Source organism: Eretmochelys imbricata, chromosome 7 (assembly GCF_965152235.1).
Source record: "Eretmochelys imbricata isolate rEreImb1 chromosome 7, rEreImb1.hap1, whole genome shotgun sequence".
Lineage (NCBI taxonomy): Eukaryota > Metazoa > Chordata > Testudines > Cheloniidae > Eretmochelys > Eretmochelys imbricata.
In genome coordinates, this window is record NC_135578.1 from 58,224,846 (window position 1) to 58,346,741 (window position 121,896).

The 121,896-nt window shown below is 45.7% G+C and overlaps 2 protein-coding genes across 2 annotated transcripts; both read right to left on the reverse strand.

Annotated features, from left to right (window-relative positions):
• Window positions 1-19,402: 19,402 nt before the first annotated feature.
• PTPN20 (protein tyrosine phosphatase non-receptor type 20) lies at window positions 19,403-27,783 on the reverse strand. The gene is made up of 7 exons (XM_077822826.1): window positions 27,771-27,783; window positions 27,148-27,296; window positions 24,956-25,046; window positions 23,488-23,822; window positions 20,428-20,643; window positions 20,114-20,176; window positions 19,403-19,483 (listed from the first exon to the last, which is right to left on the reverse strand). Exons 1-7 carry the CDS (start codon window positions 27,781-27,783, stop codon window positions 19,403-19,405), a joined length of 948 nt encoding a protein of 315 aa, XP_077678952.1.
• Window positions 27,784-33,535: 5,752 nt separating this feature from the next.
• Window positions 33,536-120,082, reverse strand: FRMPD2 (FERM and PDZ domain containing 2). The gene is made up of 31 exons (XM_077822827.1): window positions 119,959-120,082; window positions 117,436-117,593; window positions 114,603-114,668; window positions 112,056-112,241; window positions 110,162-110,329; window positions 99,958-100,029; window positions 99,084-99,258; window positions 98,226-98,376; window positions 97,989-98,127; window positions 96,419-96,571; window positions 92,652-92,837; window positions 91,192-91,348; window positions 87,433-87,643; window positions 82,846-82,961; window positions 80,554-80,661; window positions 80,316-80,432; window positions 78,662-78,681; window positions 76,714-76,818; window positions 75,006-75,099; window positions 74,438-74,523; window positions 74,120-74,267; window positions 71,190-71,404; window positions 67,579-67,677; window positions 65,505-65,869; window positions 60,997-61,282; window positions 60,550-60,708; window positions 59,576-59,750; window positions 58,501-58,667; window positions 37,610-37,669; window positions 35,746-35,914; window positions 33,536-33,648 (listed from the first exon to the last, which is right to left on the reverse strand). Exons 1-31 carry the CDS (start codon window positions 120,080-120,082, stop codon window positions 33,536-33,538), a joined length of 4,548 nt encoding a protein of 1,515 aa, XP_077678953.1.
• Between the last annotated feature and the right edge of the window lie 1,814 nt (window positions 120,083-121,896).

Sequence of the window (121,896 nt, forward strand, 5' to 3'; positions counted from 1 at the left end):
CTCTGGGGTGCTCTCTCCGCACTGGGTGCTTCCCTGACCCATTGATCATTACATACGGTTCAAAACAAATTCAATTTATTTAAACAGCAATCCATTTTTTAAAAAATAAGGAAAAAATGGGAAAGGTTAAAGGAAAACACATCACCCCGCTCTGTGGCAGGGAACATCACAAACAGTGTCTCTGGAATGTCAGGGAAGTTCAGACTGTTCCTCCCAAGTCCCAGGCCCCTTCTCAGGCCTTGGCTGTGCTGCAGGGATGCTGCAGATCAGACACTTTCTCTGGCGGTGGCCACATGCCTTCAGGCTCTAAGTGGCAGGACTTTTCATCCCAGTTTTAACCCCTCCCCCCCTCGGGGTTACGGTCCCCCTCCAAGTCTGGCCTGCAAGGCCTCTTGGCTGGGGGCGTCTCCCTGCACTGGGCCCGCTGCCCAGGGTCCCCCTCGCTCTCCCCAGCTGCTCACCACACCTGGCTCCAGACTGCTCCAGCTCCAGCTCCACTAAGCCTCAGCACAACTGCTGCTGCTCTGCCTCCAGCTCCCTGGGCTGCTTCTCTGGCCCCTCTGGCTCTTGTTGCTGCAGCTCTGCTCCCAGGACAGGTCTGCTCTGTGGTTCTCTCTGGCTGGCACGGCTCTGCTCCCTAGCTCCAGCCCCTGCTCTCTCCTTAGCTCAGCCCCACTCTGTCTGGCCCAGGCAATTCCAGCTCACAGGGAGGACAGAACACCTCCCCGCCCGCTCCCGGCCTCCTGACTCCGTCATTAGCCTGCCCGCCCTGTCAATCAGGTGGACCTGGAGCATTGGCCTCTCCCCATTGTCTCTGGGGACTGTCAGTCTCAGGGTCCTGATTTCCCATCGACGCATCCCCTTTCTTTTGGTACTGGGAGCTAGCCAACCAAAAAAAACCCCACTGGGTTTCAGTAAGGGGCCGACAGTGTCCTTACACTGGGGTAACTCCACAGGCGAAATGCAATGAAAGCTCAGCCCTCACAGTCCCATTCAGCAGTGTCTTCTCCAAACAAGTTACATGCTGGGTCAACCTGGTCAGAATGCCAGTAGAAGTGCCCAGGGGACGCAGGCCGACATGATACTGTGTATTCAACCCCCGCACAAGCAGCAGCTGCCTCTGAAATTGATCTGGAAGCAGACACTGGTGGGGAACCCAGCAGCCCACTCATTCGAAATCACTTTTGGATGCGTGACTCCAACATTTAGCTCAGAGATGCACCTGAAAATGATCCTGAAAAGACGGTGAGCACTAGAGAAGCGCACGGAACCTCGCCTTGGGTTTATGCCAGTCTGGGGGGGAGGAGCGGGGAAGTGCTGCTGTGTCCCTCGGTGTTAAAGGTGAGTGATCCAGTTGGGTTTGTGCCCTTTGATACAGGAAGGAGGATGTGAGAGTTTTCCCATTCCCGCCTTTTTTTCCCTTTATGCCTAGAACGCTGAGGACTCACCACTGCCCTTCGCTTTATAGCGCCTTCTCACAGTGTCATGGAAGGGACAGATGAGTCTTTAATAAAGACAACGCACCCAGTGTCTGTCAGGCGGCAGCAGGCTGGAGGCTGTTTCACCAGCCCAAAAGGAACCAGTTCCCCAGCCAAGTCTATACCCGGTCCGTACCTCCAGGGACAACTGATTGGCCAGATACAACGCTCACAATTAACATCAAGAAAGAAAGGCCATTCCCTGGGCCAATGCATGCCTCAGTCTCCAGCAGCTTCTCCCTGACTGGCCTCCCGCAGGTCTGCTCTCCCTGACATCTTCCCCTGCCCTCCTCCTCTCTGATCACAGGCTGCTCTTCTATCCCATCAGGCCTAGGTTTGGGGTACGTGCTCCCCATCCTGTGACCCTTTCTTCCCCTGGAGAGGCCTGACCCAAGCGCAGCACGGAGGACCCAACCTCCTTAAAGGGCCAGCTCACTCTGCAGCAGTGCCCACAAATAAAACAAAAGGCCTTCTTGTCTTCCCTAAGGGCTTTGAGACCCTGGCATGAAAGGCAGAATAGTCAGAAATATTATCGACCATCATCATCCTCTTCTTTACCAATGTCTGCTAGGGTCCCTAATAGGAGGAGAAATAAGGGGCGGGCGAAAAAAATAGAGGAAACTAACAAAATGATTGGCTGAGCTTTTCAAAGGGGATTGTCAGGGCTGAGCCAGCGTCCCTCTGCAAGGCCCGATTTCCAAAGGGGGGTGCTCAGCACTTTCTGAAAATTAGGCCCCTTTCAGGAGTCTCACATCCCATCACCCCTCCCCCCATCACTAGTCCCTTTTGAAAGTAATTGGCCGTTGTTTTGGTCCACTCGCTATTTTGTATTTCAGCAAGGCAGGGCTGGAGGCAAGGGCAAAAGCAGGGGTTCAGGGTGAAACTTAGTGACTGGGACGGGGGCAATCGGGCCTAATGGGTAGAGCAAGCATTAGGCCTAGTGGTGAGAGCAAGGGTTGGCACCAAGGGTCAGAACCAGAGTCAGGTGCCAGAGCCGAACGTCCCAGCCAGAATCAGGAGTTGGAGCCCAGGGTCAGAGCTTGGTTAGCTGGAGTGAGGTGAGGCAGGAGCAGGGCAGGCCCAAGGTTGGGAACAAGGCAGGTGTAGAAGCTATCACAGTCCTGGGCAAATGCTTTGAACAGCTGTTGGGTTTAAGAGCTGCTCTGTGGACTCTTCCCTCCAATCAGACAGTGCAGCCAATCAAGCAACCTGCTAAGGGCCAGCTAACTCCCAGCCCCTACAAGGTAATCGGATTTCACCCAGGCTGAAGGTTCCCTGTCCCACAGGGGTCTGTCTCTCTGCGCTCCAGCCCCAATCTGCACTAGTGCCGCGACAAGGAACACCTTTGCTGTTAACCTTAACACCAGTGCCAGCCCTCCCGTGTAGCCCAGCTGCCCACCTTCCCAGGGTGGGCTTGGCCTGCCACTGTTATGTGCCACCATGGCCCTATTGTTAGCGCGAGGTGCTCTCATTCATTCCAGTGGGCCCAAAACACACATCCTGCATGTGGCAAGGTCCCCTCTGACAGGTCCTGTTACCAGGGGCCATCACTGATAAAGTTTGCAGATGACACAAAAATTAGAGGAGTGGTAAAAAATGAAGAGGACAGTCACTGACTCAGAGCGATCTGGGTCACTGGGTGAGCTGGGCACAAGCAAACTATGTTTTTAATATGGCTAAAAGTAAATGTAGACATCTGGGATCAAAGGATTTAGGCCTTACGTAAAGGTTGGGGGCACTATCCTGGGAAGCAGAGATGCTGATAAAGATTTGGGGGTCATGGTGGATAATCAGCTTAACACGAGCTCCCAGCGTGACACTCTAGCCAAAGTAGCCAATGTGATCCTGGGATGCATAAACAGGGGAATCTCGAGTAGGAGCAGAGAGGTTGTTTTACCTCTGTATCTTGATTCCAGCAGTGGTCACACTAGTGCCCAGTGTCCAGTTCTGGTGCCTCCAATTCAGGAAGGATGTTGACAAATTGGAGAGGGGTCAGAAAAGAGCCATGAGAATGATCAAAGGATTAGAAAAGCTGCTTTATAGAGATAGACTTAAGGAGCTCAAGCTATTTAGCTTAACAAAGAAGGTTAAGAGGTGACTTGATCACAGTCTATAAGTACCTACATAGGGAACAAATATTTAACAATGGGCTTTTCAGCCTAGCAGAGAAAGGTCTAACATGATCCAATGGCTGGAAGTTGAAGCTAGACAAATTCAGACTGGAAACAAACAATAAGAGTAATTAACCATGGGAACAATTTACCAAGGGTCATGGTGGATTCTCCATCACTGACAGTTTCTAAAACAAGACTGAATATGTTTCTAAAAAATCTGCCCTAGGAATTATTGTGGGGCAGTTCTCTGGCCTGTGCTGGCGTGGAACACTCTGCAATGAGAAGCTTCTATGCCCGATTAGACCTGTTGGCAAGAACAGCATCGCTCTTCAGAGATTGGGGCCCAGAACCTCAAAGGGAGTTAGGCGCCTACACAGATCGGTGTCTGAGCATCTCCATCGGCTGGTGACAAGGGCCTCACCACCCTTGGTGTCGTTGTGCTCCCCCTACCACTGGCTTTGTCTGGCCTAAGGTCAAAGGGCCGGTGCTAGATGGTGTCACCTGGCTTGGTCTAAAACTGTAATAAAAGCAAAACTAATGATACTTTAGCCCATGCTAACCAGGTTGAGTTAAACTCCAGGTGGAATCTAGGCTGTACGGCTTAGTCCTGCTCCACACACACACACTGCAGTGGCAGAATCCTGCTTTTCCCAATGCAGACAGAGGTGGGTCTGTACTCACCTGCTGATATAACCAGCAGCTGTTGTGAAATAGTTAATCCCCTTTTTGGAGCAGCACAAGCCCCCTGCTGGCAGAGTTATAGCACCACAGCGGCCGGGTGGATGCACATTACACAGGTATAGCTATAGCAGTAAAAGTAACTAGGAAGTGCTAATGTGCAGGATATTTTGCACGGTATCTTTCTCTAAGGCTCTTTCAGCATGTTGCAAACATTTACTAAGCCTCGTATGCCCCCTGTGAGGTGAGCGAGCATTATCCCCATTTGACAGATGGGGAAACTGAGGCACGGTGAGGTAAAGGGCTCACCTCCCAGCAAGTTGGATTCTGTATCACAAAGCAATTTTTAAATCAAGACTGGATGCTTTTGGAAAAGATCTGCTCTAATTCAAACAGGAATTAAGTCAGGGGAGTCCCTGGCCTGTGTTATGATCAACAAGGTCCCTTCTGGCTTTCAAACCGAGGAGTTCTGAGCGCAGTGAGGGAGAGAACCCAGGAGTCCTGGACAGAGATGTGCAACACTAAGCGGTGTCATTTAGTGACACAGTTTCTTCCCCTTTGCTCCAAGGGGGATACACATTTCCCAGCGCTCACCCTGAGTTTTGGGTTCAAACCAACCAAAGAGCCAAAACCAAAAGTCAGTTAAAACCACTGAGCTTCCCCTAGCTCCTTGTAAAATGCACAGGTGCAAGTTTCAGCTGGTTTCCATGACCAAAAGGATGCAGCTTGGGCTGGTAGTTAAGCATTGGCGAGAGCTGGGTTTGGTTCTTGGCTCTGCTGTGAACTCCCTGTATGACCAAAGGCAAGTCTGTTGTTCTGTTAATGCCCCATTTATAGACTGGGAATGATGCTGATACATAAGAACCTAAGAATGACCATACTGGGTCAGACCAAAGGTTCATGTAGCCCAGTGTCCTGTCTTCCGACCGTGGCCAATGCTTGGTTCCCCAGAGGGAATGAACAGAACAGGTAATACCTCCTCTGCCTCTCTAGTTTGGGAGCCCTTAAGGGAAGGGCTATGTCGTGCTGGGTGTTTGTATGGCGCCTGGCACAGTAGAACCCTTCCATGCCCTGTCATGTGATTATTAATAGTAACAGGTTCCTCTGCTCACCCCAGGCTGAGTTGGTGATGAAATCCAAGGCCTGGTGAGCGTGCTTTAAAATCTCATTGCAAACATTTTGCAGTTTTGGACCCAGCTCCTAGCCAATCAGAAATGCCTGCCCCTGTTTGAGTTAGCAGCGAAAGAAAGAAGAGTTAAAGTAAATATAGGTGTGAAGGGCAATTATAGGAATTCAAAGAAATTTGGACCCTGTTTCTTGATACATTTGGAAAAAGAATCCTGAGATAGTGCAAATAATACCAGACTTCCATTCCACCTGACCTCTCTGCTTTTGCCCTCCCTCTTCCAGCCACCCCCCCATTCCCTCCTTCACATTTTTTTTTTTTGCGCTAATTTGTGTAATTTTTTGTTTGTTTCTTCCCACCTTACCACGTTCTATCTATATCCAGTATTGCTGGTTTTGCATTGTCTGGTCTTACAGCTTTGGCTAGTAGCATAATTGCGCAATTTAATCGGTGACACTGTGGAATGTGCAGCCCCTGGTAGATACGGAAACTGTCGGTCAGTTTACCTTGTTGTATTTCTTATTGTTTCTTTATGACTATTAATAAAAAACGACTCCCAGAAAAGAAGGGCCTGCACCAAGGTGGAGCAGCCTTTGGCGTGCATTGCGCAGGTGTTCTGGGTGGCGCACGAACGCCAGCCAGGCCCACTCAGTTGTCAAGCTATGGACCTTGTTTCCTGCCTTGATCAATGCTTTCCATAGAACAGCAGCCGCCTCCCTTACAGCGGCGTGTTTCCAGCATGAACTGTTCCCTGATTCTTGGTGTCTGACAGATGGTGTTCATCCGAGGACATTGGCACCACCCAAGCTTACAGCAAGTAATTACAGCAACTACTGATAGAGCGACTAGATGGGCAGTGAAGAGCTCACTGCAGTTGGAGTTTGGCCGGGAGGAAATCTGCCCCAGCTAGGAAGGAGGAGGAGAAGGGGATGACTAGGGGCCTGCAGGATGGGAAAGGGGATGCTCCAAATCAAAGGGCTCATTTCCAAGGGGGCTGAACTAGGAGGAGAAGGAGGAACCATGGAGCGAGCAACTGAAACAAGGAGGGACCCTGGGCAATGCTGGTTTGTGCTAATGAGCTAGGGGCCCTGGACAGGAAGTGTATAGTTCCCATTGTGCCTGTCGCTGGGTCAGGGCTATACAGCCCTGGGGTATCTTTGTCTTATTTTACATCAGATGGTTTAATTAGCAAGCTAAGTAGCTGCAATATTCAGAGCAGGATCTCAAAGAGCTCCCAGGCCCCAAGCTGCATTGACTGGTTTGGTGCATGACACACAGAGCAGCAAGTTCTGTGCTGGCCACCTACCTCCTCTGAAAGTGCAGGGTACCGCTTGTACTGCTGGGTCAGGAATGAGACATGAGATCCAACCACAGGCAACGCGCAGCCTGGACATCAGCAGGTCTCTCACACCTCTGAGATGCACCTCGGGAGCCTGCCACTTTTGTAACCTCTGCCAACCCTTGTCAGACCATCTCGTCCCATTGAACTGAAGTGAATCAATCTCTGCCTTTGATTCAGTCTCCACACATCAGCGCCAACACTACACACAACTTTGAAGGTGTCCACCCTAATGTGGACTCCGCAATTGATCAGAATAAGCTATATAAACATTTTTATAGCTCTACTTCTGCCCTAGGGGCAATGCTAATATAACTAGATCAGTTCCCAAACCTACCTAATTCAATTGGTGCAAAAGTTGTAATAAGGGCTGGTTTATGCACAAGTGCATTTATAAGGCACTTGCCAATCACAAAAGCCTCTAGGCAATTAAAAGAACAAATTAGTAACTGATTCCCAGTCCTGTGCTTTGTCTGTTTCAAGTGCGAGTGCTAATGATGGGTATATCTACACTGCAATCCTAGGGTGTGATTGCAGCTCGTGTAAAAGTAGCTGATCTAGTTTTTAATCTAGCTAGCTCGTGTACTGGAGCTGGCTTCAGCACGGGCTGTACAAGCTTGCCAGAAACTCTGGGTAATTACTAATGGGGCTAGTTCGCACTGAGGCACATGCTGCCAGGGCTTCCCTGCTCTGCGATCTGAGCTAGCTCAATTACAGCTTTCTCAGTCTACGTGGGCTGCAGTCACACTCTGTGCCTGCAATGTAGACATACTGTAGATGTTTCTAGTGAAGAGACCTTAGCAGGGGTGTCTAAATGCCAGTTTACACGTTTGAGAGCTTGCACTAAAAATGCCTCAGCCCAAGGCAGAGCTTTAGCATCAGGCTTGTGAATGGTTCAGCTAAAAACACCCATCAGGAGGAAGTAAACGAGAGCTTCATAAAACCAGCCTGTGAAACGCCCAATAGGAATTTTCCATTTGTAATGTCTGATCATTTCTAAACAAGACTGAAGCGGGGGAAAAATCCTCTCAATTCCAAAAGCTGCCAATGCTCAGTGTCTAGGTACTGAATATGACCACAGTTAATGGTGTAGTGTTTGTTATGGGCCAATAGGTGGCAGTGTTTACTAGCTGTTATAATCTGGCAACACTGGTAGCATTTACATTTATTTACTAATTGTTCTGCCATGGGAGACAATCATCATTAAATCAGGCCACGCCCCCAAGCTAGAAGACACTTAGGGAAAAGGGGCTGAACATTGCCCCCTGGGTTTTTACATAAGTTCTCAGGTAGCTTATTCAAGGTGTCACTGCAGGTGGCCCAGGTGTCTAACATGCCAAACCCAATATTACCCACTGCACACACTATCTTTTAGGGGGACTAAGCCAGTCTGGGTTATCCTTTCTCAAGAGGATAAAATTGCCACCTTCTCTCAGAGGCAGAGATAAAATCCAGGGTTGCTGAACACCAGTATTCTACTGGTGCTTGGTGAATAGTTGGGTAACCCACTGGGAAAATGTGTCCAGTAGCTGGGCTACAGAAGGGTCAGTAATTACTCCTGTAGCTTAAACAGTAGGGTCAAAGTTAGGACTCTGAAAATCAGTGGGCTCGAATCATAGAATATCAAGGTTGGAAGGGACGTTAGGGCGTCATCTAGTCCAACTCCCTGCTCAAAGCAGGACCAATCCCCAACTAAATCATCCCAGCCAGGGCTTTGTCAAGCAGGACCTGAAAAACTTCTAAGGAAGGAGATTCCACCACCTCCCTAGGTAACCCATTCCAGTGCTTCACCACTCTCCTAGTGAAAAAGTTTTTCCTAATATCCAACCTAAACCTCCCCCACTGCAACTTGAGACCATTACTCCTTGTTCTGTCATCCACTACCACTGAGAACAGTCTAGATCCATCCTCTTTGAACCCCCTTTCAGGTAGTTGAAAGCAGCTATCAAATCCCCCCTCATTCTTCTCTTCCGCAGACTAAACAATCCCAGTTCCCTCAGCCTCTCCTCATAAGTCATGTGCTCCAGCCCCCTCACCATTTTTGTTGCCCTCCGCTGGACTCTTTCCAATTTTTCCACATTCTTCTTGCAGTGTGGGGCCTAAAACTGGACACAGTACTCCAGATGAGGCCTCACCAATGTCGAATAGAGGGGAACGATCATGTCCCTCGATCTGCTGGCAATGCCCCTACTTATACAGCCCAAAATGCCATTGGTCTTCTTGGCAACAAGGGTACACTGTTGACTCATATCCAGCCTCTCGTCCGCTGTAACCCCTAGGTCCTTTTCTGCAGAACTGCTGCCGAGCCATTCACTTCCTAGTTTGTAGCAGTGCATGGGATTCTTTTGTCCTAAGTGCAGGACTCTGCACTTGTCCTTGTTGAACCTCATCAGATTTCTTTTGGCCCAATCCTCTAATTTGTCTAGGTCCCTCTGTATCCTATCCCTACCCTCCAGCATATCTACCTCTCCTCCCAGTTTAGTGTCAAACTTGCTGAGGGTGCAATCCACACCATCCTCCAGATTATTAAGATATTGAACAAAACTGGCCCCAGGACCGACCTTTGGGGCACTCCGCTTGATACTGGCTGTCAACTAGACATGGAGCCATTGATCACTACCCATTGAGCCCGACAATCTAGCCAGCTTTCTATCCACCTTATAGTCCACTCATCCAGCCCATACTTCTTTAACTTGCTGGCAAGAATACTGTGGGAGACCGTATCAAAAGCTTTGCTAAAGTCAATGAATAACACGTCCACTGCTTTCCTCTCATCTACAGAGCCTGTTATCTCGTCATAGAAGGCAATTAGATTAGTCAGGCATGACTTGCCCTTGGTGAATCCATGCTGACTGTTCCTGATCACTTTATTCTCCTCTAAGTGCTTCAGAATTGATTCCTTGAGGACCTGCTCCATGATTTTTCCAGGGACTGAGGTGAGGCTGACTGGCCTGTAGTTCCCCCAATCCTCCTCCTTCCCTTTTTGAAAGATGGGCACTACATTAGCCTTTTTCCAGTCATCCAGGACCTTCCCCGATCACCATGAGTTTTCAAAGATAATGGCCAATGGCTCTGCAATCACATCTGCCAGATCCTTTTGCACCCTCGGATGCAGCACATCTGGGTCCATGGACTTGTGCTCATCCAGCTTTTCTAAATAGTCCTGAATCACTTCTTTCTCCACAGAGGGTTGGTCACCTCCTCCCCATGCTGTGCTGCCCAGTGCAGCAGTCTGGTAGCTGACCTTGTTCGTGAAGACAGAGGCAAAAAAAGCATTGAGTAAAGTAGCTTTTTCCACATCCTCTGTCACTAGGTTGCCTCCCTCATTCAGTAAGGGGCCCACACTTTCCTTGACTTTCTTCTTGTTGCTAACATACCTGAAGAAACCCTTCTCGTTACTCTTAACATCTCTTGCTAGCTGCAACTCCACGTGTGATTTGGCCTTCCTGATTTCACTCCTACATGCCTGAGCAATATTTTTATACTCCTCCCTGGTCATTTGTCCAATCTTCCACTTCTTGTAAGCTTCTTTTTTGTGTTTAAGATCAGCAAGGATTTCACTGTTAAGCAAAGGTGGTCGCCTGCCATATTTACTCTTCTTTCTACACATCGGGATGGTTTGCTCCTGCAGCCTCAATAAGGATTCTTTAAAATACAGCCAGCTCTCCTGCGGTGCTCTCTGTGGGGGATGGCATTGTTGCATGGATTCACACAGCAAGACCTCTTCACATCAGGTTACTCTGACCAGCAGTACATCAAGGTGTAAGTCCCCCAAACAATGCGTGTTTTGCACTTCCAGCATTTGTTGTATGATGCTAGTGTAACCCTGCTGTGAGGCGTTTTTGTGAACAAAAACAGCTGGGTTTCAATGAGCTAAAAGTTCCTGCTGAAAACGTAAACACCGCTGGCTTGAGCTGCCCTGCAGAAACCTGGGGAAATTAAATTACCTCCCTGAGCACCCTTGATAAGCAATGCTTTCCCCTTGCAAACACTGAGCTTAGAGATTTCAAACAAAGAGGACTTTACTGGGGGAGAAGGTAGAAAGGGGGACACAGAATAAACTTGGGAAAGCCAGCAATTAATAAGTCAGCAATATCTACGAGGTCAGACTCCCACCACCCAGCGTGTCCAGACAATAGCCTTAGCCTCAGTCCTCCTCTGCTGATTGTGACAACTACCGAGGCAATGCCTTCTACCAGTAGGCACTCCCTTCCTCCACTTATCATGTGTTATCCAGAGTCCAAAACTCAGGCAGGTCCACCTCCAGGCACTCCATCATCTATGCCAGCTGTAGCAATTGCAGTTTTGATGCTAGGTATGGAGGCGCACGCTAGAGTCCCTCAAACCGGCAGCTGCTCTCTGCCAGGTCAGCCCAAACCACCATCACTCACCTTGAAACTGCCTTGAAGCTATCTGCAAAGCCCCTTCCTACGCAGGAAGCTGTCTTTATGCTATTAAGCTACTTCTACAACATCTCTCTCTCTCTCTCTCTTTTTTTTTTTTTAAGTCTTCAGAAGAGTTCAGTGGCATATAAGACTCTGAATAAAATCCTTACCCTTAGGAATACACTTACACCAGAGAGTAACAAAAACTTTCCAGTCTTTGTTGGCTTTGTCCAGACTCTGTCACCCAACCATAACAGATTGTCCCTTTGGTTAGAGTGACCACTCACCTCACTCACATTTGGTGCAGTCAAGTGTTCCTTTAGTTTCCTGATAGGCATAATAAGGGTGTATTACCCCAGATGTAAAACTTACCTGAATTTTGACAAAAACGCCCCCAAACTGTCACATAACGGAAATGCAAATGAGGCCTGACCAACTCAGTCATTTCCTCTTGCTCACCAACTGATGGAAGCAGAGAACTCCCTTCCTTAGGAAACTTGTCCCCTTGGTGTTCTCAAGCAGCTCTGAGCTGCTCCTCTCCCTATTCACCAACAGGTGTCAGTAGCAAGCTCATGACTCTTCCCAGCTTCCAGCCACAGGGCTTAAGCTAGCCTAACCCCGCTGGTCACTGTGTGTGTTATATGTTCCCCTCTCTGCCTAATCTATAGAGGATGTGAGGCCATGACAGCTCTGAGTTTGAGGACCTGGCCCTTCAGCACAAATTGTAAAGACTCCTAGTTCTGGAGGTCATTGCCCAGCCCATAGTGTTGGCCAAGAGAGCAGCCAGCCACCATCTTTTTAGGTGTCCCACACTGGTGGGTTTGTACATAGTGATGAGTAAGGCTGCATGTCTGTCACGGAAGTCATGGATTCCATGACCTTCCATGACCACCATGACTTCTGCAATGCCCGAGCCGGGCAGTCCCTGGGCCAGCAGCAGCAGTTTGGGTGTGTGGGAGGGGGCTCAGGGCTGCAGGTTGAGGTGTAGGGTGGCGCTTACCTCTGGGAGGCTCCTCAGCTCCCACCGGCATGTCCCTGCAGCTCCTAGACGGAGGGACCAAGGGGCTCCGTGCGGTTCCCAGCCAATGGGAGCTGTGGAGCCGGCGCTTGTGGCAAGAGCAGCACATGGAGCACCCCTGGCTGCCCCTCCCACTAGGAGCTGCAGGGACATGCCGGTCGGAGCTGGGTAGGGATCCTGTCATCCCCACCAAACCCTGCCACCTGCCCCACCCCACAGCACCAGCGGGGGTCCCTGCTTGCCCCCCCAGCACCCCGGTGCCCCTGGACCGCCCCCCCAGAGCACCTACAGCCCCCCAGCCCAAGTTTTAGCTAGACATACAAAGTAAAAGTCATGGACAGGTCAGGGGCTGTGAATTTTTGTTTACTACGCATGACCTGTCCATGACTTTTACTAAAAATACCCATGACTAAAATGTAACCTTAGTGATGCGGTATCCCTCAGACTGGCTGGGATTGGGGCGTGCAGTGGGCAGACTTGCTGGGTGGCTGGCTCCTGGCAGTATCCAACTTCCAGAAGGCCACGAGAGGCTGTGGAAAGTTTTAGGAAGTGAGCCCCAGATCCTCAAAGGTAGAAAGACACCTAACACCCATTTATTCACCTAGACGTAAGGTGGCAACATACCTCTGTGGAACTGGGCCTGAGCAATGACCCAGGCTCCTTCACACTTGTTCCCGCCAGCTGACAGAGATGCTGCCACGGCTTACCACAGAGGGCTGCTCTGGCTGTACTTACTTTCAGTAACTTGTAAGCAGGGATCAGACGTTACAGCCACCAAGAATTGACTGAGGCCTGTCACAGCTTCTCACACCTTCATGAGGGTCGGCACAGCCAGAAGCAGCTTCAGCAGCATAGCTTCTCCCTCTTATTCCCAGGCAGGAGCAGCCCACCCCCTTCTCCCTGACTCTGGGGTCACCAAAGCTGGAGAAGAATTAAGCAGACAACAACTCTGTTTAATGGCAGTTACTGTGGTCCAGGACATGGCCCTTGCTCCCAAACATTAAAATCGGGAAAATCAGAAGTTAAGAGGAAAGACTTGTGCATTCATGTCCACCTCTGTTTTGCCTGCAACTCTATTGACATAAACCCCAAAGCTGAATGCAGTAGGAACCTTCTCCTCTCCCCCTCCCCCAGTTTGGGGATGGGCAGGGTGTGCATTCAGGGCTAAAGAACAACAGCACAGCAATCCCTAGAGGAGCAGGACTCCTTAGCCAGAGCTGCATTATGGCAACCATCACTATTCATGGCTCTATACGTCTCACCATCCATGTACCAACCAGCCATCTGTGTTACTGGGAATGGCCTGGGTACAGAACATATGCTTCTCTGTCTGGCCACTACCATTCACCAGTCAGACACTTGCTATTCCCTAACTCAAGGCCCCAGATCAGTTTGTCCATGGCAGATGCTCGGGCTGGGCCACAGGTGCCCGCTCAGCACTGGTTCCCTCTTACTGCACCAGCTGCAGCACCAGGAGCTTCCAACAGCCTGTGAGCAGCCATCAGTTCATCGCTCTGGCCAGCTCCTTCCATTTTCAGTGCCTGCCACAGGCATGTTTATTTAAATACCCTAAAACACCTAAAATACCCCCCAAGGCACCGTATTGCGTGAACAATAATACACTCTAACAGCAGATCCTGCAGCGAGACTTCCCCACTTCCCATCCACTAAACCTAGCCCTGTTCCCCCACATATCGCTATAGGTAGAAGGGGGTGCAAAATGGGGGTGCTAAATGGTCATGGATATACCGACCCACCCGGGGAGCGCTGTGAGCAGTCACAGAGGGACCGGATGGTCCTGAATGGTCTCAGGGAAGCAGTGCCACAAACCACTACCTTACCGCTGACCACAGACTGAGTCTCAGGAGAGCAAGCAAGGACACCCCAGCTGAGCTCAGTTGCCTCATGGGACATAAGGAGAAAGATGGTCCTGCAGGTGCCTTGCTCTCACATGATTATGGGGGACACTGGCTCCCTTCTGCCTCTAGCCAAGTGGCAGACCTATGCCTACCGTGATGACAGAGGAAGTCTGGACTTAAGGTTAAGGCATTGAACAGGAAGGCTGGAGATCATCTCGGTTCTGCCACAGACTCTCTGTATGACTGCAGGCAAGTCATCTAACCTCTCAGTGCCTCAGTTCCCCACGTGTAATAAATCTTCCTTCCCATGTGCTGCTGTCTTGACTCCTTAGGCTGTGAGCACTTAAGGGCCGGGACTGTCCCTTGCTACATGTAAGTGCAGCACCGAGCATGATGGGGCCTTGATCTCTGCTGGGGCTTCTCGATGCTACTGGAATATAAATAACATTAAGTCAATGGGTGTTTTGCCTAAGCAAAGACTGCAGGACTGGACCCATCATGTGTGTTTGATTAAGTTCAGCTTTGGGAAAAGAGTGCAATCCATGAGGTTCTTGGCTAGCATGGCTGTGTGTGGTGTAAGGGTCATGGTAACTCAGCTCTGAGCCAGAAGATTCACATGGCAAATGAGGAGCCTAGTTACAAAACTAACAGAGCAGGAATGCGATTGATTTAGAAAACAGGGAAACTACAAAGCGGGAATACAGCCAACATATTTCACCCCAAAGTAGGTGGAGAATGACAGGCTGGTTGTAAATTACAGCTCTCATTTAGGGACTCTTCTCAAGGATTATTAGAACTAAAATCAGTGCGTTGTTTCTTATTGCAAAGAAATATTGACTACTGAATTAGCAGGGGGTGGAAGCATGAGCTGTTGTATTTCTTTCTGATAAACACAGCGGAACACCAAAGTAATCATTTCTCTGCTTTGCACTGCTGAGCAGCATTTTTGAAAGGGCAATTTGCACAGAACTACCACCAAGGCTATGCATCCAAGAGCATTTCTCACAGGCCAGCTGCAAATTCCCATTTAGAATATGATGTACACTGGAGACTCAAGTCCCTTCTTACAGCCATGAGTACCTCTCTCAGCGAGCTATGAAAGGGCAGTGAATGTTCCCCCCAGGACTCACAGGGGGAGGGTGAGCTGCAACAGAGGGCCACTGTGGTTTCAGATGTGTATTATTTTGTATGAGCTCTACTCTGATGAGCTTTACAGGACTAAGGATAAAGAGCAGAAAGATGGTAGACTGTGCAAAGCGTGCGTACGTTGACTGAGTCATAGCTACCTTGTGAGAGTTAAACAATAAGCCATACGCTTCCCACCTTGGGGGGAGCTCTGGGAGAGGGCTGGGGTTAAGTAGGCGATCACTGGTGCAGGTGAACTGAGGCACCCTGTTTCTGAGGAGGGGGTAACACACAGAGTCAGAGCCCAAGAAATGCGCCAGAGAGGAACCAGTGCTTCAGTCTACTGAGGCTCCAGGAGCTTGAAACGTCCCAGGGGACGCAGAGCACATATTCCCCTCCCAGGGGTCCTCGTGCATAGCTGGAAGGGGGCGCTCACTAGGGTGTGTGACACAAGGTCTCACAGGACAGCTGTGGCAAAGCAGGGAATTGAATCTAGGCCACCTGAGCCCGGTGGCTAGTCACTGAATCACTGGACCATCCATCCTCTCTTGAGCTTGGCTTTTAGCCATGTTGAAGGAGGAAGCTGAGGAGAGGCTGTGCGTCAATGCACTTAGGAGCATGGGGGAAAGTACGCAACAGCAGCCTCTGCTACACCCTTTACGAGGGTGCAATGTGTACTCCTCCAACCACCAGGGCTACTCCTCCTCAGGCCTCCCCTCTCTGGCACCTAGCGGGTGTCGGGGGCTGCTGTGAGCACTGGAGTCCTCCGCTCCCTGAACACCATGAGCAGCAAACGTGAACAGGTTGCGCCTGTTCCTTTGCATTCTCTGCCTCCAACTGATTGCACGCACAACCTGTTCCTGGCCATTGGCACCTTGCTCAACATGTGCCCACATGATCCCTTTCTTGCTCCCTGGCAGGTGCCCACTCTGCAGCATCGACCCTGTGCCAACACCTCTGCTGATGTCCCATCAAATGGAGGTGCAGTCCAGGCCCTAGGCCAGCTGTGCACAGTTGTCATAAACATACAGCTAAGGATAACATAAAATCCCTCCTTTACCTGTAAAGGGTTAAGAAGCTCAAATAACCTGGTTGGCACCCGACCAAAAGGATCAATAAGGGAAGAAGAGACTTTCAAATCTGTGGGGGAAGGGTTTTTTTTTGTGTGCTCTCTTTGTGTTCTCTCCGGACAGAGACGGACCAGGGCAGGAAAAATACATCCCCTAACGCCATATCTGAAATAAGCATCTAATATTACAAATTGTAAGTAATAGCAAGGAAATGTGTTAGGTTATCTTTTGTTTTAGCTTGTGAATTTTCCCTATGCTAAGAGGGAGGTTTATTCCTGTTTTTTGTAACTTTAAGGTTTTGCCTAGAGGGGAATCCTCTGTGTTTTAAATCTTATTACCCTGTAACATTACCTTCCATCCTGATTTTACAGAAGTGATTCTTTTACTTTTTTTTTATAATAAAGTTCTGTTTTTAAGAATCTGATTGGTTTTTAGTGTCCTAAAAACCCAAAGGTCTGGTCTGTGCTCACCTTGTTTACCTATTTGGTTGGTATATGATTCTCAAGCCTCCCCAGGAAAGGGGGTGAAGGGGCTTGGGGGAATATTTTTGGGGAAACAGAAACTCCAAGTGGTCCTTTTCCTGAATCTTTGTCTAACTCACTTGGTGGTGGTAGCGATACCATCCAAGGACAAGGAAGAATTTGTGCCTTGGGGAAGTTTTTAACCTAAGCTGGTAGAAATAAGCTTAGGGGGTCTTTCATGCGGGTCCCCACATCTGTACCCTAGCGTTCAGAGTGGGGAGGGAACCCTGACAACAGTATTAACTGAAGTGGCTTTAGATCTCTTGATGAACAAGGCTCTATTTTCCATTCTAGTTCTGATGACCATTTGTTGTACCTCAGACTGTACTTTCGGGAGGGATAGCTCTCTCCCACTATGCTGTCCATGCTAACCATCCCAGAGGATAGGAAGTCTGACTCTGTAGAACAGTGTAGCCCTAACACTAAAGTATGTTTTGCCTGAGTACGGATGGCAGGTTTGGACCCATTACTACAGCACTTGTCGCAGAGGTTGAGACGTTGAGGAATCAATCTTTGACAATGTAGGAACATGGTGATTGCCAGAATAGATTAGACCCACATCCATCTAGTCCAGCATCCTGTCTCAGACTGTGGCCAGTAGCAGCTGCTTCTGAGGAAGGTACAAGAAATGCCATAGTGGGCAGAGGTGGGACAGTATGCCCCCAGGGAATCACAGAAATGTAGGGCTCAAAGAGACATCAAGAGGTCATTAGTCCATCCCCCACGCTAAGGCAGGATTAGGTATCCCTGGGCCCATCCCTGACAGGTGTTTTTCCAACCTGTTCTTAAAAACTTTCAGTAGTGGGGATTCCACAACCTCCATAGGTCACCTGTTCCACTGCTTGACTATCCTCAGAGCTAGAATGTTTCCTTCTAACCCCCAGGATTTAGAAGTTGTTTTATGCCCCAAGGCATGAGGGCTTATATCACTCTCAACCTCTTGTTGTTAGTTTAAACTCTACTATTATTATATCTATTTCATAGCAAGAGACTGAAATGAAATGCAAGCCAGTTTTGTCAAACATCTCTTACTTTAATATCCCTGTAAAACAGGAAACATTTATATGTTCAAACAGCTGCAAAGATGATGCACATGTAAAAAGTGGAGCAACACAGGGTACCACCAGGATTGTCTTTACAAATCCAATAGGTTTGTTCACAGCCATCTTTGTACAAAGTCCAGAATGTTTCCATTGCAAAACTGGTTTAAATCAGTTTAGTACAAAAAGTGAATTGTGCATTAGGTTGTGCAATTTTATCTTACAAAGCAATAACATGTACAGTGCAGTAAATAAAACCAAAGTGAAAGGCCAAAACTCAATAGAGGTAACAGATTTATGAACATTTGGCTAATGATGCTTGACAAATCTGTGCAAATAACGGCTACTCTAGATGCAGCATGCAGAGAGTAAAACAAATTCATAATGCTTTCTAGAAGGCTAAAACTCAGCTAATTCAAGATAGAACACCAGGTTTACAGCCGTGTAAATCTGGAGTTGCTCCAATGACTTAAGAGGAGTTCTGGATTTCTATCACTGTGACTGAATCAGCATCTGGCTTACACTGTAAATTCTATTCCCAGTTACTCTTGGTTTAGCCCAGTTTAGCTGGGGGCAGAAAGCAGAAATTGACCTGGAATCTTAGAATAACTTTATAAGGATGCATTTTTCGGAAAGTCAGGCTTTTAAGTTGTATTTAATGCCATATTCCTCTTCCGCCATAAATCTATCACTCTGATCCATAATAAAATGAAACAAGAATATTTATTATTATCTTGTAGCTTGCAGAGTGCCTTTGTATGCAAATACCTCTTAATATTACTACTGTCTTGAAATCAAGGAAGCAGTTTTTATACACATATTGCTGTTAATGTATTTCACCACTGTGTTGCCTATTTTTAACCGAAGGTAATCTTCTGTTGCATAGCTAATAATTCTACTTCCATAAATATAACCCTCTAGGCAAAGGAGTTACAATAATATCATAGCAGTAGTTTGCAATTTACAAACATGAACAAATGAACCCCCACAATGCCCCAGGCTGTGAGGTAGGTAAGATATCCCAGAGAGTTTTCCAGTTTAATGCAGATTTCAGTCTCATGGGATGAACTGGAGGGGAGGAAAGGGGAGAACAGGAGAGATTTACTCAAACTGGAACTCTCAGAAATTCAACCAGCTTTCACAAAAAAGATTATAGTACAACAGAGCTATTTAATGTTGCTTAAGGACCAAATTCAACCCTCCTGCCCCCGAAATCAATGGAGCTTTCCATCAACTTGAATTGGAGCTGGATCAGGCCCTCAATAAGGGACTATTAGGTAGTAAATCAATGGGAAGGGAAGAATTGCATGTTTACTGTGACAATTATATATACACAGACTCACAGAGCTGGTTTAGTAATACTTTCCCTTTGACATGGGCACAGAATAAAAGGAGCCAATGATATCTAAACAGCTGATATTGCCAGTGATGCTGATCAATTCTTAAGTCAGTGAGCCAGCGTATCAATAATTTACCAACCTACTTTATGCTGATTTAGAAATGCTTTAGAAATCAGCATTTCCTAACACAGCGTGACAAGCAAGATAGTGCATGCAGTACAGCACCTGTCCGTGCTGGTCTGGCTGCCCGTTAGAATAAGTCTCCAGTAGCCGGGGGCTCTCCAAGATGAGTGGCAATAGCAGAGGTTCTTATTGGAGGAGACGGGATTCCATGGCTTCAATGTTCTGCAGCACCTGCAGCACTACTTCGTAGCAGAACAGGTACTGGTCCTGGACATGTGGAGAAACCAGCATGGAGTCACCCAGTGACATTCCATAGACACATACATAGGACGGCCTGACTTGGGAGCACGTCTGTAACGTGAATATAATCTAGGGCTGCAGGAAACTTGGGGAGATTCTCCTTCCCCTCCAACACCCACTCTCTTGTTTTCTGTCCTCCCTAGCCTTAAGGCCAGTGCTTAATTTCTAAGGAAAGAGGTACTAGGGCTCAAGCAATTTTTTTACATTCATAACTAATGCAGCAAGCCCAGAGGGGCCGGGGCTCTGAGCTGCCAGGCCCAGAGGGGCCGGGGCTCTGAGCTGCCAGGCCCTGAGGGGCCGGGGCTCTGAGCTGCCAGGCCCAGAGGGGCCGGGGCTCTGAGCTGCCAGGCCCAGAGGGGCCGGGGCTCTGAGCTGCCAGGCCCAGAGGTGTCGGGGCTCTGAGCTGCCAGGCCCAGAGGTGCCGGGGCTCAGCCCTCACAAGCCCTGGCACAAATTAAGCACCACTTATGGCCCCGATTCAGCAGAGCACTTGAGTACATATTTAAGTCTCTTGAACTTCAATGGAAGTGAAGCCTATGCCTTGCTGAATCAGGGACATTAGACAAAGTTAGCCTGGTCTCAAGGTGGAGACCTTACCTTGGTTTGAATCATGCCAAATCGCTGAAGCCTCAGCTCTCTCACTATCTGCTTGATATTGAACTGTCAGGAGAGAATGGTGTTATTTCATTGCAGGCCAAGTTATTAAAAAGAACATGCTCGATGGGGAAATGTAAGATTGTTCCTTCGCTGCTTTACTATTAATTATTGTCCCGACACTCAACAGAAATCAGAACTTACTACCATTTCCTTTTGAAAACTGACTTGAGTTGATTTACACCAGGGCGAATTGGTGTCCCTCCACAAGTAAGCCCTTGGTAATATTTATAATGATTTGGTTTAGATATACTCACACATAGACCTTTTTCAACGCAGCTCAGCAAAATATCAATACAAAGCAGAACCCCGCTCCTTCCAATCCCAGCGCTGCAGTGGGCGGTTATGGGGCCCGTCTGGTGAACTTTTCTCATGTAGCGAATGAATTTTACGAGATGCTCTATCAGTCTGGGAGTACCATGATCTGGCCAAGTGGTAAACTGCAGGTGTTTTACGAAGCGTTTCTCTCCTGTCTGGAAGAGAGCGATCACCAATGTGAATTTCATTGGAGGAGTTACTCTTGTAAAGTCAACCAGAAAACTAAGGACTGTGGCTACTCACATGGAATAAGCAATAAAGAGAGACCCTGCTTTCAAGACAGATAGTGAGGGATTAGGACTAACCATTCTAAACATTCACAGAGACATTGTGGCACTTTAATATTTTTAAGTGCTCTGAGATCCTCAGATAGAAAGGACTATGAAAGTGTTACAAGTTATAACAAGCCATATCCTGAAGCTTTGTAAGGACTTGTGTTCTCATGTTTTTAATAATTTTTCTTCCTGCACAACAGGCATTTAACATCTGATGTGGACTTTGATTTCCTCAGCAGTAATTCATTGTTGCACCTGTATAAGTACCCTTGGGCTCTTGGAGGTTTCACACAGGCATTAAAGAAGAATAAATAGGCTTCCATGGGTCAGTGTCTGATCTTCTTTATGCCAGTGTAAATGAGATCAGCCTCTTTGGCACAATCTACTTCTCTTCCTGGTTTGAGCATTGGGCATCTGCACTGACTTTGTAAATCTGGCCCACAGTTCACAGGTACTGAGCTGAACATTTTCCCAAAGTGTACAAACAACTGCCAGGTAGGGATCTCTACTGCAGTGTTTTCCATAGTGCCTATCACTGTTAGCAGCCATAATGGGCATCTTGGGATACTGAAGGAGTGGATGATGGGGATACTGCTTTAGACAAAAGACCTTCACCAGAACCTTCACCCAAAACTCAAAATGAACCTTTTGAGCTCAAAACTTTTCCATTAACTTTTGTCTATCCCATGGGATCCCTGCATCTCATAGTTCTGGTTAGGGCTGACAGTGAAATGTACTGGTGTCATAAATATAAAGGGAAGGCTAACCACCTTTAAATCCCTCCTGGCCAGAAGAAAAAACCCTTTCATCTGTAAAGGGTTAAGAAGCTAAAGATAACCTCGCTGGTACCTGACCAAAATGACCAATGAGGAGACAAGATACTTTCAAAGCTGGAGGGGGGAGGGAAACAAAGGGTTCTCTCTGTCTGTGTGTTTCTTCTTTTGCTGGGACCAGAGCAGGAATGCAGGTCAGAACTCCTGTAAAGGGTTAATAAGCAATCTAGTTAGATATGTGTTAGATTCTGTTTTGTTTAAATGGCTGATAAAGTAAGTTGTGCAGAATGGAATGTATATTCCGGGTTTTGTGTCTTTTTGTAACTTAAGGTTTTGCCTCGAGGGATTCTCTATGTTTTGAATCCGATCACCCTGTAAGGTATTTACCATCCTGATTTTACAGAGGTGATTCTTTTATTTTTTTCTTCAATTAAAATTCTTCTTTTAAGAACCTGATTGCTTTTTCCTTGTTCTTAAGATCCAAGGGTTTGGGTCTGTGTTCACCTGTGCAGATTGGTGAGGATTTTTACCAAGCCTTCCCCAGGAAAGGGGGGGTAGGGCTTGGGGGGATTTTGGGGGGAAAGACATTTCCAAGCGGGCTCTTTCCCTGTTATATTTGTTAGACGCTTGGTGGTGGCAGCAATAAAGTCCAGGGACAAAAGGTAAAATAGTTTGTACCTTGGGGAAGTTTTAACCTAAGCTGGTAAAAATAAGCTTAGGGGGGTTTTCATGAAGGTCCCCACATCTGTACCCTAGAGTTCAGAGTGGGGAAGGAACTTTAACAACTGGAAAGACCAGCCTAACTGTATGTCTATGCGAACTGGAAGCAGGAAGGACTGGACATCTTGCCCAAGAGCCTGTTCTCATCCAGCAGATTCAGGAATCTCCGAATGTTTGGACATCACTAATTTACCAAATTCAGGGTCCATTTTGGTCAATTTCATGGTCATAGGATTTTAAAAATAATAAATTTCATGATTGAAATCTGAAATTTCACAGTGTTGTAATTGTAGCGGTCTCAACTCAAAAAGGAGTTGTGGGGGATTGCAAAGTTATTGTGGGGGGTTTGCAGTACTGCTACCCTTACTTCTGTGCTGCTCCTGATGGTGGCACTGCCTTCAGAGCTGGGCAGCTGGAGAGTGGCGGCTGCATGCCGGAAGCCCAGCTGTGAAGGCAGAGCCCCCACCAGCAGCAGCACAGAAGTAAGGATGGCCTGGTATGGTATTGCCAACCTTACTTCTGCTCTGCTGCTGGTGGGGGCTGCCTTCAGAGCTGGGCCCTCAGTCAGCAACTGCCACTGTCAGGCCACCCTGTGCTGAAGGCAGTGCAGAAGTATGGGTGGCAATATTGCAACCCCCCTAAAATAACCTTGCAACCCCCCTGCGGCTCCCTTTTGGCTCAAGACCCCCAATTTGAGAAACGCTGGTCTCCTCTGTGAAATCTGTATAGTACAGGGTAAAAGCACACAAAAGACCAGATTTCATGGCAAGAGACCAGATTTCATGGTCTGTGACCCGTTTTTCATGGCCATGAATTTGGTAGGGCCTTAGACATCACATGTGGCTGCTTCTCTGAACTGAGTGCGGATTGCCCATCAGTGCAGCCAAAGAACCCCCCACCCCCACACAGTCATCCTTACTGAGGACAGAGATTTATAAAGGTCCTAATCTGAGCACATCGTGCAAGTGCCCTCAACACCCACTGCAGTTAAAGGCCTTCAGTTCCTGTTCTGAAAACTGCAGGGCCAGATCCACGTTTCTGCACGGAGCTAAGGAAAAATCACCCACTCTATGTGCACTCCTATAATTCAGGTTTTCATAAAGGTGAAAAATAATCAGAAAATCCTACAGAAGAAACTTACTCAACACTGCTCTAAATACTGCCAGAGAGATACAATACATAGTGTCGAAGTCCCCCTCTTCAGGCATACAATAAAATATATTTAATTTACCTGCTTGTTAATTATTTCTATTATTCGGATGATAAAATATTCCAAGATCTGGTAGTTGTCCAGCCTCAGATGGAATTCACTGAGGTCTAGAGAGTCCTGTGGAGGTTCAGGCCAGTATCTGTGACACTTGACTTTTCCAAGCTCCACTTCTTTCGTCATCATGGCAATCACATCTGACTCATTCTCCCAAATCATTTGCCAGAAATCAGCCACAGTGCAAGGCAGAGGCCCCTGTGCTGAAATATAGAAATGTTCCTTTTCTCCAATATGCGCTCGGATGTAACTTGCATTAATATAGCCCTTGGTTGCTCCAAGAGGAACCCGTGTTGCATCATCTGGACAGAAAGAAAAAGTCCTCTGAAGTTTTGCTATTTCAGCTGAAGATCCAAATTCATGTCTCTGTCTAGGCTCTAAGGGGAGCTTGAACATCAGGCAGTTGAGTGCTGTCTCAGTGATATTCATGGTGCATTTGGCTGGCCAAGCAACATTAATATCCCTGCTAACAGGCAATTTCTACAATCATATTATATGATTCATCTCTTCCTGCTAAAAACTATATTGTTTCTTTAAGGCACTTCTGTCACAATCTGACAGGTCTTATAACAGGGTCCTATGGTAATAGTCCAAAACACTGCAGTTCACCCTACTGTTACCTGAACCAGTACCATATGATACTGTAAAGTTTCTGTAACACAGGGAACTTTAAAAACTTGTAATATTTCTCCAATATTACACAACACTGCAATGCTCCCATTGTTGCAGATTACAAAGAGGTCTGTGTGTAAATGAAAATGGCATACTGCTCTCTCTGTGGCAATCAAATCTTAATTCCAGAAGCCAGCTCCAATTGGTAGTGAAACTTTTGTGCCTTGCTTGAATTGATCAATGGGGATTTGGGGTCTGTGGGTTGGATCAGAAAATATTTATGTTCTCAGATGCTTTGGAACATAGGAAAGAATTTTACCCCTTTTCGGGGGCCTCAATCATGCTGGGACAGAATTCCACTGTATCACAGTCATTTGACTGGCTTTAAAGCACAGCCATTACAGTTAGGGTTAAATCTTCCTGTGCAAAATTTAGGAAGAGGTTCTCTGGAGACAGAGAAGGGACTAAACCCCCCATTTCACCTCCCACCTCTCCTGCACCCCTGGGGACAATGTCTGGGGAATCTAGACAGCAGCAAATTCATTAGCCTTACCCTTGCCCTACTCCCAGAAACCCACTGCAGAGGGGAAGAGCAGGAACCCCTCGTGGAGCTGGGCTCTGTATCACTGAAGGGGTCCAAATCTCCTGCATGAACCCCACCAATTCTACCCACTGCCCATGTACCAGATTCCACTGTTTCTGGAGCCCCCGACGACAAGAGGAGGGGCTAGATTTGCCTGCTATAACTCAGCCTACCAGCTGTTTTCCTTGGCTCCCATGTATTCCTCAAGTGTTTTTAAGTCCCTTTAGTGTACTTGCTTACATGGAAGGATATCTCGGTATCTGTTTTTCTCCCGGTTTTCTGGCGCTTTCCCAACTTGGCAGCCATCGAGCGGTTTCATGTGTTCTAAAGCCTAGATCAAAGGTAGATAGTCAAGACACTTCATTTCCTGCCTCCAAAGAGAAGCTGCAGGGTTAGCATTAGGACTCGCCATCAATGTATGTGACCTATGACTAGGAAACCGAGTTTCGTTTGGAATACACTCAATACGCTCTACTCTATATTTTCAGGTAACACAGAGGCCCAAAAGCAAGGCACTTTCATTTCCCACCTTCTAAATACTTTGAGAGACCAGTGACATTCTTCAACCCTCATGAGTGAGTATTTCCAGGGATTTCCCACGAGATTTCAAACCAAGGTCTGAGCACATCATTGAAGATCCCATGGCATATTCATTAGTGAAGGGCGTGTTCATTCTGGTGTCTTGGCCACATTCCAGCATGGGTAATGAACAAGCTGCTGCCCTAAAAAACGCTTGTAATTGCTAGCACAGAGCAGATGTCGCATTTCCACCCCAGTGGTGGCTGCATTTCAGTGATTGGGGGAAGTGATATGTATAGGGCACAATTCAAAGGTAGGTAGTGTAAGTTACGTGATCATAAGTGTTTGTACGTAGGTATAAGGTTTAACTTGATATAACAAACACATCAAAGAACAGGAAGGTGTCAGTTAAAGTAGTTTCATTGACACCTTTTTGCACTTTCTTGTAAGTTGCTTTTCCTGTTCCTCGTTTTTATCGCCCTGGGGTGAGTTACACCAACTTACACTCTCCAATACCTACTTCCACCCTATTATCGACGTATATGCTACACTAGGGGTTATCAAATTTCTTTGCACCGCAACCCCCTTCTGACAATAAAAATTATTACATGACCCCAGGAGAGGAGACTGAAGCTTGAGCCTGCCTGAGCCCCGCCACCCTGGGTTGGGGGCCAAAGCCCAAGAGATTCAGCCCTGGGCAGGGGGCCTGTAACCTGAGCCTTGCCACCCAGGGCCAAAGTCAAAGTCTGAGCCCTGCTGCCTATGGCTGAAGCCCTTGGGCTTTAGCTTCAGACCCATGCCCCAGCAAGTCTAACGCCAGCCCTGGCAACCCCATTATAACGGGGTCACAACTCACTTTCGGGTTCTGACCCACAGTTTGAGAACCGCTGTGCTACATACTTTTGAATTTGGCCCACGATCTGTAAAGCACTTGGCAATTCCTCAGTGTGAAAGGAGCTCTGGACTAGTAAGGGTACCATGGGCCCAGACCTCATTCAGAGAAAGTGCAAACTGGTTTTGAATGACGGATCAGGTACAAAGAATGGCCTTAAAAAGGGACTACATCTTGTGTGACCAGACCCACAGGACTCAGCTGATAGCTGCTGTAGGACAACGTAGCCAAGAGTGACCTAGGGCACCCTCCTGCCTGAGTCACTGATAGATAGGAACTTTAGAGGCTGTTAGGCTTGTGGGATGGTTAGCAAACACTACACACTTCTGTCAAACACCCTTGTGTTGGGGGGATTTTGTTACCGGACGGCAAGAGCTGGACAGGAGGTAAAAGGAACAAAGGAAAATATAAAATAGGAATTACCATGGAGACCAGGGACAATTACCAGATTCTTCAGAGGAAGGTCCAACCTTGTAACAGACAATTATAGAATAACTTGTCCTTAAGGGAAGTTTAAGGCTAGCCCCCATCAGTCAATGGTTGGCTTATGCTCTGAAGCAGAAGAGTTTATAACTTTTATCATTTTTATCCCAGCTATTGTAACTTCACATGTTCTCATTATCCATAGAAGTGTCTAATCCTCTTTTGAATTCACAGAATCATAGAACTGGAAGGGACCCTGAGAGGTCATCTAGTCCAGTCCCCTGCACTCATGGCAGGACTAAGTATTATTTAGACCAGTGGTTCCCAAACTTGTTCTGCCGCTTGTGCAGGGAAAGCCCCTGGCAGGTGGGGCCCGTTTGTTTGCCTGCCGCGTCCGCAGGTTCGGCCGATCGCGACTCCCAGTGTCCACAGTTCGCTGCTCCAGGCCAATGGGAGCCGCTGGAAGTGGCGCGGGCCGCGGGACATACTGGCCGGGGGACATGCTAATCTTTGAGAGATTCGTTTTTTTTCACACATAACTCACTTTCCCAGCAGTGCCAAACACTTAGGCCTACAAAAGCAAAGCAACACATCTCACCACAAACTCTTTCAGGATCTCTTGTTCTTCAATCTGCCTCCGAAGGCTCTGGATCAGAACTCTGAGACGAGACCTCAGATCTTCCCCAGTCAGTGATGGCATAATGTGAGTTAGCTGAGTCAGCTCGTCTTCAGAAACAAGTTTTCTGCCTACGCGTTGACAACAAAGAGAGGATGAGTTTAATCTTTGTAGTGCAATGCGCACACACTGCTGGCTTTGAAAAGGAGGGGATTGCTAATCTTCAGTTTCTTTTGCCACCTACTTTTTGGAAGCAGAATCCAGAAACAGTTTCTCAACCTCGTTTATGTTTCCAGCTGACACAAGCATAAGTCAAAACCCTGGATCTAAACACCCCCAAATTTCATGGAAGATGGATTCTGAGCCAAACACTGAAGCTCATGGCCATGTGCATTTGCTAAACACAGCCTAGACTAAACACAATGTTACTGCAGAACTGTATACTTCAATGCCTGCTTACACTGGTGCAAAAGACTCCACCCACATCTTCACTGTAGATCCTCTACTTCCTACAAATTAGTGCGGCCACTTTCCTGGTGCTAGGAATAATTACTGTACGTTAACTTTCCCCCCAAGTCAGGAAATATATCATGTTCTGTTTTTACCTCTTCCTCCCATTCCGGCCCAGGACTTACAATTTTTCAGCATGTTGGCTGCACCAAAGCGAAGATTAATTTTTATTGGTTGTAGCCCTACCTGAGGTAGGTGTCCCAATTTGAAACTGTGGTCTACTGAGCACATGGGTAAATGGTTAAGAAACCTGCATAAATGTCAAATATTCATACATGAAACACTGCTAGGTCAACGGAATCTGAAGACTCACATTTGGTCTATCTGAATTCTCGTGGGACAATACAGTGAGTCTATGTTCAGACTGCTGGTGACACTGGAACCAGAGATACTGGGGTGAGTTACTCTGTAGTGCTAACAGCAAATGGAGATTCCTCGTTAGCTCAAGTTACAAGGGCCTGTAATGCTGGAGCAGGACAATCTAAGCTCTATTCCTGCCGTTGCCATGAAGTTCCAATGGCCACAGCATGCAGCATAATGATGAAAGTTGTGTTCCAAGAAGCCACAGGTGGGATAGACAGAAAGAGCCTCAGCTGGTGTCCTATTACTATTTATATCAGTGTAGCACCTAGAAGCCCTACTTACAGACCAATAGTGTTAAGGTGCTGTACAAACACAGAACAGACAATCCCAGAATGGGCCTAATTCTGTTGAGCTCATTAAAACTACACTGGGGATCTGGGCTAATATGTTAAAGAAAAGAGAGAGCCTTTCACACATTTACCCCTGGATAGAACAGAAATCCTCCGGGCCACATCATCTTCCTCACTTATCCAGCTGTCAGTCTCAGACTCCTGACTGTCTGTTCTAAAGCTGCTTTCACACGTGTAGTATTTCTGTGATCTGTAAAGCAATGCTCAGTTAACATTCTAGTTGGGAGTGGGAGCCACCATTACAATGAAGGCTGCATAAGCGTTTGAGTTCTAAGCTCCGTTTTAAACCACTCAGCACTTTCATGAACTTTCTATTTTCAGACACTGGCATGGGTTCTGGATGACAGAAGTCCCCCACAGCAAACGTTCCCTTTGTCTGTAGCAGTGTCTGTAAATACAGCAGCTAATGGTATCCGCTGCTAACTTTATGGAGCTTAATTTTAAAAGGTTGAGGAGACCTTATATGTAAATCCAAACAACTCTTTAACAACAGTTTAAGCGTGGTAAAGTTATGAGCAACTGAAAATAGGGTCTTATAATAGAAGAAGTGCTAACCTACCTTAGCTAATAGGCAGAGCTGGTAGGGCCTCCTAAAATAAATATCCCCCCAGAGTGTTTTACAGCATGGAAAAGAGATAGCCCTGAATCGAAAGTCCCAATCCAAACACCACTTCACTTTGGAAAGTCTGGATCTGAATCCAAACTTTGAGGCTACTTTTAACGATTCAATGGGCCAAACCAAAACCCCAGATCTAAATCACACTAAACTTTGGGAAAAAACTTTTGGATCCAGATCCACACTTTTAGCTGGGACCCATTTCCAGTGTAAATGGTGTATTCTCTATAAGTTGAAATATTTAAATCATGCTGTGAGGACTTCAGTAACCCAGCCAAAGGTTATGGGTCTATTTCAGGAGCATAAGAGGGTCTATGGCCTGCAATGTGCAGGTGGTCAGACTAGATGATCATGATGGTCCCTTCTGGCCTTAAAGTCTATGAGTCTAGTATAGAACTAAACATAAGAAACATTAGCTCATCTTGAACTGCAACAGTCCACAATGAAACTGCACTAGCAGGTCACAAGAGAGTCACATTCTCACCTCTTAACTACACAACGACCAATGCCAGATACAAATATTTGTCTTTTTTATCATAGTTGTTAATTTCACACAGAAAAAAAAAATTCCTGTGCCTTTAAGTCCAAGAAAATCACACACAATTTCTTTCTCCGCTTGTATGAGGGATTCATAGATATTAAGGTCAGAAGGGATCGTTATGATCATCTAGTCTGACCTCCTGCACAACACAGGCCACAGAATCTCACCCACCCACTCCTGCGAAAAACCTCTCACCTATGTCTGAGCTATTGAAGTCCTCAAATCATGGTTTAAAGACTTCAAGGAGCAGAGAATCCTCCAGCAAGTGACCCATGCCCCATGCTACAGAGGAAGGCGAAAAACCTCCAGGGGCTCTTCAAATCTGCCCTGGAGGAAAATTCCTTCCCAACCCCAAATATGGCGATCAGCTAAACCCTCAGCACATGGGCAAGATTCACCAGCCAGATACCCAGGAAAGAATTTTCTGTAGTAACTCAGATCCCACCCCATCTAGCATCCCATCACAGGCCATTGGGCCTATTTACCATGAATATTTAATTACCAAAATCATGTTATCCCATCATACCATCTCCTCCATAAACTTATCGAGTTTAATCTTAAAGCCAGATAGGTCTTTTGCCCCCACTGCTTCCCTTGGAAGGCTATTCACTCCTCTGATGGTTAGAAACCTTCATCTAATTTCAAGTCTAAACTTCCCAATGACCAGTTTATATCCATTTGTTCTTGTGTCCACAATGGTACTGAGCTTAAATAATTCCTCTCTCTCTCCAGTATTTATCCCTCTGATATATTTATAGAGAGCAATCATATCTCCCTTCAACCTTCTTTTAGTTAGGCTAAACAAGCCAAGCTCCTTGAGTCTCCTTTCATAAGACAGGTTTTCCATTCCTCGGATCATCCTAGTAGCCCTTCTCTGTACCTGTTCCCTACTGATCTTGTGGAAAACACAACCCACCAAACTTTCTAACAAAATTGCAGCTACATACTTCTGAAGGTTATGAAAATGGCTGATTAACATCTTCTTTTCCAGTTCATGTCCATATGTGTCTGCTGGAAAGCGGAGCCAAGTATTTATTCAACCATTTGAACTCCTTTTTCTGTTTGTGAATTATCCCCAAATAGACTTTGATTTTTATGGTTTTGTTTGTCATTTGATGAATGACTTATATAAATGTATTTCAGTCAGTGGGCTGCTTAGATGAATTAATTCATTATTCATGCTGTGAGATGGCTGATCTCTATCATGGGGGACTGTTTCTGATCACAGATTCAATGACTTCCAAGGTAGAGCCAAGCAGAACCAGGGACACCCAGCAATGTCAATGGCAGCTGAGGCCATTTCGTGCTGAGCACGAAAATCAGACCACCTGGTGCTGCACAGACAATATAAATCTTAAGACGTTTTTTGTAAGAGTACAATATGCCTTGATGTCCTTGTCTAAAATTCCCCATCCTGTCACTGCTGTGTGGGGGCTTGTTGGAATCCCCATTGCAGAGGTAGCTGCATTTCAATAGTGCTGAATAAATGTAGCTTGGGACTCACTATGGGATGGATGGTGCTGTATAAATCTATGATATTAGGATTGCTCAAAGAAATAGAAGAACAAACTGGCCATGCTGTACATTGTCATGAATTTTTATGTGCTGGAAAGACTGACCTGTCTGCATTTGCCTCATACTCCAGTTCAGTTGATTGACTTTGCAGGGGTGAACCGCATTTACTTTCTGAATCCTGTGGAAACAAAATAAAACCATAATGAAAACTCAACGGGAGGAAGCATCGAGAATACCGTTAATTTCACTGATAAATTTCCTTCTCATCTGACAAAAACATGTCCCTTGTTAAAGCCCGAAAAGGGAAATGGAAAGTTTCCCAGTCAAAGATACATGCACAAATCTCAATTCAGCATCGCAGGACCTACTCAGCGTAAAAAGTCTCTTCAGCTGTATTTGCAAGCTCCACAACAATCCAGACATCTCTGTACAAGTGCACATCCTAGCATGCATCATTGAGATCTGGAGGGATCCATATTAATTATTCCTCTGCTCTCACAATGAGAGTACAATCACTTACAAGATTTACGATCCACGCCATGCTCTCTGTCTCCCACATACCGTATTAACTGGCAGCAGGAAGCACCACTGGATGAGCATGAACTACTGGCAATAACTTGCTTTTTATCCCAGGCACAACAATGCCAGCTGCTAGTGGCACAGTGCAGCTGGTCTATGGAAGGAACACTTGACTGGCGGAGAAAGCAGACACTTGATTGTCCTCCAGATGGAGGAGACAGCGTGCAGATCGGTGGCTGATTGTATAGTTCCAGAGTGATAACTGGATTCTGCATTTAGATTATGATACAGAACATCTGCCTTTATCATATGCAAGTTGCTCCTTCTCAGTTGTAACGTTTGAGAGATATTTACCTAGATTTCAGTTCAGGATGGATTTACTCTCATTCTTTCCCTAATTTGTATTTCAGATGCAATCAGAAAACCATCTTTGCATATTACAAAGTGTAAACTGTTGAATCCCCAAAAGTACCTCTACAAAAGTCACCATTTCTGTCTTATTGCCATATATTCAGGCTTATTTTCCCCCATCAGAAATGCAAAAGAAGCATGAATTCAGTAATCCAATTTCTACACGTAAGACCAAATTGAGTGGAGAAAACCATGGGGATTTTTGTTGGTCTCTTAGCAGAGAGAAGATATTTTGCTTTGCTCCTTTATTCATCCATTTTTCTCAGTACTTTGTCAGTTTTAAAAGCTACCCGTTGGGAGCAAATGGCAGCAGTGGTTTTGAAAGTAAAGCATATACACTACCTGCTTGAAGGAGATTGGGCTCAAGACATGCTGAAAATAACCAAGAATAAGACATGAGTTTTAGGCTCCCATTCAGCAAATACCTTAAACGTGGGTTGAATGCTAAGCATGTGCTTTGCTGAAAAGGGAGGGACTTAACCATGTGCTTAAAATTAAACAAGAGCTTTAATATATTGCTAATTGAGGATTTTATTTTATTTTGGGGGCAAACTGATTTGCTAGATCATGTGCACAGCATAGGTGTGATTCTGTATTTTAGTGATCTTGGACAGTTAAGTTCCAGTCTAATCCCTCGCTCAAAACTTTGTCAAACAAATTCCTCCCACCCTGAAATTTTCTCAGCTCGACTCAACTCAAAGATGCCATTTTTGTTTTGTTTTAAATATGTGTGAAATTGGTTGAGCCTTTTTTTTTATAGTTTGAGCATGGAAAGAGTTACATTTTGGCCATATTTTTTATCAGCAATTTTACAGCTGTATAACTAAAAAATGGCCGAAGCTACAAAACTTGGCATATTTGGTAGACCTTGCTGAGGCTTAGATACCAAACTAAGTTTGAGGAAGATAAGTTTTGTCGTTTCAAAGGCTGCAGTTGGTGGTCAGTAAGGTGCAACTTTTTAATATGTATCTCATTAAAAAAAATGGCATTAAAAATGTAAAAGTTGCGAAGTCAAACATTCAGAAGTTAGGAAATGCCAGAATAAAGATTGTCTGTGCAATCTGAATTCAGCCCCCTTGTGTGTCTGTGTTATGAGACAGTCTTTAATTACAGGATCACATACTATGTTTTTTCCATATGACCCCTGCCTCAATCCGGAGCTACCAGCTCTGCTTATAATAGCCCAGTCCCTTCAGCATGGTTTATTGCAGTGGTTCTCAAACTTTTGTACTGGTGACCTCTTTCACATAGCAAGCTTCTGAGTGCGACCCCCCCTTATAAATTAAAAACACTTTTTAATATATTTAACGCCATTATAAATGCTGGAGGCAAAGCGGGGTTTGGGGTGGAGGCTGACAGCTCGCAACCCCGCATGTAATATCATCGAGACCCCCTGAGGGGTCCCAACCCCCAGTTTGAGAACCCCTGGTTTATTACTTTATTAGAATATGATCCTCCACAGAGGGGTGGCCCATTAACTGATTTCTCTTCATTTCCCCAAACCCATGCCACTGAGACACATGTAAACAGGTCACCAGGTAACGTCTAGAAATTCCACTCAGGCTTCACCTTGCTGCACATCTGGCTGGATTCCTCTTCCACTCCTCTGAAAGTGAATGTGTGCTCGGCTTCTAGGCTTCCCTCGCTACCTTGTTCATCTGAACGCAAGAGAGTGAGAGCAAAGAAAAAGGTCTTTAGAATCTGAGAGGCAAGCTCCTCCTCTTCTGTGCAGTGTGACACTGGCAGCATGGAAAGCCCATCAGCAGAGGGCTACAGAAGCAGACACTAGCTGTAAACCCCCCAGGCTCTGGACACTGAGCTTCTGGCTCCTCCAACTAGCACATATAGGGTGCAGTCCTACCCGCACTGAAGTCAATGGGAGTTTTGCCAGGGACTTTGTGGGAGCAGAATTTCCCCCAGGCTGTGTATCTGGCAGCTCTTCCCCACCTGCCCCACTTATCCCTACTCCCGCACTGGAGACGAGAGGGGAACAGGTCACCTCTTCCTTCCAGGCCAGCACCTAACGCAGCTTCCAAGTCCTGTGGAGAAGAGACTTTTAATGTGACTTGTGGGACGGGCTTGCACCCTCAGCCTGACGCTCAGAAGGACTGGAAAAGAGGGGGGGAAACATAAACCTGCTCCCTATATCTGACTCCAATTCACAGGGGTCACCTGGGGGCCATGTCCCTCATGAGCAACCTAGCCTGATGGACCCCCATCCCCATCCGACCCGCCTCATTCCTCAACTGCCGCCAACTGTCACACCCTCCAGTAGAACCTTCTCCCACGGTCTCTGTGACATCGCTGGCTGGCACCCCCCAGCACCCAGCCTGGGTGAGAAACCTCTCCCTACACGGCACACTGGCAGTACAGTCTGGGCAGTGTTAGGGGAAGGATGGGCCAGCGCTTAAGAGTGCAAGCAAGGCTCTCAGGAGACCCAAGTTGGATTCCTTGCTCTGCCTCAGCCTTGCTATGTGACCTTGGTCCCATCACTTTGTCTCACTGTGCCTCAGTTCCCCACACTGCCCTACCTGAGCATGGTGCTGAGAAGATAAATACACTGAAGGTGCTCAGATACCATGGTGACGGAAGTCGCAGATAGACTCAAAGAATTAATGGCCATTCAGAGCCAATGGAATGTGGAGATGTCAGAATGAGCAGACTGAGCATAGACATGGTTAACATAAGGGTAATGAGCGAGGGAATAAAGGCCCATGTGGATAATGATAGCAGTGAAGAAAAGGAAAACCGTCTCCCTCCTTCTGCGTAGCAAGATAAAACTGCATCTAGTTCCAGGGACTGGGAAATGCTTGCAAGACTTTACAGAAAACTGCAGCACTAAAAAGTCCCTATCCCCACAGCACACTAGCTCAACCTAAAAGCACCAGTCCCTTGACCCCTGAAGTCATCCACTCCTACCTTCTTTGATGAGCAAGCCAAAAAATGGCCCCAAAAATCAATCCATAACTCATATCCCACAAATTCTTGGACCTCAAAAGGATTATGGGATATCTAGGGCGATTTTCTGACCGTTTATTGGATCGGAAACCAACAAAGATTGAGAACCACTGACTCAGCAATGCCAGTTAGATGTTAAATGGCCAGCTATATATGTAAATTACCACAACTTTGTATACGATCAGTGCAATCAGTGTGTGCAAATTCTACAAGCCATGCTCTCTAGTGCAGCAAAACGTTTGTGTATATATATATAAGCAAGAATTCAGACCAATCTGACATTCAGGGCCTGATTCTTACCCCCGTTACACCTCTCTGCACCACTATGCTGGCTGGCTTAATCAGCTGCCTGGCATTCTCTGGGGCAAGGAGGATTTTGGGTGGTGGAGAACAGACACTATGGCTGTACCCCAGCCCCGCTGGTAGCCTCTGGCACAGGGAATGTCTCCGTACTCCAGCTATTCCCAACTCTGGGAATAGCCCCCTGGGAACAGAAGAAACCAGAGCTAAGTTGGTGCATCCCTGAAGTTGCTATAACTTTGCCCCCAGCCATCCTCAGAATGAAGCTTAAAGCCACCTTTGCCTGTTCCCTGGGGTCCTGTGCCAAGCACTGCTTGGTCAGAGAGGAGAATCAGGGGCAGTGGGCCCAATTTTACTCTCACTTACAGTGGTGTAAAGAAGGAGCGACTCCTTTGAAGTCAATGGAGCTATACTGGTGTCGCAGAGGGGAGAGTCAAGCCAAAGCACACCACCTGCCCACTTTGAACATGCAAGGAGTGGACTGCACTAGTGCTTACCAGACTGGGCTGTTGTGCTCTGGAGGGAAGAGGTATCGCACTGGCTGCCTGAATAAGCCCAATGCAATGCCGCGCTTCGGCAGACAGTGAGCTGAACAGTGCCTTGAGCCTTGCGTAAGAGGTCAATCACCGTATTGCGCGTTAAACCAGACACTAAATCTCCATTCACCTGGAAAGCACACAAAGACAAATGCCTTAACAGCCCTGGAGCAGAAGGGTTTCATATCGCACACTGGCACGGAGCACGTGTGCACACCTCCCCCACAGCTTAAAAAGGCTCTGATTGTCTGCATTCCCTTCACTGTTAATAACTCAGTAGAACCTCTCTCCTAGGTAAACCTTTGTCCAGAGCAGTACCACCAGACAGCCACCACCCTCCAGGAACTGACACATTTTCAGTTTTCCATGTTTTGCCCCTCTATCCAGTGGAAAGAAGAGAGAAAGGGAGCTGTGGGGATGAAACATGAACAAGAACAAATTTGGGGATTTGGGTTTTTTTCAGCTTTTTGTTAAAAAAAGGGAAAAATTGGGGGAAGAAAAACAAAATCTACAAACCTTCAGTCTGGAGCAAGAGGCCATTTTCTGCTGGAAATGTGTGACCAGCTCTTCAGCTACCCACCCCCTGCGCTCCCTGGGATGCCCTCCTCCACCCTTCCCAACCTTCCTGGCAGCTGGCCCCAGCCCACACAGTAGTCCCCCTCATCCTTGACTCCTCTGTCCTGCAGATTGCTCCCTCTGTGGAATCCCCACCGTCTCCTCCCTCCTCCCCACACTTGCTATCCCCAGCGCCCCCCCACCCCGACCTGGCACTAACTGGGGGTGGGGAGTTGGGGGAGGAGGAGAAACCGTAGCTCCTGCCAGTGCTGCCCCTCCTGGCTTGGCCAGACTCCTGCTCTGCAGTCACTCAGCCAAGCTTGGGGTGTGGGGGGGAGAGGGGAAGAAGCCAAGGCAGGCAGGGAGTTGAGCTCTGCAGAGAGGAGCCCCAGCATGGGACAGAGTGACTCCTACAGGCAGCAGACTGTACTGCAGCTTACTCCCACCTACCTGAGCCCAGGGACATGATGCTCCACAGAGCAGCTTCAGACTTTCCTCTTCGCCTCCCTCCACTGCCTGCCTCCCTTCCCGCACAGCCAGCCAGAAGTTAGAGAGGTCACAGATACCACTGCTGCCTCATAGGTTGGAAGTTGTGGAGGGCAATGTATCCTCCCCTCCCCCACAATCCTGCCCATGCCCATCACTCTGGTATCTGGGTCTCTGTCAGCCTTGCTGTTTAATTAGCCATTAACATTACAACGGCTGGCGTGTGCAGTCTCTGCAGAGAATTGCTCAGCATTTCGGTCTGGGGTTTTGCTATCTCAAGCTAACTCATTAACACAAGCCACTACAGAGAGGCCAGCTGATCTGAGTCATGTCAGAAGCAGGCCAACCCTTTTCTAGAAACTAGCGGCCTAACGTAGGCAGTAGCACAGATACGCCCCCTCTGCAGTAACTGGTGCCTGCCCTTATGAGAAGCACTATGCCCAAGAGTCGGGATCTGCAGGGTTTTGTAGATTAGGAAGCTCAGCTGCAGCCGGGCTAGCACCCCACCACCCACCCCAATTTTTGACATTTGCCCAGGCAGGTGGCAAGTCATGGTAACTCCTAATTATGATCTGATTACAGTGATCATGTTCAGTGTTTGGTTATGACTGCACAGCGTAACACAAACTCTCCCTAAACTTCCAGGGCAAATCTAGACCAAAGCAGCGAAGTCAAACGTTACCTTTAATAAAATGTCACCCACTTGAAGCCTCCCATCGAGATCAGCAATACTTCCTGGGCTGATGGCTTTAATTAGGATAGCCCGGCCATTTCTGCCACCTACCAGCGCAAATCCCAGGCTCCCGTTGGCTGTTTTCTCCAACTCAATCTTAATGATGCAGTCCTGCAATACAGAAGGGCCCTGTTCAAAATGAAGCTAAGTCAGGAGCCAAATGAACTGACAGTGATCATGACTGGAGATTCCTAATGTTCCCTTCACCCTACAGGATACCAATGTGCTTTACAATCTTCACTCATTGATGGTATAAATTATAGGGAAAATTCTTCTCTTGCGTAGACACGCAAAGGGACTTAAATGGCAGCTGCACACATGTACCAAAGAGATGGTATAATAGATATTTCCATCAAAAATAAACGTATTAAAAACAATTAAAGTGTCTTGAAGGGAAAGCCCATCCACATAAACCCTAAAAAGCAAGAAAATGTCTAGTTCAGGTGTCCTCCTTTAACAGGACAAATTTCACTGATGGGTAAGTCACATATACCTCCAACTTGTATAGTAACACAATACACAGCCTCTCCACTGGCCTATAATGCAAAACCTTAGCCTCAGCAACACCACTATTCATGTCTGTTAGGCATTTGTGCACCGGTAAATAGTATGATGAGTTACTTTCACAGGCAGAAGTTTGAGGTCAGAGTTAAGGTTTTGTCAGACAAACGTATATCGAGTGCAATGCCCTGGAAATGTTTAAATTTTATTCCTGAAAAAATATGTAGAGTACATTGATGATGAGGCACATTCTCTAACACTTGTGGCAATCTGTTCCACTCCAAAAGTCAAAGAATTGCTCTTCAGAAATATTTTAATGAGCTACCCAGATAGCAGATGATGATGATGCAGGAGATGAGATTGAGATGATGTAGGAGAATCCAGTGATTGGGGTGGGGGAGGAGGGTAGCTTCATCAGAAGCAGGGAAGTCATTCCAATTTCCCTTTGAGTTTGGTGGTTGAATTTTAACAAGAGGCCCCCTCCAGCAAACCACCAGCTGCATGACACTAACAAATATATCATCAGAAAAATTCTACCCCCAAAATGGGCAATTTTAATTCCAAGCCACTTTGCAGCCCTGATATTTTTGCAGAAATGAGTATCTGCAGTGAGACATGGGAAATGTTGTCCATTTCAGTGGGAAGACTGATTTTCCTGCAATTACACATTTCTAATCTGGAAATTCAAACTTTCAAATACGTCACCTCTTCTGCTGGCAAGTCAGACTATATTTTTAAGGTAAAGCCATTTTGGACCAAAAATATTTGTAAAATTCCACAGGTTTATCACACACTGGCCCAGTTCAACAATCTCACAATGACATGCAAAAATCTCACGTTCCAAGGAGTTCTGGGGACTCTCACACTGGAAACGTGTTTCACAGCCCTAGTTACATTCATTTCCGCAGAATCCCCAGCTGTACCGTTAGATCTCTAGCGTCTGTGCCATTTTCCTTCTCTGTTCAGGCTCGATCCTGTGAGGAGCTGGAAACGCTAAACTCCTTGTGAGTGCTCCCAAGAGGGCACTGTTTATGATCAGGGTTTTTATACTACAGAGCTAGTAATATAGCAATATTACACATAGAAAAATAGCAGTAGAGGGACCCAGTCCTGTGAGCTGCTCAGCACCTTCAAGCCAGTGATCGCTCTGCACCTCACAAAGTATGGCCCTTGAGGAATATGCTTACACTTGCAATGGGACAGAAGATAAAGCAAATACATTCAGTGTCGCTGTAGAAAATCCCACTACCGAAATCTGTATCGAGATCCTTTTGCTCGGCAGGCTGCCTTGCACTTGATAAAACAATGACTTACCTCATAATCTGCTGAGTCAGATGTGCTTTGCTCAACCCCACCACTTTCTTCCTCCAAGAGCTTTGCTGTGAGAAAGCAGGATGAGTTCTTACAAAGCTGCATTAGTTGTAGGTTTTACAGTGTAACACTGGACAACACACTACTATTAGACATAATGCAAGTTATTTTTGTTGTCACAAGCAAAAGACCACCACCAAAAACTCACTCTGCACTTACACGGTTTGCTTGTTCAGTCCCACTTCTTGAGCTGTTAACTGAACCCTGTGCCTGTCCTCTACTGTCCTTTTACCTCCCACATAGCAGTTTCCCAAGCAACCCTTAAAGCTGCACGTCACAGGGTCGGAAACATCAGCTGGACAACTGATAATGTACAAAAATGTTCTGTGATACTCCAGGGGAGGCCGTTTTGCTTACTAATAATTAATCTTTTCCATTCACAGTCAGAAGCACCTGCAGATTTTCTTTTTCTTTGAAAGAGATGGCATGAAACATTACAAAGCCAGACTGAGAAATGCAAAGTAATTTCCTTACTATGTTGACGGGGTAGATGTTGCTCTTGGAGACTCATGTTTTCATTTGAGAGATACACTTTGACTTCCTCTGGCTCAGCAGGTGGCTCTAAAAAACAAGCGTGTAGATTTGCTATAGCTGATAGGCACCCTGCTAAATTTAATGTATGTGAGAGACTGCGAACTAGGATTTAGATTAGCCAACTAGGTGCCAGGACTCCTGGATTCTAATCGCAGCTCCAGTACTGACTCACTGTATGACCCTGGATGAGACACTTAGGGTATGTCTATTAATGCAATGAAAAACCCGTGGCTGGCCTGTTCCAACCAACTCGGGCTTGCACGGGACTTGGGCTGCAGGGCTGTTTCACTGCAGTATAGACTTCCAGTCTCAGTCTGGAGCCTGGGCTCTAGGACCCTGCGAGGTGGGAGGGTCCCAGAACTCCGGCTCCAGCCAGGGGTGTCTAGTTGCTGTGTAAACATAGAGTCCCTGTCCTGTGCTTAAGTTTCCTCATTTTCACAATGGTATAATTAATACTTGCATAACTCATGAGTATGTCATGCAGTTTAATCACCATAATTAATGTTTTTAAAATGCTGACAACAAGCACAGGGCAGAGTTAACATTATCTTTGGTTCATGTGGTCAAGTCGGATCAATTTGCTAAGGGAATGAATAGTATGTGTTTGTGAGTGTATATGTGAAAAGTCAATGTATGTAGATATATAGCTTTACAGTACACTATATTTCCTAAAAAAAACAAACAAGGAGAACTTGTGGCACCTTAGAGACTAAAAAATTTATTTGGGCATAAGCTTTCATGGGCTATAACAGACTTCAGTAGGCAGGTATAAATACACAGGCCAGTCCTCGCTTACAGACAGCCCCCCAGCCTGAAGCAATTACTCACCAGCAACTACACACCACACAACAAAAACATTAACCCAGGAACCAGTCCCTGCTACAAACCCCATTGCCAACTCTGTCTGCATATCTATTCAAGGGACACCATAATAAGACCTAACCACATCAGCCACGCTATCAGGGGATCGTTCACCTGCACATCTCCCAGTGTGATATATGCCATCATGTGCAAGCAATGCCCCTCTGCCATGTACATTGGCCAGACCGGACAGTCTCTACGCAAAAGAATAAATGAAGACAAACAGATGTCAAAAATTATAACATTCAAAAACCAGTAGGAGAACACTTCAATCTCCCTGGACACTTAATAACAGACTTAAAAGTGAGGAGTACTTGTGGCACCTTAAAGACTAACAAATTTAGTAGAGCATACGCTTTCGTGAGCTACAGCTCACTTCATCGGATGCATAGAATGGAACATATATATATATACACACACACACATACAGATAAGTTGGAAGTTGCCATACAAACTGTGAGAGGCTAATTAGTTAAGACGAGCTATTATCAGCAGGAGAAAAAAAACCTTTTGTAGTGATAATCAAGATGGCCCATTTAGACAGTTGACAAGAAGGTGTGAGGATACTTAGCTTAAGGAAATAGATTCAATATGTGTAATGACCCAGCCATTCCCAGTCTCTATTCAAACCCAAGTTAATGGTATCCAGTTTGCATATTAATTCAAGCTCAGCAGTTTCTCGCTGGAGTCTGTTTTTGAAGCTTTTCTGTTGCGAAATTGCCACTCTTAAATCTTTTACTGGGTGGCCACAGAGGTTGAAGTGTTCTCCTACTGGTTTTTGAATGTTATGATTCCTGATGTCAGATTTGTGTCCATTTATTCTTTTGCGTAGAGACTGTCCGGTTTGGCCAATGTACATGGCAGAGGGGCATTGCTGGCATATGGCAGCAATATATGTTCCATTCTATGCATCCGATGAAGTGAGCTGTAGCTCATGAAAGCTTATGCTCTAATAAATTTGTTAGTCTCTAAGGTGCCACCAGTACTCCTGTTCTTTTTGCAGATACAGACTAACACTGCTGCTACTCTGAAACCAGACTTAAAAGTGGCAATTCTTCAACAAAAAAACTTCAAAAACAGACTCCAACGAGAAACTGCAGAACTGGAATTAAATTGCAAACTGGACACCATCAAATTAGGCCTGAATAAAGACTTGGCATGGATGGATCACTGCAAAAACTAATTTCCTTGGTATTCATCTCTTCTTGTCAACTGTTGAGAATAGGCCACTTCCACCTTAATTGAATTGGCTCGTTAGCACTGACCCTCCACTTGGTAAGGCAACTCCCATCTTTTCATGTGCTGTGTATTTATACCTGCCTACTGTATTTTCCGCTCCCTGCATCTGATGAAGTGGGTTTTAGCCCACGAAAGCTTATGCCCAAATAAATTTGTTAGTCTCTAAGGTGCCACAAGGACTCCTCATTGTTTTTGCTGATACAGACTAACACGGCTACCACTCTGAAAACTATATTTCCTGTTTCTTTCTGGTTTTGAGTTTTGCATTATTATCCCTTGGCAACTTTCACTGGCTTCACTACGTGTTTTTTTTTTATGTTTGAATTAGATAAGCAATAAATGTTCTATTGTGTTACTATGGAACTCAAATAATGCATATAATTAGTACATTCATATGCCAGAAGGGACCACTCTGCTAATCTAACTGACGCCCTTATAACACAGGCTATAGGACTTCCCTGCATAAATTCCTATTTGAAATACAGCAGATCTTTTAGAAAAACATACAATCTTGATTTAAAATTTTTCTGTGATAGAGAATCCACCACATTCCGAGGTAAATTGTTCCAGGAGTTCCAATTGTCCACACTGTTAAAAATTTGCATATTATTTCTAGTCTGAATTTTTCTAGCTTTAACTTCCAGTCATTGGATTTTTTTATATGTCTGGCTGCTCGATTGAAGAGCCTTTTATTATCAGCTTTCTGTTGTTCATGTACGAACTTATAGACTGTGACCAACTCACTCCTGAACCTTCTCTTTGTTAACCTAAAGAGATTGAGCTCCTGAAGGCTATCACTATAAGGCATGGGTTCCCCCCCCGCCCCAATCCTTTAATCATTCTCATGGCTCTTTTCTCAACCTTCTGCAATTTACCAATATCCTTCTTGCATTGTGGGCACCAGAACTGGACACCAGTGGTCGCACTAGGGTGACCAGATGTCCAGATTTTATAGGGACAGTCCTAATTTTGGGGGCTTTTTCTTATATAGGCGCCTATTACCCCCACCCTGTCCCGATTTTTCACACTTGCTATCTGGTCATCCTTGGTCGCACCAGGGCCAAATACAGAGGTAATAAAACCTCTCTACTTCTACTCAAGATGCCTCTGTTCATACATCCCAGGATTGTATTAGCTCTTTTGGCCATGGTGTTGCATATAAGGAAGTTGTTACCTTGTCAACGCAGTCAATGCACTAAGAAGCAAATTATTATTATTTTTAAAAGGGCTTTGCTAAAAGGAATCATTTGGGATTATAAAAAGAATATGTAATCAAGGAGATGAAATTTATTGCGCCTTTGTGTTGCTTATCATCACAATAATACATCTATGGAAAGATGATAACTGGTTTTGAAAGCATCCTGGAAATATTCGTGGAAAGCTAAAGTCTCACTAAGATGAATGCAAATATGGGCTGGTGAGACATTTTGGTCCAGAAGTGACTTTTTCAGGCCTTCCTCATGTGGATAAAGATTTCAGTTAGCCATCAGGCATCAGAAACATCATCACTTGACTTAGGCCTCACCTACATTCAGGTTTTGCACCAATTTAACTAAAACAGTTGAAAACCAGATTTAGTTACATCCATGCAACCCCCTAGTGCAAATGCAATTATAGTGCTAAGAAGGGATTTATAACAGGACCGTTTGTTTCTGTTTTTCTATCAGTGTGGTTACACTGGTGCAGTGTAAACGAGGTCCTAGATGACCAATCACATTGTGCAACAGTGAAGTATGGATAGAAAATAGTCAAAATAGTAATTGTTTGCAATCAACCCAGAAACTAAAATATGTTTGCAGAAAACTTCCATCCAATCTGTCTGAACAATGAAAAAATTCACCGAACTCAGAATCTGAGCATGGAGAATTCAAACATGGGTTAAATGCCCTGAACAAATTATTCTTGGCCAATAGTTTACCAAGCTCTATATTTTCTCTCTTTTGGTAAAGTGCTGTGTAGTTCTATTCTCACTGTGGGTGTGATTTTAGTAGAAATAATAAATTAAGAGTGGCAATTTATCCACTGCATATTTTAAAATGCAACATATCAACATAGACATGTGGTTGGTGAGACGAAGGCAGCCGGGAGATTAAGGGAGTTCACCAGCAAAGGAATGCAGAGAACTAAGGTTGTTGTTTTCGTTCCCTTAATTTACAGGTACTCTACAAGGAAGAAGTCACAATAGGAGGAAAATGGTGTGCCGCTAACACCACTGCTAGCTCTTCCTTTGTCTGCAGGGGGGCCCTGGCCAAACAGGTGTCCTCCTGATCCTAAAAGCTTCTATCTAGGTCCTTATCTTGACTTGCTGGGAATGCGGCCTGCATGTCCCTGCCAATGAAAGCCAGGCATGGGGAACCACCTGGTGTGAGAGGTGTCTGTTGATGGAGTCCCTCAGGAAGCAGGTAAGAGAGCTGCAGGGGGAGCTGGTACATCCGTATAGCATCCAGGAGCATGAGGATTATGAGGATGCACATGGAGATGTCCAGGATGGAGAATGTTAGCTGGCTACAGATTGCTACAGAGCACCAGAGAAGAAAGGCACCTCTGCTGGAAGGAGACTGGCTGCCGGCCGCCTCAGGCAGTAGACAGTGCTCCACCCCCATCCAAGTTCCCCATCCTTCGCAGTCAAGAACCAGTATGCTGTACTGGCAACAGGCAGTGAGGGGCAGACCCCAATGGCTGAGGAGAAGGTGCCACCTGCCCCCAAAGCTGGGAGGGTCATGGCCACCAGACCCAAGAGGAGGAGGCATAGGGTGCTGGTAGTCTGTGACTCCCTTCTGAGGGGGCTGGAGACATCCATCTGCTGACCTGACATGAAGTCCCAGGAGGTCTGCTGCCTGCCTGGAGCCCATGTACAAGATATTACGGAAAGATTATTGAGACTCTGATCCACTGATCCTGGAAAGATTATCCCTCTAACCAGTGCCCCATGCTGCTTATCCACATGGGCACTAATGAAACTGCTGGGTACGACCCGGAGCAGATCAGCAGTGACTACCAGGCTCTGAAGGTGAGACTGAAGGAGTTGGAGAGTGAGGCTATGTTCTTATACATCCTCTCGGTTGAGGGTAAGGGCCTAGGCAGGAGCACACATCCTGAAGATGAATGCATGACTGTGCAGATGGTGTCAACAGGTAGGCTTTGGTTTCCTTGACCATGTGATGCTGGGAAGAGATGTGGTCTGCCTGACTAAGAAGGGGAAGAGCATCTTTGGACACCAACTTGCCAATCTTGTGAGGAAGGCTTTAAATTAAGTTCAAAGGGGGGCAGATAAGCCCACAGAGAAGCATAAAAAGGCGACTTTAACAAAGGGTTAGATGTTGGGAGTGGGAGCAGAAAAAAAAATTTACAGTAGGGGTCATGGGAGCAATAACAAGGAAATCATTGGGGGAATCTGCTCAACATCTTAGATGTCTATACACAAAAGCAAGGAGCATGTGGAATATACAGGAAGAACTGGAAGTATTAGTACACAAGCTAAATTATGAACTTATTTGGCATCACAAAGACTTGGGGACAAATCTCATGACATGAATATTAGGATAGAGGGGTATAGCTTGTTCAGGAAGGACAGGAAGGGAAAAAGCAAGGAGGTGTTGCAGTGTACACCAAGAATATATTAACACTTGTTCTGAGGTCCAGCAGAAGGGGAGAGGCAGAGCAGTTGAAAGTCTCGGGGTAAAGATAAAAGGGAAAAAAAGCGGTGACACGTCATGGTAGGGGTCTCCTACAGACCATCAAATCAGGAAGAGGAGGTGGATGAGGCATTTCTAAAACAACCGCAATATCCAAAGCAGAAGACCTGGTAGCTCCCCAGACATTGGTTGGAAAAGTTATACAGCAAAATACAAATTTTCCAGTAAGTTCTTGGAAGCTATTAGGGACAATTTTTTGATTCAGAAAGTGGAGGACGTAGCCAGGGGGACAGCCATTTTAGACCTGTTTCAGACCAACAGTGGAATTGGTTGCAAATCTGAAGGTGGAAGGCAATTTGGGTGAAATTGATTCTAAGGAAAAGAAGGAGCAAAGGCAGCAGACTAAGAACAGACTCCAAAAAGTAGACTTTAATAAAACTCAAAGAACTGGTAGGTAAGGTTTCAGGGGAAGAAAGGATAAAGGAGAGCTGGCAGTTTCTCAAGGAGACAATATTAAAAACAAACTGCAAACTATCCCTGTGCAAACTAAAGATAGGAAGAATAATAAGAGACCAATATGGCTCTGTCAGGAGCTGTTTAATCACATGCAAAATCAAAAAGGAATCCTACAAAATGCAGAAACATGTACAAAATGCTTAGGAGGGGAATAAAAGAATAGCACAAGCATGTAGGGATAAATACAGAAAGGCAACGGCACAAAAAGAGTCACACCTAACTAGGGATATAAAAGGTAATTAGAAGAGGTTCCTTAAATACATTAGAAGCAAGAGAAGATGAAGGAAATTGTAGGTCCTCTACTTAGTGGGGAAGGAGAGGTAATAACTGATGCCATCAAGGTTTTTAATGCTGATTTTGCATCAATCTTCACTAAAAAGATTAATGGCGATCAGACACTCAACACAATTAATTTAACAATGAGGGGGAAAGAATGCAAGCCAAATAGGGAAAGAACAATTTAAAGAATATTTAGATAAGTTAAATGTATTCAAGTTGGCAGGGCCTGATGAAATTCATCCTAGGGTACATAAGGAACCAGCTGAAGCAATCTCAGAACCATTAGCAATTATCTTTGCGAACTCATGGAGGATGAGTGAGGTGCCAGAAGACTGGAGAAGGGCAAACATAGTACCTATCTTTAAAAACAGGAACAGAGAGGACCCAGGGAGTTGTAGACCAGTCAGCCTAACTTCAATACCTGGAAAGATACTGAAACAAATGCATCCGATGAAGTGAGCTGTAGCTCACAAAAGCTTATGCTCAAATAAATTTGTTTGTCTCTAAGGTGCCACAAGTACTCCTTTTCTTTTTGAAACAAATTATTAAATAATCAATTTGTAAGCACCTAGAAGATAATAGGATTAGAAGAAATAGCCAGCATGGATTTGTCAAGAACAAATCATGCCAAATGAACCTAATTTCTTTCTTTGACAGGGTTACAGGCCTAGTGGATGGGGGGAAGCTATAGAGATGCTATATCTTGATTTTAGTAAGGCTTTTGACAGAGTCCCTCATGACAGTCTCATAAGCAAACTAGGGAAATGTGGTCTAGAAGAAATTACTATAAGGTGGGTGCAAAACTGACTAAAAGACCATAATCAAAAAATAATTATCAATGGTTTGCTGTCAAACTAGGAGTGCGTATATAGAGGGGTCCTACAGGGGTCTGTTTTGTGTCCGGTAGTTTTCAATCGTTTCATTAATGACTTGGATAACGGAGTGGAGAGTCTGCTTATAAAGTCCGCAGGTGACACCAAGCTGGGAGTGGCTGCATACACTTTGCAGGACAGGATTAGAATTTAAAACCACCTTCAGAAATTGGAGAATTGGTCTGAAATCAACAAGATGCAAATCAATAAAGACAAGCGCAAAGTCCTGAACTTAGGAAGGAAAAATCAAATGCACAATTACAAAATGGGGAATAACCAGCTAGGTGGCAGTACTGCTGAAAAGGATCTGAGAGATATAGTGGATCACAAACTGAATATGAATCAACAGTGTGATTCAGCTGCAAAAAGGGCTGATATAATTCAGGGGTTTATTAACATGAGTGTTCTATGTAAGACAAGGGAGTTAATTGTCCCACTCTACTTGGCACTTGTGAGGCCTCAGCTGGAGCACTGTGTCCAGTTCTGGGTGCCTCATTTGAGGAAAGATGTGGACAAACTGGAGAGACTCCAGAGAGAAGCAACAAAGATAATAAAAGGTTCAGAAAACCTGATTTACTTGGAAAGGTTAAAAAACTGGGCACGTTTAGTCTTGAGAAAAGATGACTGAGGGGGGACTTGGTAACAGTCTTCAAATATGTTAACGGCTATTCCAAAGAGGATGGTGATCAATTGTTCTCCATGTCCACTAAAGTTAGGACAAGAAGTAATGGGCTTAATCTTCAGCAAGGCAGTTTTAGATTATATATTAGGAAAAACTTTCTAACTCTAAGGGCAGTTAAGCCCTGGAACAGGCTTTCAAGGGAGATTGTGGATCCCCATCACTGGAGGTTTCTAAGAACAGGTTGAACAAACACCTGTCAGGGATGGTCTAGGTTCTTGGTGTACTTCGTCCTGCCTCAGTCCAGGAACTGGACTTAATAATCTCTTGAAGTCCCCTCCAGCCCTTCATTTCTATGAGTCTATGATTCCCACATTCAGACCTGTATTGTGAACCCATAAATAAAAATATAATTAGCATTACTTACTATTCTGCTGCTCTGTGGGAACCACTGGATTGCCATTTCTGCCAAAAAAAGGAAATGTTCTGAATGCTAAGAATTCCAGACTTGGTAATGCAAGTATGACTACTATATGTTTAAAATGCATATAGTTTAGTAATATTTTTACAAGTGTACGTCTATTATTATGTTATTTTTAAAGTCATGTTTTTATAAAGAACTTACCTATAATGAATGTATAGATTCTTATTCCATATTTACCCAACAGCAATACTCCTTAATTATATATGTTTGAGAAAGAAAGCACCTGTTATATATTGTCTGTCTCAATGTAGGACTCATCCACAGTACATTTGGTTGAATCCAACCTCAGTTCCCCATCTGTAACATGTCGATAATAACCTTCATTTCATTTACCATTTGTTTGGCTTGCCCATTTACATTGAAGGCTCTTAAGAACAGTGGGTGTCTCTACCTATGTGCATGTGCATCTCAGTTGGGGCCTTTAACTGCTACTATAATACAAATAGTGGATAATGATAAACTATTCAAGCTTCATGGGAATCCCATTGAGCATACTGCAACAGACTCACTAGTCAGCTCTTTAAGCAAGGTAACTCTTTTTGGTCTGTTTATATTATTTGATTTTCCACCTGAGATCCAGGGCTGGCCTCACCATGAGGCGAACTGAGGCGGCCACCTAAGGTGCCAGACTGTGGGGTGGGGGGGCACCACTAGGACCCAGAGTGTAGAAAATTGTGTCTGCTGGTGGTGCATATGTATTCTCTCTGCTCTAGATGCGCAGAGAGGGTGGAGTGCTGTGCTGGAGGAAGGAGGGTACAAGAGACATAACAGGCAGGCAGGAGAAAAGGTGAGAGGGAATATCAGAAAGCGGCAGTAACTGCAGGGAGAGAGAGGAGGAGGAGCCTTTTATGTACCTCTCTAGCACCCCCAGGAGCCTGGACTGATTAATACCAGCTTCTCAGGGAGCTTCCTGTTTCCTGCTGCTTCCCTGAACCCACTTGAGGAGAACAGGCAGTCAACTGCAGTAGTAGGAGCCAGTTAGGACCTTAAGACGCTGATATCTTCCCTCACTCAGGCCCTGCTACCAGCCTGCTTATTTGTTCCCTTCAACTGAGTGTTGAGAGCCCCTATAGCTGGCACAGAACAGCAGTCATGAGTGAAAGAAAAAAACACCCCTCTGGGGCAGCAGTCAGAAAAAGGAAGAAAGCAAAGGAAGCTTTTCTATCTAAGCAGGAAGGAGCTCTCCTGAGATACATAGACACAAATGTTCATGGTGAACCTTCCGGCCCTGGTGAGGAGATGCCTGATCTTCCAATTAGTTAGAGTGCAGGTGACCTGGCAGCTACTGCAGCATCCATATCTCCATGTCAAATGGATGTAACCATGCACATTCCTGAAGAAAAGTGTAGATCAGAGAAGAGTGTGGTGGAGGCGCAAGAAACAGCTGCTGCTGAGTTTAGTTCCTTACGTCTAGATGATCCAGGATCATGGACCCACTTGAGCAGTAGCCTGAGAGACTTCCTTGTACTGCATGGGCCACAGCAAGTGAAAAACGTCATGTTCCCCAAAGACAATGAAAATAGAAGTTTCCATCCAACACATTACTGGTGTGAAATCCCCAATGGTGACAAAGTGGAGAGGCCGTGGCTTATGTACTCAAAACCCCAGAATGCTGCATACTGTTTTTGTTGCAAACTCTTCCAGTCTAATGTTCCAGCCACCCTGGGTTCTACAGGAACAAAGGACTGGAAAAATCTGGCTAGAAATCTGGCATGCCATGAGAAGGCAGCAAATCACCAGAGAGCATTCCATAGGTGGAAAGAGCTTGAGATGAGACTAAGGTTAAAGGCCACCATAGATGATCAGCATCAAGAGAAGATTGCATCAGAGTCTCTTTACTGGCAAAATGTTCTGAAAAGGCTCGTTGCCATTGTGACAATACTTGCTACCCAAAACCTAGCACTGCGTGGCACTTCAGATCAGCTGTATGTGCCAAACAATAGAAACTTCCTTAAAATTATGGAGCTGATGGCTGAGTTGGATGCTGTACTCCAGGAGCATCTAAGAAGAGTCACCACCCAAGAAATGTACACACACCACTACCTTGGAAAAACAATTCAAAATGAGATCATACAGTTACTGGCAACAAAAGTCAAACAAAAGCAGAAGATTGTGGCAGATCTGAAGTCAGCAAGATATTACTCTGTTATTCTGGACTGCACTCCTGACATCAGCCATATGGAACAAATGACTTTAATGGTGTGTTTTGTAACAACAACAGAACCTAGTGAAAATGTCCCTGCAATGGTGACTGTCAAAGAGCATTTTTCGAGAATTTATTGTCATTGATGATACTACAGGAGCTGGTATGACAAATGTGCTTCTTAAAAAACTGGAAGATACAGGAATTGTGATAGCTGACACTGAAACCACTGAGTGTCACATAATAGGAAAGTCGAGTGATGGCGATAAAGCCTATCAAACACCAAATTGGGAAGATAGATGATGCCATAGTTGCCATTATGGAGGATAATGCTATGACAGGAACTGTTTGTGGGAGAACAGTGGTGGAGGAAAATGGAATCACCAGAAACATGCATAACTTCAAATTTCTGTGTGACTTAGTGTTGTGGCATGACATACTGTTTGAAATAAATGTTGTACGCAAAAGACTCCAAGGTGTTGACCTTGATATAGCTGGAGCAATGGAACAACTGGACAAATCAAAGTCATACCTACAGTCTTACCGGTCAGATGAGGGATTCCAAAACGTTCTGAAGAGTGCACAGAAGTTGGCAGAGGAACTTCACACTGAAGCTATTTTCCCACCCATTCAAGAATACAAGAGTCACCGAAGAAGAAGACATTTTGATTACAAGGCATGGGATGATCTCATAAGAGACCCCAAACAACAAAATTCAAAGTTGAATTCTTTAACCAGGTGCTAGATTGTGCAATACAGTCAGTTGAAGAATGTTTCTTGGAGCTCAAGGAACACAGCAATATATTTGGGATGTTGTATAATATTCCAAAACTCCTCACTATACCTGAAGAAGACCTACATCAGCAATGCAGAGCACTAGAGACAGTGTTGACACATGCTGACATGCACAATATTGATGCAAGTGATTTAGGTGATGAACTGAAAGCCCTTTCAAGATACATTTCAGCAGGATCAACTCCAAAGGCTGTTCTGGAATATATGTGCACAAATAAGATGACCACCCTCTTTCCAAATGCTTTTGTTGCTCTGCGCATACTTCTAACACTGCCTGTAACAGTTGCCAGTGGAGAACGCAGCTTCTCCAAGCTGAAGTTAATAAAGACACATCTATGCTCCACAATGATGCAGGAGAGGCTGGTCGGCCTTGCAACCATCTCAATAGAGCATGAGCTGGCCCAGACTGTGGACTTTCAGGAAGCAGTTCAAATCTTTGCAACCAAGAAGGCACGGAAAACACTTTGATTATTCAAACAGGTAAAAATGCCAGTGTTTCCTATGCAGACAAGAAAAGTTACATTTGCTGTTCAGGTGTTTGAAAGTTAAGTGTTTCTTAAAATTTTTGAACAAGGCATTTTAAGTTGTTAGCTCTCCTTTATTGGGGTAGGTAGCAGAGCAGTACCATGAGAGGAGTAGAACAGGAAGAAGGCAGAATTGAGACCTTTCAAAGTTTTGGCCCAAGCGAGGGGGCATGGGGGCATCACTTGAGCTCCCCGCCTCAGGTGCCAAAATGTTGTGGGCAGGCCCTGCTGAGATCTGTAGGAGCCGTTTTGGGGTATCATGCTATAGCCTATGCAGACACACTTCATTGAATCAGGGACCAAAATAAATTCAAAAAGACTCAAGACCTGATGAGAGACGCTAGAGGCGCATGTGCAGTTTGAAAACTTCAGTGCTAAATAAAAGGCAGAAATCTGGGAGGGCACATGACCCCACATGCTCCCCCCCCCCAGCACCCCATTTTTCTGCCCTTGTAGCTTTGCACCCGAGGGCAGCTTCCCTGCTCGCCATGCCCTGGTTACTTCCCTAGGCCAGCTGCAGCCTGGGAAACCACAGAACTGTAAAGTCAGGTCTTGGCAAGTATACAAAGGAGTAAATGCTTTTTAATTACTGCCTGAACAACCCATGACTCTGAGGATAGTTAGACCCTGATCCCAATTGTTGAGTCTCTACAGAATTGGTTTCTATTTGAGATCTTGTACTATTTTCTTTGTTTTTAAGCATTTCACTTCACCTTTAAGAAAAGAAGGCAGTAATTATAGATGGTTGGGGTCACTGAGTTTGGTTTGCACCTGCTAAGAGCAGGAGCAGAGGAGAAATTCCTCTCGGTCCCATTGCTGCATCTGTAAGATGCTTCAGAGTCCAACAATGATGCTAAGAGCAACACCAAGGAAGAGGGTGCATCCTACACACCATCATTTTATTCTGTTGATTGAACAGATGGAAACAGGCCAGTGATACTCAAACCTCAGTGGTTCCGGAGCCAGATTAGCAATCAACATTATCCAAAAGAGCCACAGTCATGTGAATTTATTGGTTCATTTACTATACTACTATAAATTCAACAGCTCTTCATGAGCAAGGAAACAAGTGATATAGAAAAAGCATCCTGATTAGTTAACAAGGAAATCACACCATGTTTTAATATCATGTGCTGCAGAGAGCCGCAAAAGACATATTAAAGAGCCACTTGCGGCTCCCGAGCCTCAGTCTGAGTATCACTGGAATAACCCATCCAGCTCCTAACCCACTTTTCTCCCCCCCCCAGGCATAATCTCTCCCATACCGATCTCTGTAGTAATCTTTTGCTAAGAGATAACTAAGTTACTGCCTCCTAATAGATGGGTAACCCAGGAGTGAAACATTAACTACAAATTACAGTTAATCAGCTACTGGATCAGAAAAAATTACCACTTCTCCTGATAAGAAACAGACCCAAACTGAAACAACAAACATTCCCAGTCATTTGGGGAGTTTGGGTCTGAGTCTGAACTTGATGACTGGGGCCAGATCTGTCAGACAGATCTTAACTGGAACACTGGGAAAACTTCGATCCAAATCCAGATGAAACTTTGCTGGTTGGATCCATAGCTACTATAAATATTTGCCAACAAATTGTTCTGCCATGCATTCAGTGTAATGACAGCACTGCTCCACAGGACAAGCTGACATTCTCATCCACACCTTTTAAGTTGCATTAGAAAACAATGGCTTGGCAATGGGTGCGGGCTGAAAATGAAGTGATTGCTATCTGCTCCACCTAGGAGAAGACTGGTTTGTCCATGTCTCCTTGTTACCTTCACCACTACCTTCCTCACATCACAGCCATCTATGTTAGGTGGTATGGGTGTTTCCTGTTTCATGCGCTGCCTGCTGGGTAATAATAAGCAAGGACTCCATGTTTCTAATACTAAACTGGCTCTTTATTATGAGAACTATTTACAGAGGTGCTGCAATGGCAGCAGGCATGCCAGCCATGTGCACACAGTCTGGCTTCCTGGTGCCTCCTGTAAGCAATCATGGGCCTCGAATCCAGGCCCACAGGAAGTGCTCAGACCACAGCTGCCATCCATCTGCTCACCTGAACAACTGGAGAAGGGGGCCAGTGAGGCTGTAGCTTGCATGAAGCTCCTGATTGGGGGAGTTGTCCAGCTTCACTGATTGGCTGGAAAGCTCTACTTAAACCAGAAAGAGGCAAAGGAAGTTGTCTGAGCAACTAGAGGGCTCCTTGGCTGGCTGCTACTACGGACCCTGCCTACTTGCCTTCCTACCTTTTCCTGTCCTCCTTATCCCAGACCCCGACAGTTCCCAGTTCCTGCTTTCCTGCCTTGATCTAGGTCCCTGTTCCTATGCCCTACACTGACTCTGGCTTTGACCCCTGACTTGGCACCTGGATCTGGTTCCAGGCTCCTGATTCTAACCATTAGGCCTGACCGCCGATGCCCCAGTCCCTATACCTCCTCCAGATCTTTCCCTCCTGCAAGCTGTGCTCCTCCCTCTAAGTTTCATGCAGCTTGCTACATTTCCCAAAGTACATTTAAAGTACTAAGGAGAAGTTTGTACTAAGATAATTGGCCTGAAGGTTACAACCAAGGAATAATTGGATGGCCAGCCAGGTGGCTGGGAGGAATTTGAACTCGAGTCACCTGGGATGATCCACCTACAACCTGAGAGTTCACATTGGTACTTATTAATCAAATATGGGGCAACAGGCTGGGGTGAGTGAGGTGCTTCCACCAGTCATAATATTTCTTAACCCCTTGGAGGAAGGACCCTGAAAATGAGGGTCTCTCTGCACTAATCATAGTCTAGAATGAATTCTGCCACCTGGACTAGAAATGTTTTCCTCAGTAAATGATTCACCAGCAATTATTTTAATATTTAAAGTAATTTAGAATCAAATCCTCCCTTATATCCTCCTGCAACCCCACTGTCTTCAGAACTTGGCCCTCTAGTAATAACTAGCTCCGTGAAATTACTTGAAAAACAATGACATCTAAATTGGAGATTCCCCCTCCCTCAGGAGCCTGAGCTAAGGCCTACATTGTGGAGACCCTCCATGTTCTGAAAGACTGACCCGAGGCACATTTGAGCAGCCCAAGTCAGGTCCTACATTTTGTAACCAACTCCTTCCTCTCAATTCACCCTCTATGATTCCAGCCATGAATGTGGTCTGTAATGGCAAAGGACTGAGATGAAGCTTTGCAGATTGAGATTACAAGATTCTCTTTTTCAGATGCTGCCATGTGTTGGAAAAACTGTGTTAAAATTACATGCTGTTACTTTACATTGTAAGGGTCCTGCTTGCAGGTTAGGGGCTCTGAGGGAAGTTGTGTGATCTGGATTCTCTTTGGGAAGTCTGCAAAAAGCCAGCCTAGAGTAAGGTGAATTGAGTTGTGCCTGCCTGCCTCAGGGAGCAGCCTGCTTTGTTTCACTCTGGTTTTGGTTGTTGTGTGTTAGGGTGCTGGATTCTAAAATATAAAGTAGTGTTACATTTCTTACTTCCAGAAAGCAAAAAACCAAAACACTCTAACTTCTCTGTGTGTATGTCATGAACATAACAGATGCCAACACAGCAATATGACTTGCTACTAAGAGCAAGACTGACCTCTCCCACTCACACCAACACGGTAGTAAATCTGTATGTGTAAATGCCTGCATGCCAACTGCAGACACAATCATTTCACGGGCCATGCTCATGTGAAATCAGTGTGGCCCACCTTTTTACCCCTGTTCCAACAGATCACATGCTTTGGAGCCTTCATTGCAAAGGGATTTCTCAAGGAAGAGAAATCTCACAAGATTTAATGTGGAGATCCTGCAAAGAGCCTTATTTTATAGGATTTCTCACAGAAGATGTTCACACCTTGAAAGTTCCTAAAACTGACAGACTTTGGGAGAGTTTAGCTCTGGATCCAAAGTATGCAGCTTTGTATCTCTGATGGGTACACTTGACAAATTTGCACATAAGAACACAACACAGTCATACTGCATCAGACCAATGATCCATCTAGCCCAACATCCTGTTCTCCAACAGTGGCTGGCACTGGATGCCCCAGAGGGAAAGAACAAAATAGGGCAACCCTCAAGTGATCCATCCCCTGTCATCCAGTCCCAGCTTCTGGCAGTTAGAGGCTTAGGGACACCCAAAGCATGGGGTTGTATCTCTGACCATCTTGGCTAATAGCCATTGATGGACCTATCCTCCATGAACTTCTCTACTTCCTTTTCGAACCCAGTTATAATTTTGGCCTTCACAACATCCCCAGGCAACAAGTTCCACAGGTTGACTGTGTATTGTGTGAAGTACTTCCTTATTTGTTTTAAACCTGCAGCCTATTAATTTCATTGGGTAACCCCTGGTACTTTGTGAAGGGGTAAATAACACTTCTCTATTCACTTTCTCCACACGATTCATGATTTGATAGACTTGCATTATGCCCCCCCTTAGGCATCTCTTTTCTAAACTGAACAGTCCCAGTCTTTTTAATCTCTCCTTGTATGGCAGCCGTTCCATCCCCTAATAATTTTTGTTGCCCTTCTCTGTACCTTTTCCAATTCTAATATATCTTTTTTGAGATGGGGTGACCAGAATTGCACACAACATTCTAGGTGTCGGCATACCATGGATTTATATAGTGGCATTATGATATTTTCTGTCTTATTATCTATCCCTTTACTAATGGTTCCTATCATTCTGTTAGCTTTTTTGACTGCTGATGCACACTGAGCAGATGTTTTCAGAGAACTGTCCATAATGACTCCAAGATCGATTTTTTGAGTGGTAACAGCTAATTTAGACCCCATTATTTTGTATGTTTAGTTGGGATTATATTTTCCAATGTGCATTACTTTGCATTTATCAACATCAAATTTCATCTGCCATTTTGTTGCCCAGTCACCCAGTTTAGTGATTGGGTGACTCTGTAACCTCTCTTGAGTAATTTTGTATCTGCAAACTTTGCCACCTCACTGTTTCCCCCTTTTTCCAGATCATTTATGAATATGTTGAAATAGGACTGGTCCCAGTACAGACCCCTGGGAGACACCACTATTTACATCTCTCCATTCTGAAAACTGACCACTTATTCCCATCCTTTGTTTCCTATCTTTTAACCAGTTACCGATCCATGAGGGGAACTTCCCTCTTATCCCATGACAGTTCACTTTGCTAAAGAGCCTTTGGTGAGGGAGCTTGTCAAAGGGTTTCTGAAAGTCCAAGTACACTAAATCCACTGGATCACCCTTGTCCACATGCTTGTTTACATCCTCAAAGAATTGTAGTAGATTGGTGATTTCCTTTTACAAAAGCCATGTTGACTCTTCCCAAAATACCAGCTATGTGTCTGATCATCGTGTTCTTTGCTATAGATTCAACCAATTTGCCTGGTACTGAAGTTAGCAGTACTGGCCTGTAATTGCCAGGATCAACTTTGGAGCCTTTTAAAAAAATCAGCATCATGTCAGCTATCCTCCAATCATCTAGTACAGAGACTGACTGAAGCAATAGTTTACACACCACAGTTAGTTCTGCAATTGAATATTTTAGTTCCTTCCGAACTCTTGGGTACAGTTCAGATCTAGATCTACAATCAAATGGTGCAGAATGAATTTATCTCTAGACTTCAACTTGCTGTCATACTTTTTCCTTCAAGCTGGTGTTTGAGCAGGCCTGAAAGCTAGATCTTAGCAACAGGAAGTTTTTCATTGACTACGTGCAGTTCTTTGTGGGTAAAATGCACGTCTTGGCAAAACCATTGGAGGGAATTTCACCCAGTGTGAACTGAATATTTGCGTGCCTATGATTTAAAATACAATTTAATTGTATACATCATCTTGCATACAGGAACCACCAAATGCTTTGTAGAAAGTCAGTCATAAAGGGGTGTTTTAAGGTGAGTTATACAGCCCTAATTCATTTCTCTGAAGTGCTTTAGATAACGCAGCATGAAAGAATAAAGATTAACTGAGTTCAGCACAATGAGTTAGACCAGCAGCACCCGCGTTCTGCTTTAACATATCTTTGCACTCCCGGGACTTCCATTCCAGTAAAGGCTGGCTCAGCCCCACGCATAATTTAGAACAGTCTCAGGGTTACTCTAAATTCTACTGACTTGCAACATCCTCCTAGAGGGTCATTCCACCAGCTAGCAATTGCTCCATCATGCCCCGTATGCTATCAGGATTGGGAGTGGGTGGCACAAAGCCAGCTATGCCATCTTTTAGCAAACTGAGGATTTCCCCATTCCAGGGGATTCTGGGTCCCATGCCAGCCCTAAAGGGCTAAAGCAGGGGCCAGAATCTGATCCAATGTCCAAAAGCCATGTCTATCTGTGTTCCACCATGACTGCCCACTAAATCAACAAATTACCTCTGATGTCATAATCCCACCAGCCACCGAGGAGCTGCACTGTTCACAGAGCAGCGGAAAAGGGGAGAGAGGAGCAGCAACAGACTAGGAGGAAGAGAGAAGAGAGGGAGATGGGGCACTTCACCCTGCACTAACCTGCGGAAGTCTCATTAAAGCATCACAGAGTCAGATTTACCTTGTTGCCCTGATGCAGACATTGTGGCTAGCAGCCTCACACACTCGCACTGCATCGTCCAGGCTGAGGCCCTCTGTCCATAGCCCGCAGATGTAGACAATCTGATCCCGTGGTTGCAGACTGCCTTCTATACTGGCAGGAGAGCCTGGCACGATCTCAAGCACATAGATACCCTGCAATTTGCTCCCGGCTCCTCCTGTTAACTTCAAGCCTGGAAGGATACAGATAACTCTATCATGTCACAGTGGTTTCTGAACGTTCCTTAGCGTGAGACTAGGACAGTGGAACAGTCTCCCACAGGAGACTCAGCTCCACTGACATTAGGCTGGACAAAGCACTGGATAATATCCTGTGAAGAACAAACCTGCACCAGCTGGACTAGATGTTAGAGTATGGGCTGGGACAGTGAAGCACAGGGACATGTTACTGAGAGAAAGGTAAGAACAAAACAATGAAGGGCCTACCTGCACCCAACTACTGGAGTTGTTATTTGATAGTTAGTGAAATCAGACTAGCCCAGGTATTTATACAGCTCTCATTATATCAGCACCATTCTTGAATTGATTTAACCTCCACACTTTTGTGAAGCAGGACTATTATCCCCACTGCACAGACGAGGAAATTGAGGCACAGAGAGATGACGTGACTCACCCACAGTCACACAGGAAATCTGTGGCAGAGCAGAGAATTAAACCAAAGACCCAGGCTAGCACCCTAACCACCAGACCACCCTTCTTCTCAAACACACACTTGTGTTTTTTTGGTCTAATGTTGCTTCATGTATCTCAGCTGATGGTAGACGCCAACATCTAGGCATCTGGCCTAAGCCCCTGACATCCCAAAATCTGATATTACAGAGATGCCCCAGAAAATATATCTAAAGCCAGATCTTACTGCCACAATGGATGTTTTGCCCTGACTTCAGGAACAGCAGCGTTCAGCTCCCTGCGTGATCAACAAAGATCTACAGACCTGGGCCAGCTTGAAGAATGGCTTTGGGAAACTGGCAAGCTAACCCACCACTGCACAAATCTAGGACTGTGCCAGTTCTCATGCAGCTTACCACTAGCATCGTCCTGGCCTAAGGAAGGGACAAATTTCAGTCTCCACACCACATACCCAGTTGTCCATTGTCGCCTTTTGTGAGGGTGATTTCAGGAATCTCATCTGGTCTAACAGAGGCATAGGGGTCCTCGTTAACCCGGCCAACTACCAGGCTCAGATCGGGAGGAGAGCTGTGCAGCAACGCCAGGGTTTCATCAAAGGAGAATGCTGTGACATCAACTCCGTTCACCTAAGAAACAGAGAGAAGCTACAACCATGTCCCAGGTCTTTTATTAACTGACCACACGTTTCTTCCTTTTACAAAGCTCGGTATATGGGCTTCAGGCAGTTTCCACTCTGGTCTGATTGACTTGTTATAGCATTCACTGTTATAAAATTCTCTTTTCAAATAGACTTTCCATGTATTTTGCCCTGGTGTGTTTCTTCATGATGTACAAAGAAGGCGTGAAAGACATTTTTAATGTCTTTCTCTCTTTTTATATATATTAGAAATATCAGCTCTTGTCTATCTTATTTTTGTTGGAGGCCTTTATGGAAGATGGGAGAACTAGCAGGATGACATCAAGAAACTAGGTATGGAAACCCCAGAAATTCAGAGGGGAGGGAGAATCTAATCAGACTGTCTAAAACTCTTTGGGGTTATTTTTTTTCTTTGTTTTTTAACGTATTTAACTCAAACATCTGACATACACTTGCAGGGAAAGCTGCCTTTATTAAAGATTCAAACATTCCCAATACCCATCAGTTTGAGGACCGAAAAACCTCCTGCTCCACTTCTCTACTCATTGAAGGAGTTCTCTAGCAACAACAAGGAAGACAAGGCTTAACCCAACAAGCTGAGGAAGAACCTTTGAAAAACTAGGCTTTGTTTATACATCAAAGGAAGCAAACTATTCTGTTAATGCAGCTTGTTACATTTAATATAGTGAATGAATTAACATTTCTGGTGTCTTACTCCTGCTACAAAGCAAGAGGACACTGGTCTACTAATGTCTGTTCCTCCTTTTTAATTCAAAGGATTTCTGTACCATAATGAGTCTGTCCCCTCTCTTCAGCCTTCCATCAGACAGGGCAGGCTCAGACAGGATTTCCTCCACATACAGGCAGTTGTCCAGTTTGTTAGGAACCACTGTGAATCCATAACAATTGTTCTCCGACCTTGTCACAGTGACAAGCACCTCCGTTTCCTGTCAAATGCAGCACACAACGTGTTTTAACACCTTCCTTTCTATTGCCTTCTTCCTTCATGTTTTAGATACAAATTAGGGGACAGATCTTCAGCTGGGATAAATCAGCATCAGTTGTAGCTATGCCAATTCACAGCATGTGGGAACCTGGCTGCAGGTCTTTAATGCACCAAGGAATACACCGATTCAGTGTTTGGGACCTGGCCAGATCAGACCCTGTATTTTTGGGCTGTAATAAAAATAAGGGTCACAGTCTAGGATGGGGCTATTACAATAGTTATCACTTACCCTGATATATTCCTCTTCCTTCTCCTCTCCCTCTAGTTCCTCCATGTCCTCCCACTCATTGTCACTATTGCCCAGTTCTCTAGCAGGCAAGGGGGCCGAGAAAGGGCCACGTGGCTGCGGGGTGGCGATAGTGGTGGAGGCCATGTCCGAGCTCCCGCCACATGAGAGCGAGGTCAGAGAGGTGGAGCTCAGTGTGAGATACTCCTCATCGATAGGGGTGGGGGAGAGAATGTCAGGGACGCAATAGGTGCTGGCGAGGTTATCATCACTCCTCTCAAAGGCAGGGCTGGGAAAGAAAGAAAAACCCGTTTGATTGCAGGGCAGGAGGGACTTGCCTCCCAGAAACTTCACCAGAAGGGCACTGAAACCTCTGCTGTAGGTAAATCATCTCCCTTTTGTCTTATCTAAACACTTATGATACTAAACTGCTCTCCATGGCCTCTGGGAAGTATACGGCTACGCAATACAAGTAATCAGTCATGAGAACAAGTACTGCATTTTGTACACTTACCCAAATCATTTCAGGGTTCAAAATCTGTCTGTAAAACACAGACACATTTTTCACAAAGCATTTACCCCCAAATTTTCCTCATTTTGTGACTAGTTCTAGGGTTTTTTTTATTAAATTGGGAAGAAAGAGTCAATAATAAAACTTAGCTCTTATCTAGCACTTTTCCTCCCTCGATATGCAAGTGCTTCACCAAGGAGAGCAGTTTCATTATCCCTATTTTAAATATGGGAAAACTGAGGCACAGGGAAGTGACATGACTTGCCCAAGGTCACCCAGCAGGCCACTGGCAGAACTGGGAACAGCACCTAGCTCCCCTGAGTTGCAGTCCAGTACTCTGTCCCTGAGGCCACATTTTCAGTTACCCTGCTAGCGTTATAAATTCATTCATCTGCCATTAAGAGAAAAAGAATGAGCAAGTAACTTGTCCAACACATAGTAAGAATTTGTATTGCAATGTCTTGTCAGTTTTCATCTCCACCTTCTCCTTATTTGAAAGGCAATGCCTAACACATACAATTCCGAGCATGGCAACCGTGGTTCATGGGACCAACAAGTACATTATGATGAGGCAGTCATCTCTCTATAGTTAAGGTGGTTAATAACTTTCCACTACAAGCCCGCTTTTGACCTCATTGTGCTTTTTTGATGTAAAAAAAATATGCAAACAACATTTAAAACAATCTCAAAATGGTCTTTGATATGTGTCATTTACAAAGAACCCTGTTTCACAGAGGATAGACATTTTATTAATAATAATATCTTTTGACATTCTCCCCATCTCTTTGATTACAGATTGCACTGTTGCCTGGCATTCAAAAGCAAGTGAATAAATGCAATTAAAAGGAGTGTAAGTTACTCTATCCTTTCCTATTTTAAGCCCGAGGGCCTAAGAGCTAAGTTTTGTTCCAGCTGCCATCTGTGGTTGGCCAGAAAACTGAAAAACACAGAGAACCCTTCTTAGCTTATGTGATCAGTCCCACTGAGCCATCAGATGGTACCGACAGCTGTTATGTGGAATGCCCCTGTGGAATGAAGACCCATTCCTGTTGGCTCCGGTGGGTTTCCTGGTAAGAGTAAGAGTGGCTGATGTGAACGAGGAAGAGTTTGGAGGAGCGGGGTGTGTATGCAGCTCAATGAAGAGAGCGATAGTGCTTTATTAGCTCGTTGCTATAGAGAGTTGAAAGGGAGAGGAGCCGGCCATCTCAGATAACACCGCCACGCGGGGGGAATGAAACATGTCAGTGCAGGTGCTTCGATAGGGTGACAGATATTTATGATGTGCTGGAAGAGCACCTCGATAATTTAATGAAATATTTAAGAAGGGCAGCACACAGGTCTGGGGAGAAGGAGGAGGTCACAAGTTTAACAGAGATCTCAACCATTAAGCATATGGCAGAGGCTGTGTTACATGATAGTGAAGCACTAGGCCTGGAACGTACTTGGCAGACCTACAAATGCAAATGGCAATCAGCCAAGTAATGGCTCATACCACTGCAAGCAAGGGCTGCTTCTAGCCCATCTCTCCGGGCAGGGAAAACACTGAGATCCTGACCCTGGTCTCTCTTACAACAGCATAAATCAGGAATTCTACCTAAATCTATGGGCTGGATTCTGCATAGCCTGTGTATAATGAGCACTACAGCTGCAGTTTCCTTGGTAATTCTGGGCATGTCTACACTGGAGCTGGAAAGTATAATTCCCAGCTCAAGGATACATACCCACTTTAGCTCCCAGCGAGCTAACATGCTAAAAATAGAGGGTAGCAGCGTGAGGGGCCAGCTGCCCATAATATGTATCTAGGGTTTCAGATGGAAGTGTACTTGGGGCAACTCATGCCACTGTGGCTCCACTTCTGTTTCTAGCATGGCAGCTTGATCAGAGCTAGCACAGGTATGTCTCCTCAAGTTGGAATTTACACCCAGTTTGAAGTGTAGATGTAATACCCACAAACCCTGCTCATCGGCGGGCAGAATCGAACCTGGGGTATCTGAAGCTTAATGCATGAGCCTCTACTACATAAGCTAAAAGCCACGTGGCTTTTTAAACAAAAGACTATCTGAAGTTGAAATGAAATGAAAATCGCCTTTTTGAATGGACATTTTGACATAAAGTGTCAATTGCGTTTAGGTTTATTTAAACCCAGAAGCTGAAACAAACTGACTTTTTAAGTTGATACCAAACTCAAATTTCTATTAGACATTTTTCACAGGAAAAAATAAAAAATCATCATTTGAATTGCCATTTTCCTGCAAAATCTTCCATTTTTGATCAAACTATTTTCCGCCAGGAAAACTTCCAACACAATAAATGCCGATTGGCTTGAGTTTTCACACTAAAAATGCTCGAGTGCATAAATGCACAAGAGCTTTTTGAGGAATGGGTGAGCTAAAGATAGTGTGGTGTTGTAGCCACCCTCTGAATTGACCCTGGGCAAGGGTACTGGAATCCCTGAATTTCTGGTATGGTCGCTGCTGTTAAGGGATTCTGGACAGCCACACCAGGATCTCAACTGGCTGTATGTGAGAATAGGCACAAGCACCTCCTAAAGCAGAGGTGGGCAAACTACAGCCCGCGGGCCATATCCGGCCCGCGGGAACCTCCTGCCCAGCTCCTGAGCTCCTGGCCTGGGAGGCTAGCCCCCAGCCTCTCTCTCACTTTTTCCCCTCCCCCATAGCCTCAGCTCACTGCGCTGCTGGCGCAATGCTCGGGGTGGCAGGGCTCTTGCTGTGCAGTGGTGTGTCTGGCTCCGGCCGGGCGGCACGGCTGCCTGTCCTGGTGCTCTGGGTGGTGTGGCTGTCGTGCTGCCAGCCACCGGTGCTCCAGGCAGCGTGGTAGGGGGGCAGGGAGCGGGCGGGAGGGTTGGATAGAGGGCAGGGGAGTTCGGGGTGGCGGTCAGGGGTGGGGGTGTGGATAGGGGTCAGGGCAGTCAGAGGGTGGGGAACAGGGGGGTTAAATGGGAGCAGGGGTTCCGGGGGGCAGTCAGGAAGGTGAGGGGGGTTGGATGGGGCAGTGAGAGGCAGTCAAGGACGGGGGGTCCAGAGGCGGTAAGGGGACAGGGAGCAGGGGGGGTGGATGGGGTAGGGGTCCCTGGGGGGCCGTTAGGGGACAGGGAACAGGGGGTTGGATGGGGCAGGAGTCCCAGAGGGGCCGACAGTGGGCTAGAAGCAGGGGGCGGTGGATAGGGGGCGGGGGCCAGGCCACGCCTGGCTGTTTGGGGTGGCACAGTCTCCCCTAACCGGCCCTCCATACAATTTCAGAAACCTGATGTGGACCTCAGGCCAAAAGTTTGCCCACCTCTGTCCTAAAGCAAATATCTCATAAATCTGCAGAAGATGACCCTCTGGAAGAGCTCTAACTCCTACGCTACAGTCCCAGAGCTCCCCTGCCATCCGCAGCAGAGCACTCATTTCACGGTGTCTCCTCTCCCATTTCTTTTGAGATGGGGAAGAGGGCTGGAGAATTGCAGAATGGTACCTGAATGAACTTGGTATTCTTTCCTCTGTTCTTTTAACAGCCTTTCCTTTCTTTAAAAATTATGAACACTTTATGCTTTTAATATTGGTAAGCTTCGGCTGGGAAAAGACCATGGGCCTGATTCTCATTTACTCTGCAGCCCTTTTATACCACTCTGGTAGTAGACAGGGACCTTAAACTAGATCTCAATTACTTTAATTCTCAGTTAGGTCAATAGGGGTCCTTCCATTGAGTTTAATGGAAGCTGCATGAGGTCCTGGCTAGACAATGCAGTTTATTTCCATAATGCATTATTCATTCAACTCTCTCACAATACAGCTTATTGCACAGTTCCAGGAAGGAGGCCGGAGAAGGTGGAGACAGCAGGCTGGGACAGGCATGAACAGCGGTAAGGGAAAATGTTGGTTAATTAACACAGCAGTTAAAAGCACAGAACCTTGTGTTTAACCCCCAGCACTTCACTTGGATGCAAAATTCTAAGGGCCAGTGGAAGCAGCACAGGGGGGAGCTCCGCCCTTCTTACCTTTCAGCCCTTCCGCTCTCACATGGCGAGTAGCAGTTCCGCATCACCTCTTCCTCCAGAGAGAGGAACGTCTCAGAGGCAATGGCTTCCTGATGCCATTTCCAGAGGTGCTTGTAGGAGTGCTCACTGTGGGCTCCAGGCCTGTCACATGGCTTCTCTTGGGAAGGTTCCATGCCCTGCTCCTCAGGAGACAAGTTCTCCTCCTCAGGAGGGTCACCGCAAGAGGCCACTGCTTCAGAATCCATATGGTCTTCCAGTTCTGGAGAGGTACTGTCCCTCTCGCTAGCAACATGAGCACCACGGCTGGGCTCTGGGGTAGCTGGTGTCACGGTCCCAAACTCCTTAACCGGAGAAGGCACTGGGGTCTATCAAAACGACAGAGAGAGGGATTAAACTAGCTTCGCCTCCCTCGCCCATCACTCCTTCACAATCTTCCTCTATTACAGGCCAAGAGGAACACAGCAGAGCCAATATCAACCGGCGCTCCATGCAGGACACCACAGTGCTGGTGGCATGGTGGAAGCATAGCTCTGAGACACTATAAAACACTGAATCTCCGGGGAAGGAGAGATATGGAAAATATTTTCCCCAGTGAAAGTATTGTTAGTGGGAGGTACCCGATTCCCCACTCTGGAGACTAGCCTGGAAGTTCTCGTCATCAAACAGATGCAGTATGAGCAGCAGCAGGATACATTTTCAGGCCCCACTCTCCTCCCCCTTTCACTGCCCTCTGGTGTGTGGACAATCTCCAGTTAGCAGTAAGCGGCTTCCCGCCAATTTGACGCCTGTGCAAGAAAAAAGAGCAGACAGGCCCCTGAAGGACAGTGGTGTCGGGGTCTGTTTATCCCGTGGGGACTATTCTAACAGGGATCTCCATCCACCCAGGCCCTGCGGCAGTGAAGACTGGCATGATGGTGGACCACAGGTGGTCAGCCTGGCCTGATTCAAGTCTAACCCAAAAGCCTGTGCACCAATGGAGTGCTTGTGTGTAGACATGAGATGTGGTACAGCGCAGGAGTTTGGCAGGTGCACCAAATTTCTCTAGTGTAGACAAGACCACAAGAGGGAAATTAGGTTCAGGCTCCTCAGCCCATTCACACTTTGGCCTTTCTGCTGTCCCTGTTAATCAGTACCAGTCATGACAGTGGTTTCTGAGAGGTGGACATCTGCACACAGAAAATTGGACCGAGATCACTGGTGGCATTTCGTGAAGTTTACTAACTAGCAGCCTAGAGGTCAAAGGTTCAATATCTCATGTCCAGTCTCAATAACGGTCCAGTCTACTCAAAGCTCCGGATTAGCACCCAGAAAACTGCTGCTTAGAACATTTGCAATGTTTGGGCTCGGCTAGAATGCCACAGTTCTGCCCCAGAGCCCTCCAGAACCCTGCCATCACCCTTTGGCATCCCGCTGGCTCAGTGCTGCAGTGCCACAAGAAGATTAGACTAGAAACACCAGCGGGGCAGATCTGCTCCCCTCTTATTACTATGGCTACTGAGAAAGTCACTGCTCAGTTGTGGGAGCAGGGTTTGTTGTTGGGAGAGCGTACCAGGGCAGGCTGAGTCAGCACCCTGCCACTCCAATCCCCACTTGTTTATATTAACTGAGCTTTGAAGGTGGGCAATTGAAAAAGCAGGCCAATTATCTGAGTGGAGAGACAGCTGAGGGGCTCACTGGATGGAAGTATCCCCAGTACCTAGCACTATATAAGCACACAGGAAGGAAGTGCTGCACAGAGAGTGGAGGGCCTGGAGGAAGGCAGAAGTAGGTAGGATGGGCTTCTGCTACATCCCTTCCCCAGAAGCAAGCAGGGAAACTGGCTATTGATTGTAAATATAATATATTCTAAAGCACAGCAGTGGTTAAGAAAACCTGGTGGTTTTTGTCAGTGGCTGAGGCTGGAAAATTCTCTCAGGGGACCACCCCAGGACAGAAAGGAAGGGAAAAGAACAGAGCTGCCTGACGGAGGGGGGAATAATCCATGTCCTTCTTGTTTGAGACTCACTAGCAAGTGCTGCAGTGAGCGTTTCCAGGCCTACGGATGCAAGTGCAGTACTAAGAAGGCTTGTCTTACCAGTGCACTCTGGTCTATTTCTGGAAGAAGACCTTTCGGAGGTCTGCAGAGAAGAAGCGTGACTTGTCGAGGAGCTCCTCTCAGCAAGTGCAGGACATCCTATGCAGAGGGGAAATATTGTTAGCCTGGTAAGGTAATACACAGCCCCCAAAGCTGCAGCCCAATCCTTCTCTGCTCACGATTAAAGGAGCAAGGTTAATTGTGCCGCTAGTCAGCAGCACTTCAATGCCCACAATCTGCTCTAGGACATGCATCTGGAGGCAGAATTAGCCCTTTTACACTAGCTCAGGATTTGGCCTTCCAATGGCCACCTGGATTCAATGGCTCTTTGCTTTCAGTTGCAGTGATGGGTGTAAGTTACATCCAAGGGGTATATACCATGTAACCTATAACTCAGTTGAAAATACAAACCCCTTGGGCACAAACACCGCCCCCACCCACAAGGTTTCTCCTGATTTGGTACCTTCTGTAGGAACTGCAAGCCTTGTTGGAGCCCTCGGCATAACTAACAGTGTAAACCAAAGGCTATGAACCAGAGTAGGCCTGGCCTTGGCAAAATAACAACACACCAGGTATTGGCTAACCAAGTAAGCACATTCCTGACCACAGAGGATGGTGCAAGGACACCAAGAGTTCTCAAGTAACTATGGAAACAAGTTCCCAAGGGATGGTACAGGAACACACTGGCCCCTCGTAAGATAAGGATGGGATGACAGGGTCATGGTTGAGGATGTTTTGTTCAAACTAGCAGGTACAAGCAGAAGGGTAGTAACTAGCCACATTGGGAATGTAATGCGTAACTTGTTTGTATCAGCGTATAAAAGGAGAAGTCATAGGAGGGGCACCTTTGCACTCACCAGGGGACAGCGTCCTGGTGCTCTGACGAGCGGGTGCCATTGTATCTGTAACCCCGGAGCCAGTGGGCGAGCACTGTGTTTCATCGGCAATAAACCTGGCCGGGTGCCTTGGCCACCGAACCAAGCCTGTGGCGTTTCTTTATGAACAACATCGAGGTTCTGCTGAATTGGCCAGCTGCACTCTCTGCTCGTACAGCTGACATCAGAGGTCCAACAACAGCAGCACTGAGCAGCCGCAGCAATTCTTCACCGTGCTAACAACAGGAACAACGACCTAAAAGGCCAAACCCTGATTTCTGTGCTCAGACTGAATAAAGGGGCTGTGCACAGGGACATTACACAGGAAGCTAGAGGGGAGGGAACACTCTTCCTCAAGCCGGGGGCAAGGCATGACATCCATCTGCAGCCCTCCACAGTCGGCTACCACAGCTGCTGCATGTGGGTTTTGGACCTATGTATTCTCAGGCCCACGGGCCATGAGACCATTTTTTTCCTCTGCAGACCTGCTGTGGAGGCCTCTGCAGAGTGGTGCTGATTGGTACATGGAGATAGGGAGAAATCCCACTGCCTGGGCTCTCTGTACTCTGCCTCTCCACGCACAGAGGAACTGTGCTGAATCTGCTGGGTTTGCCTCTGCCTGTGCCCTTCCCATGCCTGGGACGATCTGTCCCTAGCAGCGTATGGAGAGGATATCTAGCCAGATATGGGGAGGCCACTGACCAGAGGGGATGTGAATTCAGCACGCGGACAGAACACCGGAACCAGCGCAGAACATCTTAGCCCCAGCCTTGCCCACTGCACAGCGGGCACTGCCAGAAACCCTTCTCCACAAACATAGCGTGAAGACCCAGGAGCACTTTTCCTGCCCATTGAAGGCTTGCTCTAATGCTACAATACAGGTTACATCATCATACAAGAAGGATTGGCAAACCCCCCAGACGCTAGGATGATCTTTGAAGCTCAGCTGAGCAGGCTTCCCCTGGGGGATTTCTAGTACGGCCTGCTTCTAACCAAACTGAGGATGTTGCGGGAACACCCCCTCCCTCGAGCCATTCCCACTTCATGCCCTGGCTAAAAACTGGAAATGCAGAAAGGAGAAAAACGCTACTTTCCCCCTTCAAACTTATTCTCTAGTTATGTAGGGGAATATTTGCACTGGCAAGAAGGGCCTGTCTGAGCACTGTGAGGGCCTTGGACAGACCACCAGGAATGCAGCCTCACATACTCATGTTGTCAGCAGAAGCAGGCAGGATGTGCACTTTGGGGGCAGCAATAAGGGGAACTACAGCGCATACTGCCAGAAAGTCCCCCTTCCATACACAAGGCAGAATGCCTCGAGATCCCTCAGGCTGTCAGCACTTTGCTGCCCCCTCCCAGAATGCTTCCCTCTCAGAGGGACGAGGACTGGAAGAGCCATGGAAGAGGCTTTAAAGTGTGATTCTACCATGGAATATGGCAGCTGGGGTTCCATATTCCGTGTGTCTCACTGATTTCCGGGTCAGAGCATCCCCGTTTGCTAGTCAAACTATGGTTTTTCCTACAGCCAGCTGTGCAAACTCAGCCTGGGATCTGAGAGTCAAGGTGGGCTCTCTCCGTCTTGGCCATCAGTAGTGGCAGGGAAGATTGGGTATGCCAGATTACGTTCACTACCTTCAGTTTATGCCCTCAGTGATGCTAGTGTTAGCCCACTTGGGCTACACAGTTATTTCTGAGGACATAATCTGAAGAAATTGGGGCTTCCTCAAGTGTCACTGGAAGACTAATTTGGCCTGCAAACCCTTTCTTATGGCGATGATGCAAAAGTGGAGGGGACCCAGTTGGACTCTCAAATCCCAGGTTGCGTTTGCACAGCTGGCTGTTCAAACCATACTTTTAAATGTCACCTTACCCAATCTGAACTTGAAACCAATGCAACATGGTGAATACGGAACTCTATGGTGTCATTTATACAAGGTCATTTTTTAACATAGCATACGAGTAAAACAATAATATACAGTTATATAGCCCGCTCCATCAGAGAAGCTCGAAGTATGTAAATATTATTATCTTCATTTTACAAATGGGGAAACCACTGCATGGAAAATTTAAGTGACTTGCTAATGGTCACATAAAGCATCAATGGCAGAACTGTGTTTCGAATGCAAATCTTCTAACTCCCTGTCCCTTGCTCTAACTATTTAACCACACTGCTATGCTTTCAATAAGAGAGTTACATAACATTACTCATCAACCCTGTTCAGCAATAGGCATCCTCATTAACCATGGTTTTATTCATGTAGGTCTATCAAGTGATTTCACAAGGAAAGAAAATATTATATTTTGAAAAATAAACAATAAAGATAGAACTGAGATCCAAATCTAAACCTATTGGGGTAAATCTGGAGTAATGCCCATTCAAGACAAAGGAGTTACTCCAACTTTATACCATTACAACCTGAGACCAGAATCTGCCACTTGGTATTTAGCATGACATTATAAAACACACGTGAACCCAAGGGGAAAGCGTGTCAACTCATATCTAAAAGCAACACAGACTGCAGTAAGTAACTGGTGTGTGTTTGCCAACAGATTTTGTATGTCAATAGTGGAGAGCAAGGAAATTAAATAGTGAAGGAAATTCTGCATAATGATTTTATCCAAACTCAGTATTGTATTGAACCCTTTGGGCAAGCATAAAATAGTGGGGTGAAACTTCATTTACACTTAATTAATATGTTACACAGAGGGAGGCCCATTCAGAGCCCTGCTTGGTACCTGATACGAGAGTCCTTGAATAGGTTTCTCATTAACAGCTAAAATGACGTCTCCGACTTCAATCTCTCCATTCTCTTCAGCTGGCTGCCCTGGAAACAGTTTTTTGATCCTCACAATCTCTCCTCCGAGGTGTTCACAAGCCTCTCTTTCCATCTGCAGAAAACTGAAGCCGAGGCCTCCGGAGTTCTTCGTCAGCTTGACTTCAAACATGTTATCTGTTCAAACAAGGGACAGGAACCTGAGAGTGCTCCACGGCACACACATCCCATAAAAAGAAAAGGAGTGCTTGTGGCACCTTAGAGGCTAACCAATTTATTTGAGCATAAGCTTTCGTGAGCTACAGCTCACTTCATCGGATGCATACTGTGGAAAGTGTAGAAGATCTTATTATATACACAGAAAGCATGAAAAAATACCTCCTCCCACCCCACTCTCCTGCTGGTAATAGCTTATCTAAAGTGATCACTCTCCTTACAATGTGTATGATAATCAAGTTGGGCCATTTCCAGCACAAATCCAGGTTTTCTCACCCCCCTCCACCCCCCACACAAACTCACTCTCCTGCTGGTAATAGCTTATCTAAAGTGACCACTCTCCTTACAATGTGTATGATAATCAAGGTGGGCCATTTCCAACACAAGTCCAGGTTTTCTCACCCCCTGCCCTCCCCCACACACAAACTCACTCTTCTGCTGGTAATAGCTTTTTTTTTTTAATAGTTTGTGGGGGGGGCAGGGGGTGAGAAAACCTGGATTTGTGTTGGAAATGGCCCACCTTGATTATCATACACATTGTAAGGAGAGTGGTCACTTTAGATAAGCTATTACCAGCAGGAGAGTGAGTTTGTGTGTTTGGGGGGGGGGGTGAGAAAACCTGGATTTGTGCTGGAAATGGCCCAACTTGATTATCATACACATTGTAAGGAGAGTGATCACTTTAGATAAGCTATTACCAGCAGGAGAGTGGGGTGGGAGGAGGTATTTTTTCATGCTTTCTGTGTATATAATAAGATCTTCTACACTTTCCACAGTATGCATCCGATGAAGTGAGCTGTAGCTCATGAAAGCTTATGCTCAAATAAATTGGTTTGTCTCTAAGGTGCCACAAGTACTCCTTTTCTTTTTGCGAATACAGACTAACACAGCTGTTACTCTGAAACATCCCATAAAGTGCCGTTCAGCTCTGAAAAGTGCCTATATAAATACGACGCCCTCTGCCTCAGCAGATCCGCACCTGGTTTGCAGCAGAGGCAGCCTGCTGTCGGTAATGACCAAAATAATATTTTTATTCCTTTCAACTCTGTGAGCCCTGCAGTGTTGACTCAGTTCAGAGGGTCAGAGCTGCATTCTGTTCCACCATGTGCATCCCCAGGTATAGTAAAGCCAAACCTGTGTATGACCACTGATTGAGAGGAACATTGCCTTGGGGCAGATGAGGACAGAATCTGCACCTGGTCTGGGCTCCCTGTAAATACTTCGCAGACCCCAGTAGTGATTTATAGTATATTTACTGAGACTAAATCAGATGTCACTTGCACCAGTATCAGTCAGGAGTAAGGGGCGGCGGGGGCACTAGAGTACATCTAGGGCCGTGGAGAGCAGAATCAGACCTGTTGTTTTCTTCCAGGCTAGACAGAGGGACATGTCCTCCTCCCGAGACATATAGGGCTAAATCCTGGCTTTTGCATCAAGAGGGGTGCTGGGAAGGAGGTGAAGGAGCCGGAGGGTGGGGACACCCTGCGGACTGAGTGCTTCTGGGGGAACAGAGAGAGGGACCTGCTAGACCAGAGGAGGGCTAACTACGGCCCATGGGCTTCTGCTGGGGCAGCAGATTGGGGCCGCACCACGCGGCTTGGCCCCTCTTCAGTGCTCCAGTCAGGGCGCCAGGTCAGGGCCACACCACATGGCTCCTTGAAGCCATGGCATGACCCCACTCTGAGGGTCGGTGGCTGCTTCACACCTAGGAGCTGGAGAAGGGACATGTCACTGCTTCCGGGAGCCGCTTGAGGTAAGCACCGCTCGGAGCCTGCACCCCTGAGTCTCTCCCCCACCCCAACCCCCTGCCCCAGCCCTGATCCCCCTCCCACTCTCCAAACCCCTTGATCCCAGAATGGCACACCCTCCTAACACCCCAAACTCCTCATCCCCAGCCCCACCCCAGAACCCACATCCCCAACCAGAGCCCTCACCCCCTCCCACACCCCAATCCCATTTTTTTGAGCATTCATTGCCTGCCATACAATTTCTATTGCCCAATGTGGCCCTCAGGCCAAAAAGTTTGCCCACCCCTTGTTAGACCATCAAAGAAGGGCAGTAACAGCTCTCCTCACCTCTGGTTTCCTGGCAGGGTAAGTGCATCATAGGCCACACCCCCACCCCAGGCACTCCTCCTCTGGCAAGAGTAACATGGCCACTCTGTCCTCGTGTTCATGGCAGCGTCTGGCTGCCCCTGGCATGAGGATGCAGTGGAGGAGGAGAAAGGGGCTGTTTGCCCCATCCTGACCGGTGCACTCCTTCACAGGGAACCGTTATTGTTCCTTGATCAATTAACTGTGCACATGTAGTGCTTCAGCCAGGGGTTAAAGCAAAAAGTGCCACTCACAATACCTGCTAGGCCTGATTTTGCTCTTGCTTACACCAGGAGTCACTCTACAGACCTCAGTAGGATTACACTGGTGTAAATTAGCTGGTGTATCTAAGTTGTACCCGAAATGCTTCAGAAATAACAAATTTATTTTAAGTCACAGACTAGCATCACCTGTTATGCTTCTATTTATTCAGTATGTAGTTTACACTGTATAATCGGCAGGAAATATTCTGGCATATCTTTTTGTGACCAGTGCAAATCTCACATGATCTTCCATTCACTTCTTACAGAAGGGAATGAGTAAGTGGAAGGAAGACACCCTGGGCGCCTTTATCATCACTCACCATCTGTTGCAAAGGAGTAGCCGTTGGGACCGGCTGACAAGGGCATTGCCAAGGAAACGATCACAGATTTCTCGTCCGTTCTGTCTTTAGCAGCTGGACACAGCTCTGCAGATTTGTGACGTCCCCTTTCTAGAAGCAGCCTGACAACCTAGCAAGATGATGGACAAGTTCCCCTGACACTCTGCATAGTCAGCATCGGCTTTTCATTTCTCTCCAACCAACAGAGCAGAAAATAAATGTTCCTGGGCCCAGATCTGCCACCCAGACTCACATGAAGTAGCCCCTTGCTCCATCATTGAGATCTCCCCTTCTACAAACCTGGCCAGATTTCTTCAGGCATTCCACAGCCTGCTTGTGCGTGATGCCACAGAGGCTGATCCCGTCCACCTCCAGCAGCCGATCACCTGAGGCAGACAACAATTGGGGCAAGTCGCTTTGGCATTTTAATCGAACAGGAATGAGCTACTAGCACTTTGCCAACTGTGACTGATCTTGGTGAGTTAAGCTTTACAACTGCGTACTGTTACTGCTGTTTGCCGTACTTCCTAGATAGCCCTTGTATTGAGAGACCCTTCAAATTATGCACTGATGTAACCTAGTTACCAAAAGCAACACTGAAAGATGTTCACAAGCGGAGTCACTGAACATATATTTGAGAACCACTGGTCAGATGTGTGGTTACGTAGAGCTCCCTGATCTGCAAAGACACCAGGTATTTCCAGTGTGAGCTACAGGAACTGCATATTCTGAATTCCAGACAGCTGGAAGTTCATAGCTGTCTGCCCCTCCAACCAGTAACGGTTAACACATTTCAAAGACCCCTAGAGAGAACGCAGAGCCAAACATTTAGTTCTGCAGCACAGAATCGTACTGTCAAATGCCCTACCTTTTTTTATTTGTCCATCCTTATCAGCTGGTCCTCTGGGGATAACTGACTTCACGTATATTCCACCATCACGCACGCTAGTGTTGATCCCACCCTGCAAAATATTCGCCCATCATTTACTTTACTGCCTGAGCATGGTTTTCTCCTCCCTTGATAAAATCAAAGCCATATTTTGATATGCTGCCAAGCAAATTCTAAACAGAGTTTTTCAGAAATCAACAATGGCTTCAGAAATTACATATTTTTAAAATTGGGAGGGGGGGACTGGAAACAGATACTACTCTCCCACTTTGTGCCTAGTTTGTAACATGCTCCTCAAAGCAACAGTCATATCTTATTCTCTCTATAAAGCACTGTGAAGATCGATAACGCTACACACAATTGTTTAATCATATTCATTCATAAACACTCCCCATGCCACTGGGAATGTGGTTACATCTCAAAGCCTGTTAACAGCTCCAACTCCCTAAATCTGTGCAATGCACACAGTAGCTATTAATGTTTCAGAGGAAACATAAAAACAAGGTTGTGACTCCTGACCACTTGGAGCCATTCACAATCCTGTGGCACTTTCCACAAGAATAGAGATGTTAGTCCCCGGGGAAATTCCAAACTCGCTTAATTCCATTCTGCCAAACCACATCCCCAGGCAATTTCAAGTGGACAAGACTAGATGCCTTTCTGGAAGATATACTTTAGCCACAAGTTATTGGGCTCACTAAGTATAGAGGCCACAGGATGGGATTCTCTGGCCTGTGTTATACATAGGTCAGACTAGATGATCGTAGCAGAGGCAGATTAGCCACTAGGTCAACCGGGTCCATGTCAATTGGGGCGCCCCCACAACCCGACCCGCTCTGCCCACCTGGCGCTCCTGCTGGGGAGCAGGGTAAGCCCCGCGCCCCAACTCCACTCCCTGGCAGGAGTGCCAGGCAGAGGGTGGGCCAAACCCCAACCCATCAGGAGTGCTGGGAGGAGGGGAGGGGACTGCAGGCAGAAGTGGTGGGGAAGGGCCTCCACTTGCTCTGGCTCAGGGCCCTACAAACCCCTAATCTGCTTCTGTATCACAGTGGTCCCTTCTGGCCTTAAACTCTATGAAATCTATGACACACTATTAAATGGCTGTTGTTTTCCACCCCAGTGGCAGCTGCATTTCAGTGGCAGGTGAAGTGATCCTTGGATCTATGTGGACGATCGATTAATTCCCCTGATGCCGTAGGGGGTATTATCTCCCAGTGAAGTAACATGCAGCATGGCCATTTCTGCCCACCCTGGAGCTTCTGAACTAGGGAAGGAAACATTACATTCCTGCTGAGACCCCATGGTAGCCCCACTAGCAGACACTGTCTAGGGAATACTCTGAATTGGTGCATTTCCCAGATGTATTGGCCAGGCCCCTCCCTGGCATACCCTGACACTTTCAAGCCTTCAGCTGCATTAGGGTTTCAGAGTGCTTATGCTGCTGTGACCTTTATCCAGGCTGACTTTCTGACACTGCAGCCCCTGAGCCCGTGTTCTGATGGTGAGAATCGGGATGACTAGAACCCACGGTTTATAATCACTTCATCAAGCACTGGGATCTCAGGCTGAAATTCATGTGCTGGGTATCGCTATCAGTACCATCTTCCTCTAGAGCTGCACTATGCCATGTGGACTGGGTAACGCCACAGTGTTAAGGGTGCATTGTACGATCAACAATTGTACTTGCAGTCACACTGATTCCAAGAGTCCCGCCTTCTTTAACCAACTCCACAGAATAGATTTCATCTGAATTGCTTTCGGCAGACGATGGAAAGTGGGAGGAGTTGGCTTCCTGTCTCAAAATAGAAACACGAATGAGACTGTTACACGGGAGATCACGAAAAATATTCCAGCAGAAGTGAAAGGCTCAATCATGCTCTCATTTACGCCAACGTAAATCCAGAGTAACATCACTTATTTCCACAGCATTCCTCCAAATTTACACCAGCGTCACTCACAGAAAAAGGTGGCTCAAAACATGTAAGCTACGGACAGATGGGGAGGTCATTCAAGGCTAGAACCGTCAGATTTTCTGCCTGGTTTTCTAGAGCTGGTTGAAATTTTCTGAAAAATGTGAATCAAAATCTTGACATTTTCACAGAAAAAATAGAAAAAAAAACCCAACAACATTTTTGTGCAACCTTCCCTCCCCCTCCCCGATTTTTGACCAGCTTTAGACTTGGCCAATATTTCCCCAATTCAAAACTTTAATAAACAAAATCAGAAGATTTTTAAGCAAAATTTTCCCTTGATATTTCCCCCTCATTTTTTGACCCAGGGCCAACGGGCAGAAAGCACAAGGGGTGCATAGGTTTTACAGGGATCCCCTGGGTCAGATAGATGCACAAGAGTGCACTGAGGGGTGGCATGTGAAGTGTCTACCGAGAGCCAGTAGCCTACTGGTCATCGTAATCGTTGCAAAATGTATGTGTGGATAATATTTAAGGAATTATGTATCGATAACGAAAATATGTTCTCAAGGTCTTTGAGTTAAGGCAGGTCACCAGGAGGTGATGTACCTTGGAAATGTTCCTTTCAGGCAGGAGGTAACAGACACCTGTCTCCCTGCCTATCCACTTGTGTATTGTATGCCTCATAATGTATGCCTATTTGCATACTGAGCAAGTGATGAAATGAGAGATTGTGAAATTGACAAGACGACACAAACAGCAGCGGGTGTCCTGTTTATGAATAAAGACAAAGGATTGTTCTCGTATATCTTGGAGTGTAAGGAAACACACTGAGTCCTTCACCTAGGAGGCAAGCTGACAGCATGTCTGTCTCACGAAAGGAGGGTCACAGCCAAACCTGGATCTAAAACGCTGCAAGGATTTTGGGTGAACAATACTCTACAGACATGAGAATATCTTGTCAATTAAATCTAGGTTCTAGAACGTGTGTTATGATTTTGGTTTATATGTAACCATTTGTTTCTAATACGTCTACTTGCTATTACTTGAATCTCCATGCTTTGTTAAAGAAACTTCTACTTGATTTCACTAAGTGCTATGTGTTAAGTGGAGCGGTGATCTGAGGTGGAACTGGTATGCTGGGGTGTATTGTTCCTTTGGAAGCAGCAAATCCGCAAATATTGTGAGTGTCCAGTGGACCTAGGGTTGGACACTTCAGGGAGATGCTCGGCAGGCTCAAGTGTTGGAGTGTGCGCATCGCGAACCTGTAGAGTGACAGCAGGGCTATGAGGCCTAGAGTGGAGTGCTTGTGTTGCCCGTGGCCGCTGAAGTCAGGGATCTGATTCATGGCACGCAAAGACAGGGCTTCCTCATGCTAAGGGCAAGTGGTAGCGAGGTGCCTCACAACTCTGGGTACCCCTGGGAAGCATCACAGTAGGATAAGAAGGAATCAGCTTAGTTTGCAGCAAGAAAAATGTAGGTTAGGTGTTAGGAAAAACTTCCTAACTATAACGCTTGCTAAGCACTGGCACAGGTCACCTGAGGAAGTTGTGGAATCGCTATCATTGGAGGTTATTAAGAACAGGTTAGAAAAACACCTGTCAGAGATGATCTAGGTTTACTTAATCCTGCCTTTGTGCAAGGGGATGGATCCTTCCACTAACATTTCTATGATTCTTTATTTGACGTAGTGTCACAGCTGAGCAGTAGCAAAACTGTGGTTACCTCCATATCCAAGCTGTCAACTGAAAGAACAGGAATCTTGGGACCCAATTTTGGTGCTAAATTCCAAGAAAGAACCTTCTTGAGTTCATCCGTATTTATGACTTGTTCTTTGGAAGGTGCTGTATGACAGTCTTGAATCCTTTTTCTTCCACTGTCTGCACAAGAGATCTCAGACCCACTAGTGCTGTTTTTTCTTGACAAATTCTTCTCCTCATTCAGTCCTTCTTCAGATATGTCTATGAAAACAGAACAAAAACAAACATTGCCAGCTGCAAAAATCTGGAGAGAAATATATTATTATGTATTGGCACAGGAGGAATAGTTAACTTCAAAAGTGGCTAGGTCCTGAAATCTCAACGAGATCTACAAAACAAGCTAAGTTTGAGTAATATTGATACAGCCATTGTGGAGATAAGCATTTCTGCTTAGAAAATGTGGGGCACATGTATTCATTTCACCCTTGCAGGACTCAAAAATTTCAGAGACTATTTTGCTGAAACTTTAGATGGAATAAGCCTTGTCCTTGCACTAAGATGGAGCATGGAAACTTTTAGCACAAAAAGAATTTTTAAGAAATGTATTAGCTCCTGAAAGGGGCAAGAGTGGATGGGGTTTCTGAGGGAAATCACATTTCAGTCTTAATTATTTTGATTGATAATGCAACTGCTTTAACAAGCTATAAACATTTCTTATCCCTATCATCTTTTTTGATACAATCACTATTTATTAAATACTGTAGTTGCTGAAGGTAAGCACCTTTTCTTAACCAATGCAGATATCAGAACATCTTTAGGATTTTATGATTTCACATGTCCAAAATTTTGTTGTTGTTGGGTTTTTTCCACTTTTGAGTGAACTGATTGCTGGTCTGACAGCATCAGGGTCTCAATCTCCTTATAGCCACAGAACAGGCAAAGCACACAGCCGGTAGCAACCGTGTAAGCTTTACAACAGGGCCCTTCCAGTGTGCCTCAACACTGCCCTAGAGGGAGCACCAAGAGTGGATTAGGAGAGGAACTTTCTACTCTCCTCTATTCAGGCTCTTATACTGTGCCCTTCACCTTGGTATATGAGCTCCTGAGTACCTGGACGCTGGGATCCACGCCTGATGCAGCAGTTACTCTATGAGACATCAAGACCTTATGGGAATGCTGAGAGGGAAAGATCCATTAGATGGAGGAGAGCCAAAGAGGATGAGTCAGAGACCTGGAGGATGTAGTTTAAGGTATCTATGGGGGGGGACTGATGTTTTCTGGGAATGCAAAGTATGGTGCATCTGGGCCCTCATTAGTTTTAATCTGCTGCTTGTAACCATCTCTATAGCACATTCATTTCTTGGCCACTTGAGACAGGTGGTTTGCGAGATGGACACCTGCTGACTAAGAACTGGACAGTGGGATCAATGCTGAGTCCATAGAAGTGAATGGACAAGTTCCCAGGCTCAGGTCCTTCGAGCATCAGCTCATTTCACAGTGACTGCTGGACAGCTGGACAGGGTATCTACTTTTGGTCACGTGCACTCACTACCGACCTGGGCTGAATTATAACCTGCAGTTTAGAGGCAAAAGCCTCCAAAGGTATCCCATTACCAGTGCCCTGAGCCAACCACTCCCATGGCCCATAAAACCATTCACCTCCCAAGCCCCTATTGTACCTTTGGGTTGAGAGATGATCAGTTCCACATCATCAGGAGAATTCTGTATAATTTTAACCGCTGTATTAAAAGAAGCACCTTCGAGGCTAACATTATTCACAGAGATGAGTCGTCCCCCTAAGAACAGGATTAAAACAAAACATATCGGGGGGGGGAAGGGGGGGGGAAATAAGGCCAGATCAGTTCATTTTAAACCATGAAAGCATTTGAATTCTAATTAAAAACTGGGGACAGTGACCTGGTTTGATATGCCCAGCTCTGTCTGCAGGTCCCCCAGGGATAATTGATGCGATAAATATTCCGAGGTCTAATTTCCCCACATTTTCTCCTCCAATAATTACGAAACCTGCAAAAATGAGATAGCATGAGAAGTTGGAAAAGCTGGTATTATTAGAAAAATGAACCTTAGGAGAACAAAAGCATCTTTTCCATTGCCATAAGTTATCTGCATACTCTGGGGAATGGAGCTCTTTGATTTTGCCTCATCGAAGCCCTGGTTCGGGGAGCACTTCAGTTTACATTTAACTTTAAGTATGCACTTTTTTTCCCCATAGATTCATATATTCTAAGGCTAGAAGGAACCACTGTGATCATCCGGTCTGATCACCTGTATAACACAGGCCAGAGAACTGCCCCAAATTCATTCCTAGAACAGATCTTTTAGAAAAACACCCAATCTCCATTTAAAATTTGTCAGTGGTGGAGATTGCTCCAATGGTGAATTACTCTCACTGTTAAAAATTTACACCTTATTTCCAGTCTGAATTTGTCTAGCTTCAATTTCTAGCTGTTGACTCGTGTTAGACCTTTCTCTGTTAAAGACTGAAGAGCTGATTATTAAATATTTGTTCCCCACTGGACCAATCCCTGGGGGACCCCACTGGAAACAGATCCATTCAATGATGATTCACCATTTACAGTTACATTTTGAGACCTATCAGTTACCCAGTGTTTAATCCATTTAATATCTGCTATGTTAATTTGATATCATTCTAGTTTTTTTCATCAAAATGTCAGGCAGTACCAAATCAATCTTGCCTTACAGAAATCTATTTATATTACATCAACTCTATTACCTTTATCAATCAAACTTATGACCCACTGACTTTAGCGGCAAGTGCTTAGGTGCCCTTCCTGAATAGGGGTGCTTTCCTGAATCAGGGCCATGAAGAGCCATGCTCCCAAGTCATAGAAGCCAGTGTTTCCCAAACCCATCAGTGGGTTGCAGGAAAAGTCTAGGTGGGTTGTGCCTCCCTGGAGGTGCTCATCCTTCTGCCATGCTCTCACTGCAAGCAGCAGCATGGGGAATGGGATCCGGGCAATGGCAGAGGAAGCACCTCCAGGACATGCGCAGGATGGGGACAGATTACTGACTGCTGGCCCACTGGCTCCATCCATTTCCTCAGCGCTACTGCTGCCTCCTGGACCTAGCTCTCACTTCCTTTGGGCAGCAGCATGGGGAGCGGGAGCAGAGCCACAGAAGAAGTGGCCAGAGCCAGCAAGCAGCCAGGTAGCGATTGCAGCCCTTGGTACAGCTGGAAATAAAACCCAGATCTCCTGAGTCCCAGGCCAGTGCTCTAACCACTAGACCACACAGCTGTGCTATCTGGATCCAGACCAGACCTTTCACAAGATTCAAGTTTGTTTGGATCCAGGGTTTAGTTTTGGGCTTAGCTCTAAATAATAATTCTGTACATACTCTAAGAACTCCCCACATGGGTTGTCAGCTGGTTTTGAACCCAGAACTTTCAGTACAGATCTCTGTCACTTAAGACTTCAAAGAGTAACTGTGTTAGCTGTCTGCAGTAGTAGGCTGCTATCCTCTAGTGGGACAATAACTAATAGTGGATGCAGCACACAGTTTGCCAGTGTGTTACATAATATAATATTAAGGTTGTACAGTCAGGCATTTAAAAGTCAGATAATACCCACGTTAAGGTTGCATAGTCACTATGCAGCTAAGTAAGCTACATATATAACTGCACAATGCATGCATTCGTGTCACATGTTGGTATAAAGTGCTAAACAAAAAAAAAAAAATCACATTTCCTAGGTGACAGATGTCTGTCCAGAACCTAGCACTTTTGGTTCTACACCCAATGCCTACCCCATTAGTCCACCACAAACTTCTGTGTGTTGGTTACACCTGCTGAAAAACAGTGGCTAAATAATGATGCTTTGCCATTTTTAACCTGTAGACCTCAAAGTGCTATGCAAAAGTTGGCAGTCACATGGGATCAGCAAGATCAAGGAAGCTACCAACTTGCCCAATTTCACATAGCAAATATCTTTGGATAGAGACAAATTGCAACGTTTCTGTAACTGCTGATACCCAACCTGGAAACAGCTTATCTTGTTCACCAGATTTATTTTTCTAAATAGATGTCTAAAAACTGTATTAGAAAGAAAGAAAGAAAGAAAGAAAGAAAGAAAGAAAGAAAGAAAGAAAGAAAGAAAGAAAGAATTTAAAGGCCTATATACATGCTCGGACAGTTCTGGTAACAAACATACCATTCATACCCCTACTCACCAAAGCCATTTTTAGGATCTCGTTTTAAAGTGACACAAATGATTTCTCTTTCTAATCCAGCCAGCATATTCTCTCTTTGACTGATTGGGGAACCTGGGACTGCAGAAACAAAACAGCTGGAATAAACAGACAAGTGCAGACAAGGGGAGGACATGACATTCTTTGACCATTCGGGTGTTTAGAAGTTAAGATGCTTAATTTCAACATCATTATTCCCTTTTTTACATTAATATGCTGCAGATGAGAGGTGCTAGATGGAGAGCCCTGGAGACTGGCATCCTGTATGTATCTACAGAACGGGTAAGCACTACAGTGCAAGCTTCCCCGACAATGTCCCACCTATGCATATTTCCCCTCACTTGGAGGGACCACTTCTATTTAGACAGTCAGGGACCACCTTTTGTTCTGAGTTTGTACAGCACAAGATGTCCCAGTCCATGACTGGGGCTCCTAGGCGCTACTGAAATACACCTAAAAATGTACAGTGCCTGGCACAGTGGGGGCCTGGTCCATGACTGGTGCTATGATAATACAAAGAATAAATAGCAGTAAGGGGGCTGGGCCAGGCTGGGATCTTTAAAGGAGTTTATGGGAATTAAGTATCCAAATCCCACTACGCCTAAGGCCTGGGGTCATAAAAGACATTTAGGTTTTGCAAAAAGAACAGGAATACTTGTGGCACCTTAGAAACTAACAAATTTATTAGAGCATAAGCTTTCGTGGGCTACGGCCCACTTCATCGGATGCATAGAATGGAACATATAATAAGAAGATATATATATATACACATATACATACAGAGAAGGTGGAAGTTGCCATACAAACTGTAGGAGGCTAATTAATTAAGCTGAGCTATTATCAGCAGGAGAAAAAAACTTTTGTACTGATAATCAAGATGGCTGATTATCACTACAAAAGTTTTTTTCTCCTGCTGATAATAGCTCATCTTAATTAATTAGCCTCTTACAGTTTGTATGGCAACTTCCACCTTCTCTGTATGTATATGTGTATATATATATATATATATCTTCTTACTATATGTTCCATTCTATGCATCCGATGAAGTGGGCCGTAGCCCACGAAAGCTTATGCTCTAATAAATTTGTTAGTCTCTAAGGTGCCACAAGTACTCCTGTTCTTTTTGCAGATACAGACTAACACGGCTGCTACTCTAAACCTGTCATTTAGGTTTTTCTACACTCAGCATTGCAACACCTAGCAGATTTAGCAGCCGAAGTCCCATCGATTGTCAATGGGATTTTGGCTGCCATCCCTGTTGAAAATGAGATGTCAGCTTCTAAATTAGTTAGACATTGCCATGCCTAGTGCAGAAACGCCAAAGCGCTTTCTCAAATCGGGGCCTTCATCTCCATGCCCTTCCTGCTGGCTGAGGAGGCCGGTGCTGTCATGGGATCCAAACAGCACCAGTTGTGGCAATGGCTTTTTGGTTGGAGTCATCCGTCGTACCACGTCACTTACTGCAATGTGGACATTGAAAATGTGGCTCTGCTCTGAAAAGGGGCTGTGTAAAAATGACAGCTTCGTCTTCATCAGATCTGCCCTGGCATGTGTGAGAGTCAGAGCTGCTGATTTCAGTGTCTAACATTGGTTTCTACGGCTTTTTACTCCTGCAGTGCCAGCACAGGCATAGAAGGGGGAGCTGCGTTCTCTGCGATCTCGTGCGTCAACTACAGAAATGTTGTTATATTTCCATTGGAAGGCCAAATTCCGCTCTCACTAACACCTGTGCCGCTTCATGTCAGGCCTTTAGATACAGCTAAGCAACCTCACTGAAGACAATGGGGCATCACCGGAAGAATAGCTTGGTCTGCCGGGCCCTTATTACTAGTGTCAATGAAGGGGAAATAAAGAACCCAGCTTGAGTCGCTGAGCCCAGGGTTAATTTGCAGGCCTGGGCGTGAGAACAACGATCTTTTACATTGTAAAGTGAGTACATCTGATCTGCTATCATTGAGATGCGATGAACCTTGAGCCCCATGGTGCCAGTTGTTATGTTTCCTTTTTAGATCACTGCTGAACTCCGAGTGCATCACAATCTAGCATACTCACTGCGGGCTGTATTCGGAGTTGAATGGATAGAGAGATAGTCATAGCTCCGTTGTTTTTCATTCAAACTAATGTGTACTTCTGACTGGGACAATCCAGAGTAAGAGCTAGAAGCAACAAAGAAGACTGACATTAATGTAACAAATAGACAGCAGCACTCTCCATCTTCAAAAAACTTTCCAAAGCAGGTCAGAGCCAAGATGGGAACAGAGAAATTCCTGGCTCCGGACATATGCTCAGGCCACTAGATCTCCTTATCAGAGAAGGCTGGGCTTAGTCTGGCTGGCATTAGCTTTCAATTGATATCCACTACTCAACCGCTCATTAAAGGACTGCTATGGGGTGTCCACCCCACACAAGCCCTGAGCGGGTTAATGTTGGCCCGAAGCAGCCAGTTAACCTTGGATGCCGCACCTGGAGGGGAACCAGGAATTGCTAAGCTTGAATGGCAGGTAAAGCCCAGCCCGGGGAGGAGCTGGGCTAGGAGTGTAAAGCCAGGAAGTGAGAGCAGAAAGGAGATCTGCAGTCACTCCCTAGATGGAAAGGGAACTGGCCAGGGACAAGAAGAAGATCCATGGGAGAGTACACCCTGGGGTCCTGCCCTGGACTGGGGGGTCCTGCGAAAGGCCAAGAAGGGAAGCAGAGGAAGCTCCCAGAGATAGGCAAGGAGATAGACAGTTGGGGTAGAAGGGATCTGGGGAAACAGCAACAGGGTCTGAGATCTGGATTGCTACATATATGGTCCCTGGGCTGGAACCCTTAGTAGCAGGCAGGCCTGGGTTCCCTTACCAGCCACAGGGAAAATGATACCGAACCTCAAGTCAGAATGGAAGACTGCCTGAAACAGCATACAGACAGTTTGTCTGGTGGGACTCTGTTACCCTGGAATGGGGGGCTCTATAGTGATCCTCTCTCTTCTAGGCTTTGTTCTACTTCATAGCACTTCAAATGGCATTCAGATCTCTTAAAGGCCTCAGGAGCCTTGTGCAGCTACAGCAACCACCCACACACTGGTGCATGTCGTAATGTCAATGAAAGGAGAAGTTCTCATTCTGTTTTCTATGTACTGCACCTTTAAACATAGAATCATAGAAGGACGGGAAGGGACTGAGTCCCCAGCACTGAGGCAGGACTAAGTATTATCTTGACCATCCCTGACAGGTATTTCTCTGACCTCTTCTTAAAAACCTCTAATGACAGAGATTCCACAACCTCCCTAGGTATTTTATTTCAGAGTTTAACTACTTGACAGTTAAGAAGTTTCTCCTGAGGTCCGAACTAAACCTCCCTTGCAATTTAAGCCCATTGCTTCTTGTCCTGTCCTCAGTGGATCAGGAGAACAATTTAAATAACAATTTACGCTCCTCTTTATAACAACATTTTATGTATTTGAAGACTGTTATGTCCTCACTCCGCCTTCTCATCTCCAGACTAAACACCCTACCCTTGTTCATTCAGGCCAAATGCTACCTGTCACAGAGGAGACACACACACACTGTGCTTTCTCATGAAGACTTCACTTTTGTTCTCTCTTTTTTTCATTGTTTCCCTTAATCCAAAATGAAAGGCATTCAGTCTGAAAGTAAATGGGTTGCTTTTTGTGTCTGGAAACAAACGTGACACCAGTTCTGACTCAAGTTCTTACTTGTTAGATTGTTCTCTCTTTGTCTTCCTCTGTGTATGTATAGCACCTAACCCAATAGAGAACCCATCCTGATGGGTGTGGCCTTTGGGCGTGAACACAATACAAATATTAACAAAGGGCACAAGCTAGCTCTGAAATAAGGGGCCTGAAAGAAGTCTGCAGTGACCTGAAACAAAATAGTTAATTTCAGCCCAAATGGCAGCAAAGCCTAGGGACACTGTTATTATGACTAGACCATGTGATGTAGAGCAGGAAACTGGTGCTAAACAAATAAGTCCCCTGCCCAGGGCACAAGCTGGTAGAGAAGAGGACAGCACAGGAGCAAGGCAGTGGGTCATCACTTTAGGTGGAATGCCTCACAAGTTAACATCTGAAGGGAGAGGATGCACTTTGGTGGAAGCATATTGTGAAATGGGGTTGTATGACACTACAGAAAAGGCCAAGTAACTTTAACCATACAAGTTCAGGCTATCGTATTGGCAGAGTTCCCACCGTACTCTATATAGAATACGCACACATGAGACCTCTCTCTTTGCCTTTATTAACTTAACAATAAAATATAAACCTCAACCTAAGCTTTCTCCTAAATTTGGCTGCTTTCTAGGGTTTCTCACTACAGGACCTCTTCTGTGTCTGCTGCTAGTCCCCTCTGGCTCAGAGATTTTCAAACCTTTATATGCTCCAAGATTGGAGCTAATAGGACCCTCCTGGTCTGACATCAGAGTAAATCAGCAAAAGTAACACTGCACCTCCATGCAGGGTTCTAGAATCTGACCCTGTCAGACAAAGGTTTTAGGTAATAAATACAAGCCCGGTTGTTGAGCCAACATCTGCTTTTTAGTCCCATTCAGAGGAAAAAGCCAATTTAAACTCACCTGCCTAGATTGCTTTTGTCCCCGATCCCATTGTTGGTTTCCACACTGAGGTTATCGCAAGACTTGCTCATCATCCCAGCAGACATGTGCTCCAGGTTGGCCCCGTACAGGACATTTTCTGAGCAGGACAGTCTCTGAATCAGGGCAAGATGTTCGTGCTGAGTTGCATAAGCAGAATTTGATTTGACTATTTCCATAAACTTGTTGTCCTCTGAGGGAGAAGGGCGAATGAGAAAAAGATAAATCCACTGACTTTCTTCCAGCCTTTTATGTTCAGAACTGCTTTCTGTCTAGCCTTTTCAACATGCCAGCCTTACAAAAAGCCTGGCATTATCTATAGTTGTTCTGATATTCCTAAACCTATCAAGAAGCTGGAGTGTGAGAAAGGGTTTTCAAGCATTTTCTATTATATCATAGGAGGTATTGTGTTTTTCATTTGGATTTGGCTTTCATTCATGTGAACTTTTCTGCAAATTCAGTCTCCACCAAGGAAGATGCAGTGTGCAGCCCCATTAAACCTGAATGCATTTCTGAAATGTACATTTAACAAATCTGTCAATGGAACTGGAAGGTTCTGTCTGCAGAGGTCTGGAGCAGCTGTGATCAGCTGATGCTCACCTGTGTCATGGGCCACCAGCCCAACACATGTGTATCTGAGGAGACATGCTCCCACGACATCAGAGAGGGATCAGGGAGTGGGTCCTCAGCACCTGCACACTCGTACTGGTGAAGAAGGGACTATTTTGGTGGCAGTGAACGACATCTAACTTCACACCTCTAAGAGAAACCACCAATTCCTTGTTGATAGCCAGATTTGGGGGCAGCAATAAAGGGGTCGGAGAAGAGTCATAAGAATGATTGAAAGATTAGAAAACATTCCTTATTATAGTGATAGACTTAATAAAGAGATGATCACGGTCTAAGTATCTACATGGGGAACAACCATTGGATAATGAGCTCTCCAATTTAACAGAGAAAGGTCTGACACACTCCAATGGCTGGAAGCTGAAGTTACACAAATTCAGACTGGAAATCAGGTGTCAATTTTTAACAGTGAGGTTCATTAACCATTGGAACAAGTTACCAAGGATTGCAGTGGATTCTCCATCACTGGCAATTATTAAATCAAGACTGGATGTTTTTTCCTAAAAGCTCTGAGCTAGGAATTATTATGGGGCAGTTCTTTGGCCCGTGTTAGGCAGGAGGTCAGACTAGATGGTCTCAGTGGTGCCTCTGCCCTGGGAATTCTATTAATCTATTTACATCCCTGCCTCCAGGCCCAATGAAAGTTAAAGCTGACGAGTCAATATTAATTTATTCAGGTTCTCTCTCAGTGGGCTGGAATACCCCTTAAAGTGGACTTGGGGGCAGCTGATAGTTAAGGACATACCTAGAAGTACAACAGAATCCCTGCTGCCATGACGATGCGGGTTGCAAGTCGGAGGGCTGGAAATCAATATGGCTGTACATTCCCCACTTCCTCCCATTTGACCCTGATCTCCAGTGCCTCTCCCTACTAGACATTTTTGTAGCCCTCTGGAATGTTGCTTTTTAGTTTCATTACACCTAGGCTGCCCGTTTCCTCAGTGGGTTTGATCAGAGGCATTTGTTAAGAGGCGTTGAAAGGGTTAACTGTCCATCTTCTCAGCAAAGTCTGAGAGTTGCCATAGTGATAGCTGAGTGGGGAGCTGCATTAAGATCTGCAGAAAATGTGGCAGATGCATCTGAGCCAGGCAACAGTAAAAGGGGAGCTCTCCTAGCCACTCGCGTGGAAGGGATTCTGCCTTGCTGGGGAAAGACCTGCACTGGGTTGCAAAGAGAGTCTAATTCTGAACAAGGGTCACTGCCACCTACCTTCAAGGAACCAATCCCATCCAGGAGGACCCACAAGGACGAGCTAACTCTGCACTCAGGATCTGCTGCCCCAGCCCATCAGGCTAATGGCTTGCACAAGACTGAACAGTCTGTGATTTTAAATGCTTGTAATCAGGGCTTGCATTATAATTTTTCTGCCTCCTAATTAATTTTGCTCCCTCATATCTTGAATGTAATCATTTTCATTACAGAATATTGTTGCTCAGCAAGCCCGATGGTGCAATTTCAGGTCTCATTTGTAGACTGATCACAGCTCTCTGGTGTTAAATCAGAAGTAAAAGGAACCCCAACAACACAGGGGGTTCCATGGACATAAGTAGGGCCCTACCAAATTCATGGTCCATTTTGGTCAATTTCACAGCCATAGGATTTAAAAAATAGTAAATGTCATGATTTCAGCTGTCTAGATCTGAAATTTCACAGTGTTGTAATTGTAGGGGTCCTGATGCAAAAAGGAGTTGTGGGGGGGTCAGAAGGATATTGTTGGGGGGGTTGCGGCGCTGCTACCCTTACTTCTGTGCTGCTGCTGGCGAGGTGCTGCTTGCAGAGCTGGGTGCCCGGCCAACAGCTGCCGCTCTCCAGCCACCCAGCTCTGAAGGCTGCACAGAAATAAGGATGGCAATACCATAACACCCCTAAAAAAACCCTGTGACACACACACACACCCCGCAACTCCTTTTTGAGTCAGGACCCCCAATTTGAGAAACACTGGTCTCCTCTCCCCCTCCCCCCATGAAATCTGCATAGTATAGGGTAAAAGCACACAAAAGACCAAATTACACGGGGATGACCAGATTTCACAGTCTGTGACATGTTTTTCATGGCCGTGAATTTTGTAGGGACCTAGACATAAGCCTCCTTTCTGCTACTTTCTGACACCTCTGCAGAGTGATTTCCTGTTAATTAAATTGTACAAGAACTTTGTCTCCTATGAAAGAATTTTGGAAATATTAACCATTCTGTGCCCGTGATATAACCTCATTGCCCGGCATGCAACACTTCCACTTGAAAGAGGGGCAGTCTGACCTAATGGCTAGCACACTTGTATGAGAGTCAGGGTTCCTAGCTCTGCCACTGACTCACAGGGCCAAATCTGCAGCTGGCAGAAATTAGCATAACTTCATTGAAGTCAGTGGGCCAGATCCTCAGTTGGTGTGAATCAGTGTAGCTCCATTGAAATCAACAGAGGTATGTGAAACTTTGGCCAAGTTATTTCCCTCTCACCTCTGCCTCAGTTTCCCCATATATATTACATTTACCCACCTCTGCAGAATACTTTGAGAGCTGTGGATGCAGAGGGCTATATAATAATCATAACATCATAGAAATGTCAGGCAGGAAGGGACCTGAGAAGTCATCAAATCCAGCCCCCTGAGCTGAGACAGGACCAAGTAAACCTCACTTTTGGTCCTCACTCAGGCAAAAACTCCTAATGGACTAAATTCAGCCCTTACACAAGTAGGCACAACAGCCATTGACTGCAGTGGAACATGTCTCTGCTTGCACCAGGGCTAGATCTGATCTGTTGTCCTCAAAATTCCCAGCACAGTTCCTGCAGCTAAGTATAATAAAGCTTATTTCATATCAACCAAGTTTTGTGGCACACGTCACCAGAGCACCTCCCAGTGTTAATTCAGCCTCACAGACTCCCAATCCCTGTGAGGTCAGGAAACATTACAGAGGGACAGTTGAGTCAGAGTGAGATGAACTGATTGCACAAGGCCCATGGGAAGTTTCTGGTGGAGCCAAATGGCAAACCCAGATCTGATTCCCAGCTCAGTGCCTTACCCAACCAGCATCTCTCCTCTCCTTGAGGTTCCTCCATTCCTTACCAAACCTCCCTCACCTATTCCCCGTGTGACGGACAGTATCTATGGCACTCACCGGAGGAAGCTTGCTGAAGCTGCCTGGAATACATCTGGGCATTAAATTTGTGCTGGGCAGAGCAGAGGTCCAGTATATATTTGCAAGTCTTTGCCGTGTCGGTGACGAACGTGTGTTTTTTGCCACTGAAGTTGCTTTCAATCGTGAACTTTTTTCTCTAAAGGAAATAAAAATGCACCTTTCACTTTATATTCCACCCAGGACATTTCCCAGAGGAATGCAAGGCTTGCCGATAGAATCATATTAGTTTGTTCAGGCATATATCTGCCCTGGGTCTATGCTCTGAAAGTGCAATGAACTCCTTCCACAACTCTGATATGGGTGAGTGGGGTGTCACTCATTTGCATTTGGGTCCTATCCTCACATCCACTGAAATCAGTGGGGTTTCTGACATGGACTTCAGTGGCAGCAGGATCAGTAGCCATCAGAAAACTTGGACCTAAGAATGATGACATTTTAGCCAGTCGGACTGCAGACTGCAAATGCATTAAAGGGGCAAGCAGGCTAGTGGTGGGAAGGGAGTAGATGGCTGTGTGGTGATTGGCTGATACACGTCTAATGTCAGAATGCCATGGCAGGGTGGGGTGTGGTATTGCAGTCTCATAACACTGTTCATAGCACATCAGTGTATAGAGAGGCAGGGGGACAAAGAGGGATCTGGGAGAGGAAGGGACAATTGCCACAGTGACCCAATACAGTAGCAGAGGGATCAAAAAAAGAGAAAGGCAGAGAGGGAGGAGAGGAGAGGGGAGGGAGAAATGGATATGGGTTAGAGCAGCAGGCTACCAGCTGTCTGATAGAATCCCTCTGCTATGACCCACACTGAGGGCTATGTTGGAGCCATGTGACTAGCTGATTGTTCAGTTTGGTGGCTGAATCAAAAAAGTAAAAAGTGAATTAAAAAAATTAAAAAAAATTAATTTGGGGTCAAATGAAATATTTTGTTTCATTTCTGGGGTTGGGGGGGTGTTAACACATTTTCACATGGTTTTAGAGGATATTTTTCTCCAAGATCTGGCCTTGGAATCTATGAAAACTGGGGGAAATTCCAAAACAAAAAATTCTGACATTTCCCCACCAAAAAAACCTTTCCTCCCTCCCCCAACTGAAATTGGCTCAAATTTGTGAACTGTTTTGGTTGACTTCAATTTGCATTTTTGTCCAAAAAAGGTTTTACACAAATAATGTTCCTCAGGTCTAGGTTACGCAGTCCTACAGGGGGTGAACATCAGCTCCTAGAAGTGGGTTAGACCTCAAGATCCAACCATCACTGAGCATTGGGATGCTCAGAACCCCACAGCTGGATCCCAATGTTTTTTGAACTGGGTCAAAAATGGGCATGTCTTGTGCCTAATGATTCTGAGCATGGCTCTGAAGTAGATGTCTGTATTTACCAAAGGAACAGACCGAGGGGAGTAACCCAGTGTGGACGGGTAAGGGTTCATTGGGATCACACTCACATGAGCTGAAATCCTCTCCATTTCCCTCCATTGAAATCTTAAACTGGCAATTCTGGTGTGGTTTTTCATCTCGTACACAATGATGCCCTTGGCACAGATTCCCAGGACAGTGTCCCCTCCAGCTGCCTTCTTCTCTTGGGACACCCGATGGAACAGCACCCCATACTCCGGGAGTTGCTGAGTCACCTTTTCAGAGAGGAAGAGGGGTGCACTTACTCAGCGTTATGTGCAATCCATGCTAAATATCACACAGAGCCCAGTGCTGTGATCCAAGGATGTGAGCAGAAAGCAGCAAATCCAAGGGGAACCAAGGCAGATGATGAGCAGGGGAGATAGGGAGCAGTGACTCCCCTGTGTGCTCCCACGCTCTTTAAGTCTTGGAAACCCATTCAAAATTCTTGTCCCAGCTCTCCCACTGACTCACCATCTGATCTAGGGGATGTCATGTCACCTCTCCCTGCCTCAGTTTCTTATCTGTAAAATGACCATAACCCTTCCCCTCCTGCCTCACAGGGGAGGCTGTGAGGACTCGTTACTTGTCTGTACAGTGCTCTGACAATTACAATGGATGCATGTGCTCAGTATCACTGCTATTTAGACACAGTGCAGATTCCTGAGCAGAAGTCTGCTTGGGGGTTAATGCCGCTCCACAAACATTCAGTTTTGTTCCTTCCCACCTTCTTCTCCAGGTCTTTGTTCCCCTGATCAAACTAAGATACAAAATGTAGCAAACACACTGATAGTGCTAAAACTGCTAAGAGATGGGTATCAGGAGTCAAGGCTGCCCGGGCACTATGTGCTTGTGGGATTTGTTTTATGCATCGTAAAGAATCTCTGGAAATCTTAGCATCAAGGAAAAAACAGTTCTCTGCCTTCCATAATCTCACTCGGAGCTACTGCCCCACAGTTCTTCTTTCTTTTTTAAAAAAAATATACATTACAAGCTACTGACTCACCAGGAAGCTTCAGCTCTGGGGCTCACTAAATTGTAATTAAAGTGCAGGCCAAGCCTGACAGCAGCTTTGGAAAGAGAAATTTGGTTCCCACCAGGACTCCACCAAATTCCAGAGTGGTTGTTCAGATCCATGCCCTTCCTGCACAAGGCTCAGCTCCAGGGGAATGGGAGCAGTGCTTCAAGGAGCCAGCACTGCAGCCGGGGGGACCAGCACTGTCCCTGCCCTGGAGCTAGGTATGCAGGCTGGAGTAGAGTGGGAGAAGCACCCAATTGTCCTCTTATTCTACAAGCCCTCCCCCCAACATCTCTACACCTCCTCACCTTGCCACAACATGTTGAATAATCATTCTGTGACCCAAATCTCACAATCCCTTCCAAAGGGCTGGTGGGATATGGCAAGCCACAGGGTGATTTTTTCATCCATTTTGTGAGTTGCAGGCCAAAGCAACGCTGAGAACTTGTGATCTAGTTCATTCTCCGGCAGGCCAATCCAGCCTCTTAGCCCATGCTTCTCAAAAGATTTTGGGAGACCAAAAATGAGTCACTTTAAAGGGGCCTGGTTTTCAGATTGTGCTCAGCGTCTGTCCTCTGAGAATCAGGACCCTTTACAGTGGGTTGAGCTGGGCACCCAAAATCTGAGGCCTTCAAAACCAATAGCCAAATCTTGGCCTTAGTCTTTAAATCCCGTTTCATATTTGGAGGAAGAATTTGCATGTCCTCGCTTTATGCACTAACTTTCTCACCATGTGTATGGCATGTTGGTGACACTTTATACAGATGTAGTCATTGAAACACAAACTAACAGAGCTACTTTTTTTCATTGGGTTTGCAATGCATGATGTGATGGCCATTAAATATCACCAAGAAAACTAATACTATGAGAATCAATAAACAACATGAAACACCCGGAATACTTTCTGCAGCTAATGGAGAAGAGGTCTGGTAGTTCATGTATCTTGGCAGCACTGTAAGTACAACAGGTGGAACAGATGAAGACATAAAGCCAAAACAGTGCAAGCCAGACACGCCTTTGTAACTCTAAAGCTGACCTAGAGAAACAGAAATCTTGCCCTCCAAACTAAACTTTGAAGATTTAACACCATTTTAAAATCGGTCTTATGATATTGTGCAGAAACTTGGAGACTTATTAAGACCTTGCTATCCAAGTTCTCATAAACAGCTGCCTCAGATAAATCCTCAGTATCAGATGAAAAAAATCACAAATGAAGAACTCTGAAGGACGACGAAACAGAAGCCAATCAGACAGGAAATTATGGAACGAAAATTGAGATGGCTTGGACACACAGGGAGGAAAGACCGAATAACATAACGAGACGTGTTGAACTGGAACTCTCAGGGCAAGAGGGAATGAGGTAGACCAAGGATAATATGGAAAGACACAGAAGAAGCAGAACTGAAACCTATCAAAATGACATGAGAAGATGCTAAGACGGCTGTAGGAGACCTGCAAAGATGGAAGGCCCTACGCTCCACATGGAATGGAGTGGCAGAAGAGAGAGAGCGAAATCAGCCCATCCAATCAATTCCAGTGACAGTGTTAGACAATAAACTAACACAATTAAGTAGCAATTCAGCTGAACTGATTATATAAATAAAGGCATGTGTCACTGCAGGAAAATGGCTAATGTTCAGAGAAGCTCTGATCTCAGATATTTCAGATGTAAGGGGAGGGAGAAGACAAGTTAAAAATCACACACACACACAGATAACTCACACCTAGACAAACAGTGGTGTTGTAGCCATGTTGGTCCCAGGATATCAGAGAGACAAGGTGGGTGAGGTAATACCTTTTATTGGACCAACTTCTGTTGATGAGAGAGACAAGCTTTCGAGCTACACAGGGGCTCTTCTCCAGGTCTGGGAACAGTACACAGAGTGTCACAGCTAAATACAAGGTCGAACAGAGAGTTCATTCACTGCAACAATGGGGAGGTTGCAGGAATGGACCCCAGAGCAACTAAAATTTTCCCAAAGAGAGGATCCTGCTATCAGGAGAGTCTGTGATTGGAAAATCAACTGGCAAATGCAGTAACCCTGGAGAGTAGCATTCCCTCACACTACCACAGTGAAAGCTTTCTGGCCACAATGGGAAAGCTTGGAGATGAAATATTGTATAGGAGATGGGAGAAACTAGCATATGATGGATACAGGTACAAGATGGATCTAGTTGTACCAGATACATTGAAAAAGGAGGTTCTGAGGCAGTACTGGGTTTATAATGGCACCAATGGCCCACACTCGGAAGGGGCCCATTATGGTTGTCAGGCAGAAGCACCAGAAGCTCCCTAGAAGTGTGGGGGCCACCAGACTTGGACCGTAGTCCCACCCCCACTCCACCCCTCCCCCTGAGGCCCCACCCAGTCTTTGCTCCCTTCTAAGGCCCCGCCCATGCTCCACCTGAGGCCCCATCCCCATTCAGCCTCTTTCCCTGAGGCCCCATCCGCTGCTCACTCCTCTCCGCCCCCTGTTCCGCGCCACGTCACTCGCACTTAAGGCAGGAGAAAAGTTGGAGTGCATAGCAATAGAGTAACTGCAATCAGCCTTTAGATGTCTTGTCAGTTTATCCATAACTCTGAATGTCCTGATTTTTCCATGGTTGCTTTGCTAACTCCAATGTCTTTGAAAGGATTTCTATCCCTAACCTGCCGATACGTACTCTCAGCTTGCACAGATGTTCTGCCACCTTTCTGATGTTGTATCAGACTGGCGACAGGGAAACGACAGCCCGAGGAGAAAGAGACAGGGCCCTTCTGCAAAATAAATAAATAAAGTTGGATGCATTGGAGGATACCCTTAAAAATTCCAGCTCGGCTTCATCTTCAAAGAGGGAGTGGTTCATGCGGTGCAGCTTGGCGAGTTCTCGCTGTACGGACTCCAGGGTCATTTTCTCTATCCGGCTCACGGGAACATAGTCTTCAACGCGAAAATAGTTCTTCCCATGCATCTTCAGGAGGGAAACAGAGAAACGAGAGGGGGAAAGGTTAGTTCCCAAGGCGCTGTAGATAGGGCTGAAAATGCAGTTCACGCAAAAGCGGAAGAGCTGTCGAAGGGAAGGTGCAGCGATCTCCAGCGTGCAACATCACACATGGCGTGGGGCCCCATTCTGGCTTTTGCTGCTGGAGGCGTGCCAGGAGGGACGGCATGCAGAGCCATAGCGGGCAGATGCAAGGACACTGCCTCAGGGGAGTGTGAGGAGCACGGCTTCTCACATCCACTGCACAAGTGTGTAGCATCTCTCTCCCGCATGCCGGCCTCTGGGTACTAACTGGTTCATGAGGCGAGAGGCTCTGGCTTCCATTGCTCTTGGAGCACGATTAGTTCTGTGTCAGCTGGCCCACAACATGCTTTCAGGAAACTAGCCCCATTCTGTCTGGCTCCTGTGCAGGTGTTCTTGGGAGAGGGAGGAAGAGATGTCCCCTGCCCTTCTTTTCCCTTTCCTTCCCCAGGACAACTGCACAAGACAATGCAGAATATAGCCTACACTGTAGTCTGGAAACTCTATCTATATTGTCCAGTGTACATAGCAACGTGTAGTGCCTCTGTTCCCTGTGTACTGCATCTTTAAATTCTAAAATTGCCTGTGGCCAGAGACAGCAGCCATTCTGTTCTCTGAGTTGCTGCAGCTGTTAGAGAGGAGGACAACACTCCCAGTGAGATCCCTATCACGGGTACTTTATTTCTGTTCTTTCTTGACTTTTATATTAGATTAAGGAAAACAACAACAGAGACTGAGAGCCAGATCCTCAGATGGTATGAATCAATGTAATTTCACTTCAGGTGATGGAGCCACACCAGTTGGAGATCTGGCCCTGGACTTAAACATCTGCTCTTTTGATATGAAAAAAACATCAATTATTACACCCAGGGATTGGACAACTGGTTCAGGAATATCTTCACTGACATCCCTGTACCTTTGCCTATTCCTACAACCCAGCCCAAATGGCAACATTTAGAAGGGGCTCAAATGTTCAATTTCCACCTCTTCCTTATTTTTTCATCTCTGCAAACCCCTTCTGCGCATTTGAGTTGTATCCATGGATGGAATTACTCTGGAGATATTCTGGGATTTCTGGCCTTACCATGCAAGCAGGAAGTACCAGGAATCTCCCAAGAAGGACCAGTCTCCAAGATTTCCAGCCAAGCTTGGCAGATTCATGAGCGCTGCTTAGTCAGGCAAACTTTAGGGACAACTAATCTGAACTTGAAATGTGAATCCTTTGGGGTTCACTCACTCTATTGAGAAATGCCAGCAGAACTGAAGTCAAGGTGCCATTTAACTTGCATCTTAACTGTAAGTGATGGGGAAAACCACACAGGCTGATGGCGGACACCTCTGAGAAGAGGTGTATTATTTACCATACCTCGGGAGCATAATTTCCAAGTTCTGCCTGCAAGGCTAAAGCACCTAACTGCAGGGAGGTCTCGTCATTGCAGTACAGCCGCTCCTCCAGAATATCTTTACGAAGCTGCAGGTAAAACTGATGCCTTGTCAGACCATGTCTGAAAAACAAGAGAGACTGGGACTGTCACAAGAGCTTCGAACCCCAAAATTAAATGCCACCTTCCTCTTTGGCTCCCGACAGAACCCTGGCACTTACTGGATGATGTTAAAGTGGTTGACGAAGAATTTTATCCTCAGAAAGAGCGTGAAGTTAATGATGAAGGTTTTCTTCTTGGGTTGGTCGTTCCAACCTTCTGGGGCTACTTTGTAGAGTTTAGTCTCATCGTCCAAAAAGAAAAACTCTTTACCTGCAATGAGAATTTGAGGTTCCGTGATGAGCGAAGCAGAAGGAGACCATCTGATAGAGCAGAATTCCACTGCTTTTCATCCACCCCTTCAGCAGATTGCCAGGAAGGGCTCAGAGAGTCACAGACCACCCTGCCCTCCATGATGGTTATTCATGGCTTATTCTACCCTGGAAATACCCAGGATAACTCCCTGTACAGCTAGCCAGATGTTTGACTAGGCCCTTTGTTGACACTCAAGAAGTGGGGAGGGCATAAAGAGACCCTGACACTTCACACAATCCTCATGCTCTGAGTACAAGGACTGCTCCCCACCAGCTCTTCGTGGGTGCTAGCCACTCCAAAGGGCCTTTTAAGGGGAGTAGCTGAGACTGCACTTCCCCACCAGACGAGGAAGCTTTTGGAGGTATGTGGCCTGCCTGAAGCACAGAGCTTCCTGGAACTCCTGATGAGGCAACATGGCTCTGCCCTACCTCAGGCTAAGTCTGGGTCTAAGGCCTTATCTACACTGAGATCGTGTAGCTCCACTGGTGCACACTCCTGCAGTGGACACGGTTTACACCAGAGGGGCTTAATCCTGTTTGAAACTGAACTTCTAAAATGCCTTCCACCTGAGGATCTCAAAAGGTTCCACTCACACTCATCAGTACAGATTAGCATGACTCCTATAGTCATGAGCCACTGTGCAGCCACTAGACATGGCCATGTACCTTTCAGGTAAGCTAAGCCGAAGTAGAAATGTTCCACCAGGTTCGCGTAGGCCATGGCTGTATTGAAGACATCTCTCACCTTCGATTTGATGTCACATTTCACCTCGAGGCACTGCCCACTGAGCAGAATCACATTGAGGTCCCTTTGAGACAAATAGGATTTCCCTTTTTTAGTCTGAAAACACAAACCAGAGAGTTGAGAATGAGTGCCGTGTTCATGCAGAAACACCTGCCAGATTCCTGGTCTCTGGGTCTCCTGGTCCCATGGCCAGCCGACAGGAATCAGCTGCAAGGCCTGCTGCTGCCTAGTCATGTCACAAGCATTGTAAACTTTTCGAAAATGTATGGAGTCCCCAGGCACACAACCAACCATTTCCAGACAGCGTCTGGGGTTCTTTCAAGTTGGACCTGGGTTTCCAGTACTTGTTTATTTCATAACACTGATATTCCTGTCAGGATTTTTACCACAACATCCCTGCTATGCACTCTCAGCTTTAGCTCCAGCTTAATGAAGTTTTTTGTCTGGGAAGTACACTACAGGTGTTCACTGCTTTAGCATAGGCAGCATAGTGTACATGATGTGCTGGGTAATCTCAGAGGACATCTATCCACCTCCCCAAAGTTTTGCATCAGAATGGCTTTCCCTAACTGAGGCTTGATGGATGCTCCATCAGTTTCACTCTAACCGCAGCAACAGGGATCACAACGTAGCAATGTGAGGTGCTCACCTGTCTTTAGGGTCTCATTATGCTAGCTCTATAGGACTCTCATCACAGGGAATACTGGCCTGGGAATTAAAGGCAGGTCTTACAGGTTAGCATGGAGATTTAATTCAAAAGTCACCAGATCAGGCAAAAATTCCAAACATATTTACCATGATGGATCCAGGCAGTTGTAAGGTCACTGGTGGTTCACTGGACAGAATGATAAATTCTGGCCCTGAAAACTGGGAAGAAGCAATTTAGAAAGTTAATAAAATGATTCATTCATATTATGAAGATCCCAGCTCTCTCTCTACATACACCCAGCAAAGCAGGGATATGAACCTGGCTTTTCTACATTGCAGGTAAGTCCCTGACCTCCAGGCTATTGGCTATAGCAGGGAGCAGCTTGCTCCCTCATTTTGCACAAAAAAGCTCCAGTTTCAACCTGCTGCAGAAATGGAAAGTTTTTGAATTCCCAAAATTGTTTGTAGGCTGGGAAAGCCCTGCTGAGCCCTACCTTTTACACTTCTCCAGCGGCCAAAAGAGGTGGGACCAGCTTAGGCAGCCCTGGGTCCCCCACTCCTGGGCATTCCCTGGCAGAGAGTCATGCTGGAGCGGTGCAGGGGCTTAGGAGTGACCTGTTTGAGTGCACTGGGTATTGTTAAACAATTCCAGGATTGGGATTATCAAACAATCCCTCTGACTCTATAGAACTATCCAGAGAAGCACAATAGATTTTCTATCTTTCCTTCACTATTGTTTTATACTTATACTGTCAGCTGTTTGGGGCAGAGACGATCTTTTTGTGCTGCGTATGGACAGCACCCAGTGCACTGGGGGCCGGTTCATGACTGGGGGCTCTGAGGTGCTACTGTAATATAAACAGTAGATAAATAATAGCTTGCCCTGCCCATCCACTTCATGCTCCCTCTTTCTTTTCTCTTGCAAAGTGTTTTATTGTGCGATTATTGGATTCCAATTACGAATCTGACCACACACAAAAAAGGTAACACTATTAAAATCTAAATTCCCCTGAAGAACAATTATTTTTCTCTCTCTAACAAGCTCCAAGTGCTGACACGGGTGGCTCTTGATCTTCAAAGCCCTGCCACTGCTCAGGCCCAAGACAGAAGGGAATTTGAATTCTCTGGGAGCAGCAGCACTGATTTGAAAGACAGAAGAAAGAGGACCACACCAGCAGCCCAAGGGGCGACGCAAGCAGCAACAAGCTTGAGTCGCTTAGAGGAAGACTGAAGACTGGACTTGGCATGAAAGAAATAAAGTGACCTGCAAAGGAGACCTAAAAGAGAAGTATATTTCCCAGCTCCACAGAAATCTGCTTGCCAGCATCTTTTGCTGCAGCGTTATGCAAACAAATCCACCCAAATTAAAATAGCGAAAGGCTCCTCTCTCTGTGTGTACATGCAGCTGGGCGATTGACAGTTCTGGAGGCTGCCCTCCTCTGCTCTCCATAGCACAAGGATACCACCATCAACCACAGCTGAGGATGAAAGGGGAATTAAATCCTGATGGATCATTTATTCCTCGGCTTCTATGCTCAGACTGCTAAGCAAGTATCACCACCCCCATTTTACAGACAGGACATTCATAGCCACAGGTTATACAACATCTTAATGGTGGCACTACCAATAGCTCCAAGCTCACCCAACTATCCCATCAGTGCGTTAACTTCTATGCTATGCCTTCTGCCTGGGTGTATATTGTAAAAGAAGAGCAACATGGGATTGTTCTAAAGCTCTTTGATCCCTATTGATTGCAATGGGCTTTGGATCCAGCCCTTCTCTGATGTGTTGAAGGCACAGCTAAGGTGACTGACGGAAACACCCCTTAGTATGCACTACTGGTCACAGAAAGCATGACTAGAACCCCAAGAGGGAAAGTTGACCTTTTAGGGTTCAGTCCTACAGCTCCTAGTTCTTATGCAGACAAAGCTCCCATTGACGTCTCTGGGAATCTGACTGCCGGACTGAGCTCTTTATCACACCCAGATCCTGCGGTGCCCCTTCTGGGCTCGGCCATTATGGAAGGCCATTCTGATGAGCTGAGTCAGCTATCCAATAGACCCTACACCGTTGGGGGGCAGGTATCTGTGCGGGCTTTACATTTTGCAATCAGTGCACTCATTTTCACTAGTCACCTTTTCTTTCCTTTGAAACAAGCACTTCAGCGAAGCAGCAGCTGCTAACGAGTCCTTGGCAGACACTGAGAAGGTAGAGCCTAAACTCAGAAGGTTGGACTTGTCATTCTTCTGAGCCCCAGCAGGGATTTCATCCACAGCACTTGATGATCTTCAAAGGAGTGAACAGTATTTCGGATTGCATATCCAAAGTAATAGACAGAGAGTTTAAAAGTCTTTGAGTGACACTGTCTTATGCAGTAAAGGACAATCTCCATGATCTACATGGCATGACCCCAACAGAAAAGTGTTATATGGATGAAACTATGAAGGTTCTACAGAAATTAATCTAAAACTCTATAGGATTTAAACAGAGGATGTGTTCCTTTCTATACTGCCTGGGCCAGATCCTCAGTTTCTGGAAATCAGCATAGCCCCACCAAAGTCAGCGAAGCTATTGCCAATTTACATCAGCAGAGGATTTGGCTGCAGGTTGTTTGAATTATCCTTGAGAAATCTACTACAGCAAGGATGACATTTTCTATTAAATTCTACAGGGTGATTAAAAAACAACTGGGGAAAGGATACCATTCTTCATTACTTTCTATAGGCTATTTTCAGGATGGGAGTCATTGAATCTAATCAAATAATTGAGGTTTCAGACAATCAAGGGGATTGTTGGTGTAATTAACAAATATTGAGTGCTGTGGAGAATCAAGGTTCAGATAATGACACCATACTGATGTTAAAACACTGATGTCGTCCACACTGCCAGACAAATGTATGCTTAGCAGAAATCTATACTGCATATACACTGTTATATATAGGGAATGGACAATGGCGAGCTGCAGGTACGAAGGTTTTGCTGGCATTAGTTTGGGTTAGTTGTGTTATTAACAAATGGTGAGTGAGTTATGCCAGTCATTCCAAACTTCTGTACCCACCACACTATCATATATTCTGTATATACCACGTGTATTACAGCAAATCTATTTGAGAGATGTTTTGAAGGTTTCTAAATGTTTCCCTGAGAATATCTGTTGTATCTTGCTGCCTGGTAAATATCTTTTTTACCATCAGTCGAGCCTCAGAGGGAGAGAAAAATTAAAGCCGATGACCTAAAATAGCTTTTCTAGACATAAAAATGTCATGAGTTTGAAGCCCAGTGCCAAGCATAGTGGGTCCAGTGGGAAGATGAGAGTATCTCCTTGCCCATAGGAGAAGGCTGCCATTTCTCGTCCTGCACGGGGTGAGATATCAGATTTCAAAGCTGTGACATTTTTATGTACAGGCTCCAATTCTGCATACACTCGCAGGCACGCTTCATTTGAATATGCTGAGTAGTCCCACTGAAGTCAATGTGGTAAAGTTAAAACACACGCCGATGGGCCTTCAGGATTAGAGTCATAGATCATAAACCCGTCATGCGCCCAGGACTCTATATTGCCCATCCTGGCCCTGGACCTTACACCATAGTAATTTGTGAAGTGATTTCACCTTTGGGCAGAGAAGGAGAAAACACTTCTCTGGCAGACAGAGTTAACAACAAAAGTGTCAGCATGTTGACTTGGACCGCCCTGACAGGGACGGTTGATTGGGCAGAGGGCCTGTGAGATGCTCAAAAAGCACATGATAAATACACTGATCAATTTAACATGTGACTATCACCTCCACATGAAGTGTGTGGATACATGATACCAATTCCCCACAAAAAACATTGCTGTCCTGGGGCATGCACTGCATTGATTTCTCATTGTATGTATGGGGGAACACGGAGTAGTTCACAACCCTGGTAATTGTGGTTAACTGTTGGCTGTTTAATAGGAAGTTCAATCAGTTTACTCAGGACATGGTTAATGGAGAAATCTAAATGCAACACTTCCCCTGGGTCTGAATTAAGTCAATCATGCTTGATGGCAGGAACTCCTGTTTAACTGGGACAAGAATTCTGCTTAACTGGGGTACCTATCATGGATTAAGGGGTACATAAATAGGGGATTCTGGTCTTTGTGATGCTCAGAGGCTAACCATTCTTAGGCCTTGTCTGCACTTGGATTAGCCCCAACTGCAGCTGCAGCATGCTAGCCCCCTGATTTAGACATCCCACGATAGGCAGAGGTGCAGCCTACCCTGTTTTCAAAAAGGAATTCACTCCAGTGATGCAAATCACAGCGTCCCTGGTTTAACTTGAGGTTTGCACTGGAGCAGTCACAACTGGCTGCTGGTCACCCATGGCTGAATCAAGGCCTATCCCACAAGTAGAGACAAGCCCTATAGCTTTCTGCTGGTGGCATCCGTCGGTTACCTTTAACTCTTTAGTGAGCTAGAGGGGTTGAAATAGTGACTCAGTCTGAGAACCTATAGGAAAAGCTAAACATTACTCTGAAAACCATGTAGTGTAAACTCGGCCTATCAGGGCCCGTCTCTTATAAATCAAACCTCTCATACAAGACCATCAGCGCAAGCTGGGGGCCCAAACCTGAAGTCTTTGCTCCATTTTCTCTTCGCCCTTATTCAGGAAAACACTCCCTGAAGGGAATGAGAGGTTTTCTCTGAGGAAGGACCGAGCAAGAGTGCAGTGAAGTCTTCAGGATTTGGCTCTAGATGAACAGTGTCTGCTACCTGATGGCTAACGGATCCAGTTGCTCCCTGTAGTTTCACATCAGAGCACTGGCACACTAGATCCCTTGTGCCTCCCGCAGTCATAAAAAAGTCCATCTTTTAAGGACAAAAACTTTACTGATTACCTGTTAATGAAGAGCTTGTAGCTACTGTGTGTCCTCGACCCATTCAGGTTTGGGTCCCACGCCCGCTGTGCCTGCGGAGCTCTCCCTAACGTTAAATCAAGGGAATATCACAATCACTGTCACTGAAGCAGCGCCAAAGGTGGCAAAAGCTTGCTTTACATAGGGAGGCAGAGGGATGGGAGGGGGAGTAGGGGTGGATGCTCTGCCTGGGGAGCGAGGAGGGGAGCTTCTGAGACTCAGTGGGATGGGACAGCCGGCTCCAGGGTGGGAAAGGGGTCCTGGCAGTTCATGTCTCACTTTTGCCAGCCACCAGGTGTAGCTGCTCCCAGCTCCAGCCCAGTGACCCCAGTTCCCACCTGCTCCCCGGCCCAATCACAGGCACTATGGTGGCTGCTCCAGCCCTTCCACGTCCAGCTCTCACTTCTATCACCCTCTTACCTAGTGCATGTATTCGTTCCCAGAATGCAGCAGAACAACACATATGGTGGAAAGATAGATCTGTCCCCCTCCCCAATATTTCCATTGCGAGGACACTAGCCCCAACTGTCCCCCAGTTCCGCCTCCCCTGAGGTGCGCACAGCATTAGATCCTGGGACAATATGGCAGGGAGAAGATTTGGACTGTCTGTCCTGTATCCTTGTTTGGGGGACATAATAAATGACTGCACGACAGAGCTGGTTGAACACTGCATTAAGAGCGTCCGTGACTAATCCTTCATATTGGGACTGGTTGTCTAGTTCAGCCATATCTGAAGCCCTTGTTATTCACTATTCGTGGACGTTCAGATGAATGAATTTGGGGGAATGGCTGTTTGTGTGTGAATCCCTATATTTGCGTGAATATTAGGATCTTGTGTGCAAACAGGAGCATTTATTATTCCACTGATAGTCCTTATTCTTCTGTTTAAACGTTTTCCAGTCATCCGATCAAGAAAGAGAAACAATATTATGTGACATAGGTCGCCAATCACACCCCAGCAATACGAAACAGCTGAAGTGAACTGTTTGCAGGATATTTGGCCAATAATTTGCAGAAACAATTTGGTGAATACTTCTGAATAACTAATACAAGCACAGAAACCAGGGTTTGTTGGGGAGTGATTTGCAAATGGAAATGAGCTAGAGATGTGTGGGGTCTAATTCCCTCCAATTATGGGGGAGCTAAAGTCAGGTGCAGAGCCAGAAATGAGTATTATTATTGAGGCCTCTTTCTAAATGGCAACACAAAAATACAGTGTTGGATTCCAATAAAGGCATTAAAAAAAAAACAGTAACTAGGAAATCTACAGTTAACTTATGTTAAATAAATAAAGCTGAATAGCCACAAACTTTGGGGAAGTTTGGCTCTGAATCCAGACACAAACTCTGTGGGTACCTCTACACTGCAATAAAAAACCCCTCGGCACCAAGACTCAGAGCCTGGGTCAGCTAACTCAGCATTGTGGGGCTTGGGCTGCTGGGCTAAAAATAGCAGTGTAGACCTTCAGGCTCAGGCCCCCTTGCAGGGTCTCAGAGCCTGGGCTCAGCCAAAGTCTGAAGGCCTACAATACTGTTTAATAGCCCTGTAGTCTGAGCCCCTGGAGTCAGAGGTAGCTGACCTGAGCCAGCAGGCTGCGGGTCTTTTCTTGCAGTGTGATTCCTGGTCCCTTGATACACAATACTAACTATTAAAATCTTGTGGAAACCCAGGTGCAGTAGGGTAATTGACATAGGATCCATAGTGACAAGTGACTGATTGCAGACCACAAGGCATTAGCCCAAAGATGCTTTTCTAATGAAAATCTGAGCCAATCTCTCACAAGACAGGTCATACCATTTTAAACATGTTTGGACATTTGGAGCTAAAATATTAAGAAAATTAATTGCTTAAACATAAGCCTGGTGAACAGCAACAATGGCATATGCAAAAACAAACAAATATGTAACTATAGACAAAAAGAAATCGAAGTGTATTTTCTCAAACAGCAGATGGCAGTATTGCAAAGTCAGGCTCTTTGGGTGACTCTGGAGGTGACGGTGCTGGCAGTGAGAAATGAGAGGCTGAGAGACATGCCTGATATCAAGGCCAGATCCTCCTCTGATATCAGTTAACTTAGGCCCATTGAAGTCAACATAGCTGTGTCCATGTACACCGGCTGCGGTTCTCAGGAGAGCACATGTTTACACTCCTTTCTGATAAGACAGCCTTGCAAGTCTCTACTCTCCCACTCGCCCAGGACAAGTTACCTGAATGTATTCTTTGACAAGCACTTCAAATACCCTTAGCTTTTCATCATCTGATTGGGACAACCTGATTAATTCACAGGCCTCGATGCCATGCTTTTAGCAGAAATCAAGCCCATTCCTTGTTCTGCAACAGACTTCCAGTAGGAGCAGTGGGGAGAAACAATTTATCAAGAGCCATCAGAAAGTGAGTTAAATTTATGAATGGGATTATATGATGAGGTTGTTTGTGATTGAACTCGGTGACCCAGGAAGTCCCATCCAGTCCTATATTCATGATTTAAGACTAGCACGTGGCTCTTGAAGAAGTTGCTTCACATGAAACAATGAATTTTTAAATGCAAATGAGCTTCCAGAGTACAGGCTAGAATACTAGCAAAGATCACGGAGGATATGGATCTCCCTTGATCATGGTGGTCTTTTCCTGGACTGTAATAGCCCCATGGGGAGGAGAATGTCTTTTTCGGATATATTATCCTGGGAAAGGACGGCTACGGTGAGCAAACTCTCCGAGTCTACTTGTGTTACTTTATATACTGTGCTTTTAGGGCCCTCTCCTGCAAAGTGCTGAGCACCCTCAACTGCCACTGACTCAACAGGAACTGACTGTACGCCGTCCCACAGGACTCAGCCCTTGGTTCTGAGCATTACGGCCAAGGTTTTCAGAAAGGGGCTAGCCCCTAAATCTACATCCAAGCGCCTCAGTGAGTAGTGGCTCCCGCAAAAATCGGCAGGAGCTGCATGCACGCTGCAGCATCCATGGTCCGTTGTAGGGTTATATTGACTACAGTTTTGGAGCTTTAAGGATCCACCTCTCTTACAGGAAGGAAAGATCTTTTTCCCCCCCTTGGTGATGAGGCAAGGGGTGGTTTCTGTGCTGTGCATCTTACAGGTGCAGCCCAGAACTTGTGGGAGTGGGATAAAGGGGGCATTAAAACCTCTTTATATTCTCCCAGACCTGGGCTGCTCTGGGAGCTGTAATAGCTCCTGGACCGAGTTAGACAGTCTGGGGCCTGTCTAATTGTGGGCAGATCCCTCTGGCTACCCTATGGGCCTCAGTGCTACCCCGATGCCTTCTCCCACTCCCAGCCCCACTCAAGACAATCTGTTGTCTAAGGCAAAACTTCAGTGGGTCGCCCCCCTCCTACCTGCCTGCCTCAGCTCAGCCACTCTCTCTCTGCCCACTGCTAATTAACAAATCTGATTGCAATGCTGCATGGAAAGGAGAGCTGTGCCACCGGACCCCCCTCCCCACAAAACCCACTACAATCCAGAGAAGTTTGTCATCAGTCAGGCTGGGAAGGACCTCTCCGAGACACTAGTCCCCTGTGCCCTGGAGTGTGGTTTTGGATCAGTTTACTTCTACTATTTCAATTGCCTTTTACACACATAGCTCCCCCTACACCACCACACACAAAACAGAACCAGCAAAGTGGTTTCAATAAAATTTCAGGATCAGCCAACTTGTATTTGCATGTTTGCTGGCACAACATTGACCATTCAATACCTTTTCCAATTTCTGCACAGAAGGAAAGCTGGAAGTCAGTCTGGAGTTGACCTACTGCAAGGATAAATCATAGTAACCATTTCAAAGTAAAACTCTACCTCTCCTGCGGCCCCTGTTTGACAATGTCAAAGATGTGCTCTCCGAAATGCTGCTGGAGTCACAATAATCCACAGAAAGTTGTCTGTAATCCTCTGCCGACCGACTATAATTCAGTAACTTGGCCCCTGTGTTTGGAAACAGAACAGAAGCCTGGTAAATCACCATATTCTGTTTTGATTCTAAAATAGCAGTATCCGAGTGTCCACTTAGCTATCGCTTGGTCTTGGCTCACTTTGATCAAGTCTTCTTTGCTGTTGAATTTCTTGAGTGCTTTTCACTTCCCTCAGGAAGGCATTCACCAGCCTTTGGCAGAGCTGCTTCTGCTCCCTTGTACTTTTTAGAGCCCTACTCTGACAGAAAGCAGTCCCTTCAGCCCCTTCAGCAATCCCGGCCAACATGAGTCTAATGTACGCGTTATTTCCGTCACGTTTTAACTGAAAAGTGTCAGGAAGCTTCAAGTAGCCAAGGAACAAGTTCTAGCTACTTCTGTCCTCCAAAGTCACACGTCCGAGAGACCCCAGCTATCTCCTTCAGGCGTGCTCCATATTGAGTGCCAAGACACAGATCCACCATACAGTGCAACTGCAGCAATTCCCCAAGAATGATGACCTAAAACATCACAAAGTTTCAGCCACTCTTTGCTTCTATTATATCCTACTCCCATCCTTTTCCCAGGCCTTACAACTTGGGGTGGTAATTTTCAAAGCAGAAAAATATTCAATGAAATGCACCCTCAATAGAAAATGCACCCCGAATGTCCCACACTTTAAAATAACGAAGGTACCGATTTAGCAAAGCATTCAAGCAAGTGTTTAACTTTAAGCAGGTGCTTAATTCCTAAGTCAATGAGACATACGCATTGCTCACATGATTTGTTGAATAGAGACAAGGCTACTCATATGTTGTGCATAAGACCTTGCTGAATTGGGGGCAAAACCAAGACAGAAATACACTGATATTAACTTCTGCTGAGGTGAACATCAAGATTTATTGACCTGAGAGGAAACAAAAGGATATGAAGCCGAAGTCAATATTTATCTTGCAGCAGAGTTTTACCTAGAGGGACAATAACATCTTGAAGTTCAGTTAAAGTGAACCATGAAGTCAGGATGGATTGCTGCGTACATTCTGACCAGGGATCCAAAAGGATGAATCCCACTCGCCTTTCTCAGGTGGGTTGTCTAGTTGGCTACAGTATGGCTGCCTACTTGGGTATGATGAGCAGAATTTGGCCTTGTTTCTTAAAACCTCTCTAGGAGTAAAAAAATCTTTTTGAAAGGAAGATGTAATTGTATGCTGACCTTTACTGGGCTATTCAAGAAGGAAAGATGTGATTATGCTCTTGAAATGCTCCTGAGCATGGATTCAGGGAAAACTATTCTTCACCTTTGAGCATTCAGTTGGATACATAGAATACCAAAACACTTTTTTTTGGTATAGTGTCTTTCATGCAGACCATTCTAAGGAGTCAAATATATGCATGCTGATCACTTAACATTGCTCCATAGCCTTCAGATCACAGTCCTTTGAACCTGTAAGCACTGGAAGTCTTGCCGAGTTGTCACAGATTTTTCTCCATCATACGCTCATTCAGAGGTAAAGCAATAAATAACATATTCAATTCTACACATAGTTGGCCCAACACAATTTGAAACAATTCACCTGGCCCAGGAGACCCTCTGAGAAGTGCAGTGTAAACCAGAAGCCTTTACCTTGATGAAAATTCAGCTGGGAGGGCAATGCTGAGCTGTCAGATGCTTTCTCGTGCAGCCTTTTCCTTATCACATGGCTTCTGTTCAGCTGGCTGTCTTCAGTGGCTACCTCTTCTACCTGCAAACCAATTGCACTGCAAGTCAATGTCAGTAGACCAGGGGACTTCAAACCTTCATGAGGAAGTGCCTCTTGCCCTCAGCTTGGTCTAGGCTCATCAGTGACACTGTATGTGAGTGTGTGTTAAATAAATGATACTTCCTACTGGGGTTGGAAACAAACTAATTGCAAATGGACTACTGGACAATTATTAATTATAGCTGATCAAACAACAGGGGGCATTTTATTTGAAAATCTCATTGACTTTCTCTTCCATTTTTTGCCAGTCAAAATGTCAACAAAAGTGCTCCTTGAAAACATAAACTCTTGAAAACAATTTATCGAGCTCATTTATTAATACCACCACCTTTCAGGCTTGATTGTGACTTTATGGCCCAGCCCCACGCCAAGGGAGGTGCAGGGAGCTCACAGATATTGTACCTGATATAGGTAGGATGTCTTTGAGCTTGTAGAATGACATAGATCAGAGTGGCATGTGGAAACTCTTTATATAGGGGACAGATTGCTCTCCTCCCTTGTGAAGCCAGTTCCATTGGCCAGTGTAGAGTCTCAGAGCCTGTGAAAAAGCTACTATCACTGTGGCATTAGCCTGGAGCGTGAAGTCTGGGCAATGATCCCATGGAGACTGGATTTGTATCTCTCCATGCATGGTGGTACATTGTAGGGGGAAGGCAACCTTGCCTCATCCACATGCCCAGAGGTCCCAGCATTCTCCTAACTAATCTCCCTCTATTCATCTCAAATTAACCCAATCCATCAACCTAACATAAAAATCAGTCAACCAGCTCTAAAACTTCAGGGCTTGCAGTCTTCCTTTAGCACCCTGTCAGCCTGGCCTGAGACTCTTGCCCCTCTGCTACCCCAAGCCTTTCTGCTTCCCTATCTCACTCTGTTCTCCTTGCTTTATAGCAGGGCTTGTTTTCCTTATTGGTCCCAGCTGTGGCTGCATGCTGCCATAGTTGGCAGTGCTGGCAGCTGTGCTGGGAAGTAGTCAGCCTGGTTGCCTGAAAGGGGGGAGGATGCTCCTCTCCCTTTTGCATATGCCCAGATGGGGTTTGTAAACCCCAGGACAGCCACATAGTCTGGGTTTTTGAGAAATTTGGGCCAAATCCTCCCTCCTTTACTCTCACAAGTATTCCCTTTGAAATACAGTGGGGTTACTTGGATGGGTAAATCCAGCAGGATATAGCCCATAATCCACAGCACAGTTGCTTTAAAGGTATTTAGCTGGTCTTAAAAGTCATCCAGCATTCAAGGTTTTCACCATGCTCTGGGCTGGGGCTTTTATGTCTGAGAATCCTAGGAGTAGTAATATTGTAATCCTGGGATTAGGGCCATGGCATCCCAATGTTGACAATACGTTGTATTCCTAAAACTTAATAGTATCTGGGTATAATTTTCAAAACTGCCTACCTCTGTGATTTAGGAGCCTAAGTCCCATTGATTTTTCAGGTGCTTTTGGAAAAATTCACCCCTTGCTTCTATGGTGTCAAAAATATGTAGAAGCCCAATAGAAAAATGCAACCTAAGCACTGAAGAAAGTACATGCACCTTCTTCCATGGCACAAGAGTCGTTCATTTCAAGCCATCACTGACTTTTTACAGGTTGTCTTGCTCTAAAATATTCTACCCTACTGTCCATACTCCCTGCCCCCTACTTCCCCGCAAAAAACCAACCACGACTACTATAGTATTGTCACTACTGGGAAATAAAAGAGATACTGACCTCAGTGATGCTTCCTAGCACACATTTGACCATTCTCTGGATGTAAAAACTTGCAGGAGAAGAGGAAGATTCCTTCTGGTGCACTTCACACGCCTCCAAAATGGATTCTGGGGAAAGTCTTTTATGAGGCAGATCTTCACACAGCTTTAGTAGCAGGGTGTGTAACTGATCACTCAGCTGAAGGGACTGCGACAACAGGGAGATAATAGTAAATAATAGCTCTCATTTAGATAAAACACTGTAAAATGCTCCATGAACTAGGGCTGGAATTTTCTGAAGGACCTGTGAGTTCCAATGAGAATTCACTTAATTCCCTTAGGAAATCCCTTGGGAAATCCCAGTCTAGATACATAGAGTACCACTGAAATGAAGCCACCCTGGAAAGGAGGATGGCACTGAAGGTAACTGTCATATATTATGACGCAGAACAGAGCATTGAGGGGGAGATGTGGCTACTAACAGCAACTGTGGCAGCTCTACATATCTGAAGTTTAGATTATTCATTTTTAACATCTCATCCTCAAACTGCATGGTAGTCCATCTATCAGTCTTGGAAGGGTGAAGAATTGAGCTACACAAATCTCTGTTTCTATGGAGACCAGATATTTAAATTCTATGTGGTTATTTAGCTTATGGGCTCCCTACACTGAGACCACGGAGAAGTGAAACATCCTAGAAAGGGAGCTCAGATGGACCAAATACTAATAGCTTCCCATATCACCAATGCGCAGTTAATAGCTTGGAGGATATGTTAGTGAAATAAGTGTGCCTCCTGCATATCTTTGAAGAGACACTGAACTGGCTGAGCAGGAAATGGTTGGCTACTAATAGCTGTTCTGGTGGTAGAAATCTGCCCAGGGAAGAAAGAGAGATCATTAGTCACTTCACAGTGTTGGATCATATTAAAGAAGTTCTGTATTAAAATCACAAATGAGTTTGATTCCCCATAGTTTAAATTCCAGGGTATTACTAATTAAGAGGTCTCTTGGTTTTTGGTACTGTTTCTCTCCCTCTCTGTGTGAAACTTGCAAGCTCCTAATTGTGTTAGTACATTCTAAGACAGAGTCTGTTCTCAAAGCAATTCTTTGTAACAACAACTACTCACACACAGAGAGACTCAAAGCAATACTCTGTAACAACAGAAACAGCACCCAGAGACTCCCCGCCCTTTTGTTGTATTCATCTCGCTTTGTTAATAATTGTGATTAAAATAGAGATAGAGGATGTATGTGGATGGATGCTTGGCGTGGATAATAAATGAATGATCAGGGAGGTGCCAGCCTAAGAATCCAGTGTCCATCAGCTGAAGAAGGAGTCAAGTGGAAATAACCAGAGGACCCCTGGAGGGCAGACTGGAATCCACCCAACAGCCTCAAGAATGGGAAAACCAAAGAACAAGATAACATCTGGCAGCACAGAGCCGTCGGGAATCTGCCATCTGCTGATTGATTCAGCAACAGCATGATGAAGCAATTCCCACAAACTGGCATAGGAATAAATTCCTATAAAAATGGACTCTAGAAACTGAGAACTTTGGGCTCTGATTCTGCAAACCAACTTCCAGGAGCATCAGATGTGCATCTGACAAGGTCCTCATGTCCAGGCCACCTGGCCAGTGGCTTGGCATGAGCAACTCTAAGGCTGGTAACTATGATAACAACCTTGCAGAACCTGTGTGTGTGTGTGTGTGTGTGTATGAATGAATGAATGTGTGAATAAATATGAAATTGAATGGAATGTTATAGCTATAACTAACTGCTTACGATGATTCTTTCTGTATTCACAATAAATGTGGCATTTTGCCTTTTCCCCTTTAATAAGATCCTGCTGGTTTTTATTTTATTGGTATAACAACAGCCATCCCATGCTTTGAACAAAAGTCATCTTCATTTGCACGGAGCTGTGCATCCAATATACATACAGGTCACCAAAATGATGCAGATGTGACTTTCTTCAGCATAAGAACATAAAAACAGCCATATTGAGTGAGACCAATGGTCCATCTAGCCCTGTACCCTGTCTTCCAACACTGGCCAACGCCAGGTGCTTCAGAGGGCATGAAAAGAACAGGGCAATTATTGAGTAATTCATCCCCTGTCGTCCACTCCCAGCTTCTGGCAATCAGAGGTTTAGGGACACGCAGAGCATGGGGTTGCTTCTCTGACCATCTTGGCTAATAGCCATTGATGGACCTATCCTCCATGAGCTTACCTGATTCTTTTTTTGAAACCAAGCTTGAAGCCCTATTTATCTTATTTCTGGTATGAAGGAAATTCCCCTCCCCTTGCCTTGAGGGAGGGGCTAGGGAATCCTGACTCTTAAACGAAAGATACAATTCAAATGCAAATCCTGGATTTGGATAATCCTGAACTTTGGCATCTGGCTCTGATTTTCCCAGCTGGTCCTGATCTCTCTAATGGACCAAGCCAAAACACAAGCCACTAACTTTCCACCTGGACTACGGAAAGTTCAACTCATACCTCCAAACATTCCAACCTGCCAATGTGTGACAAAATAAAGGAAAACAAAGATATTGATATTACTGACCTGGTTTGGAGGAACCTGATAGTCTGCTGACCAACAGAGGGTCATTCCCAAAGAATACACCAGCATCTGGCAAACAAGAACACCCAACCAACCAGTTATGAATTATATGTCAATAATTACAGAGAACTCACCTGGCAATGAGATCTTTGAAGCTGCGAGCCATTCTCCAAAGAGGAGTGATGGAAGCCTCATTGATTGGGACTTTTAAAGCTGGACTGGATAGAGCACACGTATATGTACAATGGGACACAGGCCTGACTAGCAGAGAGATGGAATAGGTGGGACATAATAGATCTTCATCTCTATGGGACAGATTGTCTCCTATGCATGAAAACACATTCTGGGGATGCTTTGACAGTCTGGCGAGCTAGCAGTTGAGTGACTTAGGCACTAACTAGTTCCCCAGAGAAGTCCTGACTGAGGGGCGGAAGACAATTACCTAATCAGACTGTGGGCTGATGTGCTCAGGGGCTACTTATCCCATCAGCTGAGAAGCTGGTTGTAAAGCACAAGAAGGAAGTACAAAAAGGAAAGAGAGGAGCTAGCAAAGCCCAGGGGAAGCCAGGCCTCTGGCGGGTGAGATTGCTTCCCCTCCTTGGAGACAGCGCTGAGGATTACAGTGCTGCACTAGGACTGTGATGGCAGCGTGGTGGTAGGAGTATCAAAAAACACTCACAGAGGGGTTGGCAATCAAGAGGCATCCAAGAGTGTTTGTGAATGATCCCAAGGCAGGAGAAAAGCCTTCCCTGTTACAGATGGAGAACTCTCATCCACTCCAAGGCCTTGTGCCTCTGCACACCAGCTGGGGTTGCTAGTCACAGGGGTGCATAGATGCTGTATGCCTTCCTCTGGCTGGTGGGATTCCTGGAGCACAGCTCAAGGACAAGATCTGGTGCATATTTCTGTCTTTGGAGCTAGGCCCCCACCCACCAGGGAGCAATGCTGCCCTACAGTTTGTACAGGAGAAAGTGGGTCCATTCACCTCTTTTTCTGTCCTTGCATAGCAGAAGATCTGGTCCCCATTGCTCTATGTCTTTTTCCTCAGCTCTACCATGGCCATTTCCTGCATTTCTAGAGTCCTGAGGAGGTTTCCGTTCTGTTTTGCAGCCCTGACATTATCCCTGTTTATTACCGACTGATTCCATTTGCCAGCGGGCTGCCACAAGAACAAACCTGGTAAAGATGTCTATTAAAATGTCTTTTAGTCTCATCTGCTTCAAAGGGCCAGAGCTCAGTTTGCAAATTACCCCAACAGAGCAGAGCTGCCAGGGACACCCATTTTGCAGGGTGTCTATTGAACAGTTATTAAGCAAAATCAGTTTGAAAGATTAGCACGTTCCTGTCTCATGTTTATACAGACAAGCTGCTTTCAATTAGCCAGGTTTCATACAGTCACTGATTTAGTAGGCAACTTGACTTTAAGACAGACCATTCCTCGCTATCCTTACTCTAGGATCCCTCTTTGCCACGGAAGGATGGAAACTCAATCCATGCAGAAGCCGTATACTTCCACCTAATGGTTTCCGGCCCCGCACAGCTCTGCCCAGTTCCTTGTCAGCCCAGATCCAATGAAGCCAGTGGCTGCTTCTGGGATCCCCTCCTGAGCAGAGAGGTGCCTCAACTAGAACAGTCCTACAGTTTCTGATCCACACTGAGCTAGCCCATCCTGCCATCAGCCCTCCTCATAGACTCATAGACTTTAAGGTCAGAAGGGACCAATAGGATCATCTAGTCTGACCTCCTGCACAACACAGATCACAGAATCTCATCCACCCACTCCTGTAACAACCCCTGACCTATGTCTGAGCTATTGAAGTCCTCAACTTGTGGTTTAAAGACTTCAAGGTGCAGAGAACCCTCCAGCAAGTGACCCATGCCCCACGCTGCATTGGAAGGCGAAAAACCCCCAGGGCCTCGCCAATCTGCCCTGGAGGAAAATTCTTTCCCGACCCCAAATATGGCGATCAGCTAAACCCTGAGCACATGGGCAAGACTCACCAGCCAGACACCCAGGAAAGAATTCCCTGTAGTAACTCAGATCCCACCCTATCTAGTGTCCCATCACAGGCCATTGGGCATATTTACGGCTAATAGTCAAAGATCAATTAATTGCCAAAATTAGGCTATCCCATCATACTATCCCCTCTATAAACTTATCAAGCTTAGTTTTGAAGCCAGATATGTCTTTTGCCTCCACTGCTCCTCCTGGAAGGCTGTTCCAGAACTTCACTCCTCTGATGGTTAGAAACCTTTGTCTAATTTCAAGTCTAAACTTCCTGCTCTTTCTATATACCCCAAAATGGCAGGGGGTCCTCCGTGGTAGAGAGAGTGCTGAGGAGTAGGCTACCCATCCGACAGGGAGAGGTGAGATAGGCATGGAAGGACCCTCTGGATGTGAATCAAGGGAGCGCTATCCTCCCACAGTATCTGACATTACAATGACCTTATTAGATAAAAGTCTTTTTTTTTAAATGTTTCCTTCACAATGTGTGTGTGTGTGGAGGGGGGTGACTGGAAGTGTGGGGGGTCACTTCTCACATGGGATGAGGTGCCTGGTGCAAATCACTTTGGCCCATTTCCACCAGACTCGTGGGGCCGTGGGATGATGTTTGAGATTGCAGTAGAACCCCAAATGCCCCTTCATTTCAGGGGGTTCTAGGTTCCAGGCAAACCTTTCTCGCAGCCTTAACTACAGTCTAACTTGGTTTTGTTTGCTGCCGTTGTGAGAGGGAATCTGATGTTAGATGCTGGGTCTGTTGTGCTGACACATTGGGACCTGGATATTTTGCCTAACAAACTCCAAGGTACAATAAGGCTGGTTAGAAACCCTCACCTTTGTCAGTCCAACATGCTTGTTTTTATTCTGTCCATGGAGCAGTTCTGGTGCCCTGAAAGGGGCAGCCTCTGGGTGAGACACATTGTCTTGGAAAGACAAACTTCCTCTGGCTGAAAGTACCATTGACCATGGGCAAATCACATGGATAAGTGGGTCTGAAAAACAGGAGCAGCAGGAAAGCAGGGTTAATATGGTTCAATTCACTCTGCTAGGACAATGAGCTGCTGAGGCTGTAGCATCAAACTCATGTGGACAAATCCACCCATGGCCTGGCCAGGAGAACTAAACTGAAGCCACTGGGACTGTGCCCACCTGTGCCAGGGCTGATTTTGTCACTTGGATGCTCAGGGATCTGATTCTTGTCTCACATGCACCACTTTTACACCTATATAACCCCATTGACTTCAGTGGAGCTATTCCTGATTAACACCAGTGCACAGGAGAGGAAAATCAAGTCAGTCACACGTGCAGACTGTCTGACCTCTACCAAGACATTTAATTTGTGATTCTTACTAGGCCTTGTAGGTCAAACCACATGAGGCTACCTGGCAAGCAGGAGTCATCTGCTAGTAAAGCATTAATACACTCAGGCTGGCATTTTCAAAGGGGCCTAAGAGAGGTAAGCACCCAACTCCCACTGAATTTCACCAACAGGATACTGAACTCTGCCATTTGCTGGGCCACTTTTTGCTCTATGCTGTCGCTCCACAGTCAACCAGCTCGACATGTAACCCTGCATCTTACAATAGTGACCCTGCAGTTGTTGACCAATTACTATCAGATACTATTGTGTTTTTTAAATGGAAACTCCGGATCCAAACCATCCCGCATGAACTTTGGGGAAGTTTTTATCTGCATCCAAGTTTCACAACTGCCCCATAAAATGGGTCAAACCAAACACTTGAATCCAAATCCCTGCTACTCTAGGTATGTTTGTATTCAGGTTTTGTGGCTCAGCCTTCTCTCTGCTTTATATACATAGTATATTTCAACCCAAAGGATCCAAAAGCACTTTACAATTGAAAGTTAGGCTCCCAAATCCATACTTAGACATCTAAATAACTGGCCAGATTTTCAGAACTGCAGAGCACCGAACAGCTCCCTCTGAAGTCAATGCTGAGTTTTGCTGAAGTGTAGCCCCCTCTGGCATGAAACTGGAGTAAATCCAACCAATCCATACACAGCATGCTGCAAAACAGAGTGTGTATGTGTGTCCATCCATCCATGTGAGTTTGACCAAACACACCAAAGAGGATGGGTTCAAATGTCCATAAACACAACACAGGGGTTTATCAAAAAGACCCACACAGACTCAACTTGGTTTATTTCCATTCAAAAGAAGAAGGACTGAGTTGACTCTGGTAGTATTTGTACTCGGGGCTCCTGACCATGTATGTAACAGAAACAGGAGACTCGGGCTACTAAGTCATTCCCTCCAGCCTAGACCATGTAGACGGAATGAGGGTCTTGAAAAGATAAAAGCTAGGGTGTGAACCCTACATGCCTCTGTCTTTTGGCATTTTGACAAAAAGATTAATCATCTTCAGTTTACATTTGAAACATGACTTGTGCATCCCAGACATGAGGACAAGGAAGGAAAGATTAAGGAGTCATACAGCCATAGGGGTACACAGCCAAAGGAGCTATACACTCAATACTAGTGGCAAGTTCTGATGTTTGTAACAGCTTGGGCATTTCTTTACTTAAAAAATTAAAGGCCCTTAAAATAATAAAAATCAATTAACCCTGTCCCCATCTGCTTTCCCCCTCCATAGCACTATCAGAAAGCAATTATTAAGCTTGGTTGTTTAGACCTTTTATCATTTTACTTAAAACCAGAGACATTCAAGAGGCTTAATAACACCTCAAACTGTCGCATTCACTTGGCATGACCGATACGTAAAACGTAAGTGACAGAATACTCAGCCCTACACCAACCTAGACTTCTGCTGCTGCCTGTTCCCCTTCGTCGTGACCTGACTCGCAATTCTCAGCCCATCTGCTTATCACCAAGAAGAATAAAAGCCTCCTACTAGCTGAATGGGTAGCCACCTGGATTTGTCTTGTCTTCCCTTATTGCCAACACTGGAATGTTAGTTACACACTTTGATGGCCTAGTACTTCGCGTCATTGTAGCAGGGTGTGCCAGCTTTTTAACAGAGGACTGGAAGATACTTCCTGGAAGGGATTTCAAATCTCCTGCTGTCACAGACAACTCCATCATAAAGAATACCTGAGGGACGCTGGGCAGAGGACGTGACTTCAGAGCAGCAATTTAGCGCTTGAGGAAAAAGCTATCCTGTAATGAACTCCCTGCTGGTGTCCCAGCAGATTACACAAAGATAGCTGTCACATTTAAAAATGTCTCAGTCTGTTCTAAAGGATCCTGCCTTTCCCATCACTGCTCTCTGTCTTGGTAATGGGAAATCCCATGAGTCCTTCAGAACAATATGAATGTTCCAGGGTGACCAGTGTAGGCAGGTAGATGGAGAGCTACGAAAACATAAACCATCCACTCACCTTTGGGCAGGTCCTGGAGAAGATTTTCTGTGGCCAAGTGTAAGAGAGCCCATATCTCTTCCTCCTCCAGAGGGTTTCCCTTCAGCTGCAGGACCTCAGCCAGAGTCACACACGAGCTGCTCATCCTTGCTACAATAGAAACCAGACAGCTGGAGCTGACTGAACTGTTCAGAACAAATCACATTCATTGCACATTTATCCCCTTTTCAGGGTAGCAAACCATTCACGAACCTTATTTATTAGACCTTAGGCAGCATGTATAACACATCACCGGATTGTTTGGGGCAAATGATTTCCATCTTTGTGGAAGTGGCTGGTATGATTATTCATTATTCAGGCTGCATGAGTGGTCACCTGAATCACATGACATCATTTCTGCTGCCTGATTGGATGACTTACACTTTCTAAATCGGAGCCATGGCTGAACAAAGCATTGCTGCTGTGATTTTCCCCAGGGAGGTGGTGGATGGGCCAAGAAGGGAGCATCTGAGAGTGAGAAAGAGCTGGAGAAGAAAGAGATGCCATGAGACAAGAAGGCCTATTAAATGTATGACATTTAAAATCCTTCCCTTGTGCTTTTTTGCACAAGAAAGAGCATAATATCTGGCTATCTACAAGGACCCTAGATTAAAAAATATCTGGGTTCCTTCCTTGCGAAGGAGAGGTGAACATAAGAACGACCATACTGGATCAGACCAATGGTCCATTAAGCCCAGTATCCTGTCGTCCGACAGTGACCAATGCCAGAGGGAATGAACAGAACAGGCAATCATTGCGTGATCCAACCCCTGTTGTACACTCCCAGCTTCTGGCAATCAGAGGCTAAGGACAGTCAGAGCATGGGGTTGCATCTCTGACCATCTTGGCTAATAGCCATTAATGGACCTAGCCTCCATTAACTTATCTAGTCCCCTTTTTGTATCCTATTATAGTTTTGGCCTTCACAACATCCCCTTGCAATGAGTTCCGCAAGTTGCCTGTGCATTGTGTGAAGAAGTACTTCCTTTTGTTTATTTTGTTTCAAAGCTGCTGCCTATTAATTTCATTGGTGACCCCTGGTTCTTGTGTTATGAGAAGGGGTAAATAACACTTTCTTATTCACTTTCTCCACATGAGTCACAATTTTCTAGACCTCTCTCATCTCCCTTCTTTGTCATCTCTTCTCCAAACTGAAAAAGTCCCAGACTTATTAATCTCTCCTCATATGGAAGTCATTCCATACCCTTAATAATTTTTGCTGCCCTTCTCTGTACCTTTTCCAGTTCTAATATATCTTTTTTGAGATGGGGCGACCACATCTGCATGCAGCATTCAAGATGTGGCTGTACCATGGATTTATATAGAGGCAATGTGATATTTTCTGTTTTATTATCTATCCCTTTCTTAATGATTCCCAACATTCTGTTTGCTTATTTGACTGCCGCTGCACATTGAGCACATGTTTTCAGAGAACTATCCACAATGACACCAAGATCTCTTTCTTGAATGGTAACAGCTAATTTAGACTCCAACACTATTGATGCTGGTGAGGCAGATCTCCTATTGCCTTGAGACCCGTGCTTTTTCCTCCTTCTCCCCTCAGAAGATTGTATAGAGAAGGGTTTGGAGGCTCTCGCCGATTCGGCAGCTGATGACGACTGAGGTCTGGAGCTCAGGGTGGACATAGCTCAAGAGTTTCATTCACCTTCACCCAGCATGACCCCATGGTGCGGGGCTCCAGATCTAATGCCCAGATTGACAAAGCTGCCTTATGGTCCTTGTGTCAGCAAACTCTGAGCACCCCTAGACATGAGATCACTGCTTGAGGGTCACCAGAAGTGAGTCTAGCTGGACAATCACTCAAAGGAGAAAGAACAGTTACTTACCCTCCTGTGGGCCTTTGAAATGTGTTGTCTATATGGATTTCACAACCTGCCCTCCTTCCCTGCTGCTGAGGAG

Excerpts from the sequence above, each read along its gene's own strand:
- PTPN20 (XM_077822826.1), bottom strand. Across the intron at positions 20,644-23,487 it reads TAGAAATAATTAACAAGCAG|ACAGGAGAGAAACGCTTCGT; the intron begins GTAAATTAAATA and ends GCTCTCTTCCAG. Across the intron at positions 20,177-20,427 it reads GCGTTGAAAAAGGTCTATGT|TTCAATATCAAGCAGATAGT; the intron begins GTGAGTATATCT and ends CTCTCCTGACAG.
- FRMPD2 (XM_077822827.1), bottom strand. The coding sequence starts at position 120,082 with ATGAGCAGCTCGTGTGTGACTCTGGCTGAGGTCCTGCAGCTGAAGGGA. Across the intron at positions 98,377-99,083 it reads CGGCTTAGCTTACCTGAAAG|GTAAAGAGTTTTTCTTTTTG; the intron begins GTACATGGCCAT and ends TTCTCATTGCAG. Across the intron at positions 74,268-74,437 it reads GCCTGAAGAAATCTGGCCAG|GTTGTCAGGCTGCTTCTAGA; the intron begins GTTTGTAGAAGG and ends TCATCTTGCTAG.